The sequence below is a fragment of the Petromyzon marinus genome, chromosome 1, assembly GCF_048934315.1.
Source record: "Petromyzon marinus isolate PM22_M1 ecotype Great Lakes invasive population chromosome 1, UKy_Petmar_22M1.pri1.0, whole genome shotgun sequence".
In the NCBI taxonomy this organism is placed as follows: domain Eukaryota; kingdom Metazoa; phylum Chordata; class Hyperoartia; order Petromyzontiformes; family Petromyzontidae; genus Petromyzon; species Petromyzon marinus.
In genome coordinates this window covers 12,602,562-12,708,867 of record NC_133667.1, presented here as the reverse complement: position 1 = coordinate 12,708,867, position 106,306 = coordinate 12,602,562, and the positions used below count along the sequence as shown (strand labels likewise).

The following is a 106,306-nucleotide window of genomic DNA, read 5'->3' as shown; positions in this document are numbered from 1 at the left end:
TCGCGGGGCCCTTCAGAGCCAGCCTCTCGCTCTCGCCATCTCTTCTGCCGCTCCCGGCTGTTGAACTCGCTGTGTCGAACTTAACTGGAACGGGCTGGACTGGTTTGTCGAGATGATGGTGGGCCGTTATATTCAAAAAGAACCTCGGCTCTTCGCAGTGGAGAGGTGGCGTGGCTTGTGTGTGTGTGTGCGTTCGTGTGTGTGTTCGTGTGTGTGTATGTCCGTGTGTGTCCGTCAACAAGCCATCCTGCGTTATACATCGATCACCGGACCCTCCTCACAAAGTATCCCTTCACCCGGGGAATCCAGATGGCTCCCCCTAAATTCTTTTCCCGTGCTGCGGGGAGAAACAAAGACGGCCGAGGTGTCTCTCTCCAACCCATGAGTGAGAGGAAACAGATACCCCTTTTTCACCGTCCTTCCGTGGCAGTCTGGAGATTTCGCAGAAAACTTCTCTGCCCTCTCTTCGAGTTTCTTATTCTATACATTTATGGCCTTTTTACGATTTCCATCTGTGTTTGCGTGTTTTTGGGTTTGTGTGTTTTTATCCACTATTTTTTTTCTTTATTATTAAAAATATATATCGGCAGATATTGTTAATATCAATTTTGGAAAAGGCTCATATATCCAACAACTACTTCTGGTCCATACTGGTTCACGGTACTCGGCTACAAAGTACGCAAGGGCCATCATTGCTGTCCATAGCACTGGGTGCTGATGCTCCCCAGTTTGTGCTAGCCAGTTTGCGGACCAGGTTGACCCTTGTTTTGGTCTTGGCGGCTACCAGTTTCACACCGAGATAGGTTGGAGTGGGGTTGTTGTTTCACAGTGTTGCCAGAGAAGGTCACGTTCAGAGTGTGCTGCTGATTTGACAGGTGCTGATATGACAACTATTTCAGGACGGATACTTGTAAGTGTCCATCAGATAATTAAAATCTGGCCAATCACTTTAAGGAGCACAAATGAGTTTTATCTACTGATTGGAATGCGGCTGAGATATTGTCCGCCGAGAAGATGGAGTGATGAACTCTAAGCATGTGCAGATGATGAACGTATTCGCTGCGTTAAAGGCGAATTGGAGAACGGCCTCCACCCGTTACGGTCCACCACACGACTTGCTGTAAGGCCACACACACGTGCTCCCCGACTCCCCTCTACCTCTGTTTGCCACGCGATCCGTGATGGGGATCAGCGGGAGCGAGGTTGAAGAGTTTCCCCTCTGGCCGTGCTGGACACTTGAATGCCAGGGAAATTAATCTTGCGCATGGCCTCTGCCTGCCGCGCTTATTCTCGAGCCAACCCTCTCCACGCTACTCAACATGCACACAATGCCAATGCCACACTTTGATACAGTGAGGGAAAAAAAGTATTTGATCCCCTACTGAGTTTGTACGTTTGCCCACTGACAAAGAAATGATCAGTCAATAATTTTAATGGTAGGTTTATTTGAACAGTGAGAGACAGAATAACAAAAAAATCCAGAAAAACGCATGTCAAAAATTTTATTAATTGATTTGCATTTTAATGAAGGAAATAAGAATTTGACCCCTCTCAATGAGAAAGATTTCTCTTAAAGGGAGTGCTCCTAATCTCAGCTTGTTACCTGTATAAAAGACACCTGTCCACAGAAGCAATCAATCAAATTCCAAACTCTCCACCATGGCCAAGACCAAAGAGCTCTCCAAGGATGTCAGGGACAAGATTGTAGACCTATACAAGGCTGGAATGGGATACAAGACCATTGCCAAGCAGCTTGGTGAGAAGGTAACAACAGTTGGTGCGTTTATTCGCAAATGGAAGAAACACAAAAGAACTGTCAATCTTCCACGGCTTGGGGCTCCATGCAAGGTCTCACCTCGTGGAGTTGCAAAGATCATGAAAACGGTGAGGAATCAGCCCAGAACTACACGGGAGGATCTTGTCAATGATCTCAAGGCAGCTGGGACCATAGTCACCAAGAAAACAATTTTGTAACACACTACGCCGTGAAGGACTGAAATCCTGCAGCGCCTGCAAGGTCCCCCTGCTCAAGAAAGCACATATACATGCCCGTCTGAAGTTTACCAATGAACATCTGAATGATTCGGAGGACAACTGGGTGAAAGTGTTGTGGTCAGATGAGACCAAAATTGAGCTCTTTGGCATCAACTCATTTCGCCGTGTTTGGAGGAGGAGGAATGCTGCCTATGACCCCAAGAACACCATCCCCACCGTCAAACATGGAGGTGGAAACATGCTTTGGGGGTGTTTTTCTGCTAAGGGGACAGGACAACTTCATCGCATCAAAGGGACGATGGACGGGGCCATGTACCATCAAATCTTGGGTGAGAACCTCCTTCCCTCAGCCAGGGCATTGAAAATGGGTCGTGGATGGGTATTCCAGCATGACAGTGACCCAAAACACACGGCCAAGGCAACAAAGGAGTGGCTGAAGAAGAAGCACATTAAGGTCGTGGAGTGGCCTAGCCAGTCCCCAGACCTTAATCCCATAGAAAATCTGTGGAGGGAGCTGAAGGTTCGAGTTGCCAAACGTCAGCCTCGAAACCTTAATGACTTGGAGAAGACCTGCAAAGAGGAGTGGGACAAAAGCCCTCCTGAGATGTGTGCAAACCTGGTGGCCAACTACAAGAAACGTCTGATCTCTGTGATTGCCAACAAGGGGTTTGCCACCAAGTACTAAGTCATGTTTTGCAGCCGAGTCAAATACTTATTTCCCTCATTAAAATGAAAATCAATTTATAACATTTTTGACATGTTTTTCTGGATTTTTTATTCTGTCTCTCACTGTTTAAATAAACCTACCATTAAAATTATAGACTGATCATTTCTTCGTTAGTGGGCAAATGTACAAAATCAGCAGGGGATCAAATACTTATTTCCCTCACTGTATACTTACAGCTGTTTTTATTGTCATAATCGGGGATAATTTTAGATGCACGATGTGTTGATGATGCACCCCGGCCACACTCGCCATTCTTCCACTCGCACTATCTGTCTCAGGATAACAGTATCATTGCATTCCAACACTCCCTGGCCTTTCCAACTTACCCCCCTTGAGTGCTCGTGTATCTAGGTGCACCATCATATTCTATCCGGATTCTCCCGGAGGTGGTCTCGCGTCTAACTCACCCATGTTTTACCACAGGGTCCGGGAGTCAACATCTCACACCGAACTTTGCCAATTCTCTCTCACATGGGAAACCCATGGCCAGGTCACTCGCTCGGTTTGCCGGGATGAAAACCCAGGTGGAGAGGTTCGGTTTGTGTGTTCTAGTTGACCTAAGCGCTAGTCGGGGTGCGTGCATGGGGTGAATGCATGGTGTGTGTGCATGGTGTGTGTATGTGTGGGCTGTATGTGTGGTGTGTGCATATGGTGTGTGTGTGGGGTATATGTGTGCGTGGGGTGTGTGTGTGGTGTGTGCATGGTGTGTGTGGTGTGAGCATGGTGTGTGAGCATGGTGTGTGTATGTGTGGGGTGTATGTGTGCGTGGGGTGTGTGTGTGTGGGGTGTGCATGGTGTGTGTGTGGAGTGTATGTGTGCGTGGGGTGTGTGGTGTGTGTAGGGTGTCTGTATGGTGTGTGAATGGAGTGTTTGTGTGGGATGTGTGCATGGTGTGTGCGGTGTGCGTATGCGTGGGGTGTATGTGTGCGTGGTGTGTGTGTAGGGTGTCTGTATGGTGTGTGTGAATGGAGTGTTTGTGTGGGATGTGTGCATGGTGTGTGCGGTGTGCGTATGCGTGGGGTGTATGTGTGCGTGGTGTGTGTGTGGGGGGGTGTGTGTGGTGTGTATATGTGTGGGGTGCATGTGTGCGTGGGGTGCAAGCATGGTTTGTGTGTGTGCGTGGGGTGTGCATGGTGTGTGAATAGTGTGTGTATGCGTGGGGTGTATGTGTGTGTGGTGCAAGCAAGTAAAACAATATTAATAAACGTTCCAACAAAACCATAAATGCCAAGAAACATTGCTACAAATGAAAAATTTGTATTTACAAAATACTGAACACGAGGCTTGTTTGCAAACTTGCATGAAAGTAAAACGTATTGCACATTTAAATCTTCTGCATTAATACTTTCACGGTGAGACGGCCTTCCTCTAAATTCAATACACGATTAAACTAAACTAATATATATTTACAGTTATTATTATATACGAGTTAAAAACAAACTTGCATGAAAGTAAAACGTATTGCACATTTAAATCTTCTGCATTAATACTTTCACGGTGAGACGGCCTTCCTCTAAATTCAATACACGATTAAACTAAACTAATATATATTTACAGTTATTATTATATACGAGTTAAAAACAAACTTGCATGAAAGTAAAACGTATTGCACATTTAAATCTTCTGCATTAATACTTTCACGGTGAGACGGCCTTCCTCTAAATTCAATACACGATTAAACTAAACTAATATATTTACAGTTATTATTATATACGAGTTAAAAACAAACTTGCATGAAAGTAAAACGTATTGCACATTTAAATCTTCCGCATTAATACTTTCACGGTGAGACGGCCTTCCTCTAAATTCAATACACGGTAAAACTAAACTAATATATATTTACAGTTATTATATACGAGTTAAAAACATCCTTAGCTATTTCATTAACAGTGAGTCAAGAGAAAGGAGGGGGGGGTGTTTGTGTGTGTGGTGTGTTCTTGGTGGGTGATGGCTGGGTGGTGTGTGTGTGCATAGGTGGTGGGTGCGTGATGTGTGTAGGTGGGTGGTGTGTGGGTGGGGTGTGTTCATGCGTTGGGGTGTGTATGCGTTGGGTGTGTGTATGTGTGTGAGGTGTGTGTGGTGTGTGTTGTGGGTGGGTGGTGGGTGGGTGGGTTGTGTAGATGGGGTGTGTGCATGCGTTGGGTGTGTTTATGCGTGGGGTGTATGTGTGTGTGGTGTGTGTGGTGTGTGTTGTGGGTGGGTAGTGGGTGGGTAGTGGGTGGGTGGGTGGTGTGTGGATGGGGTGGTTTGTGTGGGTGGGTGGCGTGTGAATGGGTGAGTGGTTTGTGTGGGTGGGTGGTGGGGTGCGTGATGTGTGTAGGTGGGTGGTGTGTGAGTGGGGTGTGTGTATGCGTGGGGTGTATGTGTGAGGTGTGTGTGTGGTGTGTGTTGGGGGTGGGTGGTGTGTGGGTGGGTGGTGTGTAGATGGGGTGTTTTTTGTGGGCGGGTGGCGTGTGTCTGGGTAGGTGGCGTGTGCATGGCTGGTGGATGCGTGATGTGCGTAGGTGGGTGGTGTGTGTGGGTGGTGTGTGTGTGGGTGGGTGGGGTGTGTGTGGGTGGGTGGGGTATATCTGTGTGAGGTGTGTGTGTGGTGTGTGTTGTGGGTGGGTGGCTGGGTGGATGGGATGTGTGTGGGTGGGTGGGGTGTGTGTGTGGGTGTGTGGGATGTGTGTGTGGTGTGTGTTGTGGGAGGGTGGTGGGTGGGTGGGGTATGTCTGTGTGAGGTGTGTGTTGTGGGTGTGTGTTGTGGGTGGGTGGTGGGTGGGTGGATGGGGTGTGTGTGTGTGTTTGTGTGTGTGGGGTATGTCTGTGTGAGGTGTGTGTTGTGGATGGGGTGTGTGTGGGTGGGTTGTGTGTGTGGGTGGGTGGGTGAGGTGTGTGTTGTGGATGGGGTGTGTGTGGGTGGGTGGGTGGGGTGTGTGGGTGGGTGGGTGGGGTGTGTGTGTGGGGTGTGTGCAGGTGGGGTGGTGGGGGGTTGCAGGATGTCTTGGGGTCTGGGGTCTCTGCCTCTTCCATTCCAGGTGTCGACATCTCCCGGTGACGTCACCTGTTCCGGGCACAAACCCAGGGGAAGCATTGGGGTCATCAAGGGACAGAGCACTCAAGACACACAGCAGCAGGTCTCCAGTCGTGTCTCAAGATGCTGCATGACATCGTGCGACAAGGGAGTGGAACACCAACGAGAGAAGCAGCCAGCTGGATGCAGTGCAATACAAATTTTGATTTATCTTCTCCATGTAAAATTGGTGGGAAAGATATTTTGGGCTGACGTAATGTTCACATACATTTCCTCAGGATGATCATGTATTTTTAAGCTATGTTAATGAAAGATTCTGATTATTATGAAATAAATAGCTTACACCAAAACAGAACTCTTAGACAAAATAATCCTTTTCTTTTCCAATACAGATCTTTGGTCTTTTCTGAAATTGAACATTTATCTTGTTGATTGTACTTTAGCTGAATGATTTGCATGCATTACGCGAGAGCTGAGCTGTTAAAGATCTCAAAATAAGAGCTGAGTTATTGTTAACGCTTATTTTTTAATGTAATCTCTTACGTAACATTATTTAATGCTTACTTTTCAACATTCCGGTTTCCTGAAATCCAAATAAATTGGCATTTTTGCCACGTGACAACATCGTTTGATTGGATGTCAGAAGAGGGAAAAGCTGAAAATTGTCAGATACCTCGACGATCTGACCCAAAAGTAACGAAAAATGAATCTAAGATTGGTCGTGAAAGCCGAGATATAATACTTTTTTACCTTTTAACGTGCACAGTGCTTGCTCACTCTCACAACGCGAGAAACCACAGAACCACAATTGTCCAAGCTCTGAGGTCCTCTATACGTCAAGGTGTTATGGGACAAATAATGAGTGGCTTTAAAATGTTGGAGGAAACTGGGGATCCGGAAAAAAAAACTCCCCTCGCATGCGAGGCGAAAACCACTCAATCCCATCCAGACGGAACAGGTGGAGTCCACATTTTTGTTGTGCTGCCTTCTCCTGGCAAGCCAGGATACGGGTGCCCACGGAAAGGGAGCGACCCACCAAACCCTTACCTCCACTGTACTGGAGTGGTGGGGTGCGCCAACGATGGGGCCTTTATTCTTCCGCATTGCAGCAGCAATGCTTCCGGACAAATCTAAGAAATGTCCGGAGTCGCTGCCGCACACGGGCAAATCTCCGCCCAGGCCCCCTCGATGCCTTCGCTCCGGTGTTGGCGACAGCTTCACCGGTTGCTTGATGGCTGCGTTGGTATTCCAGGGCAGTGTAGAAACTGGCGTTCGAGCTGAAAGAGAGTTGCACGGGCCACTGTTATGCCTCTGTCTGCCTTTATTTATGCTGAAACTTTCCTACTGCAATACAATTCCATTATCTATCGTATTGCTACTCCGTGGCCCTGCCCCCCAGCCACAACCAGGTCTACCCCTATCAGAATATGTTCAGAATCAGAATATTTATTTAGACTGCAGGAATATTATGACCTATAAAGCTCTTTTTTTTACATATGTCAAGTAGATCACTGCCCCTACACCTATCACTACCCCAAACCCTTCTGAAGATAAGAAAAGCCAAAGCATTTTCACACTCAAACGAGCAAGTAGAGTGGTGGGAATTCCACATTCCCATGGCAGGGGCCAATCTATAAATGAAATCCAATGTTAGAATGATGTCCAGTACTGCTGGACATCATACTGGACATCCGTGAAAAAGAGCTTCATAGCTCATCAAATTCCTCCAGTATAAATAAATATTCTGATTATTTTCTAGAGTTATAGGCAGAGGAGAAGAGGAAGATCTGGAGCCTAGATTTGAACAAGAGCATGAAGTCGACAATGAAGATGGCTGGGGAAGGACAGTTCCAGACTGCAGAGGAGAAAGAGCAACGTCTCAAAGAGAGCTGCATGCAGAGAGAAAGCATTGAGCAGGGAGAAACATCAAAGTCACTTCATAAGAACCTAACCAACACAAATATTCTTCAAGATGCAACGTGCACGTGGAGACTCACGATTGGCTCTTGGCTGACACAAAATCTTCCTCGAGATCTGACCCAGAATCATTCGTCCATCTCTGCTCGCATTGGCTCACACGATCCACCTCCACGATCTCGTCCATTTTAATCGATGCGTCCACAGCATCCGGTTCATTGTGACTAGCATGGCTTTCGTCCTTGGTGTCGTCCTGAAGCCACCTGTGGTTCAAAGCTTCCTCAGGCGTGAGCCGGCGAGCGGGATCCCACCTGCCAAGATATAAACGGTGAATCGTCAGGGTCCATTTACCGTCTACATTTCTTCTAATAATGGGGTGGAGGTGTGGCACATGCAATTATTTACCTTCATTGTGCTAACGAATGTTAGCACAATGAAGGTAAATAATTGCATGTGAGTCTCCACGTGAAATATTGCCCTGTTATGACACAAAGCCACTCCCTGTCAGTAAAACACCACTCCTAGTAGTGTGCACTCTTTCTACGAGAGTGCTGATGGTGAACACGAAAATAATGATGAATTAAGATCATATGTAGACAGTACAGGTATATCTTACTCAAGGCATCCTTGAACAAAATCGATTAACTCTCTGTTCGTAGTCCGAAGCTTTTCCTTAAGAGAGGTGGTGCTTGGAACGACCTTCCTGCCGTTCACCCTGTGGCACCCTGTCGTGTCTGTGTTGGAGAGAAAATGAGTGAAACGGGTTTCCGAGGATTACGAACAAAGTACATTACGGCAATGCTTGCCTGGATAATTGTGACAACAGAAGTAGCAACCTCCCCTCCACTCACCGGTGTAAATGTCAATTTCGTTCGCAGCATCAATCATGGACCTTGGTGGGAGACCAAGAATCTGTGCACAGGTCAAGTGAAATTAATATACATGGGTTAGGTCATTGGACTGTGTGTATTGTAAACATACATACAGTAGACTTCCTCAAATGTAAATGTCTCTAAAACGGAAACGTTTATTCACAAGGACTGCACATGCTTTTACACCACTGCCAAATAGATTACATTTTTTATTGGGTACTTAATTAACAAATATTGCCCTTTAAAGTGACTTCAGGAACCTTCGCGATGAACAATTTACCGAAAGAATGGAAAGGGTAATAGTCTGTCGCTCTGAGTGATGATTATCAACAAGGCCAAATCACATCATGCGTGTCCAACTAGTGTCTGGTCACATTAAAGATATGTCTATTCTCTATGTACATACTGGCAGCAGAGCAACATTTGTTCCCATGGAATGAGGCCAAAAGTATGATTGCTCCACGGAGTACTTGAACCGTGTCTTGCAATCCACGGCAGTCTCCTATATCGTTGTTAGCGACTAATGGACCTTCACTCGGCGTTAGCATTGTGAGCCGGCTCAGCTAAAACTAAGCCATAGGCTTCAAATTCATAAATAACGAGATTATATTTTGGCATATTTCAGGTACCGTGATCATTTGGGCAATCTGACGTCCTGTGGCCATGAAGAGTGACTGCCCTGAAGCTAGCTCAGCAATTACGCAGCCCAGGGACCACATGTCCACTGCGCAGGTGAGTTGGAGGCCCAGCAATATCTCTGGAGCCATGTACTCCAACGTTCCGAAATATCCGAAAACTGCACACCACACACAGAGGAATAGCACTGATTGAGCGAGAAGGCCATGCTCGTTATTTTCTTAGATATTTTTTTTTTAGTGCACACGGATTAAAAAAAAACGTTGTAGGATGTTAAACGTTGTCATTTTATACAGCAATTGAATGTGCATCTTTCTACAATTGGCTCAAAACTGGAAAAGCGTGAGTGGCACTCCAAGAGATGGTTTGAATTTTGGGTAAAAGTTGTTTGCAAGCACCTATTAAGGCCTACATGACCTATTAAGGCCTCTGTGGCGGAGGATTAAACTGAGTCACTGAGATTGCAGTGCACTGCAGTACTGCTCACCATGCCACGTTGTCACACGCACACACATTAGAATAACAGTCGCCGTTGGCCACTAAGTGGCGGTGACGTCACCACGGCGCCTGTGCCAGGCCATGTGCACTTTGAGGCCACGTGAAGTGTTGAAGGTTCACCGACAGGTCACGGGACCGAAATGAGTGGCAGATGCACCAACTATGCCCCCTGCTGTGCCAACACATATAAGACAAAGATCCCCCGTATAGCCCTAACAGACTGTTGGAGCAAGTGCTGTTAGCGAGCACCTATGAAGGCCGGCACGTGGCGCACGAGGGGGTGGGTGGCCAGCACCACACCCGGCTGCTTTTATCTCCCTTGTGATGTTTACACCACACCGCACTAGGTGCTCATTTGGGGCTGAGTCGACCTAGGGGAGACCCAGGACCGGTTCAGATAATCGTCACTTGTATCGGCCATGAGCGGGCATCGAACTCGGGGCGGCCGGGTGCGTAGCGCACCGCGCTAACCGCTGCACTTGCACTCCTCACTCGTATATTTGTTGAGGAGTAGAGTGGTGACGGGATGTCCCACTCGCCTCGGGAGGAGCGACGTCATGTCCCCTCAGGGTATTTGAGGGGGGACCGGTGACGTGGACGGGGTCTTCGCCGGGAGCCGGGATCGTGAGCGGTAGGGAAGTTGGGACCCAGGGTAGGGGAGAAATAGCACCAGGCTAGGGGGGGCTACTTTACCCAGCTGGCCGAGTTGGATGAACCGTCGGTCAGTGCTGTGGGAAGAGCCCGTTAGCCTGGGAGGCGTAGGGATTCCCAGTACCCTTTTCCCCTGGGGAGATTTAGCTTATCCAGTGACTTGTGTTTGCCCTTCACCGAAAGCTAGGCGAAAGCCCTTAATGAACCGTTTGGCGTCAGCCCCGACAACGTTCTGCCTTCGTGTCGTCATTAACACCACAGCATATTTACAAAGATTCACAAAGACGCACAGACACACACACCCTCACACGAAAACACAAGTAAAACTACTCACTTGGCTTCGTCATCATGACGCTCAGGCCGAAATCAATGATCCTGATGTTGCCGGTTGCGTGGTCCTTGACCATGATGTTTTCCTAGGAAAACAATAACAAAGGGCAATAGTGGTTAACGTTCAAAAGTGTTCATGGCATGCAGCTCCTACCCGTTTAGACATCCAGTTAAGACTGCATTTTACATATCAGTGAAAAAGGTGGTCCTCACCTTTACTCGTGTAAGAAATGTGTCTAACTTTGGGCCAACTGTAGCTGTTGTCATTGTGACAAATGTAAATGAGAATCTTTTCAAATAAACTGCAGAGTGTACTCTCGAGCAAGAAGAGAATAGACAATGTCCTGGATTGAAACAAGTGTCGATTACTGTTTTATACATTTATGGAAACAATAACATTCGGTGTTTGGTTTTCAATTTTTTTGAATTACGAGAGAGGTCTCACTTTTTTTTGCCACAGTTGCCTCAAGGCAACACAGATCCATGAATGACAGCAGTATGCTATTGTATTTACTTACCATCTTCAGGTCGCCATAAATGATGGCCTCCTTCTTAAGTTTTGCAAGGGCCTTTAACATGGATCTTGTATAGAGCCTGATTGTTGACGGGTCAAAGATCGTGGAGTTGGCATGGAATTGATCAAAGAGGTCGATGCTGCAAGACAAGATGTCGTCAATGGTTAGTCCACCTTCGACTATCTTGGTCAATGCTTAGGGTCGCTTCATGAACTGGAGGAATCATGATTTACAATAGATTAGGCTTTTCATCATGTAAAAACCACATTATACATTTTCCCAGGGTAATGAAGATGAAACATGACCTGCTCATTGTCTTCGAGAAGTAATAATAACAATAATACATCAACTTATAGTATGCAGAGGAACGATGAACCATAGACAAGCAGGTGGTCAACCAAGCGATGAGCAGACGCCAACAGAAAGCCCCAAGTTCTGCGGTTCTCTCTATGTCAAGGTACTAACGGAAAATGAATTGAGTTTCAGTTTCATTTTATTGGGAATAACCCTGTGAAGCCATTCGGCTCTTGATTCGGGTGGCAACCGCAACAAACAATAAAATAACAAGATACATTTAAAATTGTACTGTACGCAAATTTAAACATCCCCTACAAAAACAATGAAATCTTCGAGAAAAAGCACCATTAGTTTATGCTGCGTACAAAAAAAAGAATCCCATTTTGATGTTTGATCACAATAACAATCATAATACAATTTAGATTAAAATGTTTAGTCTAACTCTATACTATATAAAAAAAATCGGGCTAAACTAAACCCTTCTAGAAATTAATAAAATAATGCTATAAAAACAATGTAACGGTGATAATAAGAAATGTGATTGAAAGTTAACAATAGCGACATACATAACATAATATTACTAAACCTAGCATCCCTCGCGAGCTGCATGAAGGTCAATCCATAATAGCAGGAGTAACAATACTAGTAGAAGCACACTAGAATCATGTTTACATGTGGGAGCAAACCAAAGCACCCAGACAAAAACCCACACAAGGGGACAACACTCGATCACCGTTCAGGTGGAACAGGTAGAGTCTACATTTTCTGCTGGAATGCCCTCTCCTGAAAAGCCAGGGTATGGGCACCTCGACGTCCACGGTAGGAAGTTTATCAAAATGTGTGTGACCCACCAAACCCTCGCCTCAAAAGTGCTGGATTACAGGCGGGCACCACCCTACCTGGCTCATAGGGCTCGTTATGAGAATTTGCTGTTGCATCTGGTTTCATTATGAAGATAATGGATGAGACAGGACATTGCGTTATCTAGCAATGTCGTTTACAGATAACGAGAGCCATTGTTTCCTGTTTATGTGATTAATTTTGCAAGCGCAATGTTTTAATGTGCTGTACGATGTTAAACGGTGGTGCCACTCAGCTCGTATGTATTCAGTAAGGTGTGGGAGAGCATCGTCACGTGCCACGTTAAGGAGCCACCCGTGTCCCTTTTATATTTTACCAAGTACCAATAAAGCCTTGAAATGGAAACGGCTGGTACAGTCTGATGGGTGGTGACATGGCCTAATTGCAGCATGATTCCCCACCTTTCGTCGAGGTTCATGGTTCGAATCTAGCAGCCGCCCCGATTAATGCAGCTGTACTAACACTCACACACTGTTTGTCTCACAGCAGATGTTAAATAAAAAAATACCTGCAAAATTACTTAATTGCCAATATAAGAATAGCTTTCACCCTTTTGGCATTGAAACAGGCATTAAGCTATTTAGACAACCCATTAAGTCCTTAATTGCCGTTGTACAACATAGGAATTAGTCACCCCCGCCCCTTCTGGCAGACGAATGCCCCAGGTCACTTTTGCAAATGAGACTCATCCTGGTCACTTGAGTTCTCTCCCGGTTAAACAAAAAAATTATCTGAAATTCATCAAATGTTAAACCTCCGCGTGTAACAAAACAAAAAACTTGCGTGGATAAACATGATGGTGGCGCACACGGTGTGATTTTTCTTTTTTTTACTCACGCGACTAGCTCCATGACGATTGCGGGATGGTTTCTGAACATAAGGAATTCGAAGAATCGAATGATGTAGTTATTTTCCTCATCTTCGGACTGCAAGGCGTTTAAGATCTGCACCTCCATTTCACATTCCTCAATGGTCTCGCTGTGGAAGGAATGCATCGATAAGTCTCACCCCACTCTTAGGTCTTGCACATTTGTAGGCATTGCCACACGTGGAATGACGCGGTCAACAGAACTCCAGAATCATGGCTGTGAGCGCTTAATCCCGGTCAACGTCAACATCGTCCCTGCCCGGTCGACGTGATCAGCGGCCAACTGGGGAGGCTGGACCAATTGGTTGGGAAGTTGTCGTTGGTTACAATATGGGACCTTTCTTTCCAGTATCATAAGATAAGAATAGGTTTTTTACCCTTTCTGGCAAAGAAAAAAACAGGTGTTAAGGGCTTAAAACACCAAACACAATCCTTTTGCAAGGGGTAAAACCTATTCTTCTATTTTAATACTGGCAATAAAGGTCCCATATTGTAGCTGCTCACCCCGAGCTATAAATACCCTGATAGTGGCATTGTCTTTGTGCTGTTCGCCTTGTGGCATTCTCTGGTCTAACACTGTTTGAGACTAGGCTCTAAAGAAAAGCTGTCTCTGGTGTGGCTCAATCAGTTTCAAAGACAATGCCATATATTATCAGAGGATGTTTGTTTTGTGCATGTTCACCACAAATACGTGTGGTTAATGCAGACTTGATTCCTTGCAAAAGCATTCTGTTTGAGGTTTGAACATCTTAACACATATTCTTGGTTCTTTCGGTAAAGTCACGTAGAAGGAAAACAATAAATAAATAAAAAATTCTCACGACGTTTCGACTGCAACACAAGCAATCATCAAATTTTCTTGCTGTGGTTTTCACACCGGATGATGATTGCTTGTGTTGCAGTCGAAACGTCGTGAGAATTTTATTGTTTTATATTTTTATTATTTTATTGTTTCCCTTCTACGTGGTGACTTTACCGAAAGAACCAAGAATATGAATCCCTGCAGTTACGAAAGCTTTAAATCAAAAATCTTAACGCCTGTTTTATTGCCAGAAAGGGTAAAAACATTTATTATATTGTCCATGGTTGTTACTCGAAGGAGTTGCTGCATCGCATCTCAGTGAGGAAAAACATTTTCACCACTGGATTGGAATCACCTTGGTTTTCAGCTATGTTCGGCGAGTAAGGTACAAAGTGTTCTACTGCACCAACCCAAACTGTGGACGATATTGTAAACCACTATGGTCCGTGCTCCTTTAATGCGGAATTGCTAAATTTAAAATCTCTCCTGAAGCCCCCTCGTGGCTAGCAGACCTTGGCATTGGTATTTAGCGCCTGAACATGTTACCATATGCAAGATTAGAATGAGCAAAAGGGCAGCACTCATCCCCGTTGTTGGGCAGTGGTGTCATTTCGACATTCACATGGCAGGAACCATAAACATTACAGACTGCCACTTGATCAAAAATAAAACATTATTTTGACGGTGCTTGATGACATTAACGATTAATACTGCGGGTGTATAACCATAATAATGCATGCTGTCTGCTTCGATGGATGCTAAAGATCACCTGACGTCATTTGCAAGAGTATGCCACTGTGTGCTTGCATCTGGGTACAATTTTTGCCAATATCGAAACTTACTCGACAAATTCCTCAATTTGTATTTTGCAACATAGCGATCATTGTCCCCTACTGGCAGACGAATGCTCCAGGTTACTCTTACAAATGAGACTCGTTCTGGTCTCTTGAGTTCTCACGAGGTTAAAGAAAATCAACTTTAAATTGTATCACTATTTAGACTTCCTCTGCAATATGTAAATTAGCACAACTTATTACAAGTTACAAAACCAGATTTCAAGATGTGGTTCATGTCTTTGTTCAAACTTACCTAGAAGTGTGCTCTAGCACCTTGATGGCCACTTCTCTTTTCGTCTTGTGGTCCAGGCATCGGAGCACCTGCCCAAAGGACCCCGTCCCAACTACATTCAGTACTTGGAAGCGGTACACCACGTGTTCATCCGTTATCTGGAACAAGATTACAGAAGTGTTGAGCACTCAACCAGGGCCCTCTCTCAGTGCTCAATCATTACTCAGTCGAAACACACGGCTCATTCAAGTGCTCATTTATTGCTCACCGCTCTTGACATTCCCGCACTCCTGAAAATGTCTAAGCTTTCTCTGCTGTCATTGCCAAAAACCACGAAATCATTCGATGCAAAGCATGTCTTATAGAATGCCCTTCATCTGTATTTGTGAAATGGTATCCTCAGATGCGCATCTGCGGCCGTGTGTAACGGTCTTCCTTCCAATATTAGGAAGCCACTGGAGCTATACCCTTTTTAAATAATCTAGATTAACAATTCATTTTGGGGTCTGTAGTGGGATGCATGATTAGCTGGAATAAACGTTGCCCAAATTGAAGAGTCTTGCCCAGGGACGGTCCTAGGATGAGCTGCCAGCATCTGGCGCCCTAGGCGAACCAATGCAATTGGCAACCCCCGACCCCCAAGGGCAGATGTAGGCTGAGGTTTACGTAAACTGGGGAAAAATGTTGCCCATATTTTCCCACTTCATGTGTTTTTAAGCGTGTTTTTTTTAAACAGAGGAACGATTATAAATGTTGAGAAAGGAATTATAATTAATAGTCCCTCTACACGCACGGGAATTGAAATAATGACATCTTCGTGATCTAATTTGTATATTTTTATTGTATTTTTTTTCCTCGAATCTGGCACCCCACTTAACTTGGCACCCGAGGTGACCGCCTAGTCGCCTATATGGACGGGCTGCCCCTGGTCTTACCGGAATGTAGTGGTCGTTCACGTCATCGTAGCCATCATTGCGAGTGCCATTATGTTCCGATCGAATCTTGAAATAGAAAACTTCCTTGAATTTCATGATTTCTTGACATTCCTGTGCTGTCATCCTGTGTTGGAATTTGTCCAAGATTTCTACACGCGCACACATGCCCAAAGACAGACACATACATAGTCATTGATGAACATACACGTGTGTAACAAACACAATTACAACACAACGGTGTGCTGTACTAGTGACTTTTTTTGGCATGTTTGGTTTACGTGACAACCCTTACTAGTTCGCTGTGTCGGGTGGTGGTGGGTTTAACGACACATTTATATATTTACGCGATCCAACCCAAAAAAAACCCTCTATTATGGACAATTACAATCACAAAGTAACCACGCATATAGTGCTAAACTTAAATAGACTCGATTTGGGCCTCCTGTATGTGTGCTCTTAATGGAGTTGTAAAACCATTTAGGGATTGACTCTGGATGTGTGTTTGCTATAGAGGAGTGTGGCAGTAATTCATGTGGTGAATGATGCTGAATAAAGTGAAGTAAAACCTTGTGGTGTGCAGCTCATCCCTGCCACTGGGAAGACGACTTCATCCGATGGAGTTGCCTGTTTTTGTCACAGAGATGCGCACAGAGAGGCAGGCGTGAACATGGGGGCAAGCACACAGACATGGACATATATACAGAGACACAGTGGTACACACACAAATACCCACTGAGAGAGTGCTTGTGGAAGGGCCTAAATCGCACAAAGCTCTCAGAGGATTACCCTAGAGAGTATTTTTTGGCCTGCACCTCCGTGATGGCCTCATATATTGGAAAAGGTCAACGCTTTACCTCACTATGCATGATCGACGAGCTGCGGTGAACCCATTTACTGTATACTGTTGGGTGGTATTTAAGAAACTTGCCCCATTGAACTGCCATGCTTGGAGATCGAAGCAGCGACCTCTGGTGTGGAAACCACTACACCAAGCAGCATCCAAGACATAGAGATTCACGAATAATAGTATATTGCACCTCGATGATGTCAAATAATCTGACACTTTGGGAATATTAAACGGTGCCCATATTCCCAGGTTTGTGCCCAATTCCATTAAACATCTTCAACTGCATTATCCATTGATTTCTAATTTACACAAATATGGCAAAAGGGTAAATTGTTGAAGGTATTTTATGAAACTGGTTACAGGTCACGAACCTGACCGCATTCATGAAGTCCAAGTAGAGCACCTGCCAATACGTGTGCTGTGTAATACGCTCGTGTGTCTCCTGGTTGGTTCATGAGTACTAGAGTCCCTTACTGCGAACTGAGCTGACAAGAAATTGCCTTGACTGTGTCGTGAGTTTGCCGTGTGTAAGCGTGTCAGTACCGTTAGGTCAAAGCGGCCCGTTGTGGTACTAGTTATAATAGGCGTTTACTAACAGCACTTACCCCAGAGTCTATAGAGCTTACACGATGTGGGGTGGGGGGGGGAACTTTGATTCTTTGCTGTCAGTTGAACTAGTAATAAACCCATTTGGTGGTGAAGTGACCTGAAAGCCTGCACTGTGTGTTGAGCTTATTGGTCAATGGTAATCGTTCTATTCTAGAATGGCAGTGAAACAAGTAGTCCACGACTACTCTACGATAAAAAAAGAAGTGAGCTTGTCTCTGTATTGTGCAGTCTGCTTATAAGAGTTTGCTGTCAAGTGAGTTACTGACCTGCTGCACAATTGCAGACTGAACATCGAGTTGATCCATCTCCAAAAGATCGTTCTGGAATACAGCACAAAGATAGCATTAAAACCTAAATAACCTCCTTTAGCACCCTTCATTCGACCAAGCTTAGAGCAGCAAGGGAGATCTCTCCAGCAGGTGTGGCACTCTCCCAGAACTGTCTTCAATAGGGAGTTCAAATCCCCGTTTAAAGATTGAGATCCCTTCATCCTTGAAGAGTTCGTGAAAAAATTAAGTGCCACTTTGTGTTAATCAATTAGTTGTCCGTATATTTAAATATGGGCCTCGCCATAGGAATATAGAATTTACACTACCTGGAAATCACTACCCATGACATGAAGCTTAATAGCTTATTGAGCCCTTTCGCAACCATCACCAACAACATCTACCTAAACCACAATCGCCATTAGCATCACTAGCACCACCACGGAAATTGTCTCTGACATCACCATAATCACCACCAGAAAGCAACTAAACCATCACCCCTATCACTACAATTACAATCTTCACGTAACTATCACTTGCAACACTCAACACGAGCAAAGAGCAGATCTCCCCACTGCCACCAGCAACCAACTGCAATCAACACGACCACGACAAAGATCAATGTACCGTCCTCAACACCATTACCATCACTTACCGTGGATAAATCTCTCGTCGGCAAACTCGCACTCGCACTATTGAACATTCAAAACAGAGTCCTCGTGGCAAAAGCCGTAGCTCGAGCCGCGTGCCGCCTCGAAGTTTAGCGCTATGTTAATTGCATCCGGATAGTGACGTCAGTAGCGACGTCACGGCATCCGGTGCGCGAGTGTCACGTGGGCGTTCGTGGGGGGTCGCGTGTTGTGTAATACACGTGTTGTGTATTACACACGTGGTGTGTAATACACGTGTTGTGTATTACACAACACGTGTATTACACAACACGTGTTGTGTAATACACGTGTATTACACAACACATGTTGTGTACAGTATGTTGGACTTCTTTCGCACCGCACGTAGACAGCTGTGCTAATCGGAGGTGCCGATTCGAGCTGCAGTACAGTATAGTACAGCTGTTACCATCAGCCACGATGTAGTTCTCATTACAGTACAGTAGTATAAAGAGCAGGAATAGTTATTTCATTAACTTCACTCCACTTTGCCCCCCCCGTACCCAATGGATGTTTGGCATCGCGTGACGCCCGTGAGCGATGCCCACAAAGTTGTAACGCCTCTTAAATTTTTATTTAAAGCTTTCGTGACTGCAGGGATTCATATTATTGGTTCTTTCGGTAAAGTCACGTTGAAGGGAAACAATAAAATAATAAAAATATAAAACAATTAAATTCTCACGGCGTTTCGACTGCAACACAAGCAATCATCATCAGATGTGATAACCACAATAAAATTTTAATAACCGCCACTTTTTTCAAATTCTCTTGTTGTGGTTTTACACCTGATGATGATTGCTGCTTGTGTTGCAGTCGAAACGTCGAAACGTCGACATGGGCAATGATATCATTAACCGGTAAGTTTCTCGGTGTGACAGCAAAGTTTAGACCTTTAGCTAAAACGGATTTCAGACCATCAGAAATGGAACTGTTACTGCGATTAATTACGACTTTGTTGACGTCTATCTTTTCGGTGTGTGGATCCGATTTTTTGCTGGAGAGGTGATTGAATTTGGAAATCAAATTGTCCCTACATTTGTTCGACATAGTGGCAGCCGAAGAGGTAGTCATATTGTCTACATGTTACCAATCCGATGTAGACATTGTCGACGTTGCACTCAAGGGCTTGAGTCACATCTCTGCAGACGTAGCAAGATCTGAAATCGCTGCAACCCTCAAAAACGCTAAGTTGCCACCTAGCAACATCAGCAAAGACGAACGTTTTGAATTATCTCAATTAAAAAAGAGGGATGATATTGTCGTTCTCTCAGCCGACAAAGGCAATGCCACTGTCATCATGGACAAAACAGAATATAACAACAAAATTCAAGAACTACTCAACGATGGCAGCTATACAAAAATAAAAAGAGATCCCACCAACAGCCTGGTCACCAAAACGAACAAAATTATCTCTGATTCAACAGCATTAATTGATGAGAACAAACAGTTCTCGTTGAAACCCTCTGCTGCCAGACCACCAAGATTATATGGCCTTCCAAAGATACACAAAGAAGATACACCCCTTCGTCCCATCGTCTCTACTATCAGCTCCCCCACCTACAAACTGGCACGTTTTCTGGCTGATATACTGCGACCTTTCACTGGAAAAACCACCTCTGCGGTACTAAATTCTACTCACCTGGTATCGACAATCAAAGACATTTCCCTGTCCCCAAACGACCTGCTTGTCAGTTTTGATGTGGTGTCCTTGTTCACCAAAGTCCCGGTACCTGACACCATCGCTATCATTGAAGACCTGGTTCATCAAGGACTGCATACTGATGTACCCCCCCTGGTGAGACATTGCTTAACCAACACATACTTCACCTGGAATGGAACTTTCTACAAACAAACTGAGGGCACCCCAATGGGCTCCCCCCTATCTCCGGTTGTAGCCAACGTATTCATGGAAAAATTTGAAACTGACGCCATCCAGACTGCCACTCTACGCCCGACCTTATGGAAGAGGTACGTTGATGACACCTTTGTCATCTGGCCACATGGCCAGCCTGCTCTAGACCAATTCCGCGACCACATCAATTCCATACACCCAGCCATCAGATTTACCATGGAGGTCGAAAAAGATGGCAAACTACCCTTTCTGGATGTCTTAATTAAAAGGAGACATGATGGTTCAATGAGCCACTCTGTCTACAGGAAAGCTACCCATACAGATGCTTACTTGAAACCGGATTCCCACCACCATCCATCCCAGAAGAACTGCCTCATCAAGACTCTATACCATAGAGCCCAATGCATTTCCGACCAGGAACACATTACCAGTGAACTCAAGCACGTACACCAGGCTCTCAGGGCTAATGGCTACTCCGACTACACAATCTGCAAAGCCATCACTCCAGTCATGAAGAAGGATCCTCTTGTGGAGCCACTCAAAACCATCACCTTACCCTACATTGCAGAGGTCACTAAAAAGATCTCCAAAATCCTGAATAAACACAAGATCCAGGTCCGATTCAACACAGTACACAAAATCCGTGATTTAGTTCCATCTGTAAAAGATGCTCTTCCAGACATACAGTACCCGGGCGTTTACAAACTAAAGTGCCTCTGTGTTAGTAGCTACATTGGAGAAACCAAAAGACATATCTCGGACCGCATCCGCGAACATAAAGCAGACTTGAAACACGGTAAGACGAACTCCTCTGCCGTGGCAGATCACTGTTACAATTCAGTGGGCTCACATGACATTGACTTCTCCAAGACGGAGGTTCTTTGCAAACCAACTGGCTACCATGAGAGATTCGTTCATGAGGCCATTCACATATACAAGCACAGAGACAATTTCAACCGAGAAGATGGATTCAGGCTTAGTAACCACTGGAAAGATGTGTTAAATCATTTCTGTTCTTAATTAATTGTAATTTTACGATGACCTTCAGACCGCAGCTCTTTCGCCAGCATTGCCTCTTAATACCTCTCACACCACGGTTAATGGTATGGTTTACAACATGGAGTATACTAGGGCTTCGCAGCTGTCTCTCTCCCCCTCCTCTGTTCCGACCATGGACGAACTCGTCCGTCTGAACGGGGCCCGTAGCTATCCGTGGTACGGAAATTTGAGGGTAAGAATCCACCCATTTTTTCGCCATATAGCATTGTGATATATAACGACTTATGGTTGGTAGCTTAGCTGATTGGAGAATATAGAGTTTATTGATAACATGAAGGTAATTTATATTTTAGTTTTTATTGGTTCACTATATAGTACTGTGAATAGCTCAGATGTGTAGTCATTTCTGTGACCAGTCACTAGCAAATCACCCAGTTATTTCAATGCTAAATTCGCCTAGTTATTTCAATGCTAAATTCTCCTGTTTGATTTGTACTAAGTGCCTCGGTGAATGTGTATGCTCTGACTTCAACGTAACTATTTCTGTAGCAGTTACAAGCGAATCACTCAGCCATTTCAATGCTAAATTCTATGCTAATCCCATTGTCAAGGGGTGCCTCTGCGGATGTGTATGCCTTCACTTAGCTATTTCAATGCTAAATTCTATGCTAATTCCTTTTAACAATGGGTGCCTCTGCGGATGTGTATGCTTTAACTTTTAACATAGCTATTTCTGTGACCAGTCACAAGCTAATCATTCAGCCATTTCAATGCTAAATTTTATGCTAATTCCTTCGTCAAGGCTCTTTGTTCCTCTCACACAGCTTAAAAGCCGTGATCTGAACGTGGCTCTCTCACTCCAGCGCTGTCCTACCAGACAGTCTCGCCCCCTTCACCTGATGAAGGCAGCTTGTGTTGTGGCCGAAACGTCGTGAGAATATTATTGTGTTATTTTATTTTATCAATTTATTATTTTATTCTCATTCTACGTGACTTTACCGAAAGAACCAAAGAAGATACTTATGACAACTTTGCAGTGCATTTACTTAGCTCAAAATTATTATTCGAAAAAAACATTCATTCATCAAATGTACTTCATACCAAAAAAAATACATACTGCTGCCACAGATGACAAAAGTCAGTCCTATTGAACAATATATTTTTTTAAACATGTACAGTTTTGCTGTTGCAGCAGCAGAAGATTAAATGCTAGTGACATGAGACCACTGTTAGGAGGTGGGGGGGGCATGCTGACAACACACAAACGGACAACGATCACAAACTATGTACAATGCTTACCACCGCTGGGATTCCCAACGGACTATGTAGTGTCACGTGCCTGAGCCTATGGGGGGAAATGCAGAAGTTGCATTTCCCAGGAAACAACGTCAGGTTTTCTCGCAGACCCAATTATGGGTGGTTTTGAACACCTTCGGCATAAATAACAAGATGATGCTTTTACATATATACGTGATTTTTTTATGGTGGTAAATGCAGAATGATGCTGAAATGTGTTCCTTTGGTTTAAAACAACTTGGCGAATTCACTGGTCGAGAATTTGGAAACCAGCTCGGCAGAACCTGGAAGTTGATCGATGGAAGTGAGAAACGTTGAATCCAAAATCAGCTTAAGATGAGAACGATGCTGTGATCATCATGGTTGACACTTTTGGGAGGAATGGCCCTTTTACATCGCCGAGATAAAGATGGGATGGACATTGCCCAAAACAGACATTTTTTTTAGGGCAGTGTTAATGACGATTCGTGTTGAGCTTTTGTTATTTGTACATCACTGCCAATGCAATAGTAAACATAAAAGATAGAAATTAAGATGCAGAAAATGTAAGTATATATTTTTTTTTAATTGAAATAAAAATGCCGTCCCTGTTTTCCCTTCAGATATAACAATGTGCAAGTTGTAAATGAATAATCTGAGTCTCCTTGCACCACATAATTAATGCAACCCGTGATTCAGAAATTCAGCTACAAAATCAACATTTAAGGCATGTAAAAAATACCATTTCGGGAGAAATAATGGTGCCAAAGTAATGAAAATCTTTGAATGCAGAAGTCAGAATTCCTCACATTCACACATCCTAAATGGAAAAGACAGGTTACATAGATAAACTATTCTTAAACTTAGAACAAAAATTGACGAGAGAAGAAATGAAATTATTAAATGCTGCAAAAACAAGGACGAAAAACCGTGCACATACGTGGACTCTCTCACACTTTCCCAAAAGCGTTTGTCTCGAGAAAAATTTAGTTTTTCTCCCAGAAAGCACGGGCAGGGTTAAGGAAACATCACATAAACTGTTCAGGTCAGCGGGCTTGGTTCTTTGGGTAAAGTCACGTGGGTTGAAAATAAAATAGATTAAATCACGACGTTTAGGGCGCAGCACAAGCGGCCCGTCATCAGGTGGGACAACCAACAGGAAGCAACAAACTGCTGAAGTGGGCGAATCGGAGTTGCAGAGAGTTCCGCTTCAGCAATTTGTTTCTTGCTGTGGTTGTCCCAACACGATGACGGACCGCTTGCGTTGCGCCCGAAACGTCGTGATTTAATTCGTTTTATACCTACGTGACTTTACCGAAAGATTACAGCAACTTGGGAAGGCCTTCGTTGCAGCAGTGGACAGATCAGGGCTGAAGACACACACACACAAAACACATACAACGCACAAATTAGTAAATATAATGTAGTACACAATAAATGCACGCGCGCAAACGTCACGCGAGTAATTAAATAAATACAGTAAAACCTTGGATTGCGAGTAACTTGGTCTGCGAGTGTTTTGCAAGACGAGCACATTTTTTAAAATAAATATTAATTTGATAAACGAGCGAGGTCTTGCAATACGAGCAGTACGTACACGCTTTGTACTGCCGAGCGTCACGTGATCACAACTGATGTACGAGTGCTTTGATATACGAGTGCTTTGGATTACAAAACACGTTTCCGGAACGAATTATGCTCGCAATCCAAGGTTTTACTGTGTACAGTACATGCATACACATACCTATACAAACGCAAATCAATATACAAAAACAAATGTATACGTACGCAATAGAGTATGCAAGAATTAATAAATATATACACAGTATAATATGCACACAAGAGCAGGGGGGAACATAAACACGTAGGGTTTCATGGACGTACATAAAGCAGTGTTTTAGTACTCGATGTTCAACCTTGTTTTCATGGTTGGTCACCAACACTCTCCAATTCATCGCAATTGTATGTACGTTTAACTTCTTTTGCATCATACGGAGCCAACCGTGCTAATCGGACGTGCAGAGGATTCCATCCGGTGCCGGGACCCAAAACCGAAACATTAAATTAATTTACTATAGATATAGGGTGGCCCGATCTCTATAACCATGCGATTTATGGACAGTTACTACATGGCAACATGTGCGATTGCGAGTGACATCAAACAAGCTACAATGACCAACAATGGCAACTCGCACAACGAGCCATCGAAAGCACAATATGTATTCAACTACCTCGAACAACAAAGATCCCCTGTGTAGCCTTAACAGACTGTTGGGGCGAGTGCTGTTAGCACCTATAAAGGTCGGCCCTCCCCTAGGCCGAGCCGGCCTAGGGGAGGGCCGGCCTAGGGGAGGCCCAGGACCCGGTTCAGATATAATCGTCACTGGTGTTTGCCGTACATGGGAATCGAACTCGGGACGCCGAGTTCATAGCGCAGCGCGCTCACCGCTACACCACCGCTCCACTTACACACACACTCCACACTCGCAGCCTACGTAAATTTTTCGTCTCCCCCCTCCTCTTTTCCGAACATAGATGGACTCGTCCATCTAAACAAACTGTCAAATCGCTATCCGTGGTGCTAACGTTTAAAAATAAATAAATACAAACCGCCACTTCTTTCAAATGTTCTTGCCGTTGTTTTTCACACCTGATGATGACTGCTTGTGTTGCAGTCGAAACGTCGTGAGAATTTTATTGTTTTATACATATTTTATTATTTTATTGTTTCCCTTCAACGTGACTTTACCGAAAGAACCAAGAATATGAATCACTGCAGTCACGAAAGCTTTAAATCAAAATTTAAGGTGTAAACCGTTTTTGTGGGGTGCGAAGCGTGTCAGTGACCAACTAGGCTTCGGTGGTGGTGAAGGAGTGGATGGTGTTGGTCGTCGCGTGGTGGAGTCATGGATGACGCCGGTCCGGCAGTGCAGCGCTCAGGATTTAGTGCGGAGGGAGTTGGGGGGGGTAAGGGCTGGATGGGGCTGTCCCCTCGCACAGCCCCGGGTTGCCTGCCCGTTCATCACCTTTGCGTTGGTGTTCTCCATCTCAACTTACAGCTGTTTTTATTGTCATAATCAGGGATAATTTTAGATGCGCGATGTGTTGATGATGCACCCAAGGCCACACTCGTCATTCTTCCACTCGCACTATCTGTCTCAGGAAAACAGTATTATGAAAACCCAGGTGGAGAGGTTCGGTTTGTGTGTTCTAGTTGACCTAAGCGCTAGTCGGGGTGCGTGCATGGGGTGAATGCATGGTGTGTGTGTATGTGTGGGCTGTATGTGTGGTGTGTGCATATGGTGTGTGTGTGGGGTGTAGGTGTGCGTGGGGTGTGTGTGTAGTTTGTGCATGGGGTGTGTGTGTGGGGTGTGAGCATGGGGTGTGTGTGTGGGGTGTATGTGTGCGTGGTGTGTGTGTGGGGGGTGTGGGGGGTGTGTGTATATGTGTGGGGTGCATGTGTGCGTGGGGTGCAAGCATGGTTTGTGTGTGTGCGTGGGGTGTGCACGGTGTGTGAATAGTGTGTGTATGCGTGGGGTGTGTGTGTGTGTGTGTGGTGCAAACAAGTAAAACAATATTAATAAACGTTCCAACAAAACCATAAATGCCAAGAAACATTGCTACAAATGAAAAATTTGTATTTACAAAATACTGAACACGAGGCTTGTTTGCAAACTTGCATGAAAGTAAAACGTATTGCACATTTAAATCTTCTGCATTAATACGTTCACGGTGAGACGGCCTTCCTCTAAATCCAATACACGATTAAACTAAACTAATATATTTACAGTTATTATATACGAGTTAAAAACAAACTTGCATGAAAGCAAAACGTATTGCACATTTAAATCTTCTGCATTAATACTTTCACGGTGAGACGGCCTTCCTCTAAATTCAATACACGGTAAAACTAAACTAATATATATTTACAGTTATTATTATATACGAGTTAAATACAAACTTGCATGAAAGTAAAACGTATTGCACATTTAAATCTTCTGCATTAACACGTTCACGGTGAGACGGCCTTCCTCTAAATTCAATACACGATTAAACTAAACTAATATATATTTACAGTTATTATATACGAGTTAAAAACAAACTTGCATGAAAGTAAAACGTATTGCACATTTAAATCTTCTGCATGAATACTTTCACGGTGAGACGGCCTTCCTCTAAATTCAATACACGGTAAAACTAAACTAATATATATTTACAGTTATTATTATATACGAGTTAAAAACATCCTTAGCTATTTCATTAACAGTAAGTCAAGAGAAAGGAGGGGGGGGGGTGTTTGTGTGTGTGGTGTGTTATTGGTGGGTGATGGTTGGGTGGTGTGTGTGTGCATAGGTGGTGGGTGCGTGATGTGTGTAGGTGGGTGGTGTGTGTGGGTGGTGTGTGTGTGGGTGAATGGGGTGTGTGTGGGTGGGTGGGGTATGTCTGTGTGTGGTGTGTGTTGTGGGTGGGTGGTGGGTGGGGTGTGTGTGTGTGTGTGGGGTATGTCTGTGTGAGGTGTGTGTGGGTGGATGGGGTGTGTGGGTGGGTGGGGTGTGTGTGTGGGGTGTGTGCAGGTGGGGTGGTGGGGGGTTGCAGGATGTCTTGGGGTCTGGGGTCTCTGCCTCTTCCATTCCAGGTGTCGACATCCCCCGGTGACGTCACCTGTTCCGGGCACAAACCCAGGGGAAGCATTGGGGTCATCAAGGGACAGAGCACTCAAGACACACAGCAGCAGGTCTCCAGTCGTGTCTCAAGATGCTGCATGACATCGTGCGACAAGGGAGTGGAACACCAACGAGAGAAGCAGCCAGCTGGATGCAGTGCAATACAAATTTGGATTTATCTTCTCCATGTAAAATTGGTGGGAAAGATATTTTGCGGTGACGTAATGTTCACATACATTTCCTCGGGATGATCATGTATTATTAAGCTATGTTAATGAAAGATTCTGATTATTATGAAATAAATAGCTTACACCAAAACAGAACTCTTAGACAAAATAATCCTTTTCTTTTCCAATACAGATCTTTGGTCTTTTCTGAAATTGAACATTTATCTTGTTGATTGTACTTTAGCTGAAAGATTTGCATGCATTACGCGAGAGCTGAGCTTCTGTTAAAGATCTCAAAATAAGAGCTGAGTTATTGTTAACACTTATTTTTGAATGTAATCTCTTACGTAACATTATTTAATGCTTGTTTTTCAACATTCCGGTTTCCTGAAATCCAAATAAATTGGAATTTTTGCCCACGTGACAACATCGTTTGATTGGCTGTCAGTAGAGGGAAAAGCTGAAAATTGTCAGATACCTCGACGATCTGACCCAAAGTAACGAATAATGAATCTAAGATTGATCGTGAAAGCCGAGATATAATACTTTTTTACCTTTTAACGTGCACAGTGCTCACTCACTCTCACAACGCGAGAAACCACAGAACCACAATTGTCCAAGCTCTGAGGTCCTCTATACGTCAAGGTGTTATCGGCCAAATAATGAGTGGCTTTAAAATGTCGAAGGAAACTGGGGATCCGGAAAAAAAAAACCCCACGCATGCGAGGCGAAAACCACTCAATCCCATCCAGACGGAACAGGTGGAGTCCACATTTTTGTTGTGCTGCCTTCTCCTGGCAAGCCAGGATACGGGTGCCCACGGAAAGGGAGCGACCCACCAAACCCTTACCTCCACTGTACTGGAGTGGTGGGGTGCGCCAACGATGGGGCCTTTATTCTTCCGCATTGCAGCAGCAATGCTTCCGGACAAATCTAAGAAATGTCCGGAGTCGCTGCCGCACACGGGCAAATCTCCGCCCAGGCCCCCTCGATGCCTTCGCTCCGGTGTTGGCGACAGCTTCACTTATCGCTTGATGGCTGCGTTGGTATTCCAGGGCAGTGTAGAAACTGGCGTTCGAGCTGAAAGAGAGTTGCAAGGGCCACTGTTATGCCTCTGTCTGCCTTTCTTTATTTGTGCTGAAACTTTCCTACTGCAATACAATTCCATTATCTATCCTACTGCTACTCCCTGGCCCTGCCCCCCAGCCACAACCAGGTCTACCCCTATCAGAATATGTTCAGAATCAGAATATTTATTTAGACTGTAGGAATATTATGACCTTTAAAGCTCTTTTTTTTACAGATGTCAAGTAGATCACTGCCCCTACACCTATCACTACCCCAAACCCTTCTGAAGATAAGAAAAGCCAAAGCATTTTCACACTCAAACGAGCAAGCAGAGTGGTGGGAATTCCACATTCCCATGGCAGGGGCCAATCTATAAATGAAAACCAATGTTAGAATGATGTCCAGTACTGCTGGACATCATACTGGACATCCGTGAAAAAGAGCTTCATAGCTCATCAAATTCCTCCAGTATAAATAAATATTCTGATTCTTTTCTAGAGTTATAGGCAGAGGAGAAGAGGAAGATCTGGAGCCTAGAGTTGAACAAGAGCATGAAGTCGACAATGAAGATGGCTGGGGAAGGACAGTTCCAGACTGCAGAGGAGAAAGAGCAACGTCTCAAAGAGAGCTGCATGCAGAGAGAAAGCATTGAGCAGGGAGAAACATCAAAGTCACTTCATAAGAACCTAACCAACACAAATATTCTTCAAGATGCAACGTGCACGTGGAGACTCACGATTGGCTCTTGGCTGACACAAAATCTTCCTCGAGATCTGACCCAGAATCATTCGTCCAGCTCTGCTCGCATTGGCTCACACGATCCACCTCCACGATCTCGTCCATTTTAATCGATGCGTCCACAGCATCCGGTTCATTGTGACTAGCATGGCTTTTGTCCTTGGTGTCGTCCTGAAGCCACCTGTGGTTCAAAGCTTCCTCAGGCGTGAGCCGGCGAGCGGGATCCCACCTGCCAAGATATGAACGGTGAATCGTCAGGGTCCACTTACCGTCTACATTTCTTCTAATAATGGGGTGGAGGTGTGGCACATGCAATTATTTACCTTCATTATGCAAACGAATACAAGAAGGCACAAGGCATGAAATATTGCCCTGTTATGACACAAAGCCACTCCCTGTCAGTAAAACATCACTCCTAGTAATGTGCACTCTGTTTACGAGAGTGCTGATGGTGAACACGAAAATAATGATGAATTAAGATCATATGTAGACAGTACAGGTATATCTTACTCAAGGCATCCTTGAACAAAATCGATTAACTCTCTGTTCGTAGTCCGAAGCTTTTCCTTAAGAGAGGTGGTGCTTGGAACGACCTTCTTGCCGTTCACCCTGTGGCACCCTGTCTTGTCTGTGTTGGAGAGAAAATGAGTGAAACGGGTTTCCGAGGATTACGAACAAAGTACATTACGGCAGTGCTTGCCTGGATAATTGTGACAACAGAAGTAGCAACCTCCCCTCCACTTACCGGTGTCAATGTACATTTCGGTCGCAGCATCAATCATGGACCTTGGTGGGAGACCAAAAATCTGTGCACAGGTCACAGTGAAATTAATATACATGGGTTAGGTCATTGGACTGTGTGTATCGTAAACATACATACAGTAGACTTCCTCAAATGTAAATGTCTCTAAAACTGAAACGTTTATTCACAAGGACTGCACATGCTTTTACAACATTACCATATATTTTAATTATTGGGTACTTAATGAACAAATATTGCCCATTAAAGTTACTTCATGAACCTCAGGGATGAACAATGAACCCGAAGAATGGAAAGGGTAATAGTCTGTCGCTCTGAGTGATGATTATCAACAAGGCCAAATCACATCATACGTGCCCAACTATTGTCTGATCACATTAAAGATATGACTATTCTCTATGTACATACTGGCAGCAGAGCAACATTTGTTCCCATGGAATGAGGCCAAAAGTATAATTGCTCCACAGATTGCAATCCACGGCAGTCTCCTCTATGGTTGTTAGCGACTAATGGACCATCACTCGGCATTAGCATTGTGAGCCGGCTCAGCTAAAACTAAGCCATGGGCTCTGCTGTTGGTTGCAATTCAAATTCATAAATAATGAGATTATATTTTAGCATATTTCAGGTACCGTGATCATTTGGGCAAGATAATCTCCAGTGGTCTGTAAGAGAGGGTAGCCAGAAGAGAGCTCAGCAATTACGCAGCCCAGGGACCACATGTCCACTGCGCAGGTGAGTTGGAGGCCCAGGAACATCTCTGGAGCCATGTATTTCCACGTTCCGAAAGATCCGAAAACTGCGCACCACACACACATGGACAGCACCGATTGAGCGAGAAGGTCATGCACGTTATTTGTCCACTTAGATTTTTGAGTGCACACAGATTAAAACATTTACATTTTGTAGGATGGTAAAATTGGTCATTCTATCCAGCAGATGAATGTGGATCTTTCTAAAACTGGCTCAGAACTGGAAAAGTGTGAGCGGCACTCCAAGAGACGTTTTGACATTGGTAAAAACGTTGTTTGCAAACACCTATTAATGCCTGTATGACCTGATAGGGTCTCTATGGCTGAGAATAATAACTGAGTCACTGAGAATGTAGTGCATTGTAAAGCTGCTCACCATGCCACGTTTCCAAACGCACACACATAAGAATAACAGGCGCCATTCGCCACTAGGTAGCAGTGACGTCACCACGGGACCTGTGCCAGGCCAGGTGCACTTTGAGGCCACGTGAAATGTCGAAGTCTCACTGACATATCACGAAAGATATCTAGGTGCCATGGGTTGACGAACTGAGATGACTGGCATATGTACCAACTATGCCCCCTCTGTGTCAACACACATATAAGACAAAGATCCCCCGTATAGCCTTAACAGACTGTTGGGGCAAGTGCTGTTAGCGAGCACCTATGAAGGCCGGCACGGCACACGAGGTGGTGGGGGGCCAGCAGCACGCCCAGCTGCTTTTGTCTCCCTAGTGGCGATGTTTACACACCGCACGAGGCGCTCATTTGGGGCTGAGTCGACCTCGGGGAGTCCCAGGACCGGTTCAGATAATCGTCACTGGTGTCGGCCGTGAGCGGGAATCGAACTTGGGGCGGCCGGGGAGCGTAGCGCAGCGTAGCGCTAACCGCTGCACCGCGCTAACCGCTGCACTAGCGCTCCCCACTCGTATATTCACAAAGATTCACAAAGACGCACAGACACACACACCCTCACACGAAAAAACACAAGCAAAACTACTCACTTGGTTTCGTCATTTTGATGCTCGCGCCAAAATCAATGATCCTGATGTTGCCGGTTGCGTGGTCTTTGACCATGGTGTTTTCCTAGGAAAAATAACAGGGGATAAAAGTGGTTAAGGTTCAAAAGTGCTCATGGCATGGATGGCCGGCGTGAACTCACCTCTGATTAATCAACACGTATAATTGTGCACTCTGCTAATTGCTACGGAGAGACGGGTACATTTTCGTCATTATATAAGAAGGCAATGATGACTAGGGATAAGACCCCGAGCCCCACGTGCACTGTAGAGTTTACATTAGCTCCAATAATATGTAACTTTTACAATCATATTACTTTACTGTTAATCGAATGACAGGAACTCGGTAATGTTAATTGACGTTTGACTGATTTATTGGTGGTAATGAAGATATTCACAATTAAGATTATGATATCAAAGTTGATTTCTATATTTAAAATACTTGGGTCTAGAATATTAATAACACTGGTGCTCAATCCCTATTAACAGAGATATTTAGCTGCGGTGTTGTGAGGTGGAGGGTGTGCCTCGTCACTATTGCAGGTGTGAAGATGTTCAATTATTTTTTCCAGTTGTTTTTGTTAATTTTCAGTTTTTGCGCGGGAAATCTAATAATAAGATGGCGACGGCCTCGTGGTTAGTCATTTTATTAACTTGTTTATTTTGATCAATCCAACTCGAATCAATAGATATAACGAATTTAAAGTTTTCGTGACTGCAAGGATTCATCTTCTTTGGTTCTTTCGGTAAAGTCACGTAGAATGAGAATAAAATAATACATTGATAAAATAAAATAACACAATAAAATTCTCACGACGTTTCGGCCACAACACAAGCGGCCTTCATCAGGTGAAGGGACGAGACTGTCTGGAGGACAGTGCTGGAGCGAACACAGCCAAGCTCAGACCGCGACGTTTAAGCTGTGTGAGAAGAAACAGAGCGCCTTCTATGACCAGTCACAAGCTAATCCCTCAGTTATTTCAATGCTAAATTCTCCTGTTTCATTTGTACTAGGTACCTCTGTGGATGTGTAGGCTTTGACTTTAACATAGCCATTTCTGTGACCAGTCACAAGCTAATCACTCAGCTATTGCAATGCTAAATTCTATGCTAATTCCTTTGTCAAGGCGCTCTGTTTCTTCTCACACAGCTTTAAGGTCGCGGTCTGAGCTTGGCTGTGTTCGCTCCAGCGCTGTCCTCCAGACAGTCTCATCCCTTCACCTGATGAAGGCCACTTGTGTTGTGGCCGAAACGTCGTGAGAATTTTATTGTGTTATTTTATTTTATCAATTTATTATTTTATTCTCATTCTACGTGACTTTACCGAAAGAACCAAAGAAGGTATAACGGAGTTGAAAGATGATTAGAGCATTTTGGTGATGAAAATAGAAGTAGCTTTTTTGTGAAAGTTGATCACATTTTGGTGTTATTGTACTCGTTGGTTCTATTCGGTAAAGGCACGTAAAAGTATAAAACAAAAAATAAAAATAAAAAAATCACGACGTTTCGGCCACAACACAAGTGGCCTTCATCAGGTGAAGGGACCAGACTGTCTCGAGGACAGCGCTGGTCCCTTCACCTGATGAAGGCCACTTGTGTTGTGGCCGAAACGTCGTGAATTTTTTTTTGTTGTTTTATACTTTTATGTGATTTTACCGAATAGAACCAAAGAGTATGGATCCTTGCAGTCACGAAAGCTTCAAATCTAGAATTGGTGTTATTGTTTTGCATTGTGCGGTTCATTGCGAATGCACAAAATGGCCACGTTGTAGCAGCCATTTAATATTGACTTAATTTGGTGAACAGAATCGGCGTTACTGCAGAGGTTATATTCCTGATTAATAGTTGTTTTTATATATTTATTGTCAGTAAAATTTGATTTGCCTAATTTGCATGTCAATATAATTCCATATTAAATATGTATTTATTATTAATAACTATATAAGTACACATTGTTTCGTTTATGCAGTGTTATCAGGGACTGTGGGAAGTTTAGGAGGCATTAAAGATGTTTTGGGGCAGATGCTTCTTTTTAAAAATTAAAGATGTTTTGGGGCAGATGCTTCTTGTTAAATGTTAAAGAATATAATGTTAAATGTTATTCGACATGATAAGTGGCTGCTACCATAATTGAGATTTGGGAAGACTCCATGCTGAGAGATTGAGCTGTGGTCTTGTGACGTGGAGTCGCTCACTTCTCAGGAGGACGGAACACAGCGCGGATTATCTGCTCGTGTTCTACAAACTGTACCACTTGAATCACTGTCTATTTAGCCGACCTGTCCCCCTCGTTAGGATAAGTTACAGGTGCTTCTCTCCTTTTCCTCGTGTCAGAAACTTGTCTAACATTGCCAATTGTAATTATCGCTTTTGAGTGTTGTGATTGTGGCCAATGTAAATTAGAATCTCTTCAAATAAACTGCAGAGTGTACTCTAGAGCAAGAAGAGATTAGACAATGTCCTGGATTGAAACAAGTGTCGATTACTTTTTATACATTTATCGAAACAATAGCATTATTGTTGTGCAATTCGGTATGAGGTGCAGGGTGTTTGGTTTTCAAATTTTTGAGTTACGAGAGAGGTCTTATTTTAGATTTGAAGCTTTCGTGACTGCAAGGATCCATACTCTTTGGTTCTATTCGGTAAAGTCACGTGACTTTACCGAATAGAACCAAAGAGTATAGGTCTGATTTTGCCACAGTTGCCTCAAGGCAAAACATATCCATGAATGACGGCAGTATGTTATTGTATTTACTTACCATCTTCAGGTCGCCATAAATGATGGCCTCCTTCTTAAGTTTTGCAAGGGCCCTCAACATGGATCTTGCATAGAGCCTGATTGTTGACGGTGCAAAGATCGTGGAGTTGCCATGGAATTGATCAAAGAGGTCGATGCTGCAAGACAATATATCGTCAATGGTTAGTCCACCTTCGACTATCTTGGTCAATGCTTAGGATCGCTTCATGAACTGGAGGAATCATGCTTTACAATAGATTAGGAGTTTTATCATGTAAAACCAAATTCAAATTTCTCCCAGGGGAATGATGATGAAACATGACCTGCATATTGGGTTTGAGAAATATAATAACATCAACTTATAACATGCACAGTAATCACTTCAATGTAATATAAAGAGAACATTACTCAGACGTACGAGGAACCACAAACAGCAAGTCAACCAAAGTCATGAGCAGGCGCTAAAAGATGCCTAAGCTCTGCGGTCTTGTACATATAAAGGTATTTTCTAAAAAAAAATAATTGAGCGTTTACATGTTGGAAGAAAGCGGAGCACCCAGACAAAAACCCACACTTGCGAGGGGGCAATACTGTATCCCGTACAGGTGTAACAGGTAGAGTCTACACTTTTGTTGTACTGCTCTCTACCGACAAGCCAGGGCATAGGCACCTCGACGCCCACGGTAGGGAGTTTCGCAAAATGTGTGTGACCCACCAAAACCTCGCCTCAGCAGTGCTGGATTACAGGCGGGCACCAAAATCGCCTGGCTCATAGGGCTCGTTATGAGAATTTGCTGTTGTATCTGGTTTCATGATAAAGGTAATGGATGAGACAGGACGTTGCGGTAGGTAACAATGTTGTTTACAGATAACGAGAAACATCGTTTACTGTATTTGTAATTATTATGAAGTGCTATGTTTTAATGTGCTGTACAATGTAAAATGGTGGTAACCACTCAGCTCATATGTATTAAGTAAGGTGGGAGAGCATCGTTGCATCATAAACAGTTACGTGCCACGTTAAGGAGACACCCGTGTCCCTTTCATATTTTAAAAACTACCAATAAAGCCTTAACATGAAAGGGCTGGTACAATCCGATGGGTGGTGACATGGCCTAATGGCAGCATGATCCCCGCCTTTCGTCGAGGTTCATGGTTCGAATCCAGCAGCCTCCCTGATTAATGCAGCTGTAATAATACCACACACCGCGTCTGTCTCACAGCCGATGTTAAAAATTCGAAAATTACCCGAAAAATTAATTTATTGCCGTTGTACAACTTAGGAATCATCGCCCCCCTACTGGCAATCTAATGCCCCAGGTCACTGTTGCAAATGAGACTCATCCTGGTCTCTTGAGTTCTCACCTGGTCAAACAACATTTTTTAAAATCTGAATTTCATCAAATGTTACCTGCACGTTTTAAAAAAATGCTTGAGATAAACACGATGTTGGCGCACAGATGTGATTTTTTTACTTACGTCATGAGCTCCATAACGAAGCCGGGATGATTTCTGAACATAAGACGTCCGATAAATCTAATAATGTAGTTATTTTCATTGTCCTTGGACTGCAACGCTTTCATGATATGCGCCTCCCTTCTGCATTTCTGAAGGTCGTTTCTGTGGAGGGAATGCATCGGTGAGTCTCACCCCACTCTTAAGTCTTGCATATTTTTATGCATTATCACGCACATGGGATGGCGCGGTCAACAGAGCTCCAGAGTCATGGCTGTGAGCGCTTCATCCCGGTCAACGTCAACGTCGTCCCTGCCCGGTCGACGTGATCAGCGGCCAACTGGGGAGGCTGCACCAATCGGTTGGGAAGTTGTCGATGGTCGTTACCCGAAAGGGGTTACCACATCCCATCTCAGTGCGGTGAAAATGTTGCACCACTGGATTGTGATCACTGTGGTTTTTGAGCTATGTTAAGCGAGTAAGGTATAAAGTGTCCTGCTCCTCCAACCGAAACTGTGGACGATGTTGTGAAGCACTGTGGTCTGTGCTCCTTTAATGCGGAATTGCAAAAGTTGAAAAAAAAAATCTCTCCTGAAGACCCCTCGTGGCTAGCAGACCTCCTTGGCATTGGTATTTAGTGCCTGAACATGTTGCAATATAGAAGAATATAATATAATGGGCAAAAGGGCAGCACTCATCTCCGTTGTTGGTCAGTGGTGTGAACTCCACGTTCACGTGGCAGTAACCTTAAAAAAATTACATATTGCCTCTTCATGACAAATCAAATATCATTTTGATGGTGTTTGAAGACTTTTATGAAATTATAAACTCATACAGAAACAGCTTCTGATGGAGATGGATACATGACCTGGCAGTCGCACGTTCGCCACTCGTTGAAGAGGTTCAAGGTTCGAATCAAGCAGCCGCCCTGATTAATACTGCGGGTGTATAACCATAATAATGCATGCTGTCTGCTTCGATGGATGCTAAAGAACACCTGACGTTATTTGCAAGAGTATGCCACTGTGTGCTTTGAACTGGGTACAATGTTTGCCAATATGGAAACCTACACCACAAATTCCTCAATTTGTATTGTGCAATCATTGTCCCCCTACTGGCAGACTAATGCTCCAGGTCACTCTTGCAAATGAGACTTATCCTGGTCTCTTCAGTTCTCACGAGGTTAAACAAAATAAACTTTTAAATTGATTTTTTTAAGTTATGGTTATCTTCACAAATTCAGATATATTTTTTTAATGTGGTTCATGTCTTTGTTCAAACTTACCTAGCAGTGTACTCTAGCAACTTGATGGCCACTTCTCTTTTCGTCTTGTGGTCCAGGCATCGGAGCACCTGCCCAAAGGACCCCTTCCCAAGTACATTCAGTACTTGGAAGCGGTACACCAGGTGTTCACCCGTGATCTAGAACAAGATTACACAAGTGTTCAGTACTCAAGCAGGGCCGTCTCTGAGTGCTCAAACATTACTCAGTCTAAACACACGGCTCATTCAAGTTCTCATTTCTTAGTCACTGGTCTGACATTCCCACACCCATGAACATCTTCTTTGGTTCTTTCGGTAAAGTCACGTAGAATGAGAATAAAATAATAAAATAAAATAACACAATAAAATTCTCACGACGTTTCGGCCACAACACAAGTGGCCTTCTTCAGCTTAAAAGACGCTACGAATCTTAACAACGTTCATTGAAGCTCTGTCGTCCCGACAGGTTTGTTCCTTTCACCTGAAGAAGGCCACTTGTGCTGTGGCCGAAACGTCGTGAGAATTTTATTGTGGTATTTTATTTTATTATTTTATTATTTTATTCTCATTCTACTTGACTTTACCGAAAGAACCAAAGAAGATGAATCCTTGCAGTCACGAAAGCTTTAAATCGAAACTCATGAACATGTCTGAGCTTTCCCTGATGTCTCTGCCAAATACATCTTTGCCTCACACTGGAAACCACTAAATCATTCTATGAAAAGTGTGGGTTATAGAATGTCCTTTATCTGTATTTATGATGACAAAGATAGTCACCACATCACGCGCTTTGAGTGCACTTCTGCGGCCGTCTGGAATGCTCTTCCTTCCGATATTAGGAAGCCACTGGAGCGATGCACTGTTAAATCTAGATTTAAAACTCAAGATCACAGGTGTCACTTTTACATAGCCATGTTCATTCAATTCCCACATTCCACCCACACAGTGAGTGGCCTCACTCTGTATGCCCTGCATACTATACTCATAGACCCATTCTAGGCTATGCCAACCCCACCCACTACTCAGGTAGCCCCACCTTTAGATCTTATCAATAGTTGAGCAATAGGCCAGAATATTTTAATCGAGATAAAATTCACATTTTTTTGTAGTTGCTTTGTGGCACCAGGAGAGCCTTTCTGAAAATGTCCAAAACTAGGACGTTGAGTAGCTTAACGTTTCAGTGTTCTTCACACAGAAAATCATTAGCAACTTATTAGGTATACACGTGCGTGTAAGGGATGTTGTGGTTTATAGTGGAATGCATGATTTAGTTGCAATGAACATGGCCCATATTGGAGAGTCTTACCGGAATGTAGTGGCCGTCGATGTCATCGTAGCCATCATTGGAAGGGCCATTTCGTTCCGAACGAATCTTGAAATAAAAAACTTCATTGAAACACAATATTTCTTGACGTTCCTGCTCTGTCATTCTGTCTTTGAATTTGTCCAAGACTTCTGCACACGCACACATGCCCAAAGACACACATGGTCATTCATGCACATATACACGTGTGCAACACACGTAATTACGATCACAAATTAATCAAGCACATCATGTTACACTTAACAAAGAGACTCGATTTGGGCCTCTTGTATGTGTGCTCTTAACGGATTTGTAAAGCCATTTAGGGATCGGTCTTCTAAATAGATATGATGTGTGTTTGTTATAGAGGAGTGTGGCAGTAATTCATGTGGTGAATGATGCTGAATAAAGTGGAGTAAAAACCTTGTGGTGTGCAGCTCATCCCTGCCACTGGGAAGACGACTTCATCCGATGGAGTTGCCTGCTTTTGTCACAGAGATGTGCACAGAGAGGCACGCGTGAACATGCGGGCAAGCACACAGACATGGACATATATACAGAGACAAAGTGGTACACACACAAACACCCACTGAGAGAGTGCTTGTGGAAGGGCCTAAATCGCACAAAGCTCTCAGAGGATTACCCTAGAGAGTATTTTTTGGCCTGCACCTCCGTGATGGCCTCATATATTGGAAAAGGTCAACGCTTTACCTCACTATGCATGATCGACGAGCTGCGGTGAACCCATTTACTGTATACTGTTGGGTGGTATTTAAGAAACTTGCCCCATTGAACTGCCATGCTCGGAGATTAAAGCAGCGACCTCTGGTGTGGAAACCACTACACCAAGCAGCATCCAAACATACATATTCACGAATAATAGTATATTGCACCTCGATGATGTCAAATAATCTGACACTTTGGGAATATTAAACGGTGCCCATATTCCCAGGTTTGTGGCCAATTCCATTAAACATCTTCAACTGCATTATATATTGATTTCTAATTTACACAAATATGGCAAAAGGGTGAATTGTTAAAGGTATTTTATGAAACTGGTTACAGGTCACGAACCTGAACACATTCATAAAGTCCAAGTAGAGCACCTGCCAATATACGTGTGCTGTGTAATAAGCTCGTGTGTCTCCTGGTTGGTTCACGAGTACTAGAGTCCCTTACTGCGAACTGAGCTGACAAGAAATTGCCTTGACTGTGTCGTGAGTTTGCCGTGTGTAAGCGTGTCTGTACCGTTAGGTAAAACGGCTCGTTGTGGTACTAGTTATAATAGGCGTTTACTAACAGCACTTGCCCCAAAAGTCTATAGAGCTTACACGATGTGGGGTGGGGGTGGAACTTTGATTCTTTGCTGTCAGTTGAACTAGTAATAAACCCATTTGGTGGTGAAGTGACCTGAAAGCCTGCACTGTGTGTTGAGCTTATTGGTCAATGGTAATCGTTCTATTCTAGAATGGCAGTGAAACACGTAGTCCACGACTACTCTACGATAAAAAAGAAATGAGCTTGTCTCTGTATTGTGCAGTCTGCTTATAAGAGTTTGCTGTCAAGAGTAGTTACTGACCTGCTGCACAATTGCAGACTGAACATCGAGTTGATCCATCTCCAAAAGATCGTTCTGGAACACAGCACAATGATAGCATTAAAACCTAAATAACCTCCTTTAGCACCCTTCATTCGACCAAGCTTAGAGCAGCAAGGGAGATCTCTCCAGCAGGTGTGGCACTCTCCCAGAACTGTCTTCAATAGGGAGTTCAAATCCCCGTTTAAAGATTGAGAACCCTTCATCCTTGAAGAGTTCGTGAAAAAATTAAGTGCCACTTTGTGTTAATCAATTAGTTGTCCGTATATTTAAATATGGGCCTCGCCATAGGAATGTGGAATTTACACCACCTGGAAATCACTACCCATGACATGAAGCTTAATAGCTTATTGAGCCCTTTCGCAACCATCACCAACAACATCTACCTAAACCACAATCGCCATTAGCATCACTAGCACCACCACGGAAATTGTCTCTGACATCACCACAATCACCACCAGAAAGCAACTAAACCATCACCCCTATCACTACAATTACAATCTTCACGTAACTATCACTTGCAACACTCAACACGAGCAAAGAGCAGCTCTCCCCACTGCCACCAGCAACCAACTGCAATCAACACGACCACGACAAAGATCAATGTACCGTCCTCAACACCATTACCATCACTTACCGTGGATAAATCTCTCGTCGGCAAACTCGCACTCGCACTATTGAACATTCAAAACAGAATCCTCGTGGCAAAAGCCGTAGCTCGAGCCGCGTGCCGCTTCGAAGTTTAGCGCTATGTTAATCGCATCCGGATAGTGACGTCAGTAGCGACGTCACGGCATCCGGTGCGCGGAGTGTCACGTGGGCGTTCGTGGGGGGTCGCGTGTTGTGTAATACACGTGTTGTGTATTACACACGTGGTGTGTGTATTACACAACACGTGTATTACACAACACGTGTTGTGTAATACACGTGTATTACACAACACGTGTTGTGTACAGTATGTTGGACTTCTTTCGCACCGCACGTAGACAGCTGTGCTAATCGGAGGTGCCGATTCGAGCTGCAGTACAGTATAGTACAGCTGTTACCATCAGCCACGATGTAGTTCTCATTACAGTACAGTAGTATAAAGAGCAGGAATAGTTATTTCATTAACTTCACTCCACTTTGCCCCCCCCGTACCCAATGGATGTTTGGCATCGCGTGACGCCCGTGAGCGATACCCACAAAGTTGTAACGCCTCTTAAATTTTGATTTAAAGCTTTCGTGACTGCAGGGATTCATATTCTTGGTTATTTCGGTAAAGTCACGTTGAAGGGAAACAATAAAATAATAAAAATATAAAACAATTAAATTCTCACGGCGTTTCGACTGCAACACAAGCAATCATCAGATGTGAAAACCACAATAAAAATTTAATATCACTTACCGTGGATAAATCTCTCGTCGGCAAACTCGCACTATTGAACATTCAAAACAGAGTCCTCGTGGCAAAAGCCGTAGCTCGAGCCGCGTGCCGCCTCGAAGTTTAGCGCTGTTAATCGCATCCGGATAGTGACGTCAGTAGCGACGTCACGGCATCCGGTGCGCGGAGTGTCACGTGGGCGTTCGTGGGGGGTCGCGTGTTGTGTAATACACGTGGTGTGTAATACACGTGTTGTGTATTACACAACACGTGTTGTGTACAGTATGTTGGACTTCTTTCGCACCGCACGTAGACAGCTGTGCTAATCGGAGGTGCCGATTCGAGCTGCAGTACAGTATAGTACAGCTGTTACCATCAGCCACGATGTAGTTCTCATTACAGTACAGTAGTATAAAGAGCAGGAATAGTTATTTCATTAACTTCACTCCACTTTGCCCCCCCCCGTACCCAATGGATGTTTGGCATCGCGTGACGCCCGTGAGCGATGCCCACAAAGTTGTAACGCCTCTTAAATTTTGATTTAAAGCTTTCGTGACTGCAGGGATTCATATTCTTGGTTCTTTCGGTAAAGTCACGTTGAAGGGAAACAATAAAATAATAAAAAAATAAAACAATTAAATTCTCACGGCGTTTCGACTGCAACACAAACAATCATCATCAGATGTCAAAACCACAATAAAATTTTAATAACTGCCACTTTTTTCAAATTTTCTTGTGGTTTTCACACCTGATGATGATTGCTGCTTGTGTTGCAGTCGAAACGTCCTGAGAATTTTATTGTTTTATATTTTTACTATTTTATTGTTTCCCTTCTACGTGGTGACTTTACCGAAAGAACCAAGAGAAATGTGACGTCACGTCAAAATGCGCAACTTCAAATAAATATAGACAACACGTTCTACTTTATTAAATAGACTTTTTAATAAATGTTTTCTCCTACAACATCAGAGTGCAGCGCCACATTAAATACGCACTACAATGACAATAGTTTAAAGCGATTTGAAGCATGTTTTATTTATTTATTTTGGGGGGGGGGCAGAGCTTTGTGACGTCATATTTGAGAGAGGGGGGGTCTGACTTTTTGTGACGCCGTGTGACTATGGTGGTGGGGGTCAAAAATCGCGTGCCGTCTTGTTATTCCACTGCTGGATGAGGGGGTTCGCCACGCAGCCGCAGATTGCGGGTGTATCTTGGGCCACGCATCATCGCCACGCTCGTCGATGTGGGTGGGTGGGTGAAGGCGGAGAAGCATGGAAGTTCAGTTCAACAGTTGATGTTGCTGTGCTGCACTGGCGGGCTATAACAATGCTGCTGAAATGATGCACTTTACCGATTTAAGGCCGTGAAGATGATGTGTAAGAAATGTTTTTATATATATATGATACGGAGACGGAAATGCGAATGGGGGTATATGGTGTTACTCTTTGTTTTTTTCTTTGGTAAAGTCACCTATAAATAAGAAATAATAAAATAACATAATAGCGTACGACGTTTCGGTTGCAACATAAGCAGCCATCATCAGATACAGAAGAGCTAAATTTACGACAGAGGGGAAACATTACCCCAGATGTATATACAGACACCCAAGTAGGGGGGAACTAACACAGATACAACAGGGGACACAGAGAGAGAAGCACACCAAAACAAACAGGGTTTAGCAAAATTTGGAAACCATATAAAGCAACACAGACGGTCAGTCAAAACAATTGACGCATAGTCTGGTTGATTACGCTATTTCAAAGATTGCTAAATTGCAAGTTAAGTATGAAATTTAAAATACAGACTGCACACACACACACATAGACATCCAAGTAGAGCGAACCAGCACAGAGACAAGCACAGAGTGAAGTCGCCTTAAATAGGCAGAGAAGGTAAGGCTGAGAGACAATGGGACAAATTAGCAAGAGGTATGCATGGAGCAAAGGGGACGCGGCAGCACACACTCGGAAACACCAAGGCCCACACACAGGCAGAGACAGCACAGAGACACAAATCCAAGCCAAAACAGAAAGGCAGACACACAAGCAGAGACAACACAAAGACACAGACCTCATACCTCCCCGTAGAGGTGGTTCAGACTTGATTCGAAGCTTTCGTGACTGCAGGAATTACTGCAGTCACGAAAGTATATGGTGTGCTTATTTATTTTGATATTTTATATTCTCCAAGACGACCCGAATTATTTTCGGTTGTACACTGGCAGGAAACAGCTCCATATGTAAAATTTACAAAGGGCTGTAGCATTACACTTACTCATTCATTCTGGCCACAACCTGATACCAACATTGACCGATTAAAAAAACCCTATATAATCTGTTTAATACGTAGGTTTTCGCGATCAATATTATTCTCAAAAGTTTTTTTGGGTTAGATCACGCAAATATCAGTGCTGTTAACCCACCACCACCACCACAGCCAATTAAGACGTTACATACACAAAACGTACCAATGAATTTTACTTCAGCACACCGATGTCGAAGAGGAAACGGACATTTACAACTTTAGTACGATGTTTCAATGGCGATTACAACCGGCTTTATCGGGCGATTTTCCCAAATTGTGAATAAGTCTTCCCGTTTCCAGTCTTAAGTCAGGCACTTCCAAATACGGCCTTCAGCGTTGCCAGCTGTTTGGTCGCGGGCTCTTGCAGCCGTGTGACCTCAAGACACACACACACCTGCGCAAGCACACGGACGAGAAGCCGTATAGCTGCAACGTGTGTGGCCAGACCTTCAGGTCGCTTCCACTTGCTTCAGATGTTGTTTTCCCCGCTTCAAATAAAAGGTGCATCGTGTTGAAAAGTAAAACATTGGACAGAGCCTCTATCGAGCTGCACAGGGCTCGCAAATCAGTTTGGCCACCGATGAGCCAACACGTTTAACGCATATTATAGATGAGCAACAAGTATGACCATTGGACACAGGTAAAGGTGGAAGTTTTAATAGTATTTTCTATAAACTCATTATGCATTTCCATGGAGCATTATGGATAAAGCAGGATTAACTCAATTGTGTTCACAAGTAAAACGTGTTTCAGTCGATCAGCCTATTAGTTATCCAGAAAAATATTATCAAGCAGCATTTGTTAAAGCAAGCAAACTAGGCCAGTTTAAATATTGTGGGTCTCATCAGCAGTTAGGCTGGTTTAAACAAATGCTGCTGAATTACCGGATGTTATTAGCTAAGAGCATTCCAAATAAAAATGGGACCCCGTTTAATGCACAAAATCAAAGCGATACACAAACTCATGCGTTGCTGTGGATAATTTTTGGGTAACAGCATATATAATCATAACTCCATTTTTCTTGGTTCTTTCGGTAAAGTCGCGTAGAAGGGAAACAATAAAATAATGAACTCAAGCACGTACACCAAGCTCTTAAGGCTAATGGTTATTCCGATGACACAATCCGCAAAGCTATCACTCCAACCATGAAGAAGGACCCTCTTGAGAAGCCTTTCAAAACCATCACGTTACCCTACATTGTAGGGATCACAAAAAAGTTCTCCAAAATCTTGAATGAACACAAGATCCAGGTCCGATTCAACACATTACATAAAATCCGTGATCTGGTTGCGTCTGTAAAAGATGTGATTCCAGACATACAGTACCCTGGTGTCTACAAACTAAGTTGCCTCTGTGGTAGTAGTTACATTAGAGAAACCAAACGGCATGTCTCGGACCGCATTCGTGAACACAAAGCAGACCTGAAACACGGTAGGACCAACACCTCGGCCGTGGCAGATCACTTATAATTCAGTAGGTTCACATGACATTGACTTCTCCTAGACAGAGGTTCTTTGCAAGCCATCTGGCTACCATGAGAGATTCGTTCATGAGGCTTTCCACATATACAAACACAGACAATTTCAACCGAGAAGATGGATTCTGGCTTAGCAATCATTGGAAGGATTTGATAAACCATTTTGGGACTTAATTGATTGATCACGCTTACGCTGGCTTTCAGACCGCATCCATTATTTTCGTCTCCCCCCTCCTAGTTTCCGAACATAGATGGACTCATCCATCAGAATAAACTGTCAACTCGCTCTCCGTGGTGCAAACGTTAAAAAACCGCCACTTTTTTTCAAAATTTCTTGTTGTGGTTTTCACACCTGATGATGATTGCTTGTGTTGCAGTCGAAACGTCGTGAGAATTTTATTGTTTTATATTTTTATTATTTTATTGTTTCCCTTCTACGTGACTTTACCGAAAGAACCAAGAATATGAATCCCTGCAGTCACGAAAGCTTTAAATCAAAACATAACTCCATTGTTTCCACGTTAAAATATTCTTCATTTTATATTTTAAAAAAGCCTTAAAACCGAGCTCCATGACACACCAGACAAACATTTTATTGACCCTGATGTGAAAGAAAGAGGGGTTCATGAAGGGTCAGCATTAGTTAGTCCAAGGAAGGAAAAACACCACTGGTTGGTAACTGAAAGTTAGCTTCTATGAAAGAAGACAACAAGAGAACGTTTAATTCGGCGAGGGGTGGGGGGAAAGGGCAAACGAGCATGGATGCGGGTGGAAGCACCACAGGTAAATCGTTGTACCAACTAATTCTAGCAGAAAAAAAGAAATTAATTCTGTCCATTGTAACAGAGGTGTCCATAGAATTTTCTAAGCACATCCCACCATTGGGACCACCATCCGAATAGAGCCGTTTTGCAAATCCTTGAACGGTTTGGAAAGTGAAACCTCAACAGAGGATGCGCATTAGGGAACCTGCAAATTATGAATGTTCAGCACAACCAGTGCGATTAATTCACGCCTGTTAAACAAAAATATGGGTCTCCATTGTGTGCCACTGCCTGTAACCCACCAAGAAAAGTTCTGGTTACTTATGACAATTTCGATTTAAAGCTTTCGTGACTGCAATGATTCATCTTCTTTGGTTCTTTCGGTAAAGTCACGTAGAATGAGAATAAAATAATAAATTGATAAAATAAAATAACACAATAATATTCTCACGACGTTTCGGCCACAACACAAGCTGCCTTCATCAGGTGAAGGGGGCGAGACTGTCTGGTAGGACAGCGCTGGAGTGAGAGAGCCACGTTCAGATCACGGCTTTTAAGCTGTGTGAGAGGAACAAAGAGCCTTGACGAAGGAATTAGCATAAAATTTAGCATTGAAATGGCTGAATGATTAGCTTGTGACTGGTCACAGAAATAGCTATGTTAAAAGTTAAAGCATACACATCCGCAGAGGCACCCATTGTTAAAAGGAATTAGCATAGAATTTAGCATTGAAATAGCTAAGTTAAGGCATACACATCCGCAGAGGCACCCCTTGACAATGGGATTAGCATAGAATTTAGCATTGAAATGGCTGAGTGATTCGCTTGTAACTGCTACAGAAATAGTTACGTTGAAGTCAGAGCATACACATTCGCCGAGGCACTTAGTACAAATCAAACAGGAGAATTTAGCATTGAAATAACTAGGCGAATTTAGCATTGAAATAACTGGGTGATTTGCTAGTGACTGGTCACAGAAATGACTACACATCTGAGCTATTCACAGTACTATATAGTGAACCAATAAAAACTAAAATATAAATTACCTTCATGTTATCAATAAACTCTATATTCTCCAATCAGCTAAGCTACCAACCATAAGTCGTTATATATCACAATGCTATATGGCGAAAAAATGGGTGGATTCTTACCCTCAAATTTCCGTACCACGGATAGCTACGGGCCCCGTTCAGACGGACGAGTTCGTCCATGGTCGGAACAGAGGAGGGGGAGAGAGACAGCTGCGAAGCCCTAGTATACTCCATGTTGTAAACCATACCATTAACCGTGGTGTGAGAGGTATTAAGAGGCAATGCTGGCGAAAGAGCTGCGGTCTGAAGGTCATCGTAAAATTACAATTAATTAAGAACAGAAATGATTTAACACATCTTTCCAGTGGTTACTAAGCCTGAATCCATCTTCTCGGTTGAAATTGTCTCTGTGCTTGTATATGTGAATGGCCTCATGAACGAATCTCTCATGGTAGCCAGTTGGTTTGCAAAGAACCTCCGTCTTGGAGAAGTCAATGTCATGTGAGCCCACTGAATTGTAACAGTGATCTGCCACGGCAGAGGAGTTCGTCTTACCGTGTTTCAAGTCTGCTTTATGTTCGCGGATGCGGTCCGAGATATGTCTTTTGGTTTCTCCAATGTAGCTACTACCACAGAGGCACTTTAGTTTGTAAACGCCCGGGTACTGTATGTCTGGAAGAGCATCTTTTACAGATGGAACTAAATCACGGATTTTGTGTACTGTGTTGAATCGGACCTGGATCTTGTGTTTATTCAGGATTTTGGAGATCTTTTTAGTGACCTCTGCAATGTAGGGTAAGGTGATGGTTTTGAGTGGCTCCACAAGAGGATCCTTCTTCATGACTGGAGTGATGGCTTTGCGGATTGTGTAGTCGGAGTAGCCATTAGCCCTGAGAGCCTGGTGTACGTGCTTGAGTTCACTGGTAATGTGTTCCTGGTCGGAAATGCATTGGGCTCTATGGTATAGAGTCTTGATGAGGCAGTTCTTCTGGGATGGATGGTGGTGGGAATCCGGTTTCAAGTAAGCATCTGTATGGGTAGCTTTCCTGTAGACAGAGTGGCTCATTGAACCATCATGTCTCCTTTTAATTAAGACATCCAGAAAGGGTAGTTTGCCATCTTTTTCGACCTCCATGGTAAATCTGATGGCTGGGTGTATGGAATTGATGTGGTCGCGGAATTGGTCTAGAGCAGGCTGGCCATGTGGCCAGATGACAAAGGTGTCATCAACGTACCTCTTCCATAAGGTCGGGCGTAGAGTGGCAGTCTGGATGGCGTCAGTTTCAAATTTTTCCATGAATACGTTGGCTACAACCGGAGATAGGGGGGAGCCCATTGGGGTGCCCTCAGTTTGTTTGTAGAAAGTTCCATTCCAGGTGAAGTATGTGTTGGTTAAGCAATGTCTCACCAGGGGGGGTACATCAGTATGCAGTCCTTGATGAACCAGGTCTTCAATGATAGCGATGGTGTCAGGTACCGGGACTTTGGTGAACAAGGACACCACATCAAAACTGACAAGCAGGTCGTTTGGGGACAGGGAAATGTCTTTGATTGTCGATACCAGGTGAGTAGAATTTAGTACCGCAGAGGTGGTTTTTCCAGTGAAAGGTCGCAGTATATCAGCCAGAAAACGTGCCAGTTTGTAGGTGGGGGAGCTGATAGTAGAGACGATGGGACGAAGGGGTGTATCTTCTTTGTGTATCTTTGGAAGGCCATATAATCTTGGTGGTCTGGCAGCAGAGGGTTTCAACGAGAACTGTTTGTTCTCATCAATTAATGCTGTTGAATCAGAGATAATTTTGTTCGTTTTGGTGACCAGGCTGTTGGTGGGATCTCTTTTTATTTTTGTATAGCTGCCATCGTTGAGTAGTTCTTGAATTTTGTTGTTATATTCTGTTTTGTCCATGATGACAGTGGCATTGCCTTTGTCGGCTGAGAGAACGACAATATCATCCCTCTTTTTTAATTGAGATAATTCAAAACGTTCGTCTTTGCTGATGTTGCTAGGTGGCAACTTAGCGTTTTTGAGGGTTGCAGCGATTTCAGATCTTGCTACGTCTGCAGAGATGTGACTCAAGCCCTTGAGTGCAACGTCGACATGGGCAATGATATCATTAACCGGTAAGTTTCTCGGTGTGACAGCAAAGTTTAGACCTTTAGCTAAAACGGATTTCAGACCATCAGAAATGGAACTGTTACTGCGATTAATTACGACTTTGTTGACGTCTATCTTTTCGGTGTGTGGATCCGATTTTTTGCTGGAGAGGTGATTGAATTTGGAAATCAAATTGTCCCTACATTTGTTCGACATAGTGGCAGCCGAAGAGGTAGTCATATTGTCTACATGTTACCAATCCGATGTAGACATTGTCGACGTTGCACTCAAGGGCTTGAGTCACATCTCTGCAGACGTAGCAAGATCTGAAATCGCTGCAACCCTCAAAAACGCTAAGTTGCCACCTAGCAACATCAGCAAAGACGAACGTTTTGAATTATCTCAATTAAAAAAGAGGGATGATATTGTCGTTCTCTCAGCCGACAAAGGCAATGCCACTGTCATCATGGACAAAACAGAATATAACAACAAAATTCAAGAACTACTCAACGATGGCAGCTATACAAAAATAAAAAGAGATCCCACCAACAGCCTGGTCACCAAAACGAACAAAATTATCTCTGATTCAACAGCATTAATTGATGAGAACAAACAGTTCTCGTTGAAACCCTCTGCTGCCAGACCACCAAGATTATATGGCCTTCCAAAGATACACAAAGAAGATACACTCCTTCGTCCCATCGTCTCTACTATCAGCTCCCCCACCTACAAACTGGCACGTTTTCTGGCTGATATACTGCGACCTTTCACTGGAAAAACCACCTCTGCGGTACTAAATTCTACTCACCTGGTATCGACAATCAAAGACATTTCCCTGTCCCCAAACGACCTGCTTGTCAGTTTTGATGTGGTATCCTTGTTCACCAAAGTCCCGGTACCTGACACCATCGCTATCATTGAAGACCTGGTTCATCAAGGACTGCATACTGATGTACCCCCCCTGGTGAGACATTGCTTAACCAACACATACTTCACCTGGAATGGAACTTTCTACAAACAAACTGAGGGCACCCCAATGGGCTCCCCCCTATCTCCGGTTGTAGCCAACGTATTCATGGAAAAATTTGAAACTGACGCCATCCAGACTGCCACTCTACGCCCGACCTTATGGAAGAGGTACGTTGATGACACCTTTGTCATCTGGCCACATGGCCAGCCTGCTCTAGACCAATTCCGCGACCACATCAATTCCATACACCCAGCCATCAGATTTACCATGGAGGTCGAAAAAGATGGCAAACTACCCTTTCTGGATGTCTTAATTAAAAGGAGACATGATGGTTCAATGAGCCACTCTGTCTACAGGAAAGCTACCCATACAGATGCTTACTTGAAACCGGATTCCCACCACCATCCATCCCAGAAGAACTGCCTCATCAAGACTCTATACCATAGAGCCCAATGCATTTCCGACCAGGAACACATTACCAGTGAACTCAAGCACGTACACCAGGCTCTCAGGGCTAATGGCTACTCCGACTACACAATCCGCAAAGCCATCACTCCAGTCATGAAGAAGGATCCTCTTGTGGAGCCACTCAAAACCATCACCTTACCCTACATTGCAGAGGTCACTAAAAAGATCTCCAAAATCCTGAATAAACACAAGATCCAGGTCCGATTCAACACAGTACACAAAATCCGTGATTTAGTTCCATCTGTAAAAGATGCTCTTCCAGACATACAGTACCCGGGCGTTTACAAACTAAAGTGCCTCTGTGGTAGTAGCTACATTGGAGAAACCAAAAGACATATCTCGGACCGCATCCGCGAACATAAAGCAGACTTGAAACACGGTAAGACGAACTCCTCTGCCGTGGCAGATCACTGTTACAATTCAGTGGGCTCACATGACATTGACTTCTCCAAGACGGAGGTTCTTTGCAAACCAACTGGCTACCATGAGAGATTCGTTCATGAGGCCATTCACATATACAAGCACAGAGACAATTTCAACCGAGAAGATGGATTCAGGCTTAGTAACCACTGGAAAGATGTGTTAAATCATTTCTGTTCTTAATTAATTGTAATTTTACGATGACCTTCAGACCGCAGCTCTTTCGCCAGCATTGCCTCTTAATACCTCTCACACCACGGTTAATGGTATGGTTTACAACATGGAGTATACTAGGGCTTCGCAGCTGTCTCTCTCCCCCTCCTCTGTTCCGACCATGGACGAACTCGTCCGTCTGAACGGGGCCCGTAGCTATCCGTGGTACGGAAATTTGAGGGTAAGAATCCACCCATTTTTTCGCCATATAGCATTGTGATATATAACGACTTATGGTTGGTAGCTTAGCTGATTGGAGAATATAGAGTTTATTGATAACATGAAGGTAATTTATATTTTAGTTTTTATTGGTTCACTATATAGTACTGTGAATAGCTCAGATGTGTAGTCATTTCTGTGACCAGTCACTAGCAAATCACCCAGTTATTTCAATGCTAAATTCGCCTAGTTATTTCAATGCTAAATTCTCCTGTTTGATTTGTACTAAGTGCCTCGGCGAATGTGTATGCTCTGACTTCAACGTAACTATTTCTGTAGCAGTTACAAGCGAATCACTCAGCCATTTCAATGCTAAATTCTATGCTAATCCCATTGTCAAGGGGTGCCTCTGCGGATGTGTATGCCTTAACTTAGCTATTTCAATGCTAAATTCTATGCTAATTCCTTTTAACAATGGGTGCCTCTGCGGATGTGTATGCTTTAACTTTTAACATAGCTATTTCTGTGACCAGTCACAAGCTAATCATTCAGCCATTTCAATGCTAAATTTTATGCTAATTCCTTCGTCAAGGCTCTTTGTTCCTCTCACACAGCTTAAAAGCCGTGATCTGAACGTGGCTCTCTCACTCCAGCGCTGTCCTACCAGACAGTCTCGCCCCCTTCACCTGATGAAGGCAGCTTGTGTTGTGGCCGAAACGTCGTGAGAATATTATTGTGTTATTTTATTTTATCAATTTATTATTTTATTCTCATTCTACGTGACTTTACCGAAAGAACCAAAGAAGATACTTATGACAACTTTGCAGTGCATTTACTTAGCTCAAAATTATTATTCGAAAAAAACATTCATTCATCAAATGTACTTCATACCAAAAAAAATACATACTGCTGCCACAGATGACAAAAGTCAGTCCTATTGAACAATATTTTTTTTAAAACATGTACAGTTTTGCTGTTGCAGCAGCAGAAGATTAAATGCTAGTGACATGAGACCACTGTTAGGAGGTGGGGGGGGCATGCTGACAACACACAAACGGACAACGATCACAAACTATGTACAATGCTTACCACCGCTGGGATTCCCAACGGACTATGTAGTGTCACGTGCCTGAGCCTATGGGGGGAAATGCAGAAGTTGCATTTCCCAGGAAACAACGTCAGGTTTTCTCGCAGACCCAATTATGGGTGGTTTTGAACACCTTCGGCATAAATAACAAGATGATGCTTTTACATATATACGTGATTTTTTTATGGTGGTAAATGCAGAATGATGCTGAAATGTGTTCCTTTGGTTTAAAACAACTTGGCGAATTCACTGGTCGAGAATTTGGAAACCAGCTCGGCAGAACCTGGAAGTTGATCGATGGAAGTGAGAAACGTTGAATCCAAAATCAGCTTAAGATGAGAACGATGCTGTGATCATCATGGTTGACACTTTTGGGAGGAATGGCCCTTTTACATCGCCGAGATAAAGATGGGATGGACATTGCCCAAAACAGACATTTTTTTTAGGGCAGTGTTAATGACGATTCGTGTTGAGCTTTTGTTATTTGTACATCACTGCCAATGCAATAGTAAACATAAAAGATAGAAATTAAGATTCAGAAAATGTAAGTATATATATTTTTTTAATTGAAATAAAAATGCCGTCCCTGTTTTCCCTTCAGATATAACAATGTGCAAGTTGTAAATGAATAATCTGAGTCTCCTTGCACCACATAATTAATGCAACCCGTGATTCAGAAATTCAGCTACAAAATCAACATTTAAGGCATGTAAAAAATACCATTTCGGGAGAAATAATGGTGCCAAAGTAATGAAAATCTTTGAATGCAGAAGTCAGAATTCCTCACATTCACACATCCTAAATGGAAAAGACAGGTTACATAGAGAAACTATTCTTAAACTTAGAACAAAAATTGACGAGAGAAGAAATGAAATTATTAAATGCTGCAAAAACAAGGACGAAAAACCGTGCACATACGTGGACTCTCTCACACTTTCCCAAAAGCGTTTGTCTCGAGAAAAATTTAGTTTTTCTCCCAGAAAGCACGGGCAGGGTTAAGGAAACATCACATAAACTGTTCAGGTCAGCGGGCTTGGTTCTTTGGGTAAAGTCACGTGGGTTGAAAATAAAATAGATTAAATCACGACGTTTAGGGCGCAGCACAAGCGGCCCGTCATCAGGTGGGACAACCAACAGGAAGCAACAAACTGCTGAAGTGGGCGAATCGGAGTTGCAGAGAGTTCCGCTTCAGCAATTTGTTTCTTGCTGTGGTTGTCCCAACACGATGACGGACCGCTTGCGTTGCGCCCGAAACGTCGTGATTTAATTCGTTTTATACCTACGTGACTTTACCGAAAGATTACAGCAACTTGGGAAGGCCTTCGTTGCAGCAGTGGACAGATCAGGGCTGAAGACACACACACACAAAACACATACAACGCACAAATTAGTAAATATAATGTAGTACACAATAAATGCACGCGCGCAAACGTCACGCGAGTAATTAAATAAATACAGTAAAACCTTGGATTGCGAGTAACTTGGTCTGCGAGTGTTTTGCAAGACGAGCACATTTTTTTTAATAAATATTAATTTGATAAACGAGCGGGGTCTTGCAATACGAGCAGTACGTACACGCTTTGTACTGCCGAGCGTCACGTGATCACAACTGATGTACGAGTGCTTTGATATACGAGTGCTTTGGATTACAAAACACGTTTCCGAAACGAATTATGCTCGCAATCCAAGGTTTTACTGTGTACAGTACATGCATACACATACCTATACAAACGCAAATCAATATATGCAATAATGAATAAATATATACACAGTATAATATGCACACAAGAGCAGGGGGGAACATAAACACGTAGGGTTTCATGGACGTACATAAAGCAGTGTTTTAGTACTCGATGTTCAACCTTGTTTTCATGGTTGGTCACCAACACTCTCCAATTCATCGCAATTGTATGTACGTTTAACTTCTTTTGCATCATACGGAGCCAACCGTGCTAATCGGACGTGCAGAGGATTCCATCCGGTGCCGGGACCCAAAACCGAAACATTAAATTAATTTACTATAGATATAGGGTGGCCCGATCTGTATAACCAAGCGATTTATGGACAGTTACTACATGGCAACATGTGCGATTGCGAGTGACATCAAACAAGCTACAATGACCAACAATGGCAACTCGCACAACGAGCCATCGAAAGCACAATATGTATTCAACTACCTCGAACAACAAAGATCCCCTGTGTAGCCTTAACAGACTGTTGGGGCGAGTGCTGTTAGCACCTATAAAGGTCGGCCCTCCCCTAGGCCGAGCCTGCCTAGGGGAGGGCCGGCCTAGGGGAGGGCCGGCCTAGGGGAGGCCCAGGACCCGGTTCAGATATAATCGTCACTGGTGCTGGCCGGACGTGGGAATCGAACTCGGGACGCCGAGTTCATAGCGCAGCGCGCTCACCGCTACACCACCGCTCCACTTACACACACACTCCACACTCGCAGCCTACGTTAATTTTTCGTCTCCCCCCTCCTCTTTTCCGAACATAGATGGACTCGTCCATCTAAACAAACTGTCAAATCGCTATCCGTGGTGCTAACGTTTAAAAATAAATAAATACAAACCGCCACTTCTTTCAAATGTTCTTGCCGTTGTTTTTCACACCTGATGATGACTGCTTGTGTTGCAGTCGAAACGTCGTGAGAATTTTATTGTTTTATACATATTTTATTATTTTATTGTTTCCCTTCAACGTGACTTTACCGAAAGAACCAAGAATATGAATCACTGCAGTCACGAAAGCTTTAAATCAAAATTTAAGGTGTAAACCGTTTTTGTGGGGTGCGAAGCGTGTCAGTGACCAACTAGGCTTCGGTGGTGGTGGTGGTGAAGGAGTGGATGGTGTTGGTCGTCGCGTGGTGGAGTCATGGATGACGCCGGTCCGGCAGTGCAGCGCTCAGGATTTAGTGCGGAGGGAGTTGGGGGGGGGTAAGGGCTGGATGGGGCTGTCCCCTCGCACAGCCCCGGGTTGCCTGCCCGTTCATCACCTTTGCGTTGGTGTTCTCCATCTCAACTTACAGCTGTTTTATTGTCATAATCAGGGATAATTTTAGATGCGCGATGTGTTGATGATGCACCCAAGGCCACACTCGTCATTCTTCCACTCGCACTATCTGTCTCAGGAAAACAGTATTATTGCATTCCAACACTCCCTGCCCTTTCCAACTTACCCCCCTTGAGTGCTCGTGTATCTGGGTGCACCATCATATTCTATCCGGATTCTCCCGGAGGTGGTCTCGCGTCTAACTCACCCATGTTTTACCACAGGGTCCGGGAGTCAACATCTCACACCGAACTTTGCCAATTCTCTCTCACATGGGAAACCCATGGCCAGGTCACTCGCTCGGTTTGCCGGGATGAAAACCCAGGTGGAGAGGTTCGGTTTGTGTGTTCTAGTTGACCTAAGCGCTAGTCGGGGTGCGTGCATGGGGTGAATGCATGGTGTGTGTGTATGTGTGGGCTGTATGTGTGGTGTGTGCATATGGTGTGTGTGTGGGGTGTAGGTGTGCGTGGGGTGTGTGTGTAGTTTGTGCATGGGGTGTGTGTGTGGGGTGTGAGCATGGGGTGTGTGTGTGGGGTGTATGTGTGCGTGGTGTGTGTGTGGAGGGTGTGGGGGGTGTGTGTATATGTGTGGGGTGCATGTGTGCGTGGGGTGCAAGCATGGTTTGTGTGTGTGCGTGGGGTGTGCACGGTGTGTGAATAGTGTGTGTATGCGTGGGGTGTGTGTGTGTGTGTGTGGTGCAAACAAGTAAAACAATATTAATAAACGTTCCAACAAAACCATAAATGCCAAGAAACATTGCTACAAATGAAAAATTTGTATTTACAAAATACTGAACACGAGGCTTGTTTGCAAACTTGCATGAAAGTAAAACGTATTGCACATTTAAATCTTCTGCATTAATACGTTCACGGTGAGACGGCCTTCCTCTAAATCCAATACACGATTAAACTAAACTAATATATTTACAGTTATTATATACGAGTTAAAAACAAACTTGCATGAAAGCAAAACGTATTGCACATTTAAATCTTCTGCATTAATACTTTCACGGTGAGACGGCCTTCCTCTAAATTCAATACACGGTAAAACTAAACTAATATATATTTACAGTTATTATTATATACGAGTTAAATACAAACTTGCATGAAAGTAAAACGTATTGCACATTTAAATCTTCTGCATTAACACGTTCACGGTGAGACGGCCTTCCTCTAAATTCAATACACGATTAAACTAAACTAATATATATTTACAGTTATTATATACGAGTTAAAAACAAACTTGCATGAAAGTAAAACGTATTGCACATTTAAATCTTCTGCATGAATACTTTCACGGTGAGACGGCCTTCCTCTAAATTCAATACACGGTAAAACTAAACTAATATATATTTACAGTTATTATTATATACGAGTTAAAAACATCCTTAGCTATTTCATTAACAGTAAGTCAAGAGAAAGGAGGGGGGGGGGTGTTTGTGTGTGTGGTGTGTTATTGGTGGGTGATGGTTGGGTGGTGTGTGTGTGCATAGGTGGTGGGTGCGTGATGTGTGTAGGTGGGTGGTGTGTGTGGGTGGTGTGTGTGTGGGTGAATGGGGTGTGTGTGGGTGGGTGGGGTATGTCTGTGTGTGGTGTGTGTTGTGGGTGGGTGGTGGGTGGGGTGTGTGTGTGTGTGTGGGGTATGTCTGTGTGAGGTGTGTGTGGGTGGATGGGGTGTGTGGGTGGGTGGGGTGTGTGTGTGGGGTGTGTGCAGGTGGGGTGGTGGGGGGTTGCAGGATGTCTTGGGGTCTGGGGTCTCTGCCTCTTCCATTCCAGGTGTCGACATCCCCCGGTGACGTCACCTGTTCCGGGCACAAACCCAGGGGAAGCATTGGGGTCATCAAGGGACAGAGCACTCAAGACACACAGCAGCAGGTCTCCAGTCGTGTCTCAAGATGCTGCATGACATCGTGCGACAAGGGAGTGGAACACCAACGAGAGAAGCAGCCAGCTGGATGCAGTGCAATACAAATTTGGATTTATCTTCTCCATGTAAAATTGGTGGGAAAGATATTTTGCGGTGACGTAATGTTCACATACATTTCCTCGGGATGATCATGTATTATTAAGCTATGTTAATGAAAGATTCTGATTATTATGAAATAAATAGCTTACACCAAAACAGAACTCTTAGACAAAATAATCCTTTTCTTTTCCAATACAGATCTTTGGTCTTTTCTTAAATTGAACATTTATCTTGTTGATTGTACTTTAGCTGAAAGATTTGCATGCATTACGCGAGAGCTGAGCTTCTGTTAAAGATCTCAAAATAAGAGCTGAGTTATTGTTAACACTTATTTTTGAATGTAATCTCTTACGTAACATTATTTAATGCTTGTTTTTCAACATTCCGGTTTCCTGAAATCCAAATAAATTGGAATTTTTGCCCACGTGACAACATCGTTTGATTGGCTGTCAGTAGAGGGAAAAGCTGAAAATTGTCAGATACCTCGACGATCTGACCCAAAGTAACGAATAATGAATCTAAGATTGATCGTGAAAGCCGAGATATAATACTTTTTTACCTTTTAACGTGCACAGTGCTCACTCACTCTCACAACGCGAGAAACCACAGAACCACAATTGTCCAAGCTCTGAGGTCCTCTATACGTCAAGGTGTTATCGGCCAAATAATGAGTGGCTTTAAAATGTCGAAGGAAACTGGGGATCCGGAATAAAAAAACCCCACGCATGCGAGGCGAAAACCACTCAATCCCATCCAGACGGAACAGGTGGAGTCCACATTTTTGTTGTGCTGCCTTCTCCTGGCAAGCCAGGATACGGGTGCCCACGGAAAGGGAGCGACCCACCAAACCCTTACCTCCACTGTACTGGAGTGGTGGGGTGCGCCAACGATGGGGCCTTTATTCTTCCGCATTGCAGCAGCAATGCTTCCGGACAAATCTAAGAAATGTCCGGAGTCGCTGCCGCACACGGGCAAATCTCCGCCCAGGCCCCCTCGATGCCTTCGCTCCGGTGTTGGCGACAGCTTCACTGGTCGCTTGATGGCTGCGTTGGTATTCCAGGGCAGTGTAGAAACTGGCGTTCGAGCTGAAAGAGAGTTGCAAGGGCCACTGTTATGCCTCTGTCTGCCTTTCTTTATTTGTGCTGAAACTTTCCTACTGCAATACAATTCCATTATCTATCCTACTGCTACTCCCTGGCCCTGCCCCCAGCCACAACCAGGTCTACCCCTATCAGAATATGTTCAGAATCAGAATATTTATTTAGACTATAGGAATATTATGACCTATAAAGCTCTTTTTTTTTACAGATGTCAAGTAGATCACTGCCCCTACACCTATCACTACCCCAAACCCTTCTGAAGATAAGAAAAGCCAAAGCATTTTCACACTCAAACGAGCAAGCAGAGTGGTGGGAATTCCACATTCCCATGGCAGGGGCCAATCTATAAATGAAAACCAATGTTAGAATGATGTCCAGTACTGCTGGACATCATACTGGACATCCGTGAAAAAGAGCTTCATAGCTCATCAAATTCCTCCAGTATAAATAAATATTCTGATTCTTTTCTACAGTTATAGGCAGAGGAGAAGAGGAAGATCTGGAGCCTAGAGTTGAACAAGAGCATGAAGTCGACAATGAAGATGGCTGGGGAAGGACAGTTCCAGACTGCAGAGGAGAAAGAGCAACGTCTCAAAGAGAGCTGCATGCAGAGAGAAAGCATTGAGCAGGGAGAAACATCAAAGTCACTTCATAAGAACCTAACCAACACAAATATTCTTCAAGATGCAACGTGCACGTGGAGACTCACGATTGGCTCTTGGCTGACACAAAATCTTCATCGAGATCTGACCCAGAATCATTCGTCCATCTCTGCTCGCATTGGCTCACACGATCCACCTCCACGATCTCGTCCATTTTAATCGATGCGTCCACAGCATCCTGTTCATTGTGACTAGCATGGCTTTCGCCCTTGGTGTCGTCCTGAAGCCACCTGTGGTTCAAAGCTTCCTCAGGCGTGAGCCGGCGAGCGGGATCCCACCTGCCAAGATATGAACGGTGAATCGTCAGGGTTCATTTACTGTCTAAATTTCTTCTAATAATGGGGTGGAGGTGTGGCACATGCAATTATTTACCTTCATTATGCAAACGAATACAAGAAGGCACAAGGCATGAAATATTGCCCTGTTATGACACAAAGCCACTCCCTGTCAGTAAACATCACTCCTAGTAATGTGCACTCTGTTTACGAGAGTGCTGATGGTGAACACGAAAATAATGATGAATTAAGATCATATGTAGACAGTACAGGTATATCTTACTCAAGGCATCCTTGAACAAAATCGATTAACTCTCTGTTCGTAGTCCGAAGCTTTTCCTTAAGAGAGGTGGTGCTTGGAACGACCTTCCTGCCGTTCACCCTGTGGCACCCTGTCTTGTCTGTGTTGGAGAGAAAATGAGTGAAACGGGTTTCCGAGGATTACGAACAAAGTACATTACGGCAATGCTTGCCTGGATAATTGTGACAACAGAAGTAGCAACCTCCCCTCCACTCACCGGTGTAAATGTCCATGTCGGTCGCAGCATCAATCATGGACCTTGGTGGGAGACCAAAAATCTGTGCACAGGTCACAGTGAAATTAATATACATGGGTTAGGTCATTGGACTGTGTGTATCGTAAACATGCATACAGTAGACTTCCTCAATAGTAAATGTCTCTAAAACTGAAACGTTTATTCACAAGGACTGCACATGCTTTTACAACATTACCATATATTTTAATTATTGGGTACTTAATGAACAAATATTGCCCATTAAAGTTACTTCATGAACCTCAGGGATGAACAATGAACCCGAAGAATGGAAAGGGTAATAGTCTGTCGCTCTGAGTGATGATTATCAACAAGGCCAAATCACATCATACGTGTCCAACTAGTGTCTGGTCACATTAAAGATATGTCTATTCTCTATGTACATACTGGCAGCAGAGCAACATTTGTTCCCATGGAATGAGGCCAAAAGTATAATTGCTCCACAGATTGCAATCCACGGCAGTCTCCTATATGGTTGTTAGCGACTAATGGACCATCACTCGGCGTTAGCATTGTGAGCCGGCTCAGCTAAAACTAAGCCATGGGCTCTGCTGTTGGTTGCAATTCAAATTCATAAATAATGAGATTATATTTTGGCATATTTCAGGTACCGTGATCATTTGGGCAATATAATCTCCTGTGGTCTGTAAGAGAGGGTAGCCAGAAGAGAGCTCAGCAATTACGCAGCCCAGGGACCACATGTCCACTGCGCAGGTGAGTTGGAGGCCCAGGAACATCTCTGGAGCCATGTATTTCCACGTTCCGAAACATCCGAAAACTGCGCACCACACACACATGGACAGCACCGATTGAGCGAGAAGGTCATGCACGTTATTTGTCCACTTAGATTTTTGAGTGCACACAGATTAAAATATTTACATTTTGTAGGATGGTAAAATTGGTCATTCTATCCAGCAGATGAATGTGGACCTTTCTAAAACTGGCTCAGAAATGGAAAAGTGTGAGCGGCACTCCAAGAGACGCTTTGACATTTGGTAAAAACGTTGTTTGCAAACACCTATTAAGGCCTGTATGACCTGATAGGGTCTCTATGGCTGAGAATAATAACTGAGTCACTAAGATTGTAGTGCATTGTAAAGCTGCTCACCATGCCACGTTTCCAAACGCACACACATACGAATAACAGGCGCCATTCGCCACTAAGCAGCAGTGACGTCACCACGGGACCTGTGCCAGGCCAGGTGCACTTTGAGGCCACGTGAAATGTCGAAGTCTCACTGACATATCACGAAAGATATCTAGGTGCCATGGGTTGACGAACTGAGATGACTGGCATATGCACCAACTATGCCCCCTCTGTGCCAACACACATATAAGACAAAGATCCCCCGTATAGCCTTAACAGACTGTTGGGGCAAGTGCTGTTAGCGAGCACCTATGAAGGCCGGCACGGCACACGAGGTGGTGGGGGGCCAGCAGCACGCCAGGCTGTTTTTGTCTCCCTAGTGGCGATGTTTACACACCGCACGAGGCGCTCATTTGGGGCTGAGTCGACCTCGGGGAGTCCCAGGACCGGTTCAGATAATCGTCACTGGTGTCGGCCGTGAGCGGGAATCGAACTCGGGGCGGCCGGGTGCGTAGCGCTAACCGCTGCACCGCGCTAACCGCTGCACTAGCGCTCCCCACTCGTATATTCACAAAGATTCACAAAGACGCACAGACACACACACCCTCACACGAAAAAACACAAGCAAAACTACTCACTTGGTTTCGTCATTTTGATGCTCGCGCCAAAATCAATGATCCTGATGTTGCCGGTTGCGTGGTCTTTGACCATGATGTTTTCCTAGGAAAAATAACAGGGGATAAAAGTGGTTAAGGTTCAAAAGTGCTCATGGCATGGATGGCCGGCGTGAACTCACCTCTGATTAATCAACACGTATAATTGTGCACTCTGCTAATTGCTACGGAGAGACGGGTACATTTTCGTCATTATATGAGAAGGCAATGATGACTAGGGATAAGACCCCGAGCCCCACGTGCACTGTAGAGTTTACATTAGCTCCAATAATATGTAACTTTTTTTTTATTTAAAGCTTTCGTGACTGCAGTAATTCATATTCTTAGTTTTTTCGGTAAAGTCACGTTGAAGAGAAACAACAAAATAATAAAATATATATAAAATATAATTTTATACGTTGAAGAGAAACAACAAAATAATAAAATATATATAATATATTTTCATATATTTTATTATTTTGTTGTTTCTCTTCAACGTGACTTTACCGAAAAAACTAAGAATATAATATGTAACTGTTACAATCATATTACTTTAATGTTAATCGAATGACAGGAACTCGGTAATGTTAATTGACGTTTGACTGACTTATTGGTGGTAATGAAGATATTCACAATTAAGATTATGATATCAAAGTTGATTTCTATATTCAAAATACTTGGGTCTAGAAAATTAATAACACTGGTGCTCAATCCCTATTAACAGAGATATTTAGCTGCGGTGTTGTGAGGTGGAGGGTGTGCCTCGTCACTATTGCAGGTGTGAAGATGTTCAATTATTTTTTCCAGTTGTTTTTGTTAATTTTCAGTTTTTGCGCGGGAAATCTAATAATAAGATGGCGACGGCCTCGTGGTTAGTCATTTTATTAACTTGTTTATTTTGATCAATCCAACTCGAATCAATAGATATAACGAATTTAAAGCTTTCGTGACTGCAAGCATTTATCTTTTTTGGGTTCTTTCGGTAAAGTCACGTAGAATGAGAATAAAATAATAAATTGATAAAATAAAATAACACAATAAAATTATCACGACGTTTCAGCCACAACACAAGCGGCCTTCATCAGGTGAAGGGACGAGACTGTCTGGAGGACAGCGCTGGAGCGAACACAGCCAAGCTCAGACCGCGACCTTTAAGCTGTGTGAGAAGAAACAGAGTGCCTTCTATGACCAGTCACAAGCTAATCCCTCAGTTATTTCAATGCTAAATTCTCCTGTTTGATTTGTACTAGGTACCTCTGTGGATGTGTAGGCTTTGACTTTAACATAGCCATTTCTGTGACCAGTCACAAGCTAATCACTCAGCTATTGCAATGCTAAATTCTATGCTAATTCCTTTGTCAAGGCGCTCTGTTTCTTCTCACACAGCTTAAAGGTCGCGGTCTGAGCTTGGCTGTGTTCGCTCCAGCGCTGTCCTCCAGACAGTCTCGTCCCTTCACCTGATGAAGGCCGCTTGTGTTATGGCCGAAACGTCGTGAGAATTTTATTGTGTTATTTTATTTTATCAATTTATTATTTCATTCTCATTCTACGTGACTTTACCGAAAGAACCAATGAAGATATAACGGAGTTGAAAGATGATTAGAGCGTTTTGGTGATGAAAATAGAAGTAGCTTTTTTGTGAAAGTTGATAACATTTTGGTGTTATTGTACTCGTTGGTTCTATTCGGTAAAGTCACGTAAAAGTATAAAACAACAAAAAATAAAAAAATCACGACGTTTTGGCCACAACACAAGTGGCCTTCATCAGGTGAAGGGACCAGACTGTCTCGAGGACAGCGCTGGTCCCTGTCTCGAGGACAGCGCTGGTCCCTTCACCTGATGAAGGCCACTTGTGTTGTGGCCGAAACGTCGTGAATTTTTTATTGTTTTAATTATTTTTTGTTGTTTTATACTTTTACGTGACTTTACCGAATAGAACCAAAGAGTATGGATCCTTGCAGTCACGAAAGCTTCAAATCTAGAATTGGTGTTATTGTGTTACATTGTGCGGTTCATTGCGAATGCACAAAATGGCCACGTTGTAGCAGCCATTTAATATTCACTTAATTTGGTGAACAGAATCGGCGTTACTGCAGAGGTTATATTCCTGATTAATAGTTGTTTTTATATGTTTATTGTCAGTAAAATTTGATTTGCCTAATTTGCATGTCAATATAATTCCATATTAAATATGTATTTATTATTAATAACTATATAAGTACACATTGTTTCGTTTATGCAGTGTTATCAGGGACTGTGGGAAGTTTAGGAGGCATTAAAGATGTTTTGGGGCAGATGTTTCTTGTTAAATATTAAAGATGTTTTGGGGCAGATGCTTCTTGTTAAATGTTAAAGAACATAATGTTAAATGTTATTCGACATGATAAGTGGCTGCTACCATAATTGAGATTTGGGAAGACTCCATGCTGAGAGATTGAGCTGTGGTCTTGTGACGTCGAGTCGCTCACTTCTCAGGAGGACGGAACACAGCGCGGATTATCTGTTCGTGTTCTACAAACTGTACTACTTGAATCACTCTCTATTTAGCCGACCTGTCCCCCTCGTTAGGATAAGTTACAGGTGCTTATCTCCTTTTCCTCGTGTCAGAAACTTGTCTAACATTGCCAATTGTAATTATCGCTTTTGAGTGTTGTGATTGTGACCAATGTAAATTAGAATCTCTTCAAATGAACTGCAGAGTGTATTCTCGAGCAAGAAGAGATTAGACAATGTCCTAGATTGAAACAAGTGTCGATTACTTTTTATACATTTAGCAAAACAATAGCATTATTGTTGTGCAATGCGGTATGAGGTGCAGGCTGTTTGGTTTTCAATTTTTTGAGTTACGAGAGAGGTCTTATTTTAGATTTGAAGCTTTCGTGACTGCAAGGATCCATACTCTTTGGTTCTATTCGGTAAAGTCACGTGACTTTACCGACTAGAACCAAAGAGTATAGGTCTTATTTTTCCACAGTTGCCTCAAGGCAACACATATCCATGAATAACGGCAGTATGCTTTTGTATTTACTTACCATCTTCAGGTCGCCATAAATGATGGCCTCCTTCTTAAGTTTTGCAAGGGCCCTCAACATGGATCTTGCATAGAGCCTGATTCTTGACGGTGCAAAGATCGTGAAGTTGTCCTGGAATTGATCAAAGAGGTCGATGCTGCAAGACAAGATATCGTCAATGGTTAGTCCACCTTCGACTATCTTGGTCAATGCTTAGGATCGCTTCATGAACTGGAGGAATTATGCTTTACAATAGATTAGGAGTTTTATCATGTAAAACCAAATTCAAATTTCTCCCAGGGGAATGATGATGAAACATGACCTGCATATTGGGTTTGAGAAATATAATAACATCAACTTATAACATGCACAGTAATCACTTCACTGTAATATGAAGAGAACAATTCTCAGACGTACGAGGAACCACAAACAGCAAGTCAACCAAAGTCATGAGCAGGCGCCAACAGATGCCTAAGCTCTGCGGTCTTGTACATATTAAGGTATTTTATAAAAAAAAATTTTGAGCGTTTACATGTTGGAAGAAACCGGAGCACCCAGACAAAAACCCACACTTCCGAGGGGGCAATACTGTATCCCGTACAGGTGTAACAGGTAGTCTACACTTTTGTTGTACTGCTCTCTACCGACAAGCCAGGGTATGGGCACCTCGACGCCCACGGTAGGGAGTTTCGCAAAATGTGTGTGACCCACCAAACCCTCGCCTCAGCAGTGCTGGATTACAGGCGGGCACCACCATCGCCTAGCTCATAGGGCTCGTTATGAGAATTTGCTGTTGCATCTGGTTTCATGATAAAGGTAATGGATGAGACAGGACGTTGCGGTAGGTAACAATGTTGTTTACAGATAACGAGAAACATCGTTTACTGTATTTGTAATTATTATGAAGTGCTATGTTTTAATGTGCTGTACAATGTAAAATGGTGGTAACCACTCAGCTCATATGTATTAAGTAAGGTGGGAGAGCATCGTTGCATCATAAACAGTTACGTGCCACGTTAAGGAGACACCCGTGTCCCTTTCATATTTTAAAAACTATCAATAAAGCCTTAACATGAAAGGGCTGGTACAATCCGATGGGTGGTGACATGGCCTAATGGCAGCATGATCCCCGCCTTTCGTCGAGGTTCATGGTTCGAATCCAGCAGGCTCCCTGATTAATGCAGCTGTAATAATACCACACACCGCGTCTGTCTCACAGCCGATGTTAAAAATTCGAAAATTACCCGAAAAATTAATTTATTGCCGTTGTACAACTTAGGAATCATCGCCCCCCTACTGGCAATCTAATGCCCCAGGTCACTGTTGAAAATGAGACTCATCCTGGTCTCTTGAGTTCTCACCTGGTCAAACAACATTTTTTTAAATCTGAATTTCATCAAATGTTACCTGCACGTTTTAAAAAAATGCTTGAGATAAACACGATGTTGGCACACAGATGTGATTTTTTTACTTACGTCATGAGCTCCATAACGAAGCCGGGATGCTTTCTGAACATAAGATGTCCGATAAATCTAATAATGTAGTTATTTTCATTGTCCTTGGACTGCAACGCATTCATGATATGCGCCTCCCTTCTGCATTTCTGAAGGTCGTTTCTGTGGAGGGAATGCATCGGTGAGTCTCACCCCACTCTTAAGTCTTGCATATTTTTATGCATTATCACGCACATGGGATGGCGCGGTCAACAGAGCTCCAGAGTCATGGCTGTGAGCGCTTCATCCCGGTCAACGTCAACGTCGTCCCTGCCCGGTCGACGTGATCAGCGGCCAACTGGGGAGGCTGCACCAATCGGTTGGGAAGTTGTCGATGGTCGTTACCCGAAAGGGGTTACCACATCCCATCTCAGTGCGGTGAAAATGTTGCACCACTGGATTGTGATCACTGTGGTTTTTGAGCTATGTTAAGCGAGTAAGGTATAAAGTGTCCTGCTCCTCCAACCGAAACTGTGGACGATGTTGTGAAGCACTGTGGTCTGTGCTCCTTTAATGCGGAATTGCAAAAGTTGAAAAAAAAAATCTTTCCTGAAGACCCCTCGTGGCTAGCAGACCTCCTTGGCATTGGTATTTAGTGCCTGAACATGTTGCAATATAGAAGAATATAATATAATGGGCAAAAGGGCAGCACTCATCCCCGTTGTTGGTCAGTGGTGTGAACTCCACGTTCACGTGGCAGTAACCTTAAAAAAATTACATATTGCCTCTTCATGACAAATCAAACATCATTTTGATGGTGTTTGAAGACTTTTATGAAATTATAAACTCATACAGAAAGAGCTTCTGATGGAGATGGATACATGACCTGGCAGTCGCACGTTCGCCAACCGTTGAAGAGGTTCAAGGTTCGAATCAAGCAGCCGCCCTGATTAATACTGCGGGTGTATAACCATAATAATGCATGCTGTCTGCTTCGATGGATGCTAAAGAACACCTGACGTTATTTGCAAGAGTATGCCACTGTGTGCTTTGAACTGGGTACAATGTTTGCCAATATGGAAACCTACACCACAAATTCCTCAATTTGTATTGTGCAATCATTGTCCCCCTACTGGCAGACTAATGCTCCAGGTCACTCTTGCAAATGAGACTTATCCTGGTCTCTTCAGTTCTCATGAGGTTAAACAAAATACACTTTTAAATTGATTTTTTTAAGTTATGGTTATCTTCACAAATTCAGATGTATTTTTTAATGTGGTTCATGTCTTTGTTCAAACTTACCTAGCAGTGTACTCTAGCAACTTGATGGCCACTTCTCTTTTCGTCTTGTGGTCCAGGCATCGGAGCACCTGCCCAAAGGACCCCTTCCCAAGTACATTCAGTACTTGGAAGCGGTACACCAGGTGTTCACCCGTGATCTAGAACAAGATTACACAAGTGTTCAGTACTCAAGCAGGGCCGTCTCTGAGTGCTCAAACAATACTCAGTCTAAACACACGGCTCATTCAAGTTCTCATTTCTTAGTCACTGGTCTGACATTCCCACACTCATGAACATCTTCTTTGGTTCTTTCGGTAAAGTCACGTAGAATGAGAATAAAATAATAAAATAAAATAACACAATAAAATTCTCACGACGTTTCGGCCACAACACAAGTGGCCTTCTTCAGCTTAAAAGACGCTACGAATCTTAACAACGTTCATTGAAGCTCTGTCGTCCCGACAGGTTTGTTCCTTTCACCTGAAGAAGGCCACTTGTGCTGTGGCCGAAACGTCGTGAGAATTTTATTGTGGTATTTTATTTTATTATTTTATTATTTTATTCTCATTCTACTTGACTTTACCGAAAGAACCAAAGAAGATGAATCCTTGCAGTCACGAAAGCTTTAAATCGAAACTCATGAACATGTCTGAGCTTTCCCTGATGTCTCTGCCAAATACATCTTTGCCTCACACTGGAAACCACTAAATCATTCTATGAAAAGTGTGGGTTATAGAATGTCCTTCATCTGTATTTATGATGACAAAGATAGTCACCACATCGCGCGCTTTGAGTGCACTTCTGCGGCCGTCTGGAATGCTCTTCCTTCCGATATTAGGAAGCCACTGGAGCGATGCACTGTTAAATCTAGATTTAAAACTCAAGATCACAGGTGTCACTTTTACATAGCCATGTTCATTCAATACCCACATTCCACCCACACAGTGAGTGGCCTCACTCTGTATGCCCTGCATACTATACTCATAGGCCCATTCTAGGCTATGCCAACCCCACCCACTACTCAGGTAGCCCCACCTTTAGATCGTATCAATAGTTGAGCAATAGGCCAGAATATTTTAATCGAGATAAAATCCACATTTTTTTGTAGTTGCTTTGTGGCACCAGGAGAGCCTTTCTGAAAATGTCCAAAACTAGGACGTTGAGTAGCTTAACGTTTCAGTGTTCTTCACACAGAAAATCATTAGCAACTTATTAGGTATACACGTGCGTGTAAGGGATGTTGTGGTTTATAGTGGAATGCATGATTTGCAATGAACATGGCCCATATTGGAGAGGCTTACCGGAATGTAGTGGCCGTCGATGTCATCGTAGCCATCATTGGAAGGGCCATTTCGTTCCGAACGAATCTTGAAATAAAAAACTTCATTGAAACACAATATTTCTTGACGTTCCTGCTCTGTCATTCTGTCTTTGAATTTGTCCAAGAGTTCTGCACACGCACACATGCCCAAAGACACACATGGTCATTCATGCACATATTCACGTGTGCAACACACGTAATTAAGATCACAAATGAATCAAGCACATCATGTTACACTTAACAAAGAGACTCGATTTGGGCCTCTTGTATGTGTGCTCTTATCGGATTTGTAAAGCCATTTAGGGATCGGTCTTCTAGATAGATATGATGTGTGTTTGTTATAGAGGAGTGTGGCAGTAATTCATGTGGTGAATGATGCTGAATAAAGTGGAGTAAAAACCTTGTGGTGTGCAGCTCATCCCTGCCACTGGGAAGACGACTTCATCCGATGGAGTTGCCTGTTTTTGTCACAGAGATGCGCACAGAGCGGCACGCGTGAACATGCGGGCAAGCACACAGACATGGACATATATACAGAGACAAAGTGGTACACACACAAACACCCACTGAGAGAGTGCTTGTGGAAGGGCCTAAATCGCACAAAGCTCTCAGAGGATTACCCTAGAGAGTATTTTTTGGCCTGCACCTCCGTGATGGCCTCATATATTGGAAAAGGTCAACGCTTTACCTCACTATGCATGATCGACGAGCTGTGGTGAACCCATTTACTGTATACTGTTGGGTGGTATTTAAGAAACTTGCCCCATTGAACTGCCATGCTCGGAGATTAAAGCAGCGACCTCTGGTGTGGAAACCACTACACCAAGCAGCATCCAAGACATACATATTCACGAATAATAGTATATTGCACCTCGATGATGTCAAATAATCTGACACTTTGGGAATATTAAACGGTGCCCATATTCCCAGGTTTGTGGCCAATTCCATTAAACATCTTTAACTGCATTATACATTGATTTCTAATTTACACAAATATGGCAAAAGGGTGAATTGTTAAAGGTATTTTATGAAACTGGTTACAGGTCACGAACCTGAACGCATTCATAAAGTCCAAGTAGAGCACCTGCCAATACGTGTGCTGTGTAATAAGCTCGTGTGTCTCCTGGTTGGTTCACGAGTACTAGAGTCCCTTACTGCGAACTGAGCTGACAAGAAATTGCCTTGACTGTGTCGTGAGTTTGCCGTGTGTAAGCGTGTCTGTACCGTTAGGTAAAACGGCTCGTTGTGGTACTAGTTATAATAGGCGTTTACTAACAGCACTTGCCCCAAAAGTCTATAGAGCTTACACGATGTGGGGTGGGGGTGGAACTTTGATTCTTTGCTGTCAGTTGAACTAGTAATAAACCCATTTGGTGGTGAAGTGACCTGAAAGCCTGCACTGTGTGTTGAGCTTATTGGTCAATGGTAATCGTTCTATTCTAGAATGGCAGTGAAACACGTAGTCCACGACTACTCTACAATAAAAAAAGAAGTGAGCTCGTCTCTGTATTGTGCAGTCTGCTTATAAGAGTTTGCTGTCAAGAGTGTTACTGACCTGCTGCACAATTGCAGACTGAACATCGAGTTGATCCATCTCCAAAAGATCGTTCTGGAACACAGCACAAAGATAGCATTAAAACCTAAATAACCTCCTTTAGCACCCTTCATTCGACCAAGCTTAGAGCAGCAAGGGAGATCTCTCCAGCAGGTGTGGCACTCTCCCAGAACTGTCTTCAATAGGGAGTTCAAATCCCCGTTTAAAGATTGAGAACCTTTCATCCTTGAAGAGTTCGTGAAAAAATTAAGTGCCACTTTGTGTTAATCAATTAGTTGTCCGTATATTTAAATATGGGCCTCGCCATAGGAATGTGGAATTTACACCACCTGGAAATCACTACCCATGACATGAAGCTTAATAGCTTATTGAGCCCTTTCGCAACCATCACCAACAACATCTACCTAAACGACAATCGCCATTAGCATCACTAGCACCACCACGGAAATTGTCTCTGACATCACCACAATCACCACCAGAAAGCAACTAAACCATCACCCCTATCACTACAATTACAATCTTCACGTAACTATCACTTGCAACACTCAACACGAGCAAAGAGCAGATCTCCCCACTGCCACCAGCAACCAACTGCAATCAACACGACCACGACAAAGATCAATGTACCGTCCTCAACACCATTACCATCACTTACCGTGGCTAAATCTCTCGTCGGCAAACTCGTACTCGCACTATTGAACATTCAAAACAGAGTCCTCGTGGCAAGAGCCGTAGCTCGAGCCGCGTGCCGCCTCGAAGTTTAGCGCTATGTTAATCGCATCCGGATAGTGACGTCAGTAGCGACGTCACGGCATCCGGTGCGCGGAGTGTCACGTGGGCGTTCGTGGGGGGTCGCGTGTTGTGTGTAATACACGTGTTGTGTATTACACACAACACGTGGTGTGTAATACACGTGTTGTGTATTACACAACACGTGTATTACACAACACGTGTTGTGTAATACACGTGTATTACACAACACGTGTTGTGTACAGTATGTTGGACTTCTTTCGCACCGCACGTAGACAGCTGTGCTAATCGGAGGTGCCGATTCGAGCTGCAGTACAGTATAGTACAGCTGTTACCATCAGCCACGATGTAGTTCTCATTACAGTACAGTAGTATAAAGAGCAGGAATAGTTATTTCATTAACTTCACCCCACTTTGCCCCCCCCGTACCCAATGGATGTTTGGCATCGCGTGACGCCCGTGAGCGATGCCCACAAAGTTGTAACGCCTCTTAAATTTTTATTTAAAGCTTTCGTGACTGCAGGGATTCATATTATTGGTTCTTTCGGTAAAGTCACGTTGAAGGGAAACAATAAAATAATAAAAATATAAAACAATTAAATTATCACGGCGTTTCGACTGCAACACAAGCAATTATCATCAGATGTGATAACCACAATAAAATTTTAATAACCGCCACTTTTTTCAAATTTTCTTGTTGTGGTTTCACACCTGATGATGATTGCTGCTTGTGTTGCAGTCGAAACGTCGTGAGAATTTTATTGTTTTATATTTTTACTATTTTATTGTTTCCCTTCTACGTGGTGACTTTACCGAAAGAACCAAGAGAAATGTGACGTCACGTCAAAATGCGCAACTTCAAATAAATATATACAACACGTTCTACTTTATTAAATAGACTTTTTAATAAATGTTTTCTCCTACAACATCAGAGTGCAGCGCCACATTAAATACGCACTACAATGACAATAGTTTAAAGCGATTTGAAGCATGTTTTTTTTTGGGGGGGGGGGCAGAGCTTTGTGACGTCATATTTGAGAGGGGGGGGGGTCTGACTTTATGTGACGCCGTGTGACTATGGGGGTGGGGGTCAAAAATCGCGTGCCGTCTTGTTATTCCACTGCTGGATGAGGGGGTTCGCCACGCAGCCGCAGATTGCGGGTGTATCTTGGGCCACGCATCATCGCCACGCTCGTCCATGTGGGTGGGTGGGTGAAGGCGGAGAAGCATGGAAGTTCAGTTCAACAGTTGATGTTGCTGTGCTGCACTGGCGGGCTATAACAATGCTGCTGAAATGATGCACTTTACCGATTTAAGGCCGTGAAGATGATGTGTAAGAAATGTTTTTTTATATATATGATACGGAGACGGAAATGCGAATGGGGGTATATGGTGTTACTCTTTGTTTTTTTTTTCGGTAAAGTCACCTATAAATAAGAAATAATAAAATAACATAATAGCGTACGACGTTTCGGTTGCAACATAAGCAGCCATCATCAGATACAGAAGAGCTAAATTTACGAGAGAGGAAACACATAACCCCAGATGTATATACAGACACCCAAGTAGGGGGGAACTAACACAGATACAACAGGGGACACAGAGAGAGAAGCACACCAAAACAAACAGGGTTTAGCAAAATTTGGAAACCATATAAAGCAACACAGACGGTCAGTCAAAACAATTGACGCATAGTCTGGTTGATTACGCTATTTCAAAGATTGCTAAATTGCAAGTTAAGTATGAAATTTAAAATACAGACTGCACACACACACACATAGACATCCAAGTAGAGCGAACCAGCACAGAGACAAGCACAGAGTGAAGTCGCCTTAAATAGGCAGAGAAGGTAAGGCTGAGAGACAATGGGACAAATTAGCAAGAGGTATGCATGGAGCAAAGGGACGCGGCAGCACACACTCGGAAACACCAAGGCCCACACACAGGCAGAGACAGCACAGAGACACAAATCCAAGCCAAAACAGAAAGTCAGACACACAAGCAGAGACAACACAAAGACACAGACCTCATACCTCCCCGTAGAGGTGGTTCAGACTTGATTCGAAGCTTTCGTGACTGCAGGAATTACTGCAGTCACGAAAGTATATGGTGTGCTTATTTATTTTGATATTTTATATTCTCCAAGACGACCCGAATTATTTTCGGTTGTACACCGGCAGGAAACAGCTCCACATGTAAAATTTACAAAGGGCTGTAGCATTACACTTACTCATTCATTCTGGCCACAACCTGATACCAACATTGACCGATTAAAAAAACCCCTATATAATCTGTTTAATACGTAGGTTTTCGCGATCAATATTATTCTCAAAAGTTTTTTTGGGTTAGATCACGCAAATATCAGTGCTGTTAACCCACCAGCACCACCACAGCCAATTAAGACGTTACATACACAAAACGTACCAATGAATTTTACTTCAGCACACCGATGTCGAAGAGTAAACGGACATTTACAACTTTAGTACGATGTTTCAATGGCGATTACAACCGGCTTTATCAGGCGATTTGCCCAAATTGTGAATAAGTCTTCCCGTTTCCAGTCTTAAGTCAGGCACTTCCAAATACGGCCTTCAGCGTTGCCAGCTGTTTGGTCGCGGGCTCTTGCAGCCGTGTGACCTCAAGACACACACACACCTGCGCAAGCACACGGACGAGAAGCCGTATAGCTGCAACGTGTGTGGCCAGACCTTCAGGTCGCTTCCACTTGCTTCAGATGTTGTTTTCCCCGCTTCAAATAAAAGGTGCATCGTGTTGAAAAGTAAAACATTGGACAGAGCCTCTATCGAGCTGCACAGGGCTCGCAAATCAGTTTGGCCACCGATGAGCCAACACGTTTAACGCATATTATAGATGAGCAACAAGTATGACCATTGGACACAGGTAAAGGTGGAAGTTTTAATAGTATTTTCTATAAACTCATTATGCATTTCCATGGAGCATTGTGGATAAAGCAGGATTAACTCAATTGTGTTCACAAGTAAAACGTGTTTCAGTCGATCAGCCTATTAGTTATCCAGAAAAATATTATCAAGCAGCATTTGTTAAAGCAAGCAAACTGGACCAGTTTAAATATTGTGGGTCTCATCAGCAGTTAGGCTGGTTTAAACAAATGCTGCTGAATTACCGGATGTTATTAGCTAGGAGCATTCCAAATAAAAATGGGACCCCGTTTAATGCACAGAATCAAAGCGATACACAAACTCATGCGTTGCTGTGGATAATTTTTGGGTAACAGCATATATAATCATAATTCCATTTTTCTTGGTTCTTTCGGTAAAGTCGCGTAGAAGGGAAACAATAAAATAATGAACTCAAGCACGTACACCAAGCTCTTAAGGCTAATGGTTATTCCGATGACACAATCCGCAAAGCTATCACTCCAACCATGAAGAAGGACCCTCTTGAGGAGCCTTTCAAAACCATCACGTTACCCTACATTGTAGGGATCACAAAAAAGTTCTCCAAAATCTTGAATAAACACAAGATCCAGGTCCGATTCAACACATTACATAAAATCCGTGATCTGGTTGCGTCTGTAAAAGATGTGATTCCGGACACACAGTACCCTGGTGTCTACAAACTAAGTTGCCTCTGTGGTAGTAGTTACATTGGAGAAACCAAACGGCATGTCTCGGACCGCATTCGTGAACACAAAGCAGACCTGAAACACGGTAGGACCAACACCTCGGCCGTGGCAGATCACTTATAATTCAGTAGGTTCACATGACATTGACTTCTCCTAGACAGAGGTTCTTTGCAAGCCATCTGGCTACCATGAGAGATTCGTTCATGAGGCTATCCACATATACAAACACAGACAATTTCAACCGAGAAGATGGATTCTGGCTTAGCAATCATTGGAAGGATTTGATAAACCATTTTGGGACTTAATTGATTGATCACGCTTACGCTGGCTTTCAGACCGCATCCATTATTTTCGTCTCCCCCTCCTAGTTTCCGAACATAGATGGACTCATCCATCAGAATAAACTGTCAACTCGCTCTCCGTGGTGCTAACGTTAAAAAACCGCCACTTTTTTTCAAAATTTCTTGTTGTGGTTTTCACACCTGATGATGATTGCTTGTGTTGCAGTCGAAACGTCGTGAGAATTTTATTGTTTTATATTTTTATTATTTTATTGTTTCCCTTCTACGTGACTTTACCGAAAGAACCAAGAATATGAATCCCTGCAGTCACGAAACCTTTAAATCAAAACATAACTCCATTGTTTCCATGTTAAAATATTCTTCATTTTATATTTTAAAAAGGCCTTAAAACCGAGCTCCATGACACACCAGACAAACATTTTATTGGCCCTGATGTGAAAGAAAGAGGGGTTCATGAAGGGTCAGCATTAGTTAGTCCAAGGAAGGAAAAACACCACTGGTTGGTAACTGAAAGTTAGCTTCTATGAAAGAAGACAACAAGAGAACGTTTAATTCGGCGAGGGGTGGGGGGAAAGGGCAAACGAGCATGGGTGCGGGTGGAAGCACCACGGGTAAATCGTTGTACCAACTAATTCTAGCAGAAAAAAAACAGTAATTAATTCTGTCCATTGTAACAGAGGTGTCCATAGAATTTTCTAAGCACATCCCACCATTGGGACCACCAGCCGAATAGAGCCGTTTTGCAAATCCTTGAACGGTTTGGAAAGTTAAACCTCAACAGAGGATGCGCATTAGGGAACCTGCAAATTATGAATGCACAACCAGTGCGATTAATTCACGCCTGTTAAACAAAAATATGGGTCTCCATTGTGTGCCACTGCCTGTAACCCACCAAGAAAAGTTCTGGTTACTTATGACAACTTTGCAGTGCATTTACTTAGCTCAAAATTATTATTCGAAAAAAACATTCATTCATCAAATGTACTTCATACCAAAAAAAATACATACTGCTGCCACAGATGACAAAAGTCAGTCCTATTGAACAATATTTTTTTAAAAACATGTACAGTTTTGCTGTTGCAGCAGCAGAAGATTAGATGCTAGTGACATGAGACCACTGTTAGGAGGGGGGGGGGGGCATGCTGACAACACACAAACGGACAACGATTACAAACTATGTACAATGCTTACCACCGCTGGGATTCCCAACGGACTATGTAGTGTCACGTGCCTGAGCCTATGGGGGGAAATGCAGAAGTTGCATTTCCCAGGAAACAACGTCAGGTTTTCTCGCAGACCCAATTAGGGGTGGTTTTGAACACCTTCGGCATAAATAACAAGATGATGCTTTTACATATATACGTGATTTTTTTTTATGCTGGTAAATGCAGAATGATGCTGAAATGTGTTCCTTTGGTTTAAAACAACTTGGCGAATTCACTGGTCGAGAATTTGGAAACCAGCTCGGCAGAACCTGGAAGTTGATCGATGGAAGTGAGAAACGTTGAATCCAAAATCAGCTTAAGATGAGAACGATGCTGTGATCATCATGGTTGACACTTTTGGGAGGAATGGCCCTTTTACATCGCCGAGATAAAGATGGGATGGACATTGCCCAAAACAGACATTTTTTATAGGGCAGTGTTAATGACGATTCGTGTTGAGCTTTTGTTATTTGCACATCACTGCCAATGCAATAGTAAACATAAAAGATAGAAATTAAGATGCAGAAAATGTAAGTATATATATTTTTTTAATTGAAATAAAAATGCCGTCCCTGTTTTCCCTTCAGATATAACAATGTGCAAGTTGTAAATGAATAATCTGAGTCTCCTTGCACCACATAATTAATGCAACCCGTGATTCAGAAATTCAGCTACAAAATCAACATTTAAGGCATGTAAAAAATACCATTTCGGGAGAAATAATGGTGCCAAAGTAATGAAAATCTTTGAATGCAGAAGTCAGAATTCCTCACATTCACACATCCTAAATGGAAAAGACAGGTTACATAGAGAAACTATTCTTAAACTTAGAACAAAAATTGACGAGAGAAGAAATGAAATTATTAAATGCTGCAAAAACAAGGACGAAAAACCGTGCACATACGTGGACTCTCTCACACTTTCCCAAAAGCGTTTGTCTCGAGAAAAATTTAGTTTTTCTCCCAGAAAGCACGGGCAGGGTTAAGGAAACATCACATAAACTGTTCAGGTAAGCGGGCTTGGTTCTTTGGGTAAAGTCACGTGGGTTGAAAATAAAATAGATTAAATCACGACGTGTAGGGCGCAGCACAAGCGGTCCGTCATCAGGTGGGACAACCAACAGGAAGAAACAAACTGCTGAAGTGGGCGAATCGGAGTTGCAGAGAGTTCCGCTTCAGCAATTTGTTTCTTGCTGTGGTTGTCCCAACACGATGACGGACCGCTTGCGTTGCGCCCGAAACGTCGTGATTTAATTCGTTTTATACCTACGTGACTTTACCGAAAGATTACAGCAACTTGGGAAGGCCTTCGTTGCAGCAGTGGACAGATCAGGGCTGAAGACACACACACACACAAAACACATACAACGCACAAATTAGTAAATATAATGTAGTACACAATAAATGCACGCGCGCAAACGTCACGCGAGTAATTAAATAAATACAGTAAAACCTTGGATTGCGAGTAACTTGGTCTATGAGTGTTTTGCAAGACGAGCACATTTTTTAAATAAATATTAATTTGATAAACGAGCGAGGTCTTGCAATACGAGCAGTACGTACACGCTTTGTACTGCCGAGCGTCACGTGATCACAACTGATGTACGAGTGCTTTAATATATGAGTGCTTTGGATTATAAAACACGTTTCCGGAACGAATTATGCTCGCAATCCAAGGTTTTACTGTGTACAGTACATGCATACACATACCTATACAAACGCAAATCAATATACAAAAACAAATGTATACGTACGCAATAGAGTATGCAATAATTAATAAATATATACAGCATAATATGCACACAAGAGCAGGGGGGAACATAAACACGTAGGGTTTCATGGACGTACATAAAGCAGTGTTTTAGTACTCGATGTTCAACCTTGTTTTCATGGTTGGTCACCAACACTCTCCAATTCATCGCAATTGTATGTACGTTTAACTTCTTTTGCATCATACGGAGCCAACCGTGCTAATCGGACGTGCAGAGGATTCCATCCGGTGCCGGGACCCAAAACCGAAACATTAAATTAATTTACTATAGATATAGGGTGGCCCGATCTGTATAACCAAGCGATTTATGGACAGTTACTACATGGCAACATGTGCGATTGCGAGTGACATCAAACAAGCTACAATGACCAACAATGGCAACTCGCACAACGAGCCATCGAAAGCACAATATGTATTCAACTACCTCGAACAACAAAGATCCCCTGTGTAGCCTTAACAGACTGTTGGGGCGAGTGCTGTTAGCACCTATAAAGGTCGGCCCTCCCCTAGGCTGAGCCGGCCTAGGGGAGGTCCAGGACCCAGTTCAGATATATTCGTCACTGGTGTTGGCCGTACGTGGGAATCGAACTCAGCACGTCGAGTTCATAGTGCAGCGCGCTGACCGCTACACCACCGCTCCACTTACACACACACTCCACACTCGCAGCCCAGACAACTGAGAAGCATACGTTAATTTTTTGTCTCCCCCCTCCTCTTTTCCGAACATAGATGGACTCGTCCATCTAAACAAACTGTCAAATCGCTATCCGTGGTGCTAACGTTTAAAAATAAATAAATACAAACCGCCACTTCTTTCAAATGTTCTTGCCGTTGTTTTTCACACCTGATGATGACTCGCGAGAATTGTATTGTTTTATATATTTAATTATTTTATTGTTTCCCTTCAACGTGACTTTACCGAAAGAACCAAGAATATGAATCACTGCAGTCACGAAAGCTTTAAATCAAAATTTAAGGTGGAAACCGTTTTTGTGGGGTGCGAAGCGTGTCAATGACCAACTAGGTTTCGGTGGTGGTGGTGGTGAAGGAGTGGATGGTGTTGGTCGTCGCGTGGTGAAATCATGGATGACGCCGGTGCGGCAGTGCAGCGCTCAGGATTTAGTGCGGAGGGAGTTGGGGGGGGTAAGGGCTGGATGGGGCTGTCCCCTCGCACAGCCCCGGGTTGCCTGCCCGTTCATCACCTTTGCGTTGGTGTTCTCCATCTCAACTTACAGCTGTTTTTATTGTCATAATCAGGGATAATTTTAGATGCACGATGTGTTGATGATGCACCCAAGGCCACACTCGTCATTCTTCCACTCGCACTATCTGTCTCAGGAAAACAGTATTATTGCATTCCAACACTCCCTGCCCTTTCCAACTTACCCCCCTTGAGTGCTCGTGTATCTGGGTGCACCATCATATTCTACCCGGATTCTCCTGGAGGTGGTCTCGCGTCAAACTCACCCATGTTTTACCACAGGGTCCGGGAGTCAACATCTCACACCGATCTTTGCCAATTCTCTCTCACATGGGAAACCCATAGCCAGGTCACTCGCTACGTTGCCGGGATGAAAACCCAGGTGGAGAGGTTCGGTTTGTGTGTTCTAGTTGACCTAAGCGCTAGTCGGGGTGCGTGCATGGGGTGAATGCATGGTGTGTGTGTTCTCCATCTCAACGAGCTCTTGAAGCATCTCTGCGAAACGCACAGGAACGGTAATGGGTACACGTAGCAATAAACGTACCAACATACAGTCAATCGTATTTTAAATCTATATTGAAAACCAATTTCTTTAGAGCTGCTTTTGGTGTTTAGTTTGTTGGCCTTCTCCCCACACCTCCGGTAAGCATGGCTGGCTACGTACGGTGCGAAAGAAGTTCAACATACACACATGCGTACGTACGGCAGACTTCGCATCCTACGCTTCAGGCCCAGCAATACGCAAATAGCTTTTTTTTATTACTGGCAAGGCTTTGCAAATTCTTACACCGATGCCAGCCTGCAAGCCAGCACTATGGAAGCAGGATTGTTGCGGTCCCAACTCAAGGGTTTAAACACACAGCACGATTCCACCTTTGGGAATAGTTCCCGCAAGTAAGGGGAGGAGCACTCTAGATTGTTATTTACTGGAACATTTCAACATACGAACCTCACTGCAAAAGTTTACTGTTACAATAAATGGCCAATTTAAAAAATGGTATTAAATCTACCTTGCTTTAAAATTCGGTGTTAAGTCTCACTGGCAATGGTTGACAGCGTTCTGCATTTAATTCAGAGCGCAACGCTGTGCGCAATGGCCTGATACATTTCATGACCATGTCATAGATGCTAGACTGTGTTTGAAACGTGCGATGGATGCTATTTCACAGTGCGTTGTTGTGACAGATGCTAGACTGCGCTTGGAACTGTGCCTTGCATAGAGTCCTGAACCCACAAATTGTTTATTTAGTAATAAGAACACTACATGCAATTTATATGCCACGGCAGCGAGATGTTAACTACCCTGCCTGGTATACAGGAGGTCGTGGGTTCAATCCCGACCCGGATGCCTGTTGTATATTTGGAGTTTGCACGTCTCTCCCTGTGGTTGCGTGGATTTTTCTCCACGTTGTCAAGTTTTCCCGTCCACATTTAGAGTATTTGGCTGCAATGCATTTCCACACAATAAGCCACTTCGTTGAGCTATCAAATGTGGCCAGGTCGCTTCTGAAAAGGAGCTACGTAGCTCAGTGGGGCCTTATATGGTAAAATGAAAAGTTTAAGAGTTTAAAAATAAGTATTTTTTATATGTTCGGCCGTAAAAACATTTTCTCTAAATGTCAACTGTTGACAGTGCCGTGTTGCCATATGCTCGTTGATTTGTACCGATTTTATATTTGCGCAACACATTGTTACCACGAAACTATGCATCACACGTTTGAAAAGTTAAATCGTATCATAATTTCTCCGCACCTCCGGTTAGCACGGTTGGCCAAGCACGGTGCGAAAGAAATTCAACACACGTACGTATGTAATTGTCCAACATTCGCGTAAGCCAAAAGAGGCACAATCAACCAACAGAAAAACCACCGTGGCACGCACGTACCCCGTAAAGCGGCATCTCTTGCAGAGCGGTCATCGATGATGCCGATGACCTGCTCCGCAAAGTCTAATGTGCTGCACTCCCCCTGGCTCCAAAGGTCATGGAGCTGGTTCTCCAGCGACAGCTGCAGCAAGAACCTCTGTCGCACGCGGCAACGGCAACGTCAGTAAGGCGCGTTGAGGTTTTCAGGGCGCATCATTCGGGCAAGCTGCATCTCGCTACGCCGCAACGATCGGGCAACGTATGCGGGTATGTGGAACTTCTTTCGCACCGTACGTAGCCAACTGTGGCTAATCGGAGGTGCGGGGGAAGGTACAGCAAACCACAAAAAGCAGTTCTAAAGAAATGAGATTTCAATCTAGATTAACAACACTCAGGTATGTATGTTTTAAAACGTTTCCAGTCAATCGGTGTTGATACGAGCGAGAGGAAAACCCGAGTGCCCGGTGAAGACCTGCACGGGCGAGGGGGGAGGCAATACTATCCCATGCAGATGGAACGGATGAGAGATTAGTCCACACTTTATGTACCATCTTGTGCTGGTCAGCCAGGTTATATAGAAACTCGACGGACAACAGGAAGAGAGTTTTGAAACATCTGTGTGGTCTACCTCGCCTCCACAGTTCTCGATTTCGTGCGTGTGTGCGTAGACATAAGGCCTACTTTGGAAAAACAAGCGTAACAAATAATAGATAACGTAGGGTCAGAAATGCTTTATACAAAAAACTAAACTATTGGTGGAGCCCCCATTGAGGTGCTGCTAAATCGTTTATCGGACGACACGAGTGCGTCAAAAGCACGCAAGACGTGGACCCCCCGCGTCCGTCACGGCAACGGGAGAGTGCAAGCCGGCCGCTGAAGCAGGCCATCGCACCTGCAAGTCCACCTGGTGCTGCTCAATGATCTTATTCTTGAGCGGCTGGAGAAGAGACTCTTCGGAGGGCAGCCACAGTGGCATCTCCTCCTCCTGCGCATGCACGCATGGCCAACGCAGCACAAGGGGGAACAACACACGCTTGTAAATAAGCCCATCGGGTTATAAGGACTGGGGACAATTGATGGCAAACAGAATGATTGTACATTGCTCGTGTGGCAGCCCCTTTTGTCAATCCACTGCTGGATGAAGACCTTCCCCCACACCGTGAAGGTCGGGGAGCGTGCATGTTTGGGAGAACGGAAGTATCTCTCTCGCATCACTACTTCCCACTCCACGCACTCTGCTACCTCTCTCCCCTCGCTCTACTTCCCACTCCACGCACTCTGCTACCTCTCTCCCCTCGCTCTACTTCTCACTCCACACACTCTGCTACCTCTCCCCTCGCTCTTCTCCCCTCCGTACACTCTGCTACCTCTCCCCTCGCTCTTCTCCCCTCCGTACACTCTGCTACCTCTCTCCCCGCTCTACTCCCCTCCGAACACTCTCCTCCCTCTCTCCCTGCTCTACTCCCCTCCGTACACTCTGCTACCTCTCCCCTCGCTCTTCTCCCCTCCTTACACTTTCCTACCTCTCCCCTCGCTCCACTCCCCTCCGTACACTCTGCTACCTCTCCCCTCGCTCTACTCCCCTCCGTACACTCTGCTACCTCTCCTACCTCTCGTCTCGCGCTACTTCACCTCCACACACTTTCTGTTCCCAGTAGCCTTGGCATTCGCCCGAAGCTCCCAGTCAACTGTTCGCTCAGGGGGAGGTCGCTCACTCTCCTCTGTTGCCCCCCATATTCTGGGACTCCCTTTGCCCCCGGCCACCCATGCTGTCAGCTCCCTGCTCGCGTTCAGGCTCATGGACTTACTTTTATTATTTTCTGCCGATGACTATTTACAAAACATGCACAATGTTTAAATGCCTCGTTAGGTGCCGTTGCTTAGATGTTCAATTGTGTAGTAGTTTCATTGATAGGTGGCTGGTTAGTTGTTTGGTTTCGTTTGTTTTTGTTTTTTCGTTCAATTGCTGAATAATACAGAGGGGAATGTCAATGTTTTTGTCTCTTCCTGAATGAAGAACTATTAATGTGTATTTGCCAATGAGTGTCAATGTTATTTTCTAATCGTCAGCGAGCGATTGTCAATGTTAATGTTTATTCGTCAATGTTTCGCGACTGTCACATGCCATCCTATGCCCGGGGGATGCTCAAATAAACCACCGGATTGATTTCCGTCTCAATGTCACTCGCCAGGATGAGAGAGGGCAGCCGGCGGTGACGTGGCTGAGCGGCCTCCTTTTCCCCCGCCTCGTCCATATTGACGTCGTCCTCCGGTTCAGGCTTTACCACGGCGGTGGTGGGCGCGAGCGGTGCCGATTGTCGCTCCTCCCCACCCTGCTCCACCCCCAGCTCCTTGACCCTACATGCGGACATCACAGACGAGAACAAAGGGCAGACCGCCTTGACACCGCAGCCCTCCCAATACTGATGACTCATTCCACCCCTAGGATTTGTGTGGTGTGTGTATGTGTAGTGACTGGGAAGGTCACTGTTTGGTGCCAGGCTTGCGAGACCACGGCGGGATGTATACTGTTGTGTGTACACCCCAGACACGGGGTGTAGTACCAGCCCTAGTGCGGGCTTGGGTGAGCGCTGGTTAAGCGCGGTGGCACCACGCACAGCGTGCGGTGCGGGCTCCCTGTTGGAGAGGCAGGAGATCCACGTCAAGCTTCTAGCCCAGGGGTGTCCAAACTTTTTTTCCCAAGGGCCACATACAGAAAAATATACGAAGGACTGGGCCACTCACTAGACGTGAGGTATACTGCCTCACTTCTCATGCACTAATATTGGCAAAATCAATCAAATGCAGGTAAATTACGTTTGATAATTGAACATGTTTAAAGAAAAAAAGCCTCCATCATTAAATTTTTTACAATAAAGTTGGCAGGTCATTCTCTCAGTGACAGCCTCAGATTGGTTCTTAGGGTGCTGATCCGCCTTCATTGTCCTGTATGAAGGGAGAGACAAGAAGAGAAATAGGGGATGTGGATATTTCAAGCTTATTACACAAATAAATTATTGGGCTTGTTAACACATCAACTAATGTTTGCTAAAAAATTGTCATCAACTTTAATTGACTGAATTTATTAAGTAATTGGGCTTATTAACAAATGAAAACTGCGTGTTAATTTTTTTACTTACCTGTAATGGGAAGAATGTTGCGCTCAGTGGGAGCAGTGATGCTGCGCTTTGGTCTGAAGGATAGCTGGCAGGTCAGGAGTAAGTTTGGTAGTTGAGATCCGAAGGACGTCACGGAGATCGCTGTCGGTCGTTCTGGTTCTCAGTCTGCTTTTGTTCAGCGTTAACAGAGAGAATGTCCGCTGACAGATGTATGTTGAGCCGAACAGACTCATCATTCGTTTTGCGTGGCGTCTCATCAGAGGAAACTTGGCCTTTTCCAAGCTCCGGTAGAAGTCAGGTAGGGAGAGAAGCTAATGCTGATTCTTCAGAGAATCATCACACTGAATTTCGATCAGTTCTAATTGCAGACTCTCCTCCACTTCTTTTGCATCCATTGAAAACGGAGCCGCAAACAGTGTGATTTCCTTCTCAATGACAGAAATATCTTGGAAGTGCTGACTTAATTCTGTCATGAGAGATGTGATCACAGACACATATTCTCCCATTGTTGCAGAGAGCTTGGCATTTGGAAATGTGCATTTGATTTTGGTCAGCGTGGGGAAGTGCGCTACATTGAAGTTGCGCAGTTGTGACTCGAAGAGACGGAGCATCGCATGGAATGCTTTCATGTGCGCATACAGCTGTGGTACCAGCTGCTCTTTGCCTTGTAGTCTCTTGTTCAGGGTGTTGAGATGATCAGTGAGATCAACTAAAAAAGCCAGGTCTGCCAACCATAAAGGGCCACTGATCTCATGGAGAGGTCTGCCCTTTTCTTTCAAAAACTTGTCGATATTTGATCTCAGGGAATAAAACCGCTGCAGCACGGAGCCGCGACTGAGCCAGCGCACTTCAGAATGATAGAGTAGGTCCCCGTATTCAGCGTCGACATCAGAGAGGAACGCTTGAAATTATCTGTGGTAAAGCCCTCGTGCCCGAATTATGTTGACAGTTTTCACAACTGTGTTCATCACATCGCCAAGCTGGATTATCTTGGCACAGAGGGCTTCTTGGTGGATGATACAGTGCATTTTGACAGCCTCACCTCCGCTCTCCCGCACCTTGGCACTCACCATAGAGGCCATTCCTTTGCGCTCGCCTGTCATTGCTGGAGCCCCATCCGTTGTAATTCCACACAACTTGTCCCATTTAACTCCAGCCTGGTCAATTGCATCTGACACAGCTTCAAACATGTCCTTCCCAGTTGTTGTCCCCTTTAGACTCCGAAGATCGAGCAGTTCCTCCGTAATGCAAAAATTATCAACTCCCCGCAAAAAAATGAACAGCTGTGCAGTGTCCGTGGCATCTGTGCTCTCATCACATTCAATCGAGTAAAAATCGAAAGCACAAGCTTTATCTGACACTTGTAGTTTTAAGTTAGCCGACAAGTCTTCAATTTGCCGCACAACCGTATTTCTGGAAATACTAACAACGTTGAAATCCTGCATTTTCTCCGGGCACAAAATTCCCATGACTTTAGTGAGGCACTGTTTGATGAAGTCACCGTCTGAGAAAGGTTTCCCGTGTAGGGCAATGAGTTGAGCTGCTGACAGTTAGAATCTAGCGGCTGCCCTTGCTGCATACCGCAGGTGTATCAACCCTAAAAATACACGGTCTGCTTCGCAGCGGACGTTAAAGATCCGGCGACGTCATGTGCACGAGCAGGCCCATTTGTGTGCCGGCGTCACGATCCACATTTGCCAAATTTGCAAACGTACCCGCAAATAACTCGACTGGAATTATACCGGGGACCGGCAACTAAAAGAACAAGTGGCATTGTTTTTCGAATTCGTAAAAAAAAAACCTCAATATTCAAGAGCTTGTATTGCATGTGAATACAAGACACTGCTGAAAAAACAATATCACGAAGCAGTCCTTAAAGAACCGCATGCCACTCCAGAGCCGCAGGTAATAACAATCATCAGTATGCGGGGGGGGGGGGGGGAATGCAAAAAAAGACTTGGCAGTACCGTCCTGAAAGCAAGTCACGAGACTCGGCGAGGGTTTGCTGGGCAAAAAAACAATCCAATAACAAACCTTCAGCGCCAGCAGGCTCTTGTTGATCTCGGCGCCCTCGCGGCACATTTGCAGGTCGGAATTGCCCGTGTCGGCGCCGCGCTCGCTGCCGGCGAGATCCACGAGCGAGAACTTGCCGTGCAGGAGCTCGCCGCGCCTCAGTATCAGCTGGAAGATGGCGTGCGAGCGCGACGACGTCGCATTCGCCGATGTCTGGCCCGACGTCCTGTGCGCGCGTCACACGGGTTCCGCCTAGAGGTCTGTGCGCCAAGGAAAGCCTTTCCCGTTCCAAAACGCCTGCAAGTGCCGAACCTCGAAACGCACAAGCGGCTCGTACTCGCCGGAGAGAAACGTAGCGACACGATCGCCGCACTCTACGATATTCTGGTGCCAAACTGTGCCACACACCCTCCCGCATGGGCCTTGTGGCAGCCTCGGTAACGATCAAGTTATTTTATTTTAGTTTTCATCATGTACACGTACGTCACCAGAACTCAATCAGAAGAAAAACTGATGATGTACGCGTGCGGAACGGGATAGGCTTAAGTTGTGTACACGCGTATATATATACGGACGTGCAGGCATTCCTCGATTCACGAAAGCGATGTGTTCCATCCAAAAAACACGGCGTAAAACAAAACGTTGTAAATCAGAATGTTTTTCTTTCGGAGTCATTCCAACTCTACTCCGAACCTAAAAATGCATACCTATATCACTTTTCACAATACAAAACAAATATTAAAACAATTGGATACCAGTAATAGGTGTTTACCCTTCTAGCTGGCACAAAAACTGACACCTTTATACAAGGGGATCATGTTTGCAATAACCACAACACAAGCAGTCAAAAATGCAAACAAAAAGAAACAACTCTGATAATGATATTGGCACTGTCCTTGAATTTGATTGGTCCACACCCGAGACGGATTTTCTTAGAGCCTAGTCTCCACTGGTGTTGGACCAGATGACACCATAAGGCGTGCAACTCAAAAACAGCGCACTATCAGAGTATTGAGAGCTCGGGGTAACCTTTACATTATGAGACCTCCTTTGCCAGTAACAAGATATAGTAATAGGTTTTACCCTTTTAGCTGGCACAAAAACTGACACCTTTATACAAGGGACTAGGCTCTAAGAAAAGCCGTCTTGGGTGTGGACCAATCAAATTCAAGGACAGTGCATATCATCAGAGTTGTTTCTTTTTGTTTGCATTTTTGACTGCTTGCGGTGTGGTTATTGCAAACATGATCCCTTGTATTAAGGTGTCAGTTTTCGTGCCAGCTAGAAGGGTAAAAACCTATTCCTATATCTTGTTACTGGCAAAGGAGGTCTCATAATTGGATACTAATTAATTAAATGAAAGTATTATTATCACCGAATTATTTGTTTTATACATGTGCGTGCGTGCTGACCTGCACTTGCTCCCAGTCTCAATGAGGGCGAGCACCTCTTCGCTGGAGGAGACGGGGCACTCGATGAGCCCCAACACCTGCACCTGCTGCTTGCTATCTTCCAGTATTCGCAGGGGCGCCCGCTTATTCAGCAAATCGAACACCTGCAATTCCAGTCACACGGAGACAAAAACCCCCACCCACCTCATGGCCTTAACAGACTTTTGGGGCAAGTGCTGTTATAAGCGAGCACCCTACCTTTGCCGGCACGGTACACGAGGTGGTGGTTGGTTATGACATTATAATGCATTATAATAAGGTCGCACTCAGTACACACAAAGTGCCTGCCACCAATGAACCACAATACCTTGCCGATTCTCGTCAAGAAACATAAACCATCATCGCGCGAACACCGGTCATCCTCACAGCAGCGGCTTTTGGCTTGGCCACCGAACAAAGGTGGTCACCGCATCGTGCGCTTTCAGAAGCGCTCCTGCGGCCATCTTCAGTGCTCTTCCTTTGGGTATTATGAAGACATTTTTAAACCTGGATTGAAAACGAATTTCTTTGGAACTGCTTTTTGCGTTTAATTTGTCGTCCTTCCCCCGCACCGCCGATTAGCACGGTTGGCCACATATGGTGCGAAAGAAGTTTAACATACAGCAATAGGTTTTACCCTTTTAACTGCCACAAAAACTGACACCTTTAAAAGGGTAAAACCTATTACTATATCTTGTTACTGGCAAAGGAGGTCTCATAAAAGTTTAACATGCTCAATCATGCTCAACCATCTGTGTCTCCTCGGCGGCAAATTTTACACGCCACACCAGGTATTCCACTTTGAGGCTGTCGACCTATGGGAGGACCCAGGACGGGTTCGGATAATCGTCACTGGCGATGGCCGTGGACGGGGATCGAACTCGAGTTGCCGGGTTCGTAGCGCGGCACGCTAACCGCGACACCACTGCTCCCCACACACCCCAAATAGCATTCGGGTAAGGAACCCAGGGGGCCCATGGGCTGTACCTGGTTCACATTTATTTCATACAACCGGCAGTTTGCGCACCGCGCTTTGAACCTGGCGACCTGAATTCCCATTCCCAGCCATGGCTGACATCAGTGGCGAGTTGATGTCCGAACCGGTCCTGGGAAGCCCATTCACCAACAACCCGCACTGACCAGCATGCTGAAGTTACCCATGACGGACGTGACATGGGGAGGGGCCCTTCATTCAGAGGTTGAGAAAAGACTATAAAAATTACATCGCATTCCATTCACACGCACATCTGCACACATGCTGCATTCCCACGGGCATTCCATTCATTCACACGCTCACACTCATTACATGCGCACGTCCTCACCTTCCCGCTGTAGATCTCAAAGAAGGTGGCGTACACGTGCAGATTCAGATGACTGTAGTGCTTGTCTCCCTGCAGGTCAAACACATCCCGTGCTAGGCAGGATGGGGGAGGGAGGGTGGGAAAGTCAAAGAAAAATTATAAATTCCACCTATCATCATTATTTCTATGGGACCATTATGCCAGTATCAAAATATTGAATGATTTAATTTAAAGTTTTAACTATTCTTGACCATCGGTAATCATCCCTCCTAGACGTACATCGTCCTGCCCAAGCGCTCTTACTTTACTTGGGTGACCACCATGCACACATGGGTTATTATACGGCTATGGGGGCTAAATGCTGTGCTGCAGACGGCAGTCAAGCAAACCAAGTGTTGTACTGTATTTCTATGCTCTAACGTCTATGCAACCCACTTTCAACAACACGCACTTATCAGCGGGGAAGAAGGATAATGCTCGCGGTTGGCATCTCGCGAGGAGGCCCTCGTCAGCCTCTTTTGATAATTGTCACTATCGCCAGCATTTTATTTGAAGATTTCAGAGTCGCTTGCTCAGCTTTCTAACTAGAGCATAAGTTCCATGAGACACCCAACACCAGCTCAAGATCCCAGGGGTGCTGGCTCGGTGATATGAAGTGGACATTGCCATCAAACCACTCGGCCACCTCCTCCAGTACTAATGTTGACTATGCCAGAAGAGAGCTTCAAAATGATAAGGACAATTGCGCACCCCCCAACACCCCCCCCGCCCCACCCCCCAATGATGGGCACGCGGACAGCGTGGGGGGTGAGGGGGGAGGGGGCTACAAATAATATAATTAAATAACAATCACATGCGGGGGGCCATAGGAAGTTGTTAAGACGCAGACCGCGAAACGATAGCCTCTCGTGGAGTTGAGAATCTTCGGTTTTAATAGTGCGCACTCCCGTTCCCCAGAGGTTAACGGGCCGCGACCCCGTCGCAAGAACTGCTCCACCGCCAATGACGAAGGGCGACCGCGCGGTGGCCTAGAACTCACGTGGGTTTTGCCGCTTCCCGTCTGTCCATAAGCGAAGCACGTGGCCATGCCCTTGTTGAAGATTGACTGCACCAATGGGTAGGCGGTGAATCTAAACAAAGAAACAGATCCCCCGTGTAGCCTGAACAGACTGTTGGGGCAAGTGCTGTTCGCGAGCGCCTATAAAAGCCGACACTGTGGCACACGCAAAGGGGTGTAAGGTGGCCAGCACCACGCTCGGCCGCCTTCGACTCCCCAGTGGTACTGCTTACACATCGCACCAGGTACTCATTTGAGGCCAAGTCAACATAGGGGAGGCCCAGGACGGGTTCAGATATGTCACTGGTGTTGGCCACGAGTGGGAATCAAACTCGGGTCGCCGGGTTTGTAACACTACTGTTCCCCAAACACAAAGGACTTGTTGCGGCAAGTGGTTAGCGAGCACCTAACACACACACACACACCCGGGTGGGGCATGGTGGCAGCAAGTAACCACACGCACAGGCACACAGACACATGTGACACATGCACGTGAGCAATTGCAAGGACACAAAGATTCATCACCCACCCTCACTTGATGCAGTGCACTTGCCACATCTAATTTCAACAGCCATTTACAGCTTCAAATCAGACCAGCTGTTTTAACAACCCTATTTATCTAAAGTGTTTTAAAGGGCACACAGCCCCTAGTATAGAACTAAATCTGGTAGCCCTGAGCTCCAGGGTTTAAGCCCGGGGGGGGGGGGGGTGGATGGGTGGGGTTCGATGTCTCTGATTAGCAAGGTTGGCTACCTACGACGCGAAAGAAGTTCAACGTCACAGCAAGGACCAAGGCCATGGGGTCGGCAACCCGTGGCTCCGGAGTCGTATGCGGCTCTTTAAGGACTGCTTCGTGACGTTATTTCTTGGGGACCGCAGTCTCCTATTCACGCGCATTGCGGCCCTTGACATTTTTTTTTCTCTACCGAATTTGACAAAAACGGCTCCTCTTGTTACTTTGGTTGCCGACCCCTGACCTAGGCGCTGTATAATGCACTGCTGATTGAAGGAAGAGTGTTCATGTGTGGCAATGGCTCAATGGGGTGGTGGGTACGGGGGGGGGGAGTGGCAGTGGGTGGGCAGCGGCGGTGGCAGCGACCCAGCCGCGCCGTCTCACTTGTAGACGATTTCGTTGGAGGTCGACTCGTCGAAGGCGTAGTCGAAGCGGAACGTCTGGTTCTCCAGGTACTTGGTGAGGTCAACCTTGTGTTTGGGCTCGTGGACCATGAGCACATCGCGGCTGGGCACCGTCACCACATCAATCTCCTTCTGCGCCAGCTCTGGGTCACGCGTGCGCAGACACCACCAACGGGATCGTCGTCCGATTTCGCAATTGATTTTCGGGTCACATCGCGCAGGTAAAAATGGGTGTCGTAAGCAATTCACAGAATTTAATGAACCGTTAAGATTGTTGTGAATTGCTCGACAGCACACCGGATATGCTGAAGCAGTAAGAGACTGGCACACGTTTGCTCACGTTACAACTTTTATAAATTGGGTGTGTTGGGTGGTGGAGGGTGTACGACACACATGTACTTAAGATGACCGGACCGATACAAAATTATGAACCATAATATTGGTCGCAAAATGCCTAGGCATTACATTTCAGCCATCATCATCGTAAAACCGATTATAGAAATATTTGTCAACAGCTCTTGCATGCGGTCTTAGCGGGGGTGGGGGGGTAGCGTGGGGGGGAGTAGCGGGGGGGGGTACTACGTATTGTTCGGTATGTGACTGCAAATGAGTCTTGAAATGCTACACAATAAACATTCAACTAGATTGCAAACTCGTTTCTTTAGCACTGATTTGTTTAAATCGTTGTCCTTTCCCCACACCTCTGATGGCACGATTGGCTACTAATGGTGCAAAAGAAGTTCAACATGCATACAATTATTCCTGCGATAACACACGGGCATCATCAGTCGTGAGTGCAGACAGCTGAGGTTTGTCTACAGGACGAATCGCTGAACTACTTGTGTAATTCCCGTTATCTTCTTTGGTTCTTTCGGTAAAGTCACGTAGAATGAGAATAAAATAATAAATTGAGAATGTTATTGCGTTATTTTATTTTATCAATGTATTATTTTATTCTCATTCTACGTGACTTTACCGAAAGAACCAAAGAAGATGAATCCTTGCAGTCACGAAAGCTTTAAATCAAAATTTAATTCCCGTTGCACTGCAAAATTGACTACATAGCCTCCCTTCCACCCTCCCACCCCCTCTCCCACCCACGCCCCACCTCCCACCCACGAGTACCTTTTTTGTTGAGTGGGCGCTTTCTGACGCAGACGCAGATCTTTCGCTCCTCCACCTGAATAGAGCCAAGGTTCGCACGGTATAAAGTCAGAGTACTGAAAGAACGGAACTTGTATCGTACCAGGTAAGGCCCACTGAGCTATGTAGCTCTTTCCAGAAGCGACTTGGCCACAAGTGATAGCTGAACGAAGCGGCTTATCACGTGGAAATGTGTAGCAGCCAAAATAATACTCTAAACGCACGTTTAGAAATGGAGAGAAAAACCGGAGCACCCGGGAAAAAAAATTCGTGTGACCACGGAGAGAACATGGAAACGCCAAATATACAGGCACCAGGGGTCGGGACTGAACCCACCGACCTCCTGCATACTAGGCGAGATAGTTAACAAGGCATGGGGAGGGGGGGCCTTCAAGAACCTGGTCAAAGATGGAGAGCGGACGGTAGTCGAGGTTGGCACGGTATTCCTGGATCATCTTCCGGAACACCCAGTGAGGACCATTAGCTGTCTGTGTTTTAAATGAACACGGCACATGCAGGACATCACATGCACATGCAACATGAGCACGTGGCACAGGTTTGCAAGTGGCTATTATTAGTGTTCGTTCCACAACCTCCATTGATCCATTGACATATGAACCTGATGGCAGGACCCCGGGGTCCCATAAGCCCCCGGCTCTCGCATGAACTGCATTGCGACGTCATTTAATGTCTGAAGGCGACCGATTCGGCAATCTATTCCTCTCGATGAGCTCTGCACGATGCGCTTATCAAAGTTTCAAAGTTTTGTTCCTTCTGCGCATTCGTCCTCGCTGCGCTTGGACGACACGGCAACAGAACGATCCGCGCCAGGTGGGTCGCGGCGTTTTATGTGCGCGGTGGGACGGAGTCGCCAAAAGTAAATTAGTTCATTGCGATTTTCACTTCCGTTTATTCGGGACCCCGGGGTACCCACCATGAGGTTCATATGTGCACCCCACTAAAATAATACGGAGAAATGACGGTGAAAAGAACGTTTTATTTCAAAGCTTTTTTGTGGCTCTCGCCACACTCAATGCACTTTATAAATCCCTTTGACATTCTCCTTTGTCATGTATGCAAGCCATCGGTTTCGCAATATTCAATCACCCTTTCGAGAAGACTTGTTATTGAAACATCACAGGTGTATCAATACAGTGATCGACCTGTGTACAACATTACAATGTACATGTACAGCCCTTTAATAATGTATTTGGTCACTCTTCCATCTATTTTACAATTTGATGCAGAACGGCCGATTCTGTACAATATCTTCGCTTGCAGTTGCATATGACGTCAGTTTACATTCGAGTGAAATAATTACCCTAATTCCATGTCAATGTTTACATCATTACACTTTGCTGTGAACGGTTTTAAATGTCATTTGTCAGAAGCTAACCTTTGTTAAAGGAATTTAATCGAGTTTAATATTGATTCATGTCCGTGCGTTCTTTTTCTTATTCCATCTGCGACGCTATTGCTTGCTCTTTGGTTCTGTCGGTAAAGTCACGTAGGTAATTTTATTAAGTTTTTACCTACGTGAGTTTACCGAAAGAACCAAAGAATATGGATCCGTGCAGTCACGAAAACTTCAAATCTAGAATTAACCACGCTATTGCTTGTTTCCTCTGATTTCTCTTCACTTCATAGTTGCACGTGATTATTTGTTATTCGCTTTTGTAATTTTGATGACTCGGGGTCCACACTCCCTGCAAGTGAATCTCTCCGTTCTCTCGAGGATTCACCTGTTCATTAGAAATTAGTGGAGGGCCTCAAAATTCGATGACCCGGTACATCCTCTGAATTTATGGCTTGTATGTTGTCAGTGGCTTAAATGCGTGTTGGTGCACTGGCTTTACATATGTGCAGATAAGCCAGACGAGCGGTCCACTCCAGTCATGGATGACTCCTATGGCAACGTAGCAGCGGATCATGTTAAAATTGAGTCCTATGAAGGTACGGCTTGAACACCATTGTGTATACAATATCACCACATTATTTGCAAGCTATGTAAACTCTTTTACTGTTACTTGATATTACTGTTTATATGCTATCCATAATAGAGGTTATTTTGAGCTACATCGTGTAAATCAAAATGCGTCGTTAAACCCACCACCACACGGCCAATTAATAATGTTTGTCACATAAACAAAACTGTACTCGAATTGTAAACGTTGTGGGTTTTACCCTTCAACGCACCGGTGTGCTGAACTAGTAACGAATTGGCAGGTTTTGTTTACGGAACAAACCTTACTAATTAGCTGTGTCTGGTGGTAGAGAGCTTTAACGACACATTTATATTTACACGATCTAACCCAAAAACTTCCGTTATGGATAACATTGGTCGCGAAAGCCCACGTGTTAAACTGCTTATGTGTTATTTAAAATATCCCGTTTATTCGTAGTGTTATATTGCGGAAAATAATATTTTGTTGCGTTAATGTGATTGTAATGCAGCCCTACCACCGCACGCACACCCGTGCTTGGTCACCGTCGGTTGGTAAAGGAACCATTTAGATATCACTTGCCGCTGATGGTTGCCGTGACCGGGAATCCAAGTCATGTCGCGGGTTCAGTATGCCGCAGTGCAAGAACCACCGCACTACCGTTCACAGGGTCACTCGCGCAAAAGTGACAGGTGAAGCTGCAACTTTGCCTGACAGCAGTTTCGTTTTGAACACTTGGCCGCTTGTTTTCCCCCACTTCCAGATGACGATGCTTATTTCTCGAATTCCATACTGGTTCCTCAATTGACGGAGCAAGGCTCCGTGGAGTACACTACCAAGAAACGCTTTGGTAAGTGTGAGTCGAAACGGTGGATGTTTAAAACAAATGCTGGTGGCACCAAATGAATGCATGCAAAAAAAACCCGTCGTCAAATTTGGTTCTTCGCTCAAATTTGAATAATTTCTAGTTCCGTGAGATTTTTTAAAATACCATTGTGACGAACGCGAACACCATTTCTGTAATATGCCGTTGTAACGCTTTGCATGGATACCCTATCGCCCGGCCACGTTACTGCTCTTTCAACCGAGTAATTAGCCCGGTCGACACTAACTTTAATTTCTACTTTATTCAGTTTAAACGCGTGAGAGCAATGCGTCTGGCGGATCTTCTGCTGCAGGTAAACGTCTGCCGGAGAGCCATCCAGATCTCATCAATGAAGGCGTGACCTCGCTGCCCAATGCGTACGAGGTAGGCGCTGGCCAGTACGCTTCGTCAGAGTCGGAGAAAGGCGAAATGACCGAAGCAGAAGAAGAAATCGCCGCCACCGCCGTCGTGAAGGCTGCAGCCCAGCCGCCGAGGGGGCGACGCTCATTCCCGCGCAGGCAAACCATCGGCAGGAGGGTCTCGGCAAAGCGACGGGGCAGAAGCCCTCCGGTGGAGATGCCGAGCCGTACGAGCGCAAGTGCTCGCTGGCGAATGCAGCCTCCGCCGACAACCCGCACCGCTGCAAGGTGTGCGGTCAGGCGTTCGCGCAGGCGTTTGGCCTGCGGCGCCACCTGCAGATGCACTCGGGCGAGAAGCCCTTCTGCTGCGACGTGTGCGGCCACTGTTAAAAACGAGGGAGTGCGAAAGAAAATGTGGCCGGAGTGGATCAGGGGCCAGAGCACTTCTCTGGCGCCGCTGAAAACCTCGGTTCAAATCCAGCTTTCAGTTTCTGTTCTCAAGTGGAGTGACTTGACGACGGTCTTGGCCTGGTCACAAATGACTGCACAAAACCCCACCACGTTGAAGTTGGCTTTCGCTTTACAGATAAGTCCCCGAGTTACGATGGTCCGACTTACGATATTTCGATGTTACGATGGCGATAGCGATACGACAAAATTGTAAAATATTTTAAATTTCGCGCGGCAGGCAAACGCAGCAGCATACGAGGTACGATACTGTGCGTTGGGACGCTGCCGGGATGTTCGCACCTCCCGCCTTGTGTGGTGATGCCTCAACTCTCAACACTCTGGTCGACGGAGTTGTCTCGGTGTTAGCGCGTGTACTGTACCTTGTTTTTTTACTTTACATTTTGCTGTGAAACACAGTATTGTAATTAATAAAGACATACAGTATATAGTTGATACAGTACGGTACTGTAAATTGCTCTGTTTTGCTAAATTATCACCATTCTTTAAGACTCCTGGGTAGGCTAGGTCATCTTCGGCTTACGATATTTTTTTACTTACGTTGGGGTCGTCGTAACGCATCTCCATCGTAAGTAGAGGACTACCTGTATTTGGCTGAACATTTATCTTTATCGGGACGAATGGGAAAGTGCACCGCCTAGTATATGGATAAAATACAGTCGCTGAAACAGTTGTCAGAAGTCATTCTATGATGTATTTTTTTGCGGGCAGTCCTTATAGCATGTGAGTGAGTGAGTGAGACTTTGGAGACTTGGTGTCTCCCAAGTCTCACTTGTGAAAGATGTGTGCTATTTCAATATGCTCTTTTCTTCTGGTTATAGTCAGAAAGATCATCACAAGCAGCAGTCATGTTATGAGACCAGATAAAAATGCAACTCGTAAGATTCGAGACAATGCCACAAGACAAATAGCAGATTTCAAAACCATGCTTATTAAGGTGAGCTAATCAGGTAACTTGTTTCAGAGGATATGGGTGCGTGTTTAAGGTTCAATGTTTTTGGCACAGTTCTTGGTACTGGGTTTAAATAACCAGATAAAGAGTTTTGAGTAAGGTTATGTAGCGAAGTCGAGGTTTAAGGTAAATGCACAGATAAATGGGAAGCCGAATTGTTAGTAGCAGACACACTGCTACGAAATTGTCCGCATCGGAGGCAGCAGCTGAAGCAAGGGTGGCTGTACAAATGTGTTGTCAATGCTTGTGGAATTCTCATCTAGTACAAACCATCCTGGTGTAGCGAGAGCACCGTGGATAGTGAAACTGTGCTGAGAACCTGGCAAAACCTGAGTTTCTATTTTCTGGCCACAGCTAATATCGCTTGCAAATTTGTATTTGTGCCGATCCTGGGTTCCAACCACTTCAGCCCGGCACTGACTAGCCTGGTGAAAGATGGTCAAGCGATCCCCCACAGTCAGCGCGCTTGGGAGGCCTTCCATCCAGCAGTGGATGGATAAAGGATTGTAAATTACTATTTGTTCTTATTACTCGCGGATATAGCCTCAAGATTGATGGCTTTTGTGACTCAACAGCCATCCATCGCCAGTGGCAACACGTGCCCGAGTCACACTTACACCGCCTCACGGAGGTTTTCGGAGCCTCATATGAGCGCATGGAAACTTGCACTGGCATAGTCAACAAAGCCCATATTGTCTCCCTTCTCAGACAAATATGAGGTAGCACTAATTGGTGGAAATTCCAAATCTCTATGATGGGGGAGGCGGGGGGGGCTTTCTTTCCATGGAGCTCGTTGACCCACAAGGTGGTACTCGATCGATTTATCACCGAGGGATAATGGTGGGCCAGGTTGATCTCCAACCAATAATTAAACTTGCAACTTTCTTATACCCCTTTTACACCATACAACTGAGCCGTGCCAAATAAGTCTGTCCGTGGCTCAGTAGGCACCGGTTTAATTTTTTTTTACCCCACTCATGGTCCTGCTTGGCCCCAAGACATATTCAGTTGTCTTGTGAGGCCGGAGTTGCTTTTGGCTCAGCTCTGCAAATATCCAGTGGGATCCACACACACACATACCGAGGGCCGTGCGCTGGTGCAGCTCAGATGTGTTCGACTGGCGCTGTCAAATGCTGTTTAAGTTCGTGCATAAATGTGTTTGACTTTTAAAGGCCAATGTAGTTCATGCTGAATTCACTGTTGGTGAAAAAGTTACATTTTTTAATACTTTTTTTATCAACCCGGAAAATGTCAAACGCAGCATCTAAATCATCCTCTGCATCACTAGCATTCATCACCAAGGCCATGTGCAAAAATTGTGATGAAATTTAAATTTGTTGTGACGCCGACACGTGACTTTTAAAAGCCTTTATTCAGACACGGCACTAACGATGCCCAGGACTGGTTCTTGACCCTTGATCTTCATCTCTCGAATCTCCCCAATCCCTGTGCTTGTCTTCTTTTATACCTCCCAAGCCCCCTCTCTGAAAGCTTCTTTCGCCCCCACTCCCTTCGGCCAATCCTGACCCCCACCAACGGTTTTCCACTGTCCTCCAGTCCACCCCTTGCTTTTCCCGCCTTTTTACCTTTCAAATAGTTCCTCCAAAACCTTTCAATCTTGCCTCCCGACCAATCACAGTGGAGGCCTCTGCACCAATGGGAGGCATTGGCTTACGTGCTGATTGTCAGACCGTACACTTGTGTCAGGTAAGCGGTCTGTTATCTCGGTCATTACTAAAGCATGCTGGGTTTGGCTTTGAAGACAGATTCATGCATATGTAATTTGCGTTCATCGTTATCCAATGTGGTAATGAAACTCAAGTTATGTACCACATGAGTAAGTGCTATGAGCTATGACAACACTGAGTTAAAATCAGTCTGCCTGGAGAAACCCATGGCATGCATGCCAACATGCAAAACTCTGCATAGATACATCAGCCTACCTAATGCCCTGCATTTGACAAACGCCAAATTAATTAAGTATTCTCCAACTCGCAGCATCGTGAGAGAGATGATGATGGCTCGGAGAGGACTTTTTATCCAACATGGCTGCTGCTGATCTTACGCAAGGCTGCAGATGTGGATGCAGAGCCACAACAACTACAATTTCACATTCAAGCCAGATAGCCACGTCAGGAGCCAGTGGAGTGTGTCACTGTGATGTCTCCTTCGTTTTTTCTGGATCGGGCATTGCTTCATATGCTGAATGGTCTGTTCTGGATGACCACAGTCGCACACTGGAAAGTTTTCATTTTCCAGGTATCCGCATCTGCCATGGTTTGTGCAGATGCGGTTTAGGGTGGACCATGAGCTTTGTGAGTTCTGTTGAACTCCCTTATTTTTTTCCAAGCTTCATCGGGGTTGAATTCGCATTGTTAAAGGTAAAGGGAATGGGACAAAAATGGCTTGCGTTACGTCAAGCAACGGCGAGGGACGTTATTGAGGTCCTGATGAATGGGAAGGCGGCTGTTTTGCTCAATTCGCAGGAGTTTCCCAGAGGGTTGCAGCGTTGTGATGAATCGTGTTGGGTCGACTTGAGGGTTCCACTGCATTGCAATGTTCCATTGGACATTAACAAGTTGAGAGTGACTATGTTGTATATGTGGGTTATGAAGATTTGATGAAAATAATGAAAATTAAATAAAATTTGAAATTTGCATAATTTATCCGAAATTATGCTGTGTAATTATGCATATAAATTATGCTACTTCGGGAGAATCGTATTTATGCGAGTGGGTGTGGTTATGTTAATGACAGCCTTATGAGAATCAGGCCCTGCCTCGGTGACGAGGGTCGGTTATCAATCGGGATAATGCAATTAATCGTATGCAGTTATGCAGGTGCTGTGATCATACCAGAGTCAACTCGGCTTCGTTGTTTAACTTCGTATTATCGATCGGTATAGTACGATTAGTCTCACTTTAACATGTACTGAATGTATTAGTGTGCTTAGGTCACCAGGTTCAGATCTCAATCGCAGAATTCAGTTATGCAGAATCACGGAAAGAATCACACACAACCCTTCTGCTTTAATCAATTTTACTTTCTAGCTAAACTTTAATTTTTGGATAATATGAGAACTCTCAATCTCGGAATTTCAACACAGCATTAACACGGTAACCATCACGATTGCGTTGTTTCACTTTGGCCTCGGCCATATGGTTAATTACCGCGTAACGCGACCTCGGTTGTTGAGAGAGAGAGACGTAATAAAAAAAAAACATGCAAATGCTACTCTTAGCAAAACCTTAACTCTCTATTATGAATGATTACTGGAATTTGCACGCACAGTACCGCGTTCATTCCTAGATCCATAACAAGATGATGCAATTAAAGACGACCGACTGAAATACTTCTAAGTGACCGTATCCACGTAATTCAATGGGTTAGCCATGTTCTTCATTATCATTTGATATCTCAATGTACTTCATCATTAGTCTTGATGTGGTACGGCTGAGGTGGATTGTCTCTTGGTAAATTCTCGTGTGATCGGGCGACGTCAGCGAAAGCGGGTTTGTGAAGGCGGGGGAGGGGCACACGACCGATGGCTGAGTTGAATTCTCGCTCGGGGTGCGAAGCATCGCCGGCACGCTGCGTTCGTCCTGGTGCTGCTCGAACGCTCTCAGCGCTGGCCCGCAGCGGCCGTGGCTTCTGTCACTGCTGCGGGCAGCTCCCTCTCCTTGAAGATGCGCGATCGCGCTCAGCTGGTCGGTGCGAGTGTGGGTCGAACACACGGGGCGCTCGCTGGCGCTGACACACTCTTGCTCGCGGGCGGCTGCTCAGGCTCTTTCCGCTGCTGGATGAGCCAAGTCGCACGCTCTCTCTCTGTTGAGACGCCCCGAGCGCTCAGCGCTGATTCGCTGACAGCCGGCTTCTTCACTGCTGGATGACTGCTGCACGCTCTTGCTTGGCGGCGCTGACTCGTTGACTCTTTGTTTGTTGGCGGCTGGCCAAGCTTTTTCCGCTACTGGATGGCTGGCACTTGATGTAGGAATACGTTTTGAGCGATACTTCGTCCCTCAGCTCTGAACTCACACTCGGTGGCACCTCGCTAATTCTGTGAGTCTCGCCATGCTCGGTTGATCGAGGGGCCCTTCAGAGCCAGCCTCTCGCTCTCGCCATCTCTTCTGCCGCTCCCGGCTGTTGAACTCGGTGTGTCGAACTTAACTGGAACGGGCTGGACTGGTTTGTCGAGATGATGGTGGGCCATTATATTCAAAAAGAACCTCGGCTCTTCGCAGTGGAGGGGGGGCGTGGCTTGTGTGTGTGTGCGTTCGTGTGTGTGTTCGTGTGTGTGTGTGTCCGTGTGGTGGTGCATCAGCCAGTCATCTCAGTCAGTCGACCCGTGGCACCTGGGTCTGCCCCGTGACCTCCTGCCAGCGGGCGTTCGACACTTCACGTGGCCTCAGGGTGCACATAGCCTGGCACAAGCGTCGTGGTGACGTCACCGCCACTTAGTGGCGAATGGCGGTTGTTGTTGTGTCCGTGTGTGTCCGTCAACAAGCCATCCTGCGTTATACATCGATCACCGGACCCTCCTCACAAGGTATCCCTTCACCCAGCGAATCCAGATGGCTCCTCCTAAATTATTTTCCCGTGCTGCGGGGAGAGACAAAGACGGCCGGGGTCTCTCTCTCCAACCCTTGAGTGAGAGAAAACAGATACCCCTTTTTCACCGTCCTTCCGTGGCAGTCTGGAGATTTCGCAGATAACCTCTCTGCCCTCTCTTGGGGTTTCTTATTCTATACATTTATGGCATTTTTACGATTTCCATCTGTGATTGCGTGTTTTTGGGTTTGTGTGTTTTTATTCATTATTTTTTCTTTATTATTAAAAATAAATATATCGGCAGATATTATTGGTAATAGAAATTTTGGACAAGGCTCATGTATCCAACAACTACTTCTGGTCCATACTGGTTCACGGTACTCGGCTACAAAGTACGCAAGTGCCATCATTGCTGTCCATAGCACTGGGTGCTGATGCTCCCCAGCTTGTGCTAGCCAGTTTGCGGACCAGGTTGACCCTTGTTTTGGTCTTGGCAGCTACCAGTTTCACACCGAGGTAGGTTGGAGTGGGGTTGTTGTTTCACAGTGTTGCCAGAGAAGGTCACGTTCAGAGTGTGCTGCTGATTTGACAGGTGCTGATATGACAACTATTTCAGGACGGATACTTGTAAGTGTCCATCAGATAATTAAAATCTGGCTAATCACTTTAAGGAGCACAAATGAGTTTTATCTACTGAATGGAATGCGGCTGAGATATTGTCCGCCGAGAAGATGGAGTGATGAACTCTGAGCATGTGCAGATGATGAACGTATTCGCTGCGTTAAAGGCGAATTGGAGAACGGCCTCCACCCGTTACGGTCCACCACACGACTTGCTGTAAGGCCACATACACGTGCTCCCCGACTCCCCTCTACCTCTGTTTGCCACGCGATCCGTGATGGGGATCAGCGGGAGCGAGGTTGAAGAGTTTCCCCACTGGCCGTGCTGGACACTTGAATGCCAGGGAAATTAATCTTGCGCATGGCCTCTGCCTGCCGCGCTTATTCTCGAGCCTACCCTCTCCACGCTACTCAACATGCACACAATGCCAATGCCACACTTTGATACAGTGAGGGAAAAAAGTATTTGATCCCCTACTGATTTTGTACGTTTGCCCACTGACAAAGAAATGATCAGTCAATAATTTTAATGGTAGGTTTATTTGAACAGTGAGAGACAGAATAACAAAAAAAATCCAGAAAAACGCATGTCAAAAATGTTATTATTTGATTTGCATTTTAATGAGGGAAATAAGAATTTGACCGCCTCTCAATCAGAAAGATTTCTCTTAAAAGGAGTGCTCCTAATCTCAGCTTGTTACCTGTATAAAAGACACCTGTCCACAGAAGCAATCAATCAAATTCCAAACTCTCCACCATGGCCAAGACCAAAGAGTTCTCCAAGGATGTCAGGGATAAGATTGTAGACCTATACACGGCTGGAATGGGCTACAAGACCATTGCCAAGCAGCTTGGTGAGAAGGTAACAACTAATTTTTATCTAAAGCTTTCGTGACTGCAGTAATTCATATTCTTAGCTCTTTCGGTAAAGTCACGTTGAAGGGAAACAATAAAATAATAAAATATATATAAAACAAAATTCTACTCACCTGGTATCGACAATCAAGGGTATTTCCCTGTCCCCAGACGACCTGCTTGTCAGTTTTGATGTAGTTTCCTTATTCACCAAGGTTCCTGTACCTGACACCATCGCAATCATTGAAGACTTGGTTCATCAAGGACTAAACACTGAGGTACCCACCCTGGTGAGACACTGTTTAACCAATACATACTTCACTTGGAATGGAACTTTCTACAAACAAACTGAGGGCACCCCAATGGGCTCCCCCCTATCTCCGGTTATAGCTAACATTTTCATGGAGAAATTTGAGACTGACGCCATCCAGACTGCCACTCTGCGCCCAACCTTATGGAAGAGGTACGTGGATGACACTTTTGTCATCTGGCCACATGGCCGGCCTGCTCTAGACCAATTCTTCGACCACATCAATTCCATACACCCAGCGATCAGATTTACCATGGAAGTCGAAAAAGATGGCAAGCTACCTTTTTTGGATGTTATAATTAAAAAGAGACCTGATGGTTCAATGAGCCACTCTGTCTACAGAAAAGCTACCCATACGGATGCTTATCTGAAACCGGATTCCCACCACCATCCATCACAGAAGAATTATCTCATCAAGACTCTGCATCATAGAGCCCAATGCATATCCGACCTGGAACACATAGGCAGTGAACTCAAGCACGTACACCAAGCTCTTAAGGCTAATGGTTACTCTGACTATACAATCCGCAAAGCTATCACTAAAACCATGAAGAAGGACCCTCTTGAGGAGCCTTTCAAAACCATCACTTTACCCTACATTGCGGGGATCACAAAAAAAGATCTCCAAAATCTTGAATAAACACAAGATCCAGGTCCGTTTCAACACATTACATAAAATCCGTTATCTGGTTCCGTCTGTAAAAGATGTGATTCCGGACACACAGTACCCTGGTGTCTACAAACTATGTTGCCTCTGTGGTAGTAGTTACATTGGAGAAACCAAACGCCATGTCTCGGACCGCATTCGTGAACACAAAGCAGACCTTAAACACGGTAGGACCAACACCTCGGCCGTGGCAGATCATTGTTATAATTCAGTAGGCTCACATGACATTGACTTTTCCCGTACAAAGGTTCTTTGTAAGCCATCTGGCTACCATGAGAGATTCGTTCATGAGGCTATCAACATATACAAACACAGAGACAATTTCAACCGAGAAGATGGATTCTGGCTTAGCAATCATTGGAAAGATTTGATAAACCATTCAGGTCTTAATTGATTGTTCGCGCTTACAGTGGCTTTCAGACAGCATACTTTAATTTTTCATCTTCCCCCTCCTCTTTTCAGAACATAGATGGACTCGTCCTTCTAAATAAACTGCCAAATCGCTGCACGTGGCGCTGACGGTTTTTATAAATAAATAAACCTTTACAAATCAATAAATGTATGCAAACCGACACACCTGATGACGACCGTTTGTGTTATGGTCGAAACGTTGTGAGAATAAGGTAACAGTTGGTGCGTTTATTCGCAAATGGAAGAAACACAAAAGAACTGTCAATCTTCCACGGCCTGGGGCTCCATGCAAGGTCTCACCTCGTGGAGTTGCAATGATCATGAGAACGGTGAGGAATCAGCCCAGAACTACACGGGAGGATCTTGTCAATGATCTCAAGGCAGCTGGGACCATAGTCACCAATAAAACAATTGGTAACACACTACGCCGTGAAGGACTGAAATCCTGCAGCGCCTGCAAGGTCCCCCTGCTCAAGAAACCACATATACATGCCCGTCTGAAGTTTGCCAATGAACATCTGAATGATTTGGAGGAGACCTGGGTGAAAGTGTTGTGGTCAGATGAGACCAAAATGGAGCTCTTTGGCATCAACTCAACTCGCCGTGTTTGGAGGAGGAGGAATGCTGCCTATGACCCCAAGAACACCATCCCCACCGTCAAACATGGAGGTGGAAACATGCTTTGGGGATGTTTTTCTGCTAAGGGGACAGGACAACTTCATCGCATCAAAGGGACGATGGACGGGGCCACGTACCATCAACTCTTGGGTGAGAACCTCCTTCCCTCAGCCAGGGCATTGAAAATGGGTCGTGGATGGCTATTCCAGCATGACAGTGACCCAAAACACACGGCCAAGGCAACAAAGGAGTGGCTCAAGAAGAAGCACATTAAGGTCGTGGAGTGGCCTAGCCAGTCCCCAGACCTTATTCCCATAGAAAATCTGTGGAGGGAGCTGAAGGTTCGAGTTGCCAAACGCCAGCCTCGAAACCTTAATGATTTGGAGAAGACCTGCAAAGAGGAGTGGGACAAAAGCCCTCCTGAGATGTGTGCAAACCTGGTGGCCAACTACAAGAAACGTCTGATCTCTGTGATTGCCAACAAGGGTTTTGCCATCAAGTACTAAGTCATGTTTTGCAGCCGAGTCAAATAATTATTTCCCTCATTAAAATGAAAATCAATTTATAACATTTTTGACATGCGTTTTTCTGGATTTTTTTCAGTCTCTCACTGTTTAAACAAACCTACCATTAAAATTATAGACTGATCATTTCTTCGTTAGTGGGCAAATGTACAAAATCAGCAGGGGATCAAATACTTGTTTCCCTCACTGTATACTTACAGCTGTTTTTATTGTCATAATCGGGGATAATTTTAGATGCACGATGTGTTGATGATGCACCCAGGCCACACTCGCCATTCTTCCACTCGCACTATCTGTCTCAGGAAAACAGTATTATTGCATTCCAACACTCCCTGCCCTTTCCAACTTACCCCCCTTGAGTGCTCGTGTATCTGGGTGCACCATCATATTCTACGCGGATTCTCCCGGAGGTGGTCTTGCGTCAAACTCACCCATGTTTTACCACAGGGTCCGGGAGTCAACATCTCACACCGAACTTTGCCAATTCTCTCTCACATGGGAAACCCATGGCCAGGTCACTCGCTCGGTTTGCCGGGATGAAAACCCAGGTGGAGAGGTTCGGTTTGTGTGTTCTAGTTGACCTAAGCGCTAGTCGGGGTGCGTGCATGGGGTGAATGCATGGTGTGTGTGCATGGTGTGTGTATGTGTGGGCTGTATGTGTGGTGTGTGCATATGGTGTGTGTGTGGGGTATATGTGTGCGTGGTGTGTGTGTGTGGTGTGTGCATGGTGTGTGTGTGGAGTGTGTGTGGGGTGTATGTGTGCGTGGGGTGTGTGTGTAGTTTGTGCATGGGGTGTGTGTGTGGGGTGTGAGCATGGTGTGTGAGCATGGTGTGTGTATGTGTGGGGTGTATGTGTGCGTGGGGTGTGTGTGGTGTAGGCATGGGGTGTGTGTGTGGGGTGTGTGTGTGCGTGGTGTGTGTGGGGGGTGTGTGTGGTGTGTG

General features: G+C 44.5%; 5 protein-coding genes and 2 long non-coding RNA genes across 8 annotated transcripts; all 7 read right to left on the bottom strand.

Annotated features, from left to right (window-relative positions):
• Positions 1–7,557: 7,557 nt before the first annotated feature.
• On the bottom strand, positions 7,558–17,759 carry LOC142929343 (dual specificity tyrosine-phosphorylation-regulated kinase 2-like). 2 transcript variants are annotated; one of them, XR_012945639.1, is made up of 10 exons: positions 17,711–17,759; positions 16,555–16,612; positions 15,989–16,137; positions 15,075–15,211; positions 13,153–13,293; positions 11,161–11,296; positions 10,647–10,728; positions 9,157–9,323; positions 8,272–8,567; positions 7,558–7,966 (listed from the first exon to the last, which is right to left on the bottom strand). XR_012945639.1 is itself a non-coding variant. In XM_076070545.1 (9 exons), exons 1-9 carry the CDS (start codon positions 17,747–17,749, stop codon positions 8,430–8,432), a joined length of 1,047 nt encoding a protein of 348 aa, XP_075926660.1. In that variant the 5' UTR covers positions 17,750–17,759; the 3' UTR covers positions 7,979–8,429. The 2 variants fall into 2 exon arrangements, 1 of the variants encoding a protein (XP_075926660.1); XM_076070545.1 differs by lacking the exon at positions 7,558–7,966 and having other exon boundaries at positions 7,979–8,567.
• An 8,366-nt stretch (positions 17,760–26,125) lies between these two features.
• Positions 26,126–29,735, bottom strand: LOC142930075 (uncharacterized). Its single transcript, XR_012946035.1, has 4 exons — positions 29,652–29,735; positions 29,140–29,370; positions 28,186–28,415; positions 26,126–27,166 (listed from the first exon to the last, which is right to left on the bottom strand). It is a non-coding gene; the product is annotated as an uncharacterized LOC142930075 (long non-coding RNA).
• Positions 29,736–29,858: 123 nt separating this feature from the next.
• Positions 29,859–36,555, bottom strand: LOC142930150 (uncharacterized). The gene is made up of 5 exons (XR_012946159.1): positions 35,889–36,555; positions 34,432–34,567; positions 31,658–31,739; positions 30,534–30,700; positions 29,859–29,947 (listed from the first exon to the last, which is right to left on the bottom strand). It is a non-coding gene; the product is annotated as an uncharacterized LOC142930150 (long non-coding RNA).
• A 404-nt stretch (positions 36,556–36,959) lies between these two features.
• On the bottom strand, positions 36,960–46,648 carry LOC142929628 (dual specificity tyrosine-phosphorylation-regulated kinase 3-like). Its single transcript, XM_076071268.1, has 4 exons — positions 40,010–46,648; positions 38,854–38,911; positions 38,434–38,582; positions 36,960–37,286 (listed from the first exon to the last, which is right to left on the bottom strand). Exons 1-4 carry the CDS (start codon positions 40,046–40,048, stop codon positions 37,146–37,148), a joined length of 387 nt encoding a protein of 128 aa, XP_075927383.1. The 5' UTR covers positions 40,049–46,648; the 3' UTR covers positions 36,960–37,145.
• Positions 46,649–56,188: 9,540 nt separating this feature from the next.
• Positions 56,189–66,993, bottom strand: LOC142929178 (dual specificity tyrosine-phosphorylation-regulated kinase 2-like). Its single transcript, XM_076069862.1, has 9 exons — positions 66,211–66,993; positions 64,757–64,892; positions 61,710–61,791; positions 60,596–60,762; positions 59,949–60,009; positions 59,714–59,831; positions 59,203–59,433; positions 58,249–58,478; positions 56,189–57,229 (listed from the first exon to the last, which is right to left on the bottom strand). Exons 1-8 carry the CDS (start codon positions 66,366–66,368, stop codon positions 58,292–58,294), a joined length of 1,140 nt encoding a protein of 379 aa, XP_075925977.1. The 5' UTR covers positions 66,369–66,993; the 3' UTR covers positions 56,189–57,229; positions 58,249–58,291.
• Positions 66,994–67,047: 54 nt separating this feature from the next.
• Positions 67,048–71,493, bottom strand: LOC142929711 (dual specificity tyrosine-phosphorylation-regulated kinase 3-like). The gene is made up of 4 exons (XM_076071456.1): positions 70,326–71,493; positions 69,171–69,228; positions 68,751–68,899; positions 67,048–67,607 (listed from the first exon to the last, which is right to left on the bottom strand). Exons 1-4 carry the CDS (start codon positions 70,362–70,364, stop codon positions 67,467–67,469), a joined length of 387 nt encoding a protein of 128 aa, XP_075927571.1. The 5' UTR covers positions 70,365–71,493; the 3' UTR covers positions 67,048–67,466.
• A 5,227-nt stretch (positions 71,494–76,720) lies between these two features.
• On the bottom strand, positions 76,721–92,679 carry LOC142925140 (kinesin-like protein KIF2A). The gene is made up of 12 exons (XM_076068094.1): positions 92,623–92,679; positions 92,207–92,345; positions 91,062–91,224; positions 89,863–90,017; positions 88,909–89,000; positions 87,569–87,711; positions 86,178–86,382; positions 83,214–83,382; positions 81,917–82,009; positions 81,046–81,181; positions 79,162–79,655; positions 76,721–77,523 (listed from the first exon to the last, which is right to left on the bottom strand). Exons 1-8 carry the CDS (start codon positions 92,677–92,679, stop codon positions 83,299–83,301), a joined length of 1,038 nt encoding a protein of 345 aa, XP_075924209.1. The 3' UTR covers positions 76,721–77,523; positions 79,162–79,655; positions 81,046–81,181; positions 81,917–82,009; positions 83,214–83,298.
• Between the last annotated feature and the right edge of the window lie 13,627 nt (positions 92,680–106,306).

Coding starts and splice junctions, on each gene's coding strand:
- LOC142929343 (XM_076070545.1), bottom strand. CDS start 17,749: ATGGATCAACTCGATGTTCAGTCTGCAATTGTGCAGCAG. Junction 13,294..15,074: donor GTGCTAGAGCACACTTCTAG/GTAAGTTTGAAC, acceptor TTCCTTCCACAG/CGAGACCATTGAGGAATGTG. Junction 11,297..13,152: donor ATCGTCATGGAGCTAGTCGC/GTGAGTAAAAAA, acceptor CTTGTCTTGCAG/CATCGACCTCTTTGATCAAT.
- LOC142925140 (XM_076068094.1), bottom strand. CDS start 92,679: ATGATCCAGGAATACCGTGCCAACCTCGACTACCGTCCGCTCTCCATC. Junction 87,712..88,908: donor TTGAGATCTACAGCGGGAAG/GTGAGGACGTGC, acceptor CTGGAATTGCAG/GTGTTCGATTTGCTGAATAA. Junction 83,383..86,177: donor AGAGCCTGCTGGCGCTGAAG/GTTTGTTATTGG, acceptor GTCCGCATGTAG/GGTCAAGGAGCTGGGGGTGG.
- LOC142929711 (XM_076071456.1), bottom strand. CDS start 70,364: ATGGATCAACTCGATGTTCAGTCTGCAATTGTGCAGCAG. Junction 69,229..70,325: donor AGTCTGCAATTGTGCAGCAG/GTCAGTAACACT, acceptor TGACAAAAACAG/GCAACTCCATCGGATGAAGT. Junction 68,900..69,170: donor GATGAGCTGCACACCACAAG/GTTTTTACTCCA, acceptor GTGCGTGTGCAG/AACTCTTGGACAAATTCAAA.
- LOC142929178 (XM_076069862.1), bottom strand. CDS start 66,368: ATGCATTCCCTCCACAGAAACGACCTTCAGAAATGCAGAAGGGAGGCG. Junction 61,792..64,756: donor TTTATGGCGACCTGAAGATG/GTAAGTAAATAC, acceptor TATTTTTCCTAG/GAAAACATCATGGTCAAAGA. Junction 60,010..60,595: donor ATATTGCCCAAATGATCACG/GTACCTGAAATA, acceptor ACCTGTGCACAG/ATTTTTGGTCTCCCACCAAG.
- LOC142929628 (XM_076071268.1), bottom strand. CDS start 40,048: ATGGATCAACTCGATGTTCAGTCTGCAATTGTGCAGCAG. Junction 38,583..38,853: donor GATGAGCTGCACACCACAAG/GTTTTTACTCCA, acceptor GTGCGTGTGCAG/AAGTCTTGGACAAATTCAAA. Junction 37,287..38,433: donor TCGACGGCCACTACATTCCG/GTAAGACTCTCC, acceptor ATCTTGTTCTAG/ATCACGGGTGAACACCTGGT.